We start from the raw sequence: 141206 nt of genomic DNA on the forward strand, positions 1-141206 counted from the left end.
CGCTGCAGGACACCTGAAGTCTTCCAGCGATGAGGAAAGAAGGAAACACCAAGGAATGAAAGGGTGTTCCTCTAAGAAGGTGATAAGAAGGTGCCTCAAAAGGAGGCAGACACGACAGTTCTTCTCCTAAAATCACGGACTGAGAGGGTAGGACCGAATCCCCGTGGGTGGATTTACTCTTAGTCACATACAAAGTATTTTCAGTGACTTTCTGGCACACCATGAAAGTACAGTGGAAAGAGAAAAACCAAAGGCAAAAAAAATACCGGTAGACCGTATAACACACAAACAGATCATTTAATTTCTACTCATGGCTTTCAGCAGGAAGTGAAACTCTAATCAAGTATTTCCAAAGCATCTTAGCCAAACTGGGAATCCCTCCCACAACAGATTCAGTGAGTTCAGCTGAGCCTAAATGGAACCCAGCAGCCGCACAGTGCTGGGAAAGGTCTTGCGCATGCCCATGCACTTCTCCTCATCAATGAAGAGTGTGTTGGCTTTGACGGCCAGGTCATGCTGCAAGACCGACTTGGTATGAACCAGCATTTGCAGGGTGTCCTCGGTGTCTCTCAGGCGCTGCTGGAGGCTCTGGACCGTCTCGTTGATTTTGTGGACCTCGTTGACAAGGCTGGAAAACAGCAAGAAACCCTGGTTAACAGTGCCATCGTGGGGGTGGTTTCTAGCGTGGCATTGCTGAAGGGCCCCTTGGTCACAGGATTACCCCCTTCAGCGTGCTCAGACTAACTCAGACCCCCCGTTTCTGGCAGACGCATGGGAAAGCTGAGGGCAGAGTTCCTCCAGACCTCAGCGGGGAGGCATGGTTAAGTCTGCTCAAAGGCTTTGGCAATGCGCAGCCGCCTCTCCCAGAGCAGCTCGGGCCAGCAAGAAGAGGGATGAGCAGGTGTGGTTTCCTGTTCCTGCTTGGTTTGGGGGGTTTGTTGGCTCCCCCTCCTGGATTTCCCTGTGCAGGCATCCTCCCCATGCCCACAGATGCACACAAAGAAAACAGGACATCTGGGAGAGGCTAAAAGTGAATGTGAAACAAGGGGAGGATGGAAAAAACCCTTGTTGTACGAGATGCTGCAAAGGCTGTGGGGCTGGGTTTCAATTGCTCTGAAAAGGCTTCAGCTGGAGTCTTGCCCAACGGGCTCCCAGGAGGGGTGAACTTTGGGGTGCCTCAGAGGGGGTGCTGCTGGGCGCTCAGGCCAGCCTACTCCTCCACAGCTCCTCGGCGTGCAATCCCAAACAGACCACTGTGTCCTTGAAAGGATTTCCAGTGTCCTCGGAGAAGGTGAGGACAGCCCTTTCTGCTTCTCCATAGGGGGCACCCTTCCTTGCAGTTCCCCAAAAGGAAGGGCCTAAGGGATCTCAGCGCGATCCTGTTGGAGAGTAAAGGGCTCGTCCTTCAAAACTGAGCACATCCAACTGCCGGGAAGCAGGCTGGAGAGAAGATGGGGCTTACCCAAGCGGGAAGAATCCATCCCCTCATGGGGTGCCATCAGGCTATACCCGGCCATGGTGTACAGCCTCCTTTGTGGGCGCAGAGCTCTCCCAGCACCCAAAGGCTGCAATACCTGCTCATTGCTTTTGATTATAGCAGTGCGCTTATGGAAGGACTGTTGAAAGAAAAGCCCATGCTTAATTTTTCATGCAGTGCTACCCCCGGGTGCTACCAGCCGTAACTCCTCAAGGAGCCCACCAGACCCACACTTCTGCCTTACCGCAGCTGGGCAGTGTCCCGGCACAGCTCCACGTTTGGTCTGCGTGTGCGCTCGTCCAGCCGGCTCTGAGCCACTTTTAAGGGAGGCCCTTGGTCCCTAATGGCCTTTTGGATGGCTTCCATGGTCTTCTCCACCTGGAAGATTTCCTGCAGCGTCTGGCGTAAAAAAGAAACCCATGCACAAATTAAAAAGTATCTTCTCAAGTGACAACATAATTACCCTTTCCTCTTGTCCATCTGCAGAACAATACAAGTTCAATAAGCAGACCCTGGGCTCAGACCCCTGTCATTCTGCTACACATCAAGGCGCAGAGCCAAGAGTAATTTTTCTTCAGGGAAAAACCTCTCTTGGCTCTTGCTGTCACATCAGAGGAGGTTTTGGAGCACTGATGGACCTATTGAATTCCCAGCTTCCCAAAATTACCGCTTGCTGGAACTAATCATCCATCAACAGTAACTCAGAGAGGGAAGGTTCTTCATGGATCCTCACTGAAAGACGTGGCATCAGCTCGCAGTGCTGCAAGCCCCGTCTTCCCTCAGTTACTCAATACAGTGTCGGGCCCGTTTCAGGAAGCTTTCTATGAGACCCACAGCTCTGAGGCAGGTGTCCATCACTGATTTCCACTGACTCTGCTTGGCAAAGCAAATACACGCATGCCCATGCAGCAGCCCCAGAGCATGGAGAGTGAAAGCACGTCCTTGGAGGAGAAGCAAGCCTGCAACCCCCCCAGCAGGCAGCCCAGCAGAGGCCCAGCAAGGCCGTTCTGGAGGGCAGCCAGCGCTTCTGAAGGAACTACCAGGAGATGCAACCAGCATTGGCATTTTCTGCTGGCAATCCCTGTGCTCCCAGGCTGCCAGTGAGGATGCCCTAGCAAAAACAGATCCCTTGAGATGAAATTACGGTGCCAACTCCTAAGGGTCCCACCTCAGGGGTGTCACTAGGAAGTGACAGTGACACACCGAAAGGGAGGGGTTCCGACTACCTTGGCCAGGTGGGTCCGGATCTTGCTCTTGGCATCGGCTGTCTCGCTGATGCGTTTGGTGAAGGCGATGTTCACCCTGTTGAACTGGCTCCGCATCTCGTTTGCCACCACCACCAGCAGGTTCTCGATGTTGTCCCGCAGCTTGGAGGAGGCCGCCCGTTGGCTCTGTGAGCGGAGGATGTTGTCGTCTGTGATCTTGGCCCAAGAGTCCGGCACCGAGATCCTTCAGGAGGTGAGGGGGAAGAAGAGGCCCCGGTAAGCCCGTAGTGCTGAAGCTGGACGTGGGCAGGCATGAAGCCTGCCTGGGAGCAGCACTGATTAAATATATCTGAAATCTCTGTCTTTAATTTGAGCATAGGTTGTGGTTTAACTCTGGCCAGCAGCTAGGACCACACAGCCACTCTCAATGGAGGGGAAAGAGAAAGAACAGGACTCACGGGTGGAGATAGAGACAGTTTAATAGAACAACAACAGAAAATAGGAATGAGAAGAAGAGTATGAGTAAGGGTAAGTATAAAGTTAAGGTTAACAATAACAATAACAGTAAGAATAACAATAAGCAGAGAGAAACGGTCCCACTCAGGCAGCTGTCTCCAGGCGGGATGGACGTGCCTTGACAGTGGGCTGGGGACAAGCAGCTCCCTGCCAGGGAGAGGCACCGTGCATCCCGGGCACAGCTTGCTGCTGGCGTGCCACCCAGCGTGCACTCACGTGGCATCGACCCGCTCCACCGCTGGGTAGTAGCTGATGCCGTGGGAGGTGCTCCTCAGGTGGTGACACTTGTCATCGATGCGGTGGGCCGCCTGCTTGTGGGCCAGGTCCCTCTCCAGCTCGTGCTGGGCCACCCTGTTGGACCTTCAACATGCAAACAACAGCCATCGCTGGGGATGTTCAGGTGGAAGGGCTTCCTCCTCGCTCCAGTTCCCCGCAGCTCCCTCCCACGCAGCTCTGTCCTCCCATGAGCATCACTGCCCACTTCCCGGGGAGCCCGCCTGGCTTTTCCATCTGCAGGGTGTGGGGAGAGGTCGGGGTCTGCTGGGGGTCCACATCACAACTGCAAATGCACATCAGCCCTACGGCATGACATAAGGAGCTCCTCCTTACGCGAGCTGGGCTTTGGCTTCATCCAGGTACCGCTGCATCTTCTCCTGGCACGACCTGATGACATTGACTTCCTGGGTAAAGGACACATGGCCCCATCATCAGTGTCTGTACTCAGTTGTCCTGATGCCACTCGTCCCCTAAGACCTCCCCAACCCTGCACACAGCAAGAACTTGCCTGCTTGTCTTTCTGCCCAGAGTAAACAGGCAGGGAGTGGAGAAAGTGCCCCCAAACTGCGTGCATGTCTTTAGTGCAATACTCCCTGAAGAGGGACACAGAACCCCCACACGCTACACAAACACGCAGCTGCTCTTCAGCTATTCCTTCCTCTGTACGGCCAAGTCATACCCACACGGCGTGGGCATGCTGCTGCCTGGGGGAACCCCATCCCCTGGCCCAGCAGGTTTTGGGGGGTTGAAGAGCTGAGCACCTCCCCAGCGGTAAGGAGCCAGGTAGGGAAGAAGGCTGCAAAGCCTCTGTAGGGCAGTTTAGGTAAAACTGGCTTTAATACATGATCTGGGTGGCCCAACTTACCGTGAAGAGCTGTTTCTCCACATCATCATGGACGAGGTCAATGCCCATCCTCTTCTCCCGCTGAAGCAAGCACTGCTGAGCGACCTGTTGGGGACATGCCATCACTGTCGGGTGCAGAGGCAGGATTCTCTATAGAGAGAGTCCCCATCTCAAGAAATGGAAGAAAAGAAATTCTAGGCGGGCACAGAGGGGACACCAGGGGAACAAAGTGCCCAGGGCGGCTGCTTCAGCTGACAACAAGCAACCGAACTGCACCATACGCATCAAATCAACATGAGGGAGCACACATGTCCCGGCTGCAACCAGAGCTGTGGCACAGGCACCTGTGTCAGCCTTGATGCTGACCTCCCCAGGGTGTTGTAGGAAGACATGGGCTTCTGTCTCCCAGTCCAGGAATTTGGATGTTCCGCCTACACAAATATTTGGTTAAGCAAATGGAGTTGTGATGAGCTCATAACGGGCTGATAGGGGATGCAGCAGATGGGAAGACATTGCAAACTTAACTTATGGTCTCTTCATAAAAACTCTCTAGGTCTTGCGGAGCTGCAGTGGAACTTAGTTAGACATTTGAATGGCTGCAGTTGTTCCGGCAGTAGGCTACAGCTTGCAGCCCACTGGACAGAGTGCTTACCTGGAGAGGGGCCTCCGTCTCGGCCAAGGCTCTCTCCAGTCTCTTCTTCATGTCTGTGAGCGTGTTGGTCTCCCCGATCATCTCATCCAGCTCACGGCAGAGCTCCCCTTTCCAAAACTCAATAGCATTCACACGTCCTCCCAGGCTTTTGGTGCTTTCTGCTTGTGTTTTCTTTGTCTGCTGGTATTTATGCTCAATCATGCGGGTGGTATCAACTCTCAGAGCCTCCGCATTGTGCCGGGAAGTCTCTGACTCTTTGTACTTGGTCAGGTTGGACCTGTACCAGTCGTCAGGGGTGTAGCGGGTGAAGAGGGTTGTTCTGTTGGAAATGTAAGGGAGCTTCTCGCTGGTGGTCATCCCCTGGGAAGTTTTGGAAAAGGGAGCCAAAGCTGGTTTGATGGCATCTCTTTTAGAGTAGGTGCTGGGCATCCAGGGGAGGCTGGAGCTCTGAGGCAACGGGTAGTACGGGAAACGGTCTTTATAGCTGGCAGTCATGGTGTTGATGGCAGGCAGAACCTTGGCACGTCTTGCCGTTAAGGGAAAGCCGACAGCCTCCATTCCTGACCACTGCTCTTCAAGTACTTGTCCTGCACAGAGGAGGAGATAGAAGACAACTTCCCTCAGTCAGCTCCTGCACTTGCCTTCCTTCTTACAGCAACACATGCAGCTTCTAACACAAACAGCAACGCACACAGCACCCACAGGTCACCTGTACAGGCCTAAAACTCTTGAAAGCAAATGCCTTCTCACAGCACCCCAAGCATTTGTATCTGGAAAGGGATTTGAATTTGTTGTTAGTATCTAGCCTCAAGTATTGAAATGCGGAGAAAAGCAAAGCATGGCTGCTCAGGAGAATGACAGATATTAGCCTTCATTCTCCTCAAATCTGTCAATCCCGTGAAAGTGTAGCTGGTGATTGTCTTCTGTTCATTGGCTTCTTTGGTTGGCGTATGTGCTGATCTTCTAGTACTCCAGATGTCCTTTTCTCTTTCAAAGTGCCCTTTCCAGCCCCGATAGCTGCACCCCTTTGGACCAACCCAGTGTGATTGGTGGGTCAGGGACTCAATCCTCACCCCCCACCTTCACTTGCATTGATGCTTTGCAGATCTATATCCAAATTTGACCCCCCTCCAGCTATTTCAGTCTCAAGAGAACAGCCCTCTCTTGACTTGCAAAGGAAGAAAAATGCCTACGCCTCACCTGACGTAAAATCGATGCACTTGGAAAGGAGAAATCCCAGACAGTCTTTTCAGAGGGGTGTGTAAACAGCAGCCTTGCAGGAGCCCTAGGAGGAATGGCCACACGTGAAGATTTTGCTACCGAGAACTGCATACGGCATTGTGGGTGCTACTGCTCTTTTCAGATTCAGGGTATCAGTCAGTTGTTGTCAGAAACATCATGCAGAGGGCCAGCAAATGTCCCTAACACACCGCATCTGAGGCCAAACCCTCAGGAGGCGACTCAGGAGGTACCCCATCCCCTCCCCACAGCTCCCAGCCTGGCTCAGAGCCCAGTGAAAGGTGAGGACACTGGTGTGCTGCAACAAGATGCCTGGGTGGGAGTGGGGTTTGACACAAAGCATGTGCTCAATCCCATCTGTTACAGCGTGAAAGCCACTTGAGTCCTTCAAAAATGGGAAGTTTGCATAAAAAAACCTTTCCCATAATGGTACATACTCACCCGAAACCTCCAGAGGCTTGGGAGTGCCCGGGAGGGCGGCTACTCCCTGCTGTGCTGTGGGGTTCGGTGGCAGCACTGCCAGACACTGCAGCGTCCCCAGTGCCCTGTGTGACACAGAACCAGGGCAGCGTTGCCAGGGGCGCAGGGCGCTCAGGGACCGGGTTCTGCCCGGGCAGCTCCCTGCAGCCGCTATGGCAACCTGATGCAGCCCTTTGGTGCCCGGTGCTCTTGATGGGCAACCCGAGGCCACCCGTGGGCAGCTCAGTGCAGACTCTGGGCAACCAGACTGCCTTTGCTGGGACAATTGATCCCGTCCCTGGACAGCTCCCGCTGCCATCCATGGGCAACCCAGTACAGCCTTTGGGCGTCTGCTCCGGCCAATCAAGGGGACTTGTCTCCAACTTTTGATAACACCCATCAGGCCAACTGTCAGCACCCCTGTGCCCCATTGTCCCCAGAAGAAACATTTTCATTTCCTTCATGTTACCACTTGAGGTTAACTGTGAGCTATGTATATGGCTCATCAAATACTCAGGCTGATACAGCTGTCTTCTCATTGCCGCCTTTGGTTTCCTCCCGTTTTCCCAGCTATTGCAGCTGCGCACTGAGACCGGACCAAATGTTTTACAGCTTCTCAGGAGTGCACTGACACCCTGCCCCACCGCTCCTCCTTTCTGTGCACACGTACACACGGAGCCGGCCTCCATGAGAAAGCAATGCCTCTGCTGCCAAAGATCTGAGATAGAGAAGAACTCCAACTGTTTTCTGTATACAAAGGTTAGCACACTTTGATTTCACTTTAAATACATGTCTTGCTTTAGTCGGGTTAAAATCGACTTCATGGCACCGGGAAACCAGTCAAATTCACAAGCTACGGGACTGTCGTGGTTTAGGCCAAAATCCACTACTGGGGACCTGTGGCACCCCAGATGGCACCGACAGATGCTCCCCTCTACCCTTCTTCAAAGAGAGAGGCAGAGGAGGAAAAAGAGACTTATGAGTTTAGAAGGAACTAAAGTACTTTAATGAAGTATTAATAATAAAAGAAAAGAAAAAATGAAAAATAGACACAAAACCCTATCAAGCTCCCGAGATGACAATGACGTCACCGGCTGGCACTGGGGCAGTCCCAGGCTGGACGCAGTGACGGACGGGAACTGGATTCCGGATCTGGATTCAGGATCGGGATCACAGGCAGATGAACAGAGTCCTCCTCAGACGTCGGCCGTTGAAGGAAGAGCTGACCCTTTGATCCCTCAGCTTTTATACTGAGCATGAGGCAGATGGGATGGAATACCCTGTTGGTGAGTTTTGGGTCACCTGTCCTGTCCGCTCCTCCCTGCAGGTGGGACTCCACTATGCTTTTCCGCTTCCGACCCTCCAACGGGGCAAATAACAAAGTTGGTTGGCCTTGGGGGTTATAGCAATAAGTATAAGCAGGAGCCTCTCTGCATACCATGTCTGGGCATCAGCTACAAACAAGTGGTCTTATCACTCTGAGAGAGTGAACGCTGTCTGCACAATATGCAGTTAATTTCAGTAGTTAGAAGAGGCCCAGCTAACAAGCGAAGTTACTGAACAAAATTGGTTCTGTTTTACCTCAAACCAGGACATTCCACCCCTTATTCCATACCATTTGCATCTTGCTCAGGTTACTATTACTTTTATCTATCAAATTTACACACTCACAGATTATATATATGAGATGGATACATGCAGGTCACTCATCTATGGTTTACATTTATCTACAAAAGTTATATGCAAAAGTCCGTTTAGTTCATGATTGCAGGATCTCATCTCAGGGCAGGAAAGATGGTACGAAATTCACTCTGGTTTGTGCCCACGGATAGCATGTTCATCTTGAAGAGCTTGCTGGATGCCACTTGATGAAGCTATCTCAGGTTTCATCACCTCTCTATTATCCTGAAAAGCACGTATGGAACACTGTTAGTATTATGTAGTGATCAGCATCATACTGCTCAGGATTGAGTATTCTCACCAAGGGTTAAATTCCCTTGAGGTACACATTGACCTTCTCCATCCTTCAGCATCACCCACCAAGTACATCCAGGTCCTTGAGCAAAAACAGTCCCACGAATGGGTTTGCTTTTGCCTGAAGCAGGAAAAACCCAAACAGCTTTCCCTAACAAATTCCTTCCATGCACCACAGGGACTTTATCCCCTTCTACAGTATGTAAAAGGTCTGATTGAGCAGGACCAGCTCGATTGATGGATCCCCTGGTGTTAACTAGCCGGGTAGCTTGCTCTAAATGCTTGTCCCAATTTTTAAAAGTTCCACCCCTCCTATTACTTTTAGGGTGGTTTTTAACAGTCCATTGTATCGCTCAATCTTCCCAGAAGCTGGTGCATGATAGGGGATAGGATATATCCACTCTACGCCATCTTCTTTTGCCCAATTACTTATAAGATTGTTTTCAAAATGAGTCCCGTTGTCTGACTCAATTCTTTCTGGGCCGCCATGTCGCCACACGACTTGCTTTTCAAGGCCCAGGATAGTATTCCGGGCAGTGGCATGGGGTACGGCAGAGCTTTCCAACCATCCAGTGCTTGCTTCCACCATTGTAAGCACATAGCGCTTACCCTGGCGAGTTTGAGGGAGCGTGATGTAATCAGTTTGCCAAGCCTCCCCATACTTATATTTCAGCCACTGTCCCCCATACCACAAAGGTTTTAACCATTTAGCTTGCTTGATTTCGGCGCATGTTTCACAGTCGCGGATAACCTGCGCAATAGTGTCCATGGTTAAATCCACCCCTCGGTCATGGGCCCATTTATATGTTGCATCCCTTCCTTGATGACCGGAAGTGTCACGGGCCCACTGAGCTAAGAATAGTTCACCTTTATGTTCCCAGTCCAAGTCTGTCTGGAAAATTTGAGCAGCCTGATCCGCTTGTTGATTGTTTTGATGTTCCTCGGTGGCCCGACTCATGGGTACGTGGGCATCTACGTGATGTACCTTTACGACTAGGTTCGCTAGCCGCTCAGCAATGTCTTGCCACAGCTCAGCAGCCCAGACGGGTTTATCTCTGCGCTGCCAGTTGCTCTGCTTCCACTGCTTTACCCACCCCCACAGAGCATTTGCCACCATCCATGAGTCAGTATAGAGATAGAGTATTGGACACTTTTCTCGTTCAGCAACATCTAACGCCAGCTGGATGGCTTTTACCTCTGCAAATTGACTCGATTCACCTTGTCCTTCAGCAGCTTCCGTGACTTGTCGTGTAGGACTCCACACAGCAGCTTTCCACCTTCCATGTTTTCCTAGAATACGACAAGACCCATCAGTAAACAAGGCATACTGTTTCTCATTATCTGACAGTTCATTATATGGTGCCGCTTCCTCAGCACGTGTCACCACCTCCTCTAGTGCCTTCCCCAAGTCTTTGCCTTCGGGCCAATTTGTGATGACTTCTACGATTCCTGGGCCATCTGGCTTTCCTATTCGAGCTCACTGCGTGATTAAGGCAACCCACTTACTCCAGGTAGCATCGGCGGCATGATGAGTAGAAGGAACTTTACCCTTGAACATCCAGCCCAGTACTGGTAATCGGGGCGCCAGGAGGAGCTGTGCCTCAGTACCAATTACTTCTGAAGCAGCTCTAACTCCTTCATATGCTGCCAAGATTTCTTTCTCAGTTGGAGCATAGTTGGCCTCGGAGCCTTTATATCCTCCACTCCAGAATCCTAGGGGTCGACCTCGAGTCTCCCCTGGTGCTTTCTGCCAGAGGCTCCAGGTAGGGCCATTGTCCCCGGCTGCAGTGTAGAGCGCATTTCTAATGTCCCGTCCAGTTTGGACTGCTCCAAGGGCTACTGCATGCACAATCTCTTGTTTAATTTGCTCAAAGGCTTGTCATTGCTCAGGGCCCCACAGAAACTCATTTTTCTTTCGAGCCACTTCATAGAGAGGTTTCACAATCTGGCTATAACCTGGGATATGCATTCTCCAGAAACCCACAACACCTAAAAAGGCTTGTCTTTCCGTTTTGTTAGTAGGTGGGGACATAGATGTTATTCCGTTAATCATATCCGTTGGGATCTGGTGACGGCCATCTTGCCACTTAATTCCCAAGAACCGGAGTTCTCGTGCAGGTCCCTTGACCTTACCTCCTTTAATGGCAAAACCTGCTTTCAGAAGAATCTTAATTATTTTCCTACCTTTGTGGAAAACTTCTTCCACCAAATTACCCCACAGAATGATGTCATCGATGTATTGTAGGTGTTCTGGAGCTCCACCCTTCTCCAGTGCGGTCTGGATCAGTCCATGGCAAACAGTAGGGCAGTGTTTCCACCCCTGGGGCAGTCGATTCCAGGTGTACTGGACACCCCTCCAGGTGAAAGCAAACTGTGGCCTGCACTCTGCTGCTAAAGGAATAGAGAAAAAGGCATTAGCAATGACAATTGTAGCATACCATTGGGCTGCTTTTGACTCCAGTTCATACTGAAGTTGTAGCATGTCTGGCACAGCAGCACTCAGTGGTGGTGTGACTTCATTCAGGCCACGACAGTCTACTGTTAATCTCCAGTCCCCCGTCAGACTTTCGCACTGGCCATAGAGGGCTGTTAAAGGGTGAGCGAGTTTTGCTGATCACTCCTTGGCTCTCTAGCCGGCGAATCAGGGGATGGATGGGAATCAGGGAGTCTCGGTTGGTGCGATACTGTCGTCGATGCACCGTGGCAGTAGCAATTGGCACCTGCTGATCTTCAACCCTCAGCAGCCCCACAACAGAAGGGTCATCTGAAAGACCGGGTAAGGTAGACAGCTGTGTAACATCCTCAGTGTCTACAGCTGCTATACCAAAAGCCCACCGATACCCTTTTTGGTCTTTAAAACACCCTCTCTTGAGGTAGTCTATGCCAAGGATGCACGGAGCATCTGGACCAGTAACAATGGGGTGTTTCTCCCATTTATTCCCAGGTAGGCTCACTTCAGCCTCTAATACAGTCAGTTCTTGAGATCCGCCTGTCACTCCAGACATGGTGACAGTTTCTGCCCCTTTATGATTCAAGGGCAATAGGGTACACTGTGCACCAGTGTCCACCAGGGCTTTATACTTTTGTGGCTCTGATGTGCCAGGCCATCGAATCCACACAGTCCAATAAATTCGGTTGTCCCTCTCCTCCTCCTGGCCGGAGGCAGGGCACCTCTAACGTTGACCGTAGTACCTACGATTATCAGATCGGTTCCTACCTGGTCCGTAGGATCGCCTACCGTAGGTCAGAGCAGCCTTCCTCCTGTAAGAATCCTTTCTTCTATCTGCTTCATTTTGCAACTCAAGCACCCGTGCCTGTAGGGCTGACGTAGGTTCTTCATCCCGTTTCTTCATGTCTTCTCCATATTCACAGAGGCAAAACCACAGGATATCTCGTATCGGGTTTGATTTCTCTTGAGTCAGAGGGTGTTTTTTCTCTTGAGTAGGAGGGCGTTTCTTCTTAGCAGCTGCAACATGGGTCTGTGCAGGGAAAGAAGGAGTTTTTCCTCCACCTTGGTTAGTTTATCAAACAGTTTATCAGTTTGCTCAACTCATCGGTTTGCTCATCAGTTTGCAGAAGGAGAGAACTCAAGGGATAAGGGGGAGTGGAGTCAGATCCCTCCTCGGAGAGGCAAGCGAAACCCCTCACAGCCCCCCTCACCATCCCAATTGCCCTTGCATAATAGGTATGGGGCTTTGGAAATCGAGGACCAGGCGATTGAGGATGGAAAGGATGATCCCTCCAGTGAGATGCCCAGTGCTGGGCACCCACCCCCACGCCTCAGGACTTCCTCAACCAAGAAAGAAAGCAAGGTAATTGTAGTAGGTGACTCCCTTCTGAGGGGAACAGAGGGCCCTATCTGTAGACCGGAGCCATCCCACAGGGAAGTCAGCTGCCTGCCTGGCGCCAGAATTAAGGACATACGGAGAAAACTCCCTTCCCTGGTTAAGACATCAGCTTACTACCCACTACTGATATTTCAGGTAGGTGGTGATGAGGAAGGTACCAGAAGGAGGCAGTTGGCTTTCTGGGCTGTGAGCGCACATTGCCGCCTCATGCTAAGCAGGTTCCCACCAGCCAGCACCCCCAAGTCCTTCTCGGCGAGGCTGCTCTCAATCCATTCTCCACCCAGCCTGTATTTGTGCATGGGATTGCCCTGATCCACGTGCAGGACCTTGCACTTGGCCTTGTTGTACATCACGAGCTCGGCACGGGCCCGCCTCTCCAGCCTGTCCAGGTCCCTCTGGATGGCATCCCTTCCCTCCAGCGTGTCGACTGCAACACGCAGCTGGGTGCCATTGGCAAACTTGCCGAGGGTGCGCTCCATCCCAACACCCATGTCACCGGCAAAGACGCTAAACAGCGCCAGTCCCAATAGCGACGCCTGAAGAATGCCGCTCACCACTGGTCTCCACTTGGACATTGATCAGTTGACCGCAACTCTTTGAGTGCAGCCACCCAGCCAATTCCTTCTCCACTGAGTAGTCCATCCGTGGAACCCATGTCTCTCCAACTGGGAGATGTGAACGTTGTGTGTGACAGCGTCAAATCCTTTTCGGGTAGGTGATAGTTGCTCTTCCCTTATCCACCAACGCTGTAATGCTACATTCACCGGTCTGTTCTCTCAAGCACTAGAGAAAACGTGGGCCCATTGCTGAACCCCAAACAAGACGCAGTGCCCAGATGAGGCCTGATGGGTGCTGAGCAGAGGTGATCAGCCTTGCGCCCTCTGGCTAGGGGAGAAAAATTGGAAAAACTCCCTGCAAGAGAGCCAAGTGCTGCCCCTGACTCCCCGTGGGGGGAACCAGGGGAGCCCAAGAGGGCTGGCCAGCAGTGCTGAAGCGTGGGGAGAGACTGTGAGACTTTGCTTGCTGGCTTGTTTTTCTTGTCTTTGTTGGTTGCTTTGTGACCACGTGCACAGCAGGTTATAACTATACCATCAAATTAGAGGACAGCTTCTGATAGTGCAAGGCATTCGCTCTTTTTTCTATATGTTTCCCCATGCGGAAACGTATATCACGTTAGAACGTGAGGCAACATATGTTAGAATGTCAGACTCAAATAAAGAACCTGGGGATATAGAAACAGGTAGAGGCCATGCTTTGCTTCCAGACTCCCTATAGCACACTGTATTCATTTAGAAATGGAATGATTTTAACTCCTGAAGAGCAATGTGCCCCCTAAACCGCACTGTGAGTGAGGAGAAGTGCCATGCAATATGGTAAGTAATCTTATCCTTGAATTGTTTTGATCAAGTTGCATCACTGGTCTCCACGCAGAGTTTGTGAGCATTCCCTGGGGTATTCAGGGCATCCCAGATAAAATCCTCTGTTGTAAACAGGAGCAACAAATCTCAAAAATTTTGCAAAGTTCAAAGCAAGGCGGGGAGGAAGATTTTTATTTCAAAACAGAATTGATTTCACCCATTCCCGTGTATGGTGTCATAGGCGCATATTTCTCAGCAGCTGAACATGTCTTTCCACCCAGTCTGGAAAAGAATTCCTGGAGGTGAGGCAGAGGACGAGAGGCACAGCCTTTGGAGGCCTCTTCCCCTCTTTCTATTTGTCCTTAGGCGCTGGTTCTTCGATGTGCTGTGGGAGGAAGCAGGGGAGCCCAAAGGGCTGGCCAACAGTCCTGGAGTACGTGGACAGCCTGTGGGACGTTGTCCTGCAGCCTCCCAGGGAGGCATGGGACATTATCAAATGAACCCTCTTGCTGTATGTGCCTGGAGATATGTACCACGGCCACCGGAACCTGACAGGACCCTGGGAAGACACAGCCAAGACCTCACTGACTGGCATGAAACACTGACGCCGAGCACGGGACCAGAGGTGGCAGACGGAATGAGCAGTGGCGTTGCGGTAACCCCCGAGGCATTTGCTGGGTCCGCAGCACTGCCAGGGCAAGCGCCGTGGGCAAGGACAGCCCATTGCCATGTCCCCGAGGAAGGGACAGTGACATCACTGAGCGATGGGTTCTGGTTTTCCCTGGCCCTGCCAGGTTCGGGCAGCCGGGGCAGCCCACCATGTGCTGGAGCTGGAGGGCATCCATGCTCCTGGGGGGTGGGAGGGCAGCCCTGTTGCCTCCCGGTGAGGGTCTCCTGCACCCAGCCCAGCCCCCTCCGGAAGCCCTGCCACACACAATGTGGGCCAGCTCCCCAGCACCCCCACAGCTGCCCTTGCTGGGGATGCCGGCAGCTCCGCCTCTGCCCCCATTCCCATCCCAGAGGAGCAAGAAGAGCCGCAGGAGGAGCCAGAGGACACTGCGCCAGGTCCCTCCACTTCCAGCCAGGGCAGGGAACGCTCCCCTGGGGAGACACAGCGACCCGCAAAGAGGAGGGCTGGCAGCCCTGAGGACTCTTCACCACCCAGCAAGAGGCCAGCCCACCAGCAACGCTAGAAGAACGACCCAGGAGCTGCTGAAACCAGGGCTGGGCCATCATCTGGGGCATGTGCCAGCCCCCAGGAAGATCAGAAGCCTCTCCTTAGTAGTCTGGATGTAGTGATCAGAGAGAGGAATAAAGGCACGAAAGCTCCAGAAACAGTCTCCGTGTTCCTAACAATGCAGGTGGCGTTGCTATCCTCACCCGTGCTGTCTTTTCCCGGTGCTATACCCGCTGTTTCCTCTCTGTGTTCTTAGAAGAGCAGCACGGGGCTTCCCCCTCTGGTCTGGCACAACCTCGTTACCCTGCTTGGACTACCCCAGGGTAGTTACTCCCCTGTTACTCTCAGAGTGCATCTCTCCCCAGAGCACAGCCCCCTGGGTCTTGGCCCTCTGCTCTTGCAGGGCCCATTTCCCTTGAGCACAGTGCCATGGCACCCGGCCCCGTGCTCTTGCAGTGGCCCTACTTGAATTCCATCTCATGGATTTTTCTGGGTTGTTTTTTTTTTTTTTTCAAGTGAGTCTGCCAGTCTGAGGAAATGAAAATGCAAGTTTTCTAGTAGGGTATATTCAGACTACCCATGCATGTTTGATTAATTGTGATGAGTTGCTTTCTCTTACTATGGAATGGTAACAACAGTATTAGTTCATTTACTTATTTCAATGTGAAAATTGCATAAAGTTTTCAAGATAAATGGGAGACAAAGGCAGTCAAGTAAAGTAGGTCTAGAGACACTCATCTTTCTTTTTTTCTATTAGGAAATAACTGTTATGTGGTCACAAACCAGTTTGGGCTACTTGCCATCAGTGCTAAACATTGCAAACTCGATCACAGCTGATTATCACATCTCAGAATTTGGATCCAAGATCCCAGAGTGACCGAGGTTGGCAGAGACCTCCGGTCATTGCGTACTCCAACCCTCTGCTCAAGCAGGGTCACCTACAACAGGTTGCCCAGGACGTTGTGACTTTAAACTACTCTTTCGAGCTGTTCACTTTCAGTGGTAGACAACACAGACCTCCTGTGCCCTGAGGGCTGTTTCAAGTCTAATTTGTAGGTGGCCATTGGGTGTCACTGTTGCTGCTCTTCAGAGAGACCTGTTCCCCTCATTCTCAAAAGAGGAGGCCTGAGGATTAATTTGGGGAAAAGAGGAACTCGCATTGATTTCGAGGTCTGCTTTTTCCTTTTTGCAGCATGGAAAAGAGTAAGACAGAGAGACAAGACAGCACTGACCGATATCAGTAAAGGAGAAGAGCCACAGTAACTGAGATGTCGTTTCCATAGATAGTCTGCAAGGTCCGATCTGTATAGGTAAACGGAACTGCTCTGGGACGATATTGACAAAATTATGATAAAGTTTTCCATTAAGGAACAAATGTCCATTTAAGTTAAATCGAAAGTTGGTTTGATTGTTAAGGGAATAAAGGAGGACGCTGTCACGTTGCAGTTCTTAAAATAAAGACAGAGTTTGGCGTAAAAAAGAGATGCAGTGAAAATCCCCAAACTGTAAAGCAGCGGTAAACTTCCAACTCTGTACACGTTCATTAATGAAGGAGTGTTTGCCGTCCCCAACAAGCACAGCAAGTGGCCTGTGGACCTTGAAAGGCTGATCTATTTCATCCTGCTGTCAGAATTAAGTGTGGACTCGGCTTGCAAATAAGCCTCCGATACTACAACATAAGCACGTGGGCTTCCAATCCTTACCTTTAGGCTCATCTGTATTGGCAGGCTCTTCACCTGCTCAGAGGCACACTGACTTTCACAGGACTCGGTTCAACAATCTGTTTGTGTGGAAACGCCCCAGGTTCAAAATACATAGTGTAGGTCAGGAAGAATGCAATATCCTTTGCGCCTGAGAAATCAAATCAACTGTGTAGGCCATAAATATCTGTGAAACAGACACGAAGTGTTTCTAAAAATGGATGTGGTTCGACTGTGTTTAATGCACCTTGTGCTTAAGCATCTTTTGTCCGAAATAAGAACTTTCTATAGGAGCTTTTTTTCTTGCTAGGAGCAAACTTTTAGCAGAGAAGATCAACACTATAATTGTGTCCTGTGTTTTAGATCAAAGACTTGAAATTCGTGTATAACTAACATTATCCATTTGCAAGGTATTAAGTTGTTTGTAGGCTTCAGTGACCTGGCTTTTTCTGGATCATTTCTATTTTTAATGTTTTCCTCTTCCTTTCATTTTCCCTAGTCTTGCTTTTATTACCGACATACCTGTAGAAGCTTTTCTTGTTGCCCTTGACCTCTCTGGCAAGATTTAATTCTTTCAGGCCTTTAGCTTTCCTAACCTGGTCCCTGGCTGCTTGAAGGACCCTCTCCTGGATCTACTCTAGAAGGGCCTTCTCCTGGATCTCCTTCAGAACTCCCTCCCAAGCTGTCTTGGGACAGCTGGTCCTTGTCGTGAGCGACAGGGGAACGATCTGACTGCTTTCTCTTCTTCCTGGTTACTGGGGCAGCTTGTACCGATTTTGATGGAGATTGAGTAGTTTTGGTACTGCTCGTGTTATAAGTTGATCTCACAAAATTGACGTGAGACAGAGTCAATTAAAATTTGGAGTATTTATTAGCAAGCGGCAGCAAGCAAAACAGCGCTGGGCGGCCCGGGAGTCTCACTCCACCGACGGCGCGCACTCAATGCAGCGGCTTTCTCAAATATATATGGTACTTTTTACATAATCATAAGATCTCTTAATACGGCTATACATATGCATAACCTATCCCCGCTTCGTATTAAAATTAGCTTTAAGAAGTCATTTTCATAAACTCCTCCTAACTGCGCTTGCGCAATGCTTTGTGGTGGTGGTCGCTGAGGGTCTTGAGGATGAAGGCTGCAAATTCTTCTTCATCACTTCAAGTAACCTTTTGTCCCTGCGCAGACTCAGTTTTTCTTTTTGGTCTCTGTCCAGACTGCAGGGTTGGTTTCAGCCGCCTTTCAAGGCCTTCTTTTATTTGTTATCAGGAGCTGTCCTTGGCAATGCCTCAAGACTTCTTGCTTCGTCCATTTTTTATCAGGCCTGTCTTTTAGGTTATGAATTACTACTAGTTAATTAGTACTATATCTTTGACTTAGTCCCCCCCCTTTTTTCTAAAGAGTTAGTAAATTCTATAAGGATTCTTCATCTAACATTTTCTCAAAGTATTTATCTAAGTGCTATAGGTATCTCTAAAACTCTGGCAGTACTAAACGAACACCTTTAAAATTACACAAATTAACATCTTAAACACTAGTATTGCCAGTGGTCTTGGGGTGAAGGTTTCTTTCCTTCAAGTCTTTTCACAATTTATTATACATTGTCTACATAACTTGACCCTGCAGCTTAGTTTTGCCTGCACAATCATGCATATCTTGTTTACACAGTAAAATGTTGGCCATCTTGCCACTTCTTGTTAAGCAGTTGCCTTCTTGTGGAAATGTGAGTTTTTAGGTTTGTTGAACAAACGATACTGAGTTTATCACACTCGTAGTGGCTGGAGTAGCTTGTGCCGGGACAGGCGGCGGCGTGGCTTGTGCCGCTGCAGGGCGGGGGCAGGGCTTGCGCCGGGAAGGGCGGCGGAGGCGCCTGTGCCGTTGCGGTGTGTGTGGGGGGGGTCGGCTGCCGGTGGTACCGGTGCCGCTGCAGGCGGCGAAGGCGCCTGTGCCGTTGCGGTGTGTGTGTGGGGGGTCGGCTGCCGGTGGTACCGGTGCCGCTGCAGGCGGCGGAGGCGCCTGTGCCGTTGCGGTGTGTGTGTGGGGGGGGTCGGCTGCCGGTGGTACCGGTGCCGCTGCAGGCGGCGGAGGCGCCTGTGCCGTTGCGGTGTGCGTGTGGGGGGGGGTCGGCTGCCGGTGGTACCGGTGCCGCTGCAGGCGGCGGCGGCGCGGCGGTGCAGGCGCCTGTGCCGTTGCGGTGGGGGGGGCGGCTGCGGCCGGGCCGGGCGGGGCCGCGGTTTGCGCCGCTGCAGATCGCCGAGCGGCTGCGCGGGTCTGAGTGGCGGCAGCGCCCGGTCCCCCTACTGCTCTCCCTGCACCGGTGTTTCACATGAAACCACCCCTGCATCACATTCAGGAAAACTGACAACAAAAGCACGGTCTTAACAGGGCACCAATCCTTATCCTCCGAGCCCAGAAGGTTGCCGTGCCCCACCTCTGATGGTGTCACATTAGCATAATTATCAAAGGGCGAAGTAAACATTCCCCAGGTAGAACCGAAAGTATAATTAATCACAGAATCCATCACGAGAGGCCCGAGATATACAGGTAGAGCCCTTACCCAACTCATCGTGTTATACATCTGAATTGCGAACCACACCAAAACAGCACCTTTAAACCTTCGCATAAAAAGCCAAAGAATAAATGAACTTTGAAACACATTTGGCAGGTTAAACCAAGCTGACTGCATTAAGGTCGAACAAAGCTGCTTAAAGGCATGATACAAGATTTCGTCTAAGAATGACACGATGCAAGCTGTCTGTTCTAATCTCTGAGCAAGCTGGAACTCAAACTATTTGGGCAATTTATCACAGGTCTGATCGAGCACTGCTCGGGCCCCACGTTGGGCGCCAATTAATCTGTCGTGGTTTAGGCCAAAATCCACTACTGGGGACCTGAGGCACCCCAGATGGCACCGACAGGTGCTCCCCTCTACCCTTCTTCAAAGAGAGGCAGAGGAGGAAAAAGAGACTTATGAGTTTAGAAGGAACTAAAGTACTTTGATGAAATATTATTAATAATATAAAAATAAATAATGAAAAATATATACAAAACCGTATCAAGCTCCCGAGGTGACAATCACATCACCTGCTGGCACTGGGGCAGTCCCAGGCTGGACGCAGTGACAGACGGGAACTGGATTCTGGGTCTGGATTCAGGATCGGGATCACAGGCAGACAAACAGAGTCCTCCTCAAACGTCAGCCATTGAAGGAAGAGCTGACCCTTTGATCCCTCAGCTTTTATACTGAGCATGAGGCAGATGGGATGGAATACCCTGTTGGTGAGTTTTGGGTCACCTGTCCTGTCCGCTCTTCCCTGCAGGTGGGACTCCACTATGCTTTTCCATTTCTGACCCTCCAACGGGGCAAATAACAAAGTTGGTTGGCCTTGGGGGTTATAGCAATAAGTATAAACAGGAGCCTCTCTGCATACCATGTCTGGGCATCAGCTACAAACAATTGGTCTTATCACTCTGAGAGTGAACATTGTCTGCACAATATGCAGTTAATTTCAGTAGTTAGAAGAGGCCCAGCTAAGAAGTGAAGTTACTGAACAAAATTGTTTCTGTTTTACCTCAAACCAGGACAGTGACTCTCCAGCACGAAGTTCTCAACTACACCCAGTAGTAAGTGGTCCCCAAATCCCTCGTGCTCTGGGGACCACACCAAAGTCAGTAGACTACTCGCATGCTCTCCCTTTATGCAAGTAATTAAACTCCTTCCTTAATTTTGACTACAGCTCCAACAGCAGCAAATTCACTAAAATTACAAAACTACCACTCCCAGTTGTGCTAAGGCATGTCCAGTTTTGATAGACATGGGAGGAGACAGTTTGTCCCAAAGCCTCGACCATTTTAGCTCACCAAAAAAGAAACCATGGGTGCAAACGTGCGGCAGATACTAAGCAGGGGCGCCAATTTTCTGCACATCGGCCCAGGTCTGCCTAGTTATCGAAACTACTTAGTTCAAGTAGTACTTCTCTAAGTATCTCCCTGAGAATCTAACTACTTAGACACCTAAGCACAAAATTGACTGCCAAAAGCTGTCCATCTTTCTGTTGCAGCGCTACGTTCTTGCTGTCCGTTACTACAGGATTACACTGGCTCATAAGCTGCCCTTCTGAAAATACCCCGATCCAGATCTTTTATAGCATCCGTCATGAGTCTACACGTACCCATAACATTGCCAAGTCGCCGTTTTCATGCAACTTTTGAATATTGCTCTCTCTCCTTTAAGCACTCTACCTGCCTCTCATGGTTTGGGCCAAAACGGCCACAAGGCAAGTGACAGATGCTCCCCGCTCCCTCTCTTCAGTAAAAAAAAAAAGAGAGGCAGGAGAGAGAGAGAGAGAGAGAGACATACGAGTTTAGAAGGAACTAAACGGCTTTAATGAAATATTAATAGAAAAGTAAAAAGGAAATAATGAAATGTATAGAAAACCGTATCGAGCTCCCAGGATGACAGTCACCTCGCCAGCTGGCCCTGGGGAAGCCCCAGACTGGACTCAGTGACGGATGGGAACTGGATTCCGGAGCTGCATTCAGGATCGAGACCAAATGCACACGAACAGACAGAGTCCTCCTCAGGCGTCGACCATCGAAGAAAGAGGGCTGACCCTTTGATCCCTCAGCTTTTCTACTGCGCGTGAGGCAGATGGGATGGAATCCCCTGTTGGGCAATTTTGGGTCACCTGTCTAGTCCGCTCCTCCCCGCAGGTGCGACCCCTCTGCGCTTTTCCGCTTCCCACCCTCCAACGGGGCAAATAGCCACGTTATCTGCCCTTGGGTGTTATAGCCCTAATCTAAGCAAGAGCCTCTCTGCATACCATGCCTGGCATCAACTATCAACACAGGTCTCGTCACTCTGAGAGTGAACGGTTTCTGCATAATAGGCTGCTCACTGCAGTAGTTAGAAGAGGCTTAGCTAAAAAGTGAAGTGACTGAAGAGAGAATCGGTTCCGTTTTACTTCAAACAAGGACAGATGCTATTTGTCCCATGATGTCATTGGTGGAGTACATCATGTCTGTTAAAAAGACAGAAAACAGGAACGGTCTGGGTGGGGAAGGCCGGACAGGTTACCCCTTTTGTGGTGCAGGATATGTCATACGCGTTTCTGCCAGGGCGTCATAAGTTATCTTTTGCAGTTGGGCACACAGCACAAGTTCCCACAACTCCAGTAAGTTTAACTCTCTGAGGGAGAGGATGAGAGAGAAAAGAGACTTACACGTTTAAAAAAGAAATTAAATTACTTTAATGAAAACCTCAACCAAAAAAAAGAGAGAAACTAAAGACACATGCACACTATATCCACAACTGTATTAAGAGAGAAAAGATCCTTTTATTGTGAACATGGCGTGCGGGAGCCCAGGAGTCACAGGGGTTCAGGCACTAACAGGAAACAGGCACCTACAAGGACAGAGTCAGAAAACACTGGTAAAGCCCAAAGGCAGGACGAGACAGGACTTGGTTCCCCTTCCTTTGGGAAACACAGCCGGCAAGGAAGGGTTTCTAGCCCAGCTGGCATTGAGCAGGGGGTGGCTCTGGCGCCTTGTCTCCATGGGGAACGCCCTTTGAGACTGTGCGTCTGCAGGGATGCACAGTGCGCCTGTGCCACGCAGCAGGGCTCCATCGGGAGCCCCTGGGGAGCTGCCATGGACTTCTTCCCAAAGCCTGCACGGCACCATCCCTGGCCGACCCTTGCCAGCCCCTTGGACTGACTTAGCGCAGTTTAAGGAGTTGGGAAAGATGGGCAGCAGAGCCTGGGACTCACCTGGGCTTCTTCACCATCTGGACCTTTCTTCTTCTCTTCAGTCGCAGTCTTCTTCCTCTCTTCCTTCTTTTCTCTTCTTGTTTACATTCCATCTCCTCTTCCCAGGCCTCTGGTCTCTTCCTTTTGCTTTGGTTTTCGGTTTCCTGGAGGGAGCCTGCAAACCTTTCCATCCCACAGTGGATTGGAGAGGTAAAGCCAGGATCAACTGGATCAATCAGTTCTCCATTTAACCCAAGCTCACTCCTTTTACCTTTGTGCCTTTGAAAGGTTCTTTTGATCTTCTGCACATCGCAGGGACTCTGTCGTGGTCTCGGGGGCGGTTGGAGGAAAAGTGGTGGTTGCCTAAACCAGAAATGTTGGCGTTAGCAGGTGGCAAGGGATGCCCTGGAGGAGTAAGCAATTTTTTGGCAAATTGCTCCCTTAGCTCTCTAGAGAAGGTGCCTTGGGCTGGTTGGCATTAGCCCTTTCTTCCAAGGGCCTCACTTTCGAACACAACGTTCTCACAGGTGTGTGACACTCTGCTAATTTGCAGGGGCCATTCAGCAGACACCCTGCGGTCCCCTGCGGGCAAGAAAAGGCTTGCCCACTTCTTTCTCCTGCCGTTTCTTCTGCCCTCCCGAGACAGAACTCTGCAGATACCCCTTTGGTGCAACACCCCCTTCTGCGGTGGCAGGCTTTGCTTTTGGAGTCTGTCCTTCTGCAGGTATTTTGTAGGTATTTCCTTTGAATAAGCACATTCCTAACACATTGGAGAAACCACCTTTCCACTTTCACTTACACTGCCCTGTTCTGGGGGATAAAAAAAAACCATACAAAGCCACATGGCAATGAATGCTGGGAAGAGGCACAGCAGCTCCTTGGACTCATTAAGACATACCCTCCTCCACGAGACACATTGTTGCAGTGTTTGTGGACCTGCCATACCTCTGCTATTTCCAATCCTGCCTCCGTATCTGCCACTTCTACTTTCTTGAGGACTAGCAGAGAGGGTGGTGCCTCCAGGAAAGCTTTTGCCTGGTGCACCACGTCTGCTACCCCTGTACCTGGGGGAAGGGCAGCCCCCTCCTCCTCCTGCTGCTGCTGCTCCCTCCCGCTGCAAAGGAAAACAGAGTAAGAGCCCGTCAATGGAGACCACCAGCCCAGCGCTCCCAGAGCCTGCCCTGCCCTGCCCTGCCTGCAGCGTGGTGCGATGGGGCAGGACGGGCAGGGGGCCAGCAGCTGGAACCGCGGCTCTGGCTCAGCAGTTCCAGCTGGGATGCTCCTGAGAGCCGGCATGCCACCATGACAGCCCTGCCCAGCCCTTGCCCTGCCCTCCTCCTCCAAGCTGTGGGCAGCAGCAGAGGCTCCGTGTCCCCGCAGAACCAGGTCCAGCAGCCGCTGCCCAGCGGGTCCCCTTGCTCCTCCAGGTGATGTCCTCCCTTGGGCTGCCACACCTGCATAGGGACACTCAAGGGACAAGTGAGCATGGCTCCTCCCGGCTCTGGCTGAGGAGCAGAGGTCAATTTAGTTCTGGGGACGGAGTGAAGCAGGAAGCACCTTAAGCGCTCCGCAATGTCGAAGGGTACCAAGGGCTGAGCTCTCTCCTGCTGCAGCGTGATGGGCACAGAATTCCTCCGGGTGAAGGGCAGCAGCATCCTCAATTCTGCAGACGTGCCGCTTGCAGGAGGACAAAAGGCCCTCCCTGCCTTTCTTTCCAAAACTTACCTGAGCGGTGATGTCCTCCTTTATTGACAGATGGGGCAAGCAGCGGTGCTTGCTTGGGATCATCCTACAAGAATCAGAGAGCGGTTAGAGAGCAGCCTCGCAGCAGAAAGGGCCACTGGCAAGCTGCCAGGTGGCACCAGCAGCCTGAGAGCATTAGTGGTGGGACCCTCTGCCTTCTGGGGCTCACCCCACTCACCACACATCCTGGCACAGCCATGGGTGGGGGAAAGGCCATTCTCACCTCTGCCTGGACCTCTAGCAGCTTCTCCAGGCTCCTGGGATTGAATGTCCTCCACTGGGCAAGAAGGAGTGGAAGAAGCTGAGCAGCGATGCATCTGCTGCTCGGCTGGAAGAGCAGTGCTCAGGGACAGAAACACTCACAGCGTGGCAGCGGCTCAGCTCCTTCTCCAGGTGCTTGATAGATGGGAGGCAGCTCACCCGGGCTCTCTTGTCTCCTTCTGGTGTCCTGTGCACCAGGAAGGGACAGGGAGGGAGCTGGGTCAAGCCCAAGCTGCCTCTTCTCCCTTCTCTTGGCATTGCAGCTTCTTCTGCCCTTCCCTTCTGGGCACCAAAAGGTGACCAGGGGATTCAGGATGTAGAAATGCCCCTATTCCTATGTGCCAGCATGCTGCCTGTTCCCTGCCCAGGCTCTGCTCGGAGGGCAGAGGCCATTCACAGGATGCCATGGGCCCAGTTGGGAACCTCTCCTGCCCAGTCATGGGACGTGGCACCATGACTCACCTGAAAGTGGCAACACAGGAGCTGCTGGGCCAGGAGAGGATGATGGAGGTCCCATCCTCATCACTTCCTTCCTTTTCTGCTCTTGCTGCCTCCTTGTCAGCACTCAGCACCCACAGCTGGTCCAGGGCCAGGCAGAGCCGTGGGCGCAGGGTGGTGCCACATCTGAAGAGCGGAGAGGCAGGCAGGGAGCTGGAGGTGGAGCCTGCCGGAGCCCTGTCCCCCGCCTGCCGTTGGGGCAGACATGGGTGCATCCAGCAGCAAGGTGCCCCCGGGGGCTGAGGCTGGTGCCAGGGTGTCCCTGCCCTGCTGCCAGGGACAGGGCTGGGGGAAAGGCGGCTGGGCTTGCAGGCACTTACTGCAACTTGGCAATGAGCAGCTTCTGCTGGAGGAGTCAAAGGCACCTCTGGCTTCTCTTGCAGCCCTGGCTCAACCACACATCCACGCTCAGCACCGCCGTGCCCTTTCTGAGAGGCTCCCTGCAGAGCAGAGAGTGGTGGGTATGTGAAAGGCTGCTGCTGTGGGGCCCGGCCATGCCCGCGTGTCCCCGAGCCCCAGGGAGAGCCCACCTAGAGCCACAGCAGCAGTTGGCCTGGCCCATTCCACCCGGGACTGGAGGACCCTGGCCGTGCCCAAAGGACACGGCCCAGTCAGCCACAGTAAGGATGGGATGCGGGGTGCTGCTGCTGGTGCTGCTTTGGGCCAGCACAGCTCCATCCTGCTGTCTCTGGTGGCTCTTGGCTGCAACTGACAAACACTGGGAGCTCAACGGAAGCTGGGTGGTTACCGGGAGGCACCGGGGCATGGCTTTTCTCCACTATGGCCATCTCTGTCTGGCACGGGGGAGCCCAGAGCAGGACACAGCAGAGGGCACCCATCACCTCCCTCCATCCGCTGCCCACTTACGGCTAGCGTCGTCTGCGCGGCTGGCGCCGCTTGTTGCGCTGTGGTTGTCCCTGGCAGCCCGCGAGGGTCCTGCGGCGCTTTGGACAGCGTGCTGCTGGAGGCAGCCTGGCCGTGGTGGTGGTGTGCCCCACCAGGCCTGCGGGAGATGGATCCACCTCCATGGGCTCTGTGTCATCTGCGGGGGGATCCACCTCCATGGGCTCTTCCTCATCCCTCTTCTCTGGTGGGTCGACCTCCATGGGCTCATCTCTCTGGGCAGGGCTGCTGCTGCTGGCGCCAGCCCACTGGCGTTTCCTGGGCTGGGGAGGCATCCTCAGGGCTTCCAATGAGCCTCTTGTCCCTGGGCCCACTCAATGTAGGCACTGGTGCCACCCACTGTGGGCACTTGCCTCCCTTGGCCGCCTCCTCCTCTCGCAAGCAGGCTTGGCGTGAGTGTGTCTGGCTGCTGAGCGAGCTGTGGGCCAGCCACAGGGCTGCCTGCTTGCCTAACGGCCAGCCGGTGATGTCACCAACGGACGTTGCTGTGGCTGGGAGGGGGGCCCCTGAGGCCCTGAAGGCCCCATTGCGGGCGGCCCTTTTGCTTCCAGAGAGAAAGGCTGCCCCTGGAGCAGTGGGTCTGCCCTCCATGTCCCCTGGTGTGCCCTGGGCTCCAGCCCCCTCCTTGTGCCAGGCCTCAACAGGACAGCGGCCACAGTGTCAGAGGGCCTGGCCTGGTACATGCTGCTGCGCAGGGGCGACAGGAGGAGTCCATTGTAGGGCCACCGAGGTCCTTGGGGCCTGGAGGAGGGGTGTTCAGTCTGCGGACGGGAAGGCCCATTGCGGGTTTCTGTCCCCAGACGGTTCTTGCCTCAGCTACCCAATGGGTGGTTGAAGATGACGCCAGACCCACCCTGGTGTTGCACAGAGAAGATCTGCTGCTTGGTGGGGACTCTCTGTGCCTTCAGAGTTGAGGAAGAGACCTCAAGCACAGAGCTCGTTGCCTCAGTGATGTCATGTCATGTTCTTCATCAGCTGAATCAGTGCTTTATGGCTTAAAGAGAGACCTGGTGACATCCAATAAATTTAAAAAAAAAAAAAAACAAAACCAAAACCAACCCCCTGACCGTTCCAATATTTCCGTTTCATTTTGATAAGATTTAACTTTGTGCTTTCTAGTTGTGGTGTGAGCAATTCTCTGTGTCGTTGCTTTCTTATGCAGAGCCTTAGTGCTTAGGTAGGTGTGTGACTTATTGAACCAGTACCAGAAAAATGATTCCTTAGAAACACCTTATATGCAGCCTGGTTTTCTGCATTGTTCAGGAGAGGCAGCTTCATGATGGAGTGTGGTGAACTGCTTGAGAATTCTTCATTGGAGTGCCTGCCTTTAGAGCAGCAGCTCTCTTAAATGACGGAGCTGTGCGGACCCTTCTGAGGCCACAAACAAGTGCAGGCTCAAGCGATGGAAATGCTGTATCTACGTAGTTCTTAGTATTCCACGCTTCGGTCTTGGAAGGCTGAGACACCTGGAAGAGCAGGTGCTCTTTCCTATAAAATACCCCCAAACCCCTCACCTACTAACAGCCTTTTTCTTTATGAACTTGATTGATGATGTACTGTGATCTTGGGTTGATTCCCCTATGTGGAATGACTAAAACATGCAGCTTGTATTTGAAGGGCTGGAATCTGAGCACAATTTGCTGCAAGTCTGAAGTGCCCCTGAGCAAAGGGAGCCACAGAAGTCAGGGCTGCAGCACAGGAGGGAATCCACGGAGCATCAGTGGGTGGGTGGCAGCAAAAGTTTTACTTGTGTGCTGAACCCCCACCCAGAGATTTGCGAGCTACAGCTGGCTTGTGGACTGGATAGTCTGGCACTACTTGACTGCCGGTTAAGATAGCAGACCCTCTAAGCAGTTGTCGACCTCTGAGTAGGCAGGTGGGTAACATGCCAGCAAGAGTGTTTGGGGGAGAAGAGAGCTGCTGCATGCACGCCTCTGGGATTCGGCTGCCCGTGGCAGGAGATGCGTGAAGTTGGGTGTGTGTGCTGTCACGGGCAGATGCTCAAGGGCAGCTAAGAGCGAGCTGGAGCGCTCTGCTTTCACCCGGGAGAGAAAGGCTGCTGCTGAAAGCACAGGCTGGCAGGATCCTGACGGAGCCAAGGAGCAGAAAGGAAGGATTTAAACAATGGGGGAGTGCTCCTTTCAGCAGGGATGGCTATACCTTGGCACTTGGTGGGCTTGGTTTCATTCCTCTTTCCCCCATTGTCTCTCTCCTCCTTCTTTCCTCTCTGTTGTTGCAGCTCCTGGAAGTAGAGGGAAAAGACAGCTGTTGAGGATTGCCTTGGAGCCTTATCTCAGGAAAGCCTGAGCATCAGGTTTGCAGGTTTCCAAGCTGCTAGCCGTGCTTCCTTCCCATGAGCCCAGGACACAAGCCTTGGGGAGCCGCGGCTTTGCTTCCAGTATTTCTTTGTTCCCTGAGCACGCGTTTGCAAATTCTGTAACCTTTTGCCCTTGTCCCTCCGCAGGTTAAGGTGCAACATGCTGACTTTTGATCTGCCCATCTTAATCTCTCTCCTTCTCAGCAGCATTCCTGATAGTCTTATTTCCACAGGTTGTGCCAGTCTGGAGGAGAAACGTTTCCTTTTTGAGCTCAGGCACATGATCTGAGGACGCTCACCATTTCTGACTGTGCCTAATGATTTAGGTTCTTCCTGAAGACACCAAGAGGATTGCTGTGTTTGTCGCTCTGTGTGTCTTCATTGCTACTCGTACTCACAAAACAACTGGACCAAATTTGGGATCTGATGACTCAGGTTTCGACTTGCAGCTTCTTCTGCTTCTTCGGACCCTTGTTGCATAGGAGTTCCTGTGCTTTTGCCTTCTATTTGGTGCACACAAGCAGCGTATTGGCTTTGTGATCTGGGCATTATTGAGCATTTATTGTTCCATGTGGGCAAGCGTGACTCCCAGGGCCGTGCACACTTGGAAAACATGCTATGCAGTATTACCTGCAGGGTGTGGCAGACTGACCCAAATGATTCATGGTTTTGTTAATCCTTATACCTAGGAAAACAAATGTATGCAAAAGAAGGCCAGCAACACCAGAGTGTGAGGGATGGCCTTAAACGTGTGTTTTCCCATGAGATGTGACTTCTGTGTAGGCACCTAGTTCCAGGTACTGCAAATTTGTGTAGAATTTCTTGGGAAATGGCTGAGCTGCTGCATCTGCTCTTGAAGTGTCAGCTGGGAGAAAAGGCTGATACTCTTGAGGAACACCGAGTAATATCAGGTTGAGACCAATGAGTTTCCATTTGTGTGGGAAAAATAATACTTTGCATTGATTGAGCAGTTAGAAAGCTGCTAAGAAAGGACAATCTCCAGAGTGTTTTGAAAAATCATCACTTAGAATGCAGCTTAATGAAAATTGTCATGGGAGACCTGGGCTTAGGCCCACGAAAGTATGTAGGTATTGAAGAAGGCTGGTGCAAGAAGCGTTCCTTGCTGGTGGGTTGCCGTTAGCCTTGCGTCTGTGGAGGTGGTCGGCATGCGTTCACACAGCAACGCAAGCCAGAGCAGCTTCTCGACTGCTCTAATTCTCCCCTGGGTTGCCTCCAGCGCTGGGGGTGGGACAGGAGAGCTGTGGGCACTCCGCACTTCCCAAGGACTTCAGAGAGGCCTGCGGAAGAAAGGGCTCTGCCAGAGCAGAAAGGCAAATGTATGGCAATACTCGATAGCTTTCTTCTGTAGGAAGAAAGGAGGCAGTGGCAAATCCCGTTGCTCCAGTTACCACCCTTTCAACAGAGACCCTGAGGAGGACTGAAGTGTGCTGCTCTGTGCCAGTGAGGATTTGCCTGCAGTTTTGGATATTCTGCTTTTACAGGCAGTATGTGCCTCATACGTTTATTGTTACAGATTAGAGTTCTGCTGCGACTCTGGTGTTACTGGAGAGGGGGGATGTGGCACTGAAACACTTAGTGGTGCTCCTGGGCCCTGTTTTGAACTAGTTCCTAAAAAATGTGTTTTTCTTACCTCTGCTGGAGTTTGTCATGTTGAGTTCACTACTGAAATCCCACTTCAACATCCCTTTCAATGTCACAGGTAGAAGAGCCCAAGCAGTTCTCGCTGGTCCCTCCGGCAGTTGACTTCAGAAACAGGTCCTGTGTTTTGGTGAAAGAAAGTGTTGCTTGAGGAGGTGCGTGCGCTGTGTTGGTGTGAGTTGGGGTGGGGAAGATGGGAAGCAAAGTAGAGATTGAGCTGGGCTTTCTTAGGAGAAGGAGAAATGCCTTCAGCTCTGTGTTGGGTGCTAAACTCTTAAAGAAGATGCTGCTGTGGATTTGAAAAATCTTGAAAGGCTGTCCATTAGGAGTGGCCTAGAGAGGAATGGTATTTTGTAAATGACTCTGGAAAGAAGCCAGAGGAATAAGAACAGTGTCATGGTTTTGCTGCATTTTGATGGAGATTTACTTTAGTTCTGCCCTTAGTTGCTTATAATCAAAAATGCCGTTCTGACTGAAAGCACAGCGGCATGATAAGGTGCTGAGAAGTCTCTGGCTAATTCTGCAGGTGGGACGCTGGTAGCCTTCCTTCAGAGGAGGTGTGGGAGAAATGTCTGTCTGTGGGGTCAGTGCGCTTTTGGGGAGGGGAGAAGATACCTCTGCCTGTGCAAGAGCACCGTCCCTGGCAAAGAGGTGCAGGGAGAGTGCCTGACCACCGCTCCTGCTGTGGACTGTAGCGTCTCCTTGTCTTTGTACCTACGCTGTGTGTCATTTTTCAGATTGTGAAATAAAACTCTCAAGTTCTGAGAGCTTTTTTCTCTGCCTGCATGATAAAGTCGTGTTTCAGCTTGAAACTCATCTGGTCTGTGTCTGCTCTGCCTGAAAAGACACCTGAAAGGAGTCTGCAGAGTTGGCGTGCCCATGGGGGAGATACCCAGCTGGCCCTTTGTGTGGGGTGGATGGTGGCGGATGCCCAGAGCAGTGGGCAGCAGCAATTCCTGCTGTTGGTACTTAACCGGGAACCGCTTTGGTAAAGGGGTGGAGATGGTGCTTTCTGTGGCATCTCTGGGGTCTCAGTCTTGCAGCGACACCTTTGACGTTGGAGGGGTGGACTGCTATAAGCTAAGTAAGCAACCTCTGACAAGACTGCAGGGGTAGTCCTTGTGTGGCAAAAAGCCTGGCAGTGTTTTCATGGAGCTCTGCCCGCTTGCTTCTGTGGTCTAGGTTATCAGTGCTACCCGCAGTGCTGTTTCCCTCCCCCATGAAAACGGGCGTTCTGCAGGACAGGATGTTTTACCTGCTGCGGTGTGTGATGCCTGGCCCTGGAAAGATGAGGCCAGATAGAATTTCCCCGGAACAAAACTGGACTGGGTCTGCAAAACTTGCTCTGTGTCAATAAAAACTGAGAGGACTAAATAGCTGGTAAGGTTTGATTATGAGCTGTAGCACAGAGTTGATACTGGAGGTATGATTCTCTATGGCTGTTGTGGTTTGGGCCGGATTGGCCACTGGGTGGCAGGACAGATGCTCTTGTCAATGTGTCTTCAAAGAGAGGCAGGAGAGAGAAAGAGAGACTCAGGATTTCAGAAGGAACTGAACTACTTGACTAAAACGTTAAGAATAAAATAAAAAGGAAATAATGAATATATACAAAACTGTATTGAGCTCCCAGAATGGTTTTACGTGTAATAGTGGAAGTAGAGATGTGTGATTTTGTTGCTGTTGTTTTTTTTATCCTTGAGGACAGGCATAACAGTGGGAAATACTCAAAGTAAGGTGAAGAAAACTGAGCAGTTTCCACTAAACTAAAAATTGCAAGATCAGCAGAAGAGAGAGGAAATATTTCTTCTATAGCATAATTGTTATGGGTCTTTCTTAGCAGCCCTAGATTACAGTCCTTTTATTCAGCAGCAGAACCTGCACCTGTGTCATACATCTGGTACGTGTCCTGAGGATGGCAACTAAGTATAAGCACAGCAGAATTGTACCCCATGTCGGGGTCACGCTGACTGAGCTGAGGCAGTCTTCCAGAACATATAAGTGAATTTGGGGACGTCCCTGCGTGTTGGAACTTCACAGTATTAATGATTCGATCAATAGAGTTTGAGGAACGTCAGCAAGTTTGTACTACTTTCTTTTCTTTATTGACTTTATAGAACAGCACTGAAGTTATTCATATAGATTCTTTAGGCAATTCAAATACTTTCACTGAATGACAGAAAGGCTGAGGTTGGAAGGGACCTCTGGATGTCATCTTGCGATAGCCGCCTGCTACAGCAGAGACAGCCAGCGCCGCTCAGCCAGGGTCTGGCTCCATCTTCTCTGCAGCCTCCCATCAGGCTTTTTATGCATTGATCAATTCCCCTGCGAGCCTTCTCTTCACCAGGCTAAGCGGTGCCAGCTCGCTCAGCCCTTCCTCAGAGGAGAGATGCTGCAGTGCCTTTATCATCTTCACACTCCTTTGCCAGACTCTCTCTCCAGACTCTCTCTCCAGTCCAGCCCAGGACACCATCAGTGCTCCTGGTGGCAAGGGCACACTGTTGGCTCATGATCAGCTGGGTGGCCACCAGGACCTGCAGGGCTTTTTACGCCAAGCTGCTTTCCAGCCGAGCAGCGCGCCAAATGTGCTGGTTCCTGGGGTTGTCCCTCGCCAGGTTCTGGACTTCACTTCTTTCTCCTGTTGAACTTCTTGTGGCTCCTGCCTTGGCAGGGTGTGAGCATGGGGTGATGCAGAGGGCAGAGCCAAGTGGTGCAGACTCTGAGCAGGAGGAAAGATTTGGGTGCCAGTGTTGCAGGGCATGACGGGGCAGTAGAGGCTGGTAGGAGAGCAGATCCCCGGGAGGTGGGGGCAGATGATGTGGTGAGGAGGAGACCAGGCATGGGACGTTTAGCAGTGGGGCATGGTCCAGCCCTGGAGTCCCCCTTCTGACTGAACCGTTGGCCGGCATGTGTCCCAGCTGCTGGCCTGGCCCTGGTTTTGGCAGCTCCTGGGGCCTTGTTCTAGTTGTTCCGGCGGGGTGGCCTCTTGGGTGGCTGAGGTGAATGTTGGGAGCTGCTGGCCCTCCTCTTCGGGCCTCGCCGTGGACCCCCACGGGAGAGGTCCCTGCTGCGGCTGGGAGTAGAGGGACCTGCGGCAACCTCCCCTGGATCCTCATGCAGCTCCTCCTGTTCCCCGTTGGTTGGAACAGGGGCATCGGGGGAGCTGCCGGGAGCCCCATGAAGAGCAGCGGTGGAGGTGTTGGGTCGCTCCTCTTCATTGTCTGCAGCAGGGCTGCGGGAGGTGCCTTGGCCAGGGCCAGGAGACCCCCTTCTGGAGGCAGCAGGAGGAGGGACAGCCATGGGGCTGCCCTCCCGCTCCTCGGCAGCATGGCTGTCCTCGAGGCCCAGCAGACGGTGGGCCTCCGCGCTGCAGCGTTGCATGGCGACGTTGATAAGCTGCTGTACAAATGTCGCCGCGTGATCCTGGAGGCTGACCTGCAGCAGCCGGACCAGGACCTCTTCGTCCAGACCAAAGAAGCCCAGGACGGCCAGGATGAGGTCCTCCATCACAACGGCTGCTGAAGGCTCCTCGGCAAAGATCAGCCCCAGCTGCTGTTGGAGCCAGGGCAGAAAGCGTTGGAGGAGAGCTGGGTGGTCGTCAAAGAGGAACGCCCAGGTATGGGGCTGGAGGCCGCCCACCAGAGCCCTGGGCACCAACTCCACTGCCAGCGGCTGAGGTGTTACAGAGCGGCGAGGGGGGCTGTGGGTGTCTGGGTGCCTGGGCGCTCCTCCGGCCTGCCGGGTGCCAACTGGTGCGGGGGCTGAGGCAGATGACGCGATGGGAACCTCTTCGAAGTCATTGTCTGCCCTCACCGAGTGCACGATGGATCGCACTCTCCTCTTGCAGAGAGGGCACTCGGGCTTGCTGTTAGCCCAGCGCAGGATGCACTGGTAACAGAATTGGTGGAGGCATGGCATGGCATAGGCGGCATCGTCCCAGCTGTCCAGGCACACTGGGCAGTGGTTGTCCAGGTCCATTGCCATGCTCTCCACTCGCTGCATCGTGCTAGGGGGAGCTGGGGGTGACCAAGTGCTCCCTCCCTGTGGCGCTGCAGCAGCCGGTGTCAGGCTGGAAAAGGAAGAGAGGCTACGGTCACTGGCTGGCCTGAGGAGGGCTGGAAGAAATGCCCAGGTCCCTCAAGAAAGAAACCCTCCCAGCTCCCCAGGGTGCGGTGTCCCCACACAGCTCACCTCTGCTGCTGCGAGCGTGCCTCCTGACTGCCCCGGCTGCCTGAAGCTGACAGGGCCAGGGAAAATCCTTTGCGGGCTCTGGGGCACAGATGGAGAGCTGCCGCGAGCAACTAACTCCCCAGTCAGGACACCAGCGCCAAGGCTTGGCTCAACACTCCAGCCTCGCCAACTGCTCAGCTGGAATGCGGGTATGAACCAGCTGGATGGGACTCGGCGCCCGGATTTAAGCAGCGAGGGGCACGTGTTCACAATCCGTTGCTTGGTGACATCAGAGCCCATCCCTCGGTGACAACAGAACCCATCACTTGGAACGTCTTGCCAGCACTGCCTGGTGGCATCTCCTGAAAGTGGAGAGGTTCAGGCTGAAGAGCAGGAATCCAGAAGAAAATCCTTGTGAGACTCATAAAGCAGTGGAGTGGGTTGCCAGAGAGGCTGTGGGATCCCTGAGCCTGGAGGTCAATCCGTCCAGACCTGCGATGCCACACTCTAGAGCATCCAGGTCTATATTCCTTGTTGACCCTTCCCTGAGCCGTCTCCGAGTTGCACAAGAGGCCTCTTCCAGTAGGGGCACTTGAGTGGTTTGGTTGTTGGTATAACCCAGTGTGAAGGGGCAGATGTGAGCGTTGTTCACCCAGGCAGGGACCATCCGGGAGATATGCAGAGGCCTCCCAAAGCTGTGTCTTTTGTCCTCTGTCTCGGCTCGGGGAATTGTGTCCAGGCTGGGTGGAAATACACATTTAGCTGCTGGGAGGATAGGACAGCATGCACATGAAGGGGTGAAATCACTTTTATCTTGAAATAAAAATCTTCCTCCCCTCCTTGCTTTGAACTTTGCCACATTCTTGAGATTTGTTCCTACAGTTTGCACCAGAGGTTTTGGGCTCTATTGAATTTTATGGGAGCTGTGATAAAAATTTTGATTCTTTTCAAAACCATCATCATCCTTGCATGGCTGTTCATAGTGGATGCAATCTCACCTAACAGTATTATTGCAACTTCCTGTCTCGTCATGAACTAAACCCTCTTTCAGTGGAAAGACGCGTGCCTCTGTGCGTCAAGTCAAAATCTGTTAAAACCAATGTCTGAAGTCACTGGAACTGTATCAAAGAAGTGCTATTTCTGCCCATTGATTAGGAGGAGAAGCAGATCATGAACTCAGAGGTCAGGGTTTGCAGTGCACCCGCCTCAACAAAGCTTCAGATCACCTTCACTGTTTTGTGTAATTGCTCTTCCAAAGAGAAACAATCGTCTGCTAATACCAAATCAGCATTGATACTAGCCCAGATGGCCTCAGCTGTCCCGACTTGGCCTGGTCCTTTCCAAACCTTTACATAATCACGGGGTGTATTTTAGACTAATGTAAATATGTTGATAGCAACACACAATGAGCAGTGCCTCTTCAGCTGCTTCCAGTAGCTACTGTGTGCCCAGGAGAAGAGCAGAGGAGCTGAGGACAAGAGCTCGGCTTTCAAAACCTGACAAGATAGCTGCCTTAAAGACTGTGCTTAATGACTAAAAACTCTGACTGTGTTTTTCGTGAACTCAGTGAGCAGCTGTGAAACTGAGGGCTTATGGGACATAGGGCCACCAGGCCTGAGTGCTCTGCACTTTGAATTGCAGTCATTTTGCATGAGGTTATGCAAAGAGAAGAATATGCTCTCCTGCGATGCAAAACTATGTTATAGTGTGTCCTGCTTTGAGCGACACAGGACTAACTTCTCTTCTAATAGTTGGGAAGCCTGCACTTTTAGAAGACTCCAGTGTCTGAACTTGTGAAAATATGTACTTTATAGCTGGCTATGGTGTGTGGGTTTCAAGGTCTCAGAGATTTTGAGCTTGCCAGGCGCAGGGATGAGGAGGAGTGAGACGTGAGCACTTGACCCAAGCTGGCCGGCAAGATTATTTCATACCATACAAGATTATTTTCATATCATGAACATGAATGACATAAATTGGTCCAAACCCTTATTCTTCCGATGGGATGTCTGCTTCCTCCCTGGGCCCCAGCTTAAGGATATTACTAGGAAACTTCCAAGCCTGGTACGGCCCACCGACTATTACCCATTACTGCTCTTCCGTGTGTGTGGTGGTGAAGCTGCAACATGTCCTCCTATGGCGATCAAAGGGGGAAGAAGGTCTTTGCTCACTAGCTATCAGGGCTACCGGACAGCGCTTAAAACGAGGCTTGAAGGGAGAGGGGGACAATATCAGGCTTGCCCGTGACAAGCTGTGAGATGACACGCCAAGGTTAGAGGGACAGGGTGCTAGCGAGGGCCCACAGGCTGTTGCTCTGAGATGTGCTGGCTACGCTGCAGGACACCTGAAGTCTTCCAGCGATGAGGCAAGAAGGAAACACCATGGAATGAAAGGGTGTTCCTCTAAGAAGGTGATAAGAAGGTGCCTCAAAAGGAGGCAGACACGACAGTTTTTCTCCTAAAATCACCGACTGAGAGGGTAGGACTGAATCCCCGTGGGTGGATTTACTCTTAGTCGCATACAAAGTATTTTCAGTGACTTTCTGGCACACCGTGAAAGTACAGTGGAAAGAGAAAAACCAAAGGCAAAAAAAATACCGGTAGACCGTATAACACACAAACAGATCATTTAATTTCTACTCATGGCTTTCACCAGGAAGTGAAACTCTAATCAAGTATTTCCAAAGCATCTTAGCCAAACTGGGAATCCCTCACACAACAGATTCAGTGAGTTCAGCTGAGCCTAAATGGAACCCAGCAGCCGCACAGTGCTGGGAAAGGTCTTGCGCATGCCCATGCACTTCTCCTCATCAATGAAGAGTGTGTTGGCTTTGACGGCCAGGTCATGCTGCAAGACCGACTTGGTATGAACCAGCATTTGCAGGGTGTCCTCGGTGTCTCTCAGGCGCTGCTGGAGGCTCTGGACCGTCTCGTTGATTTTGTGGACCTCGTTGACAAGGCTGGAAAACAGCAAGAAACCCTGGTTAACAGTGCCATCGTGGGGGTGGTTTCTAGCGTGGCATTGCTGAAGGGCCCCTTGGTCACAGGATTTCCCCCTTCAGCGTGCTCAGACTAACTCAGACCCCCTGTTTCTGGCAGACGCATGGGAAAGCTGAGGGCAGAGTTCCTCCAGACCTCAGCGGGGAGGCATGGTTAAGTCTGCTCAAAGGCTTTGGCAATGCGCAGCCGCCTCTCCCAGAGCAGCTCAGGCCAGCAAGAAGAGGGATGAGCAGGTGTGGTTTCCTGTTCCTGCTTGGTTTGGGGGGTTTGTTGGCTCCCCCTCCTGGATTTCCCTGTGCAGGCATCCTCCCCATGCCCACAGATGCACACAAAGAAAACAGGACATCTGGGAGAGGCTAAAAGTGAATGTGAAACAAGGGGAGGATGGAAAAAACCCTTGTTGTACGAGATGCTGCAAAGGCTGTGGGGCTGGGTTTCAATTGCTCTGAAAAGGCTTCAGCTGGAGTCTTGCCCAACGGGCTCCCAGGAGGGGTGAACTTTGGGGTGCCTCAGAGGGGGTGCTGCTGGGCGCTCAGGCCAGCCTACTCCTCCACAGCTCCTCGGCGTGCAATCCCAAACAGACCACTGTGTCCTTGAAAGGATTTCCAGTGTCCTCGGAGAAGGTGAGGACAGCCCTTTCTGCTTCTCCATAGGGGGCACCCTTCCTTGCAGTTCCCCAAAAGGAAGGGCCTAAGGGATCTCAGCAGGATCCTGTTGGAGAGTAAAGGGCTCGTCCTTCAAAACTGAGCACATCCAACTGCCGGGAAGCAGGCTGGAGAGAAGATGGGGCTTACCCAAGCGGGAAGAATCCATCCCCTCATGGGGTGCCATCAGGCTATACCCGGCCATGGTGTACAGCCTCCTTTGTGGGCGCAGAGCTCTCCCAGCACCCAAAGGCTGCAATACCTGCTCATTGCTTTTGATTATAGCAGTGCGCTTATGGAAGGACTGTTGAAAGAAAAGCCCATGCTTAATTTTTCATGCAGTGCTACCCCCGGGTGCTACCAGCCGTAACTCCTCAAGGAGCCCACCAGACCCACGCTCCTGCCTTACCGCAGCTGGGCAGTGTCCCGGCACAGCTCCACGTTTGGTCTGCGTGTGCGCTCGTCCAGCTGGCTCTGAGCCACTTTTAAGGGAGGCCCTTGGTCCCTAATGGCCTTTTGGATGGCTTCCATGGTCTTCTCCACCTGGAAGATTTCCTGCAGCATCTGGCGTAAAAAAGAAACCCATGCACAAATTAAAAAGTATCTTCTCAAGTGACAACATAATTACCCTTTCCTCTTGTCCATCTGCAGAACAAAACAAGTTCAATAAGCAGACCCTGGGCTCAGACCCCTGTCATTCTGCTACACATCAAGGCGCAGAGCCAAGAGTAATTTTTCTTCAGGGAAAAACCTCTCTTGGCTCTTGCTGTCACATCAGAGGAGGTTTTGGAGCACTGATGGACCTATTGAATTCCCAGCTTCCCAAAATTACCGCTTGCTGGAACTAATCATCCATCAACAGTAACTCAGAGAGGGAAGGTTCTTCATGGATCCTCACTGAAAGACGTGGCATCAGCTCGCAGTGCTGCAAGCCCCGTCTTCCCTCAGTTACTCAATACAGTGTGGGGCCCATTTCAGGAAGCTTTCTATGAGACCCACAGCTCTGAGGCAGGTGTCCATCACTGATTTCCACTGACTCTGCTTGGCAAAGCAAACACACGCATGCCCGTGCAGCAGCCCCAGAGCACGGAGAGTGAAAGCACGTCCTTGGAGGAGAAGCAAGCCTGCAACCCCCCCAGCAGGCAGCCCAGCAGAGGCCCAGCAAGGCCGTTCTGGAGGGCAGCCAGCGCTTCTGAAGGAACTACCAGGAGATGCAACCAGCATTGGCATTTTCTGCTGGCAATCCCTGTGCTTCCAGGCTGCCAGTGAGGATGCCCTAGCAAAAACAGACCCCTTGAGATGAAATTACGGTGCCAACTCCTAAGGGTCCCACCTCAGGGGTGTCACTAGGAAGTGACAGTGACACACCGAAAGGGAGGGGTTCCGACTACCTTGGCCAGGTGGGTCCGGATCTTGCTCTTGGCATCGGCTGTCTCGCTGATGCGTTTGGTGAAGGCGATGTTCACCCTGTTGAACTGGCTCCGCATCTCGTTTGCCACCACCACCAGCAGGTTCTCGATGTTGTCCCGCAGCTTGGAGGAGGCCGCCCGTTGGCTCTGTGAGCGGAGGATGTTGTCGTCTGTGATCTTGGCCCAAGAGTCCGGCACCGAGATCCTTCAGGAGGTGAGGGGGAAGAAGAGGCCCCGGTAAGCCCGTAGTGCTGAAGCTGGACGTGGGCAGGCATGAAGCCTGCCTGGGAGCAGCACTGATTAAATGTATCTGAAATCTCCGTCTTTAATTTGAGCATAGGTTGTGGTTTAACTCTGGCCAGCAGCTAGGACCACACAGCCACTCTCAATGGAGGGGAAAGAGAAAGAACAGGACTCACGGGTGGAGATAGAGACAGTTTAATAGAACAACAACAGAAAATAAGAATGAGAAGAAGACTACGAGTAAGGGTAAGAATAAAGGTATGGTTAACAATAACAATAACAGTAAGAATAACAATAAGCAGAGAGAAACGGTCCCACTCAGGCAGCTGTCTCCAGGCGGGATGGACGTGCCTTGACAGTGGGCTGGGGACAAGCAGCTCCCTGCCAGGGAGAGGCACCGTGCATCCCGGGCACAGCTTGCTGCTGGCGTGCCGCCCAGCGTGCACTCACGTGGCATCAACCCGCTCCACCGCTGGGTAGTAGCTGATGCCGTGGGAGGTGCTCCTCAGGTGGTGACACTTGTCATCGATGCGGTGGGCCGCCTGCTTGTGGGCCAGGTCCCTCTCCAGCTCGTGCTGGGCCGCCCTGTTGGACCTTCAACATGCAAACAACAGCCATCGCTGGGGATGTTCAGGTGGAAGGGCTTCCTCCCCGCTCCAGTTCCCCGCAGCTCCCTCCCACGCAGCTCTGTCCTCCCATGAGCATCACTGCCCACTTCCCGGGGAGCCCGCCTGGCTTTTCCATCTGCAGGGTGTGGGGAGAGGTCGGGGTCTGCTGGGGGTCCACATCACAACTGCAAATGCACATCAGCCCTACAGCATGACATAAGGAGCTCCTCCTTACGCGAGCTGGGCTTTGGCTTCATCCAGGTACCGCTGCATCTTCTCCTGGCACGACCTGATGACATTGACTTCCTGGGTAAAGGACACATGGCCCCATCATCAGTGTCTGTACTCAGTTGTCCTGATGCCACTCGTCCCCTCAGACCTCCCCAACCCTGCACACAGCAAGAACTTGCCTGCTTGTCTTTCTGCCCAGAGTAAACAGGCAGGGAGTGGAGAAAGTGCCCCCAAACTGCGTGCATGTCTTTAGTGCACTACTCCCTGAAGATGGTCACAGAACCCCCACACGCTACCCAAACACGCAGCTACTCTTCAGCTATTCCTTCCTCTGTACGGCCAAGTCATACCCACACGGCGTGGGCATGCTGCTGCCTGGGGGAACCCCATCCCGTGGCCCAGCAGGTTTTGGGGGGGTTGAAGAGCTGAGCACCTCCCCAGCGGTAAGGAGCCAGGTAGGGAAGAAGGCTGCAAAGCCTCAGTAGGGCAGTTTAGGTAAAACTGGCTTTAACACATGATCTGGGTGGCCCAACTTACCGTGAAGAGCTCTTTCTCCACATCATCATGGACGAGGTCAATGCCCATCCTCTTCTCCCGCTGAAGCAAGCACTGCTGAGCGACCTGTTGGGGACATGCCATCACTGTTGGGTGCAGGGGCAGGATTCTCTATAGAGAGAGTCCCCGTCTCAAGAAATGGAAGAAAAGAAATTCTAGGCGGGCACAGAGGGGACACCAGGGGAACAAAGTGCCCAGGGCGGCTGCTTCAGCTGACAACAAGAAACCGAACTGCACCGTATGCATCAAATCAACATGAGGAAGCACGCGTGTCCCAGCTGCAACCAGAGCTGTGGCACAGGCACCTGTGTCAGCCTTGATGCTGACCTCCCCAGGGTGTTGTAGGAAGACATGGGCTTCTGTCTCCCAGTCCAGGAATTTGGATGTTCCGCCTACACAAATATTTGGTTAAGCAAATAGAATTGTGATGAGCTCATAACGGGCTGATAGGGGATGCAGCAGATGGGAAGACATTGCAAACTTAACTTATGGTCTCTTCATAAAAACTCTCTAGGTCTTGCGGAGCTGCAGTGGAACTTAGACATTTGAATGGCTGCAGTTGTTCCAGCAGTAGGCTACAGCTTGCAGCCCACTGGACAGAGTGCTTACCTGGAGAGGGGCCTCCGTCTCAGCCAAGGCCCTTTCTAGTCTCTTCTTCATGTCTGTGAGCGTGTTGGTCTCCCCGATCATCTCATCCAGCTCACGGCAGAGCTCCCCTTTCCAAAACTCAATAGCATTCACACGTCCTCCCAGGCTTTTGGTGCTTTCTTCTTGTGTTTTCTTTGTCTGCTGGTATTTATCCCCAATCATGCGGGTGGTATCAACTCTCAGAGCCTCCGCATTGTGCCGGGAAGTCTCTGACTCTTTGTACTTGGTCAGGTTGGACCTGTACCAGTCGTCAGGGGTGTAGCGGGTGAAGAGGGTTGTTCTGTTGGAAATGTAAGGGAGTTTCTCGCTGGTGGTCATCCCCTGGGAAGTTTTGGAAAAGGGAGCCAAAGCTGGTTTGATGGCATCTCTTTTAGAGTAGGTGCTGGGCATCCAGGGGAGGCTGGAGCTCTGAGGCAACGGGTAGTACGGGAAACGGTCCTTATAGCTGGCAGTCATGGTGTTGATGGCAGGCAGAACCTTGGCACGTCTTGCCGTTAAGCGAGAGCCGACAGCCTCCATTCCTGACCACTGCTCTTCAAGTACTTGTCCTGCACAGAGGAGGAGATAGAAGACAACTTCCCTCAGTCAGCACCTGCACTTGCCTTCCTTCTTACAGCAACACATGCAGCTTCTAACACAAACAGCAACGCACACAGCACCCACAGGTCACCTGTACAGGCCTAAAACTCTTGAAAGCAAATGCCTTCTCACAGCACCCCAAGCATTTGTATCTGGAAAGGGATTTGAATTTGTTTAGTATCTAGCCTCAAGTATTGAAATGCGGAGAAAAGCAAAGCATGGCTGCTCAGGAGAATGACAGATATTAGCCTTCATTCTCCTCAAATCTGTCAATCCCGTGAAAGTGTAGCTGGTGATTGTCTTGTATTCATTGGCTTCTTTGGCTGGCGTATGTGCTGATCTTCTAGTACTCCAGATGTCCTTTTCTCTTTCAAAGTGCCCTTTCCAGCCCCGATAGCTGCGCCCCTTTGGACCAACCCAGTGTGATTGGTGGGTCAGGGACTCAATCCTCACCCCCCACCTTCACTTGCATTGATGCTTTGCAGATCTATATCCAAATTTGACCCCCCTCCAGCTATTTCAGTCTCAAGAGAACAGCCCTCTCTTGACTTGCAAAGGAAGAAAAATGCCTACGCCTCACCTGACGTAAAATCGATGCACTTGGAAAGGAGAAATCCCAGACAGTCTTTTCAGAGGGGTGTGTAAACAGCAGCCTTGCAGGAGCCCTAGGAGGAATGGCCACACGTGAAGATTTTGCTACCGAGAACTGCATACGGCATTGTGGGTGCTACTGCTCTTTTCAGATTCAGGGTATCAGTCAGTTGTTGTCAGAAACATCATGCAGAGGGCCAGCAAATGTCCCTAACACACCGCATCTGAGGCCAAACCCTCAGGAGGCGACTCAGGAGGTACCCCATCCCCTCCCCACAGCTCCCAGCCTGGCTCAGAGCCCAGTGAAAGGTGAGGACACTGGTGTGCTGCAACAAGATGCCTGGGTGGGAGTGGGGTTTGACACAAAGCATGTGCTCAATCCCATCTGTTACAGCGTGAAAGCCACTTGAGTCCTTCAAAAATGGGAAGTTTGCATAAAAAATACTTTCCCATAATGGTACATACTCACCCGAAACCTCCAGAGGCTTGGGAGTGCCCGGGAGGGCGGCTACTCCCTGCTGTGCTGTGGGGTTCGGTGGCAGCACTGCCAGACACTGCAGCGTCCCCAGTGCCCTGTGTGACACAGAACCAGGGCAGCGTTGCCAGGGGCGCAGGGCGCTCAGGGACCGGGTTCTGCCTGGGCAGCTCCCTGCAGCCGCTATGGCAACCTGATGCAGCCCTTTGGTGCCCGGTGCTCTTGATGGGCAACCCGGGGCCACCCGTGGGCAGCTCAGTGCAGACTCCGGGCAACCAGACTGCCTTTGCTGGGACAATTGATCCCGTCCCTGGACAACTCCCGCTGCCATCCATGGGCAACCCAGTACAGCCTTTGGGCGTCTGCTCCGGCCAATCAAGGGGACTTGTCTCCAACTTTTGATAACACCCATCAGGCCAACTGTCAGCACCCCTGTGCCCCATTGTCCCCAGAAGAAACATTTTCATTTCCTTCATGTTACCACTTGAGGTTAACTGTGAGCTATGTATATGGCTCATCAAATACTCAGGCTGATACAGCTGTCTTCTCATTGCCGCCTTTGGTTTCCTCCTGTTTTCCCACCTATTGCAGCTGCACACTGAGACCGGACCAAATGTTTTACAGCTTCTCAGGGGTGCACTGACACCCTGCCCCACCGCTCCTGCTTTCTGTGCACACGTACACACGGAGCCGGCCTCCATGAGAAAGCAATGCCTCTGCTGCCAAAGATCTGAGATAGAGAAGAACTCCAACTGTTTTCTGTATACAAAGGTTAGCACACTTTGATTTCACTTTAAATACATGTCTTGCTTTAGTCGGGTTAAAATCGACTTCATGGCACAGGGAAACCAGTCAAATTCACAAGCTACGGGACTGTCGTGGTTTAGGCCAAAATCCACTACTGGGGACCTGTGGCACCCCAGATGGCACCGACAGATGCTCCCCTCTACCCCTCTTCAAAGAGAGAGGCAGAGGAGGAAAAAGAGACTTATGAGTTTAGAAGGAACTAAAGTACTTTAATGAAGTATTAATAATAAAAGAAAAGAAAAAATGAAAAATAGACACAAAACCCTATCAAGCTCCCGAGATGACAATGACGTCACCGGCTGGCACTGGGGCAGTCCCAGGCTGGACGCAGTGACGGACGGGAACTGGATTCCGGATCTGGATTCAGAATCGGGATCACAGGCAGATGAACAGAGTCCTCCTCAGACGTCGGCCGTTGAAGGAAGAGCTGCCCCTTTGATCCCTCAGCTTTTATACTGAGCATGAGGCAGATGGGATGGAATACCCTGTTGGTGAGTTTTGGGTCACCTGTCCTGTCCGCTTCTCCCTGCAGGTGGGACTCCACTATGCTTTTCCGCTTCCGACCCTCCAACGGGGCAAATAACAAAGTTGGTTGGCCTTGGGGGTTATAGCAATAAGTATAAGCAGGAGCCTCTCTGCATACCATGTCTGGGCATCAGCTACAAACAAGTGGTCTTATCACTCTGAGAGAGTGAACGCTGTCTGCACAATATGCAGTTAATTTCAGTAGTTAGAAGAGGCCCAGCTAACAAGCGAAGTTACTGAACAAAATTGGTTCTGTTTTACCTCAAACCAGGACATTCCACCCCTTATTCCATACCATTTGCATCTTGCTCAGATTACTATTACTTTTATCTATCAAATTTACACACACACAGATTATATATATGAGATGGATACATGCAGGTCACTCATCTATGGTTTACATTTACCTACAAAAGTTATATGCAAAAGTCCATTTAGTTCATGATTGCAGGATCTCATCTCAGGGCAGGAAAGATGGTACGAAATTCACTCTGGTTTGTGCCCACGGATAGCATGTTCATCTTGAAGAGCTTGCTGGATGCCACTTGATGAAGCTATCTCAGGTTTCATCACCTCTCTATTATCCTGAAAAGCACGTATGGAACACTGTTAGTATTATGTAGTGATCAGCATCATACTGCTCAGGATTGAGTATTCTCACCAAGGGTTAAATTCCCTTGAGGTACACATTGACCTTCTCCATCCTTCAGCATCACCCACCAAGTACATCCAGGTCCTTGAGCAAAAACAGTCCCACGAATGGGTTTGCTTTTGCCTGAAGCAGGAAAAACCCAAACAGTTTTCCCTAACAAATTCCTTCCATGCACCACAGGGACTTGATCCCCTTCTACAGTATGTAAAAGGTCTGATTGAGCAGGACCAGCTCGATTGATGGATCCCCTGGTGTTAACTAGCCGGGTAGCTTGCTCTAAATGCTTGTCCCAATTTTTAAAGGTTCCACCCCTCCTATTGCTTTTAGGGTGGTTTTTAACAGTCCATTGTATCGCTCAATCTTCCCAGAAGCTGGTGCATGATAGGGGATAGGATATATCCACTCTACGCCATCTTCTTTTGCCCAATTACTTATAAGATTGTTTTCAAAATGAGTCCCGTTGTCTGACTCAATTCTTTCTGGGCCGCCATGTCGCCACACGACTTGCTTTTCAAGGCCCAGGATAGTATTCCGGGCAGTGGCATGGGGTACGGCAGAGCTTTCCAACCATCCGGTGCTTGCTTCCACCATTGTAAGCACATAGCGCTTACCCTGGCGAGTTTGAGGGAGCGTGATGTAATCAGTTTGCCAAGCCTCCCCATACCTATATTTCAGCCACTGTCCCCCATACCACAAAGGTTTTAACCATTTAGCTTGCTTGATTTCGGCGCATGTTTCACAGTCGCGGATAACCTGCGCAATAGTGTCCATGGTTAAATCCACCCCTCGGTCATGGGCCCATTTATATGTTGCATCCCTTCCTTGATGACCGGAAGTGTCACGGGCCCACTGAGCTAAGAATAGTTCACATTTATGTTCCCAGTCCAAGTCTGAGCTAAGAATAGTTCACCTTTATGTTCCCAGTCCAAGTCTGTCTGGAAAATTTGAGCAGCCTGATCCGCTTGCTGATTGTTTTGATGTTCCTCGGTGGCCCGACTCATGGGTACGTGGGCATCTACGTGATGTACCTTTACGACTAGGTTCGCTAGCCGCTCAGCAATGTCTTGCCACAGCTCAGCAGCCCAGACGGGTTTATCTCTGCGCTGCCAGTTGCTCTGCTTCCACTGCTTTACCCACCCCCACAGAGCATTTGCCACCATCCATGAGTCAGTATAGAGATAGAGTATTGGACACTTTTCTCGTTCAGCAACATCTAACGCCAGCTGGATGGCTTTTACCTCTGCAAATTGACTCGATTCACCTTGTCCTTCAGCAGCTTCCGTGACTTGTCGTGTAGGACTCCACACAGCAGCTTTCCACCTTCCATGTTTTCCTAGAATACGACAAGACCCATCAGTAAACAAGGCATACTGTTTCTCATTATCTGACAGTTCATTATATGGTGCAGCTTCCTCAGCACGTGTCACCACCTCCTCTAGTGCCTTCCCCAAGTCTTTGCCTTCGGGCCAATTTGTGATGACTTCTACGATTCCTGGGCCATCTGGCTTTCCTATTCGAGCTCACTGCGTGATTAAGGCAACCCACTTACTCCAGGTAGCATCGGCGGCATGATGAGTAGAAGGAACTTTACCCTTGAACATCCAGCCCAGTACTGGTAATCGGGGCGCCAGGAGGAGCTGTGCCTCAGTACCAATTACTTCTGAAGCAGCTCTAACTCCTTCATATGCTGCCAAGATTTCTTTCTCAGTTGGAGCATAGTTGGCCTCGGAGCCTTTATATCCTCCACTCCAGAATCCTAGGGGTCGACCTCGAGTCTCCCCTGGTGCTTTCTGCCAGAGGCTCCAGGTAGGGCCATTGTCCCCGGCTGCAGTGTAGAGCGCATTTCTAATGTCCCGTCCAGTTTGGACTGCTCCAAGGGCTACTGCATGCACAATCTCTTGTTTAATTTGCTCAAAGGCTTGTCATTGCTCAGGGCCCCACAGAAACTCATTTTTCTTTCGAGCCACTTCATAGAGAGGTTTCACAATCTGGCTATAACCTGGAATATGCATTCTCCAGAAACCCACAACACCTAAAAAGGCTTGTCTTTCCTTTTTGTTAGTAGGTGGGGACATAGATGTTATTCCGTTAATCATATCCGTTGGGATCTGGTGACGGCCATCTTGCCACTTAATTCCCAAGAACTGGAGTTCTCGTGCAGGTCCCTTGACCTTACCTCCTTTAATGGCAAAACCTGCTTTCAGAAGAATCTTAATTATTTTCCTACCTTTGTGGAAAACTTCTTCCACCAAATTACCCCACACAATGATGTCATCGATGTATTGTAGGTGTTCTGGAGCTCCACCCTTCTCCAGTGCGGTCTGGATCAGTCCATGGCAAACAGTAGGGCTGTGTTTCCACCCCTGGGGCAGTCGATTCCAGGTGTACTGGACACCCCTCCAGGTGAAAGCAAACTGTGGCCTGCACTCTGCTGCTAAAGGAATAGAGAAAAAGGCATTAGCAATGTCAATTGTAGCATACCATTGGGCTGCCTTTGACTCCAGTTCATACTGAAGTTGTAGCATGTCTGGCACAGCAGCACTCAGTGGTGGTGTGACTTCATTCAGGCCACGACAGTCTACTGTTAATCTCCAGTCCCCCGTCAGACTTTCGCACTGGCCATAGAGGGCTGTTAAAGGGTGAGCGAGTTTTGCTGATCACTCCTTGGCTCTCTAGCCGGCGAATCAGGGGATGGATGGGAATCAGGGAGTCTCGGTTGGTGCGATACTGTCGTCGATGCACCGTGGCAGTAGCAATTGGCACCTGCTGATCTTCAACCCTCAGCAGTCCCACAACAGAAGGGTCATCTGAAAGACCGGGTAAGGTAGACAGCTGTGTAACATCCTCAGTGTCTACAGCTGCTATACCAAAAGCCCACCGATACCCTTTTTGGTCTTTAAAACACCCTCTCTTGAGGTAGTCTATGCCAAGGATGCACGGAGCATCTGGACCAGTAACAATGGGGTGTTTCTCCCATTTATTCCCAGGTAGGCTCACTTCAGCCTCTAATACAGTCAGTTCTTGAGATCCGCCTGTCACTCCAGACATGGTGACAGTTTCTGTCCCTTTATGATTCAAGGGCAATAGGGTACACTGTGCACCAGTGTCCACCAGGGCTTTATACTTTTGTGGCTCTGATGTGCCAGGCCATCGAATCCACACAGTCCAATAAATTCGGTTGTCCCTCTCCTCCTCCTGGCCGGAGGCAGGGCACCTCTAACGTTGACCGTAGTACCTACGATTATCAGATCGGTTCCTACCTGGTCCGTAGGATCGCCTACCGTAGGTCAGAGCAGCCTTCCTCCTGTAAGAATCCTTTCTTCTATCTGCTTCATTTTGCAACTCAAGCACCCGTGCCTGTAGGGCTGACGTAGGTTCTTCATCCCGTTTCTTCATGTCTTCTCCATATTCACAGAGGCAAAACCACAGGATATCTCGTATCGGGTTTGATTTCTCTTGAGTCAGAGGGTGTTTTTTCTCTTGAGTAGGAGGGCGTTTCTTCTTAGCAGCTGCAACATGGGTCTGTGCAGGGAAAGAAGGAGTTTTTCCTCCACCTTGGTTAGTTTATCAAACAGTTTATCAGTTTGCTCAACTCATCGGTTTGCTCATCAGTTTGCAGAAGGAGAGAACTCAAGGGATAAGGGGGAGTGGAGTCAGATCCCTCCTCGGAGAGGCAAGCGAAACCCCTCACAGCCCCCCTCACCATCCCAATTGCCCTTGCATAATAGGTATGGGGCTTTGGAAATCGAGGACCAGGCGATTGAGGATGGAAAGGATGATCCCTCCAGTGAGATGCCCAGTGCTGGGCACCCACCCCCACACCTCAGGACTTCCTCAACCAAGAAAGAAAGCAAGGTAATTGTAGTAGGTGACTCCCTTCTGAGGGGAACAGAGGGCCCTATCTGTAGACCGGAGCCATCCCACAGGGAAGTCAGCTGCCTGCCTGGCGCCAGAATTAAGGACATACAGAGAAAACTCCCTTCCCTGGTTAAGACATCAGCTTACTACCCACTATTGATATTTCAGGTAGGTGGTGATGAGGAAGGTACCAGAAGGAGGCAGTTGGCTTTCTGGGCTGTGAGCGCACATTGCCGCCTCATGCTAAGCAGGTTCCCACCAGCCAGCACCCCCAAGTCCTTCTCGGCGAGGCTGCTCTCAATCCATTCTCCACCCAGCCTGTATTTGTGCATGGGATTGCCCTGATCCACGTGCAGGACCTTGCACTTGGCCTTGTTGTACATCACGAGCTCGGCACGGGCCCGCCTCTCCAGCCTGTCCAGGTCCCTCTGGATGGCATCCCTTCCCTCCAGCGTGTCGACTGCAACACGCAGCTGGGTGCCATTGGCAAACTTGCCGAGGGTGCGCTCCATCCCAACACCCATGTCACCGGCAAAGACGCTAAACAGCGCCAGTCCCAATAGCGACGCCTGAAGAATGCCGCTCCTCACTGGTCTCTACTTGGACATTGATCAGTTGACCGCAACTCTTTGAGTGCAGCCACCCAGCCAATTCCTTCTCCACCGAGTAGTCCATCCGTGGAACCCATGTCTCTCCAACTGGGAGACGTGAACGTTGTGTGTGACAGCGTCAAATCCTTTCCGGGTAGGTGATAGTTGCTCTTCCCTTATCCACCAACGCTGTAATGCTACATTCACCGGTCTGTTCTCTCAAGCACTAGAGAAAACGTGGGCCCATTGCTGAACCCCAAACAAGACGCAGTGCCCAGATGAGGCCTGATGGGTGCTGAGCAGAGGTGATCAGCCTTGTGCCCTCTGGCTAGGGGAGAAAAATTGGAAAAACTCCCTGCAAGAGAGCCAAGTGCTGCCCCTGACTCCCCGTGGGGGGAACCAGGGGAGCCCAAGAGGGCTGGCCAGCAGTGCTGAAGCGTGGGGAGAGACTGTGAGACTTTGCTTGCTGGCTTGTTTTTCTTGTCTTTGTTGGTTGCTTTGTGACCACGTGCACAGCAGGTTATAACTATACCATCAAATTAGAGGACAGCTTCTCATAGTGCAAGGCATTCGCTCTTTTTTCTATATGTTTCCCCATGCGGAAACGTATATCACGTTAGAACGTGAGGCAACATATGTTAGAATGTCAGACTCAAATAAAGAACCTGGGGATATAGAAACAGGTAGAGGCCATGCTTTGCTTCCAGACTCCCTATAGCACACTGTATTCATTTAGAAATGGAATGATTTTAACTCCTGAATAGCAATGTGCCCCCTAAACCGCACTGTGAGCGAGGAGAAGGGCCATGCAATATGGTAAGTAATCTTATCCTTGAATTGTTTTGATCAAGTTGCATCACTGGTCTCCACGCAGAGTTTGTGAGCATTCCCTGGGGTATTCAGGGCATCCCAGATAAAATCCTCTGTTGTAAACAGGAGCAACAAATCTCAAAAATTTTGCAAAGTTCAAAGCAAGGCGGGGAGGAAGATTTTTATTTCAAAATAGAACTGATTTCACCCATTCCCGTGTATGGTGTCATAGGCGCATATTTCTCAGCAGCTGAACATGTCTTTCCACCCAGTCTGGAAAAGAATTCCTGGAGGTGAGGCAGAGGACGAGAGGCACAGCCTTTGGAGGCCTCTTCCCCTCTTTCTATTTGTCCTTAGGCGCTGGTTCTTCGATGTGCTGTGGGAGGAAGCAGGGGAGCCCAAAGGGCTGGCCAACAGTCCTGGAGTACGTGGACAGCCTGTGGGACGTTGTCCTGCAGCCTCCCAGGGAGGCATGGGACATTATCAAATGAACCCTCTTGCTGTATGTGCCTGGAGATATGTACCACGGCCACCGGAACCTGACGGGACCCTGGGAAGACACAGCCAAGACCTCACTGACTGGCATGAAACACTGACGCCGAGCACGGGACCAGAGGTGGCAGACGGAATGAGCAGTGGCGTTGCGGTAACCCCCGAGGCATGTGCTGGGTCCGCAGCACTGCCAGGGCAAGCGCCGTGGGCAAGGACAGCCCATTGCCATGTCCCCGAGGAAGGGACAGTGACATCACTGAGCGATGGGTTCTGCTTTTCCCCGGCCCTGCCAGGTTCGGGCAGCCGGGGCAGCCAGGAGGCGTGCTTGCAGCAGCAGAGGTGAGCTGTACGGGGAAACCTCACCCTGGGGAACTGGGAGGGTTTCCCTCTTGAGGGGCCTGGGCATTTCCTCCACCCCTGCCCAGGCCAGCCAATGAGCATGGCCTCGCTTCCTTTTCTAGTGCGACATCTGCTGCTGCGAGGACCAGTGAGAGGGAGCAGCTTGTGATCGCTGTCTCTCCCCAGCCCACCTCCCCAGATAGACAGCATGGCCACAGAGCTGGACGACCACTGTCCCATATGCCTGGACAGCTGGGAGGAAGCCAGCTATGTGTTGCCATGCTGCCACCACTTCTGTCTCGTCTGCTTCTGGCGGTGGGCTGAGATAAAGCCCGAGTACCCCCTCTGCAAGAGGGAGGTGGATGCCGTCATACCTTCAGTGCAGACGGACTATTACTTCCCACAGTATCCCGTCAGACCACCTCCAGCATCACTAGCCGTCCCGTACCAGGCCCCCCACAGCCCTGCAGCTTCTCCACCACGGGCTGCTGGACAGCTGACCATGGCTGTAGTGGACAGGCTCGAGGCTCACGAATGGGCAAGCCTTTTCGCGGAGTACTCGCTTCTCCTGCAACACTTGCTGCCCTGGCTGCGCCAGGTGCTGGAGCTGATGTTTGAGGACCACCATCAGCAGGCGTCCATCGCAGAGGACATTATCTTGTCCTGCCTCGTCAGCTTTGGACCGGACAAAGATCTCCTGGTCTGGCTCCTGCGGCTCCTGCTACGTAAGCGCACAGCGATGTTTGTGAACGATCTTGTCAACGCTGTGACACGAATGTGCGGCAGGGGGGCCCACCATGTGCTGGAGCTGAAGGGCATCCATGCTCCTGGGGGGTGGGAGGGCAGCCCTGTTGCCTCCCGGGGAGGGTCTCCTGCACCCAGCCCAGCCCCCTCCGGCAGCCCTGCCACACACAACGTGGGCCAGCTCCCCAGCACCCCCACAGCTGCCCTTGCTGGGGATGCCGGCAGCTCCGCCTCTCCAGCTTGCCCAGGCCGTTATGACTTTAAACTACTCTTTCGAGCTGTTCACTTTCAGTGGTAGACAACACAGACCTCCTGTGCCCTGAGGGCTGTTTCAAGTCTAATTTGTAGGTGGCCACTGGGTGTCACTGTTGCTGCTCTTCAGAGAGACCTGTTCCCCTCACTCTCAAAAGAGGAGGCCTGAGGATTAATTTGGGGAAAAGAGGAACTCGCATTGATTTCGAGGTCTGCTTTTTCCTTTTTGCAGCGTGGAAAAGAGTAAGACAGAGAGACAAGACAGCACTGACCGATATCAGTAAAGGAGAAGAGCCACAGTAACTGCGATGTCGTTTCCATAGATAGTCTGCAAGGTCCGATCTGTATAGGTAAACGGAACTGCTCTGGGACGATATTGACAAAATTATGATAAAGTTTTCCATTAAGGAACAAATGTCCATTTAAGTTAAATCGAAAGTTGGTTTGATTGTTAAGGGAATAAAGGAGGACGCTGTCACGTTGCAGTTCTTAAAATAAAGACAGAGTTTGGCGTAAAAAAGAGATGCAGTGAAAATCCCCAAACTGTAAAGCAGCGTTAAAGTTAAACTTCCAACTCTGTACACGCTCATTAATGAAGGAGTGTTTGCCGTCCCCAACAAGCACAGCAAGTGGCCTGTGGACCTTGAAAGGCTGATCTATTTCATCCTGCTGTCAGAATTAAGTGTGGACTCATCTTGGCTTGCAAATAAGCCTCCGATACTACAACATAAGCACGTGGGCTTCCAATCCTTACCTTTAGGCTCATCTGTATTGGCAGGCTCTTCACCTGCTCAGAGGCACACTGACTTTCACAGGACTCGGTTCAACAATCTGTTTGTGTGGAAACGCCCCAGGTTCAAAATACATAGTGTAGGTCAGGAAGAATGCAATATCCTTTGCGCCTGAGAAATCAAATCAACTGTGTAGGCCATAAATATCTGTGAAACAGACACAAAGTGTTTCTAAAAATGGATGTGGTTCGACTGTGTTTAATGCACCTTGTGCTTAAGCATCTTTTGTCCGAAATAAGAACTTTCTATAGGAGCTTTTTTTCTTGCTAGGAGCAAACTTTTAGCAGAGAAGATCAACACTATAATTGTGTCCTGTGTTTTAGATCAAAGACTTGAAATTCGTGTATAACTAACATTATCCATTTGCAAGGTATTAAGTTGTTTGTAGGCTTCAGTGACCTGGCTTTTTCTGGATCATTTCTATTTTTAATGTTTTCCTCTTCCTTTCATTTTCCCTAGTCTTGCTTTTATTACCGACATACCTGTAGAAGCTTTTCTTGTTGCCCTTGACCTCTCTGGCAAGATTTAATTCTTTCAGGCCTTTAGCTTTCCTAACCTGGTCCCTGGCTGCTTGAAGGACCCTCTCCTGGATCTACTCTAGAAGGGCCTTCTCCTGGATCTCCTTCAGAACTCCCTCCCAAGCTGTCTTGGGACAGCTGGTCCTTGTCGTGAGCGACAGGGGAACGATCTGACTGCTTTCTCTTCTTCCTGGTTACTGGGGCAGCTTGTACCGATTTTGATGGAGATTGAGTAGTTTTGGTACTGCTCGTGTTATAAGTTGATCTCACAAAATTGACGTGAGACAGAGTCAATTAAAATTTGGAGTATTTATTAGCAAGCGGCAGCAAGCAAAACAGCGCTGGGCGGCCCGGGAGTCTCACTCCACCGACGGCGCGCACTCAATGCAGCGGCTTTCTCAAATATATATGGTACTTTTTACATAATCATAAGATCTCTTAATACGGCTATACATATGCATAACCTATCCCCGCTTCGTATTAAAATTAGCTTTAAGAAGTCATTTTCATAAACTCCTCCTAACTGTGCTTGCGCAATGCTTTGTGGTGGTGGTTGCTGAGGGTCTTGAGGATGAAGGCTGCAAATTCTTCTTCATCACTTCAAGTAACCTTTTGTGCCTGCGCAGACTCAGTTTTTCTTTTTGGTCTCTGTCCAGACTGCAGGGTTGGTTTCAGCCGCCTTTCAAGGCCTTCTTTTATTTGTTATCAGGAGCTGTCCTTGGCAATGCCTCAAGACTTCTTGCTTCGTCCATTTTTTATCAGGCCTGTCTTTTAGGTTATGAATTACTACTAGTTAATTAGTACTATATCTTTGACTTAGTCCCCCCCCCTTTTTCTAAAGAGTTAGTAAATTCTATAAGGATTCTTCATCTAACATTTTCTCAAAGTATTTATCTAAGTGCTATAGGTATCTCTAAAACTCTGGCAGTACTAAACGAACACCTTTAAAATTACACAAATTAACATCTTAAACACTAGTATTGCCAGTGGTCTTGGGGTGAAGGTTTCTTTCCTTCAAGTCTTTTCACAATTTATTATACTTTGTCTACATAACTTGACCCTGCAGCTTAGTTTTGCCTGCACAATCATGCATATCTTGTTTACACAGTAAAATGTTGGCCATCTTGCCACCTCTTGTTAAGCAGTTGCCTTCTTGTGGAAATGTAAGTTTTTAGGTTTGGTGAACAAACGATACTGAGTTTATCACACTCGTAGTGGCTGGAGTAGCTTGTGCCGGGACAGGCGGCGGCGTGGCTTGTGCCGCTGCAGGGCGGGGGCAGGGCTTGCGCCGGGAAGGGCGGCGGAGGCGCCTGTGCCGTTGCGGTGTGTGTGTGGGGGGTCGGCTGCCGGTGGTACCGGTGCCGCTGCAGGCGGCGGAGGCGCCTGTGCCGTTGCGGTGTGTGTGGGGGGGGTCGGCTGCCGGTGGTACCGGTGCCGCTGCAGGCGGCGGAGGCGCCTGTGCCGTTGCGGTGTGCGTGTGGGGGGGGGTCGGCTGCCGGTGGTACCGGTGCCGCTGCAGGCGGCGGCGGCGCGGCGGTGCAGGCGCCTGTGCCGTTGCGGTGGGGGGGGGCGGCTGCGGCCGGGCCGGGCGGGGCCGCGGTTTGCGCCGCTGCAGATCGCCGAGCGGCTGCGCGGGTCTGAGTGGCGGCAGCGCCCGGTCCCCCTACTGCTCTCCCTGCACCGGTGTTTCACATGAAACCACCCCTGCATCACATTCAGGAAAACTGACAACAAAAGCACGGTCTTAACAGGGCACCAATCCTTATCCTCAGAGCCCAGAAGGTTGCCGTGCCCCACCTCTGATGGTGTCACATTAGCATAATTATCAAAGGGCGAAGTAAACATTCCCCAGGTAGAACCGAATGTATAATTAATCACAGAATCCATCACGAGAGGCCCGAGATATACAGGTAGAGCCCTTACCCAACTCATCGTGTTATACATCTGAATTGCGAACCACACCAAAACAGCACCTTTAAACCTTCACATAAAAAGACAAAGAATAAATGAACTTTGAAACACATTTGGCAGGTTAAACCAAGCTGACTGCATTAAGGTCGAACAAAGCTGCTTAAAGGCATGATACAAGATTTCGTCTAAGAATGACACGATGCAAGCTGTCTGTTCTAATCTCTGAGCAAGCTGGAACTCAAACTATTTGGGCAATTTATCACAGGTCTGATCGAGCACTGCTCGGGCCCCACGTTGGGCGCCAATTAATCTGGCGTGGTTTAGGCCAAAATCCACTACTGGGGACCTGTGGCACCCCAGATGGAACCGACAGGTGCTCCCCTCTACCCTTCTTCAAAGAGAGGCAGAGGAGGAAAAAGAGACTTATGAGTTTAGAAGGAACTAAAGTACTTTGATGAAATATTATTAATAATATAAAAAGGAATAATGAAAAATACATACAAAACCGTATCAAGCTCCCGAGGTGACAATCACATCACCTGCTGGCACTGGGGCAGTCCCAGGCTGGATGCAGTGACGGACGGGAACTGGATTCTGGATCTGGATTCAGGATCGGGATCACAGGCAGACAAACAGAGTCCTCCTCAGACGTCGGCCGTTGAAGGAAGAGCTGACCCTTTGATCCCTCAGCTTTTATACTGAGCATGAGGCAGATGGGATGGAATACCCTGTTGGTGAGTTTTGGGTCACCTGTCCTGTCCGATCCTCCCTGCAGGTGGGACTCCACTATGCTTTTTCGCTTCCGACCCTCCAACGGGGCAAATAACAAAGTTGGTTGGCCTTGGGGGTTATAGCAATAAGTATAAACAGGAGCCTCTCTGCATACCATGTCTGGGCATCAGCTACAAACAATTGGTCTTATCACTCTGAGAGTGAACATTGTCTGCACAATATGCAGTTAATTTCAGTAGTTAGAAGAGGCCCAGCTAAGAAGTGAAGTTACTGAACAAAATTGGTTCTGTTTTACCTCAAACCAGGACAGTGACTCTCCAGCACGAAGTTCTCAACTACACCCAGTAGTAAGTGGTCCCCAAATCCCTCGTGCTCTGGGGACCACACCAAAGTCAGTAGATTACTCGCATGCTCTCCCTTTATGCAAGTAATTAAACTCCTTCCTTAATTTTGACTACAGCTCCAACAGCAGCAAATTCACTAAAATTACAAAACTACCACTCCCAGTTGCGCTAAGGCATGTCCAGTTTTGATAGACATGGGAGGAGACAGTTTGTCCCAAAAAAGAAAACCCAGGGTGCAAACGTGCGGCAGATACTAAGCAGGGGCGCCAATTTTCTGCACATCAGCCCAGGTCTGCCTAGTTATCGAAACTACTTAGTTCAAGTAGTACTTCTCTAAGTATCTCCCTGAGAATCTAACTACTTAGACACCTAAGCACAAAATTGACTGCCAAAAGCTGTCCATCTTTCTGTTGCAGCGCTACGTTCTTGCTGTCCGTTACTACAGGATTACACTGGCTCATAAGCTGCCCTTCTGAAAATACCCCGATCCAGATCTTTTATAGCATCCGTCATGAGTCTACACGTACCCATAACATTGCCAAGTCGCCGTTTTCATGCCACTTTTGAATATTGCTCTCTCTCCTGTAAACACTCTACCTGCCTCTCATGGTTTGGGCCAAAACGGCCACAAGGCAAGTGACAGATGCTCCCCGCTCCCTCTCTTCAGTAAAAAAAAAAAGAGAGGCAGGAGAGAGAGAGAGAGAGAGAGAGATACGAGTTTAGAAGGAACTAAACGGCTTTAATGAAATATTAATAGAAAAGTAAAAAGGAAATAATGAAATGTATAGAAAACCGTATCGAGCTCCCAGGATGACAGTCACCTCGCCAGCTGGCCCTGGGGAAGCCCCAGACTGGACTCAGTGACGGATGGGAACTGGATTCCGGAGCTGCATTCAGGATCGAGACCAAATGCACACGAACAGACAGAGTCCTCCTCAGGCGTCGACCATCGAAGAAAGAGGGCTGACCCTTTGATCCCTCAGCTTTTCTACTGCGCGTGAGGCAGATGGGATGGAATCCCCTGTTGGGCAATTTTGGGTCACCTGTCTAGTCCGCTCCTCCCCGCAGGTGCGACCCCTCTGCGCTTTTCCGCTTCCCACCCTCCAACGGGGCAAATAACCACGTTATCTGCCCTTGGGTGTTATAGCCCTAAGTCTAAGCAAGAGCCTCTCTGCATACCATGCCTGGCATCAACTATCAACACAGGTCTCGTCACTCTGAGAGTGAACGGTTTCTGCACAATAGGCTGCTCACTGCAGTAGTTAGAAGAGGCTTAGCTAAAAAGTGAAGTGACTGAAGAGAGAATCGGTTCCGTTTTACTTCAAACAAGGACAGATGCTATTTGTCCCATGATGGCATTGGTGGAGTACATCATGTCTGTTAAAAAGACAGAAAACAGGAACGGTCTGGGTGGGGAAGGCCGGACAGGTTACCCCTTTTGTGGTGCAGGATATGTCATACGCGTTTCTGCCAGGGCGTCATAAGTTATCTTTTGCAGTTGGGCACACAGCACAAGTTCCCACAACTCCAGTAAGTTTAACTCTCTGAGGGAAGGGATGAGAGAGAAAAGAGACTTACACGTTTAAAAAACAAATTAAATTACTTTAATGAAAACCTCAACCAAAAAAAAGAGAGAAACTAAAGACACATGCACACTATATCCACAACTGTATTAAGAGAGAAAAGATCCTTTTATTGTGAACATGGCGTGCGGGAGCCCAGGAGTCACAGGGGTTCAGGCACTAACAGGAAACGGGCACCTACAAGGACAGAGTCAGAAAACGCTGGTAAAGCCCAAAGGCAGGACGAGACAGGACTTGGTTCCCCTTCCTTTGGGAAACACAGCCGGCAAGGAAGGGTTTCTAGCCCAGCTGGCATTGAGCAGGGGGTGGCTCTGGCGCCTTGTCTCCATGGGGAACGCCCTTTGAGACTGTGCGTCTGCAGGGATGCACAGTGCGCCTGTGCCACGCAGCAGGGCTCCGTCGGGAGCCCCTGGGGAGCTGCCATGGACTTCTTCCCAAAGCCTGCACGGCACCATCCCTGGCCGACCCTTGCCAGCCCCTTGGACTGACTTAGCGCAGTTTAAGGAGTTGGGAAAGATGGGCAGCAGAGCCTGGGACTCACCTGGGCTTCTTCACCATCTGGACCTTTCTTCTTCTCTTCAGTCGCAGTCTTCTTCCTCTCTTCCTTCTTTTTTCTTCTTGTTTACATTCCATCTCCTCTTCCCAGGCCTCTGGTCTCTTCCTTTTGCTTTGGTTTTCGGTTTCCTGGAGGGAGCCTGCAAACCTTTCCATCCCACAGTGGATTGGAGAGGTAAAGCCAGGATCAACTGGATCAATCAGTTCTCCATTTAACCCAAGCTCACTCCTTTTACCTTTGTGCCTTTGAAAGGTTCTTTTGATCTTCTGCACATCGCAGGGACTCTGTCGTGGTCTCGGGGGCGGTTGGAGGAAAAGTGGTGGTTGTCTAAACCAGAAATGTTGGCGTTAGCAGGTGGCAAGGGATGCCCTGGAGGAGTAAGCGACTTTTTGGCAAATTGCTCCCTTAGCTCTCTAGAGAAGGTGCCTTGGGCTGGTTGGCATTAGCCCTTTCTTCCAAGGGCCTCACTTTCGAACACAACGTTCTCACAGGTGTGTGACACTCTGCTAATTTGCAGGGGCCATTCAGCAGACACCCTGCGGTCCCCTGCGGGCAAGAAAAGGCTTGCCCACTTCTTTCTCCTGCCGTTTCTTCTGCCCTCCCGAGACAGAACTCTGCAGATACCCCTTTGGTGCAACACCCCCTTCTGCGGTGGCAGGCTTTGCTTTTGGAGTCTGTCCTTCTGCAGGTATTTTGTAGGTATTTCCTTTGAATAAGCACATTCCTAACGCATTGGAGAAACCACCTTTCCACTTTCACTTACACTGCCCTGTTCTGGGGGATAAAAAAAAACCATACAAAGCCACATGGCAATGAATGCTGGGAAGAGGCACAGCAGCTCCTTGGACTCATTAAGACATACCCTCCTCCACGAGACACATTGTTGCAGTGTTTGTGGACCTGCCATACCTCTGCTATTTCCAATCCTGCCTCCGTATCTGCCACTTCTACTTCCTTGAGGACTAGCAGAGAGGGTGGTGCCTCCAGGAAAGCTTTTGCCTGGTGCACCACGGCTGCTACCCCTGTACCTGGGGGAAGGGCAGCCCCCTCCTCCTCCTGCTGCTGCTGCTCCCTCCCGCTGCAAAGGAAAACAGAGTAAGAGCCCGTCAATGGAGACCACCAGCCCAGCGCTCCCAGAGCCTGCCCTGCCCTGCCCTGCCTGCAGCGTGGTGCGATGGGGCAGGACGGGCAGGGGGCCAGCAGCTGGAACCGCGACTCTGGCTCAGCAGTTCCAGCTGGGATGCTCCTGAGAGCCGGCATGCCACCACGACAGCCCTGCCCAGCCCTCGCCCTGCCCTCCTCCTCCAAGCTGTGGGCAGCAGCAGAGGCTCCGTGTCCCCGCAGAACCAGGTCCAGCAGCCGCTGCCCAGCGGGTCCCCTTGCTCCTCCAGGTGACATCCTCCCTTGGGCTGCCACACCTGCATAGGGACACTCAAGGGACAAGTGAGCATGGCTCCTCCCGGCTCTGGCCGAGGAGCAGAGGCCAATTTAGTTCTGGGGACGGAGTGAAGCAGGAAGCACCTCAAGCGCTCCGCAATGTCGAAGGGTACCAAGGGCTGAGCTCTCTCCTGCTGCAGCGTGATGGGCACAGACTTCCTCCGGGTGAAGGGCAGCAGCATCCTCAATTCTGCAGACGTGCCGCTTGCAGGAGGACAAAAGGCCCTCCCTGCCTTTCTTTCCAAAACTTACCTGAGCGGTGATGTCCTCCTTTATTGACAGATGGGGCAAGCAGCGGTGCTTGCTTGGGATCATCCTACAAGAATCAGAGAGCGGTTAGAGAGCAGCCTCGCAGCAGAAAGGGCCACTGGCAAGCTGCCAGGCGGCACCAGCAGCCTGAGAGCATTAGCGGTGGGACTCTCTGCCTTCTGGGGCTCACCCCACTCACCACACATCCTGGCACAGCCAGCGGTGGGGGAAAGGCCATTCTCACCTCTGCCTGGACCTCTAGCAGCTTCTCCAGGCTCCTGGGATTGAATGTCCTCCACTGGGCAAGAAGGAGTGGAAGAAGGTGAGCAGCGATGCATCTGCTGCTCGGCTGGAGGAGCGGTTGTTAGGGACAGAAACACTCACAGCGTGGCAGCGGCTCAGCTCCTTCTCCAGGTGCTTGATGGATGGGAGGCAGCTCACCCGGACTCTCTTGTCTCCTTCTGGTGTCCTGTGCACCAGGAAGGGACAGGGAGGGAGCTGGGTCAAGCCCAAGCTGCCTCTTCTCCCCTCTCTTGGCATTGCAGCTTCTTCTGCCCTTCCCTTCTGGGCACCAAAAGGTGACCAGGGGATTCAGGATGTAGAAATGCCCCTATTCCTATGTGCCAGCGTGCTGCCTGTTCCCTGCCCAGGCTCTGCTCGGAGGGCAGAGGCCATTCACAGGATGCTATGGGCCCAGTTGGGAACCTCTCCTGCCCAGTCATGGGACGTGGCACCATGACTCACCTGAAAGTGGCAACACAGGAGCTGCTGGGCCAGGAGAGGATGATGGAGGTCCCATCCTCATCACTTCCTTCCTTTTCTGCTCTTGCTGCCTCCTTGTCAGCACTCAGCACCCACAGCTGGTCCAGGGCCAGGCAGAGCTGTGGGCGCAGGGTGGTGCCACATCTGAAGAGCGGAGAGGCAGGCAGGGAGCTGGAGGTGGAGCCTGCCGGAGCCCTGTCCCCCGCCTGCCGTTGGGGCAGACATGGGTGCATCCAGCAGCAAGGTGCCCCCGGGGGCTGAGGCTGGTGCCAGGGTGTCCCTGCCCCGCTGCCAGGGACAGGGCTGGGGGAAAGGCGGCTGGGCTTGCAGGCACTTACTGCAACTTGGCAATGAGCAGCTTCTGCTGGAGGAGGCAAAGGCACCTCTGGCTTCTCTTGCAGCCCTGGCTCAACCACACATCCACGCTCAGCACCGCCGTGCCCTTTCTGAGAGGCTCCCTGCAGAGCAGAGAGTGGTGGGTATGTGAAAGGCTGCTGCTGTGGGGCCCGGCCATGCCCACGTGTCCCCGAGCCCCAGGGAGAGCCCACCTAGAGCCACAGCAGCAGTTGGCCTGGCCCATTCCACCCGGGACTGGAGGACCCTGGCCGTGCCCAAAGGACACGGCCCAGGCAGCCACAGTAAGGATGGGATGCAGGGTGCTGCTGCTGGTGCTGCTTTGGGCCAGCACAGCTCCATCCTGCTGTCTCTGGTGGCTCTTGGCTGCAACTGACAAACACTGGGAGCTCAACGGAAGCTGGGTGGTTACCGGGAGGCACCGGGGCATGGCTTTTCTCCACTATGGCCATCTCTGTCTGGCACGGGGGAGCCCAGAGCAGGACACAGCAGAGAGCACCCATCACCTCCCTCCATCCGCTGCCCACTTACGGCTAGCGTCGTCTGCGCGGCTGGCGCCGCTTGTTGCGCTGTGGCTGTCCCTGGCAGCCCGCGAGGGTCCTGCGGCGCTTTGGACAGCGTGCTGCTGGAGGCAGCCTGGCCGTGGTGGTGGTGTGCCCCACCAGGCCTGCGGGAGATGGATCCACCTCCATGGGCTCTGTGTCATCTGCGGGGGGATCCACCTCCATGGGCTCTTCCTCATCCCTCTTCTCTGGTGGGTCGACCTCCATGGGCTCATCTCGCCGGGCAGGGCTGCTGCTGCTGGCACCAGCCCACTGGCGTTTCCTGGGCTGGGGAGGCATCCTCAGGGCTTCCAATGAGCCTCTTGTCCCTGGGCCCACTCAATGTAGGCACTGGTGCCACCCACTGTGGGCACTCGCCTCCCTTGGCCGCCTCCTCCTCTCGCAAGCAGGCTTGGCGTGAGTGTGCCTGGCTGCTGAGCGAGCTGTGGGCCAGCCACAGGGCTGCCTGCTTGCCTAACGGCCAGCCGGTGATGTCACCAACGGACGTTGCTGTGGCTGGGAGGGGGGCCCCTGAGGCCCTGAAGGCCCCATTGAGGGCGGCCCTTTTGCTTCCAGAGAGAAAGGCTGCCCCTGGAGCAGTGGGTCTGCCCTCCATGTCCCCTGGTGTGCCCTGGGCTCCAGCCCCCTCCTTGTGCCAGGCCTCAACAGGACAGCGGCCACAGTGTCAGAGGGCCTGGCCTGGTGCATGCTGCTGCGCAGGGGTGACAGGAGGAGTCCATTGTAGGGCCACCGAGGTCCTTGGGGCCTGGAGGAGGGGTGTTCAGTCTGCGGACGGGAAGGCCCATGGCGGGTTGCTGTCCCCGGCCGGTTCTTGCCTCAGCTACCCAATGGGTGGTTGAAGATGACGCCAGACCCACCCTGGTGTTGCACAGAGAAGATCTGCTGCTTGGTGGGGACTCTCTGTGCCTTCAGAGATGAGGGAAGAGAACTCAAGCACAGAGCTCGTTGCCTCAGTGATGTCATGTCATGTTCTTCATCAGCTGAATCAGTGCTTTATGGCTTAAAGAGAGACCTGGTGACATCCAATAAATTTAAAAAAAAAAAAAACCAAAAACAAACCCAACCCCCTGACCGTTCCAATATTTCCATTTCATTTTGATAAGATTTAACTTTGTGCTTTCTAGTTGTGGTGTGAGCAATTCTCTGTGCCGTTGCTTTCTTAGGCAGAGCCTTAGTGCTTAGGTACGTGTGTGACTTATTGAACCAGTACCAGAAAAATGATTCCTTAGAAACACCTTATATGCAGCCTGTTTTTCTGCATTGTTCAGGAGAGGCAGCTTCATGATGGAGTGTGGTGAACTGCTTGAGAATTCTTCATTGGAGTGCCTGCCTTTAGAGCAGCAGCTCTCTTAAATGACGGAGCTGTGCGGACCCTTCTGAGGCCACAAACAAGTGCAGGCTCAAGCGATGGAAATGCTGTATCTACGTAGTTCTTAGTATTCCACGCTTCGGTCTTGGAAGGCTGAGACACCTGGAAGAGCAGGTGCTCTTTCCTATAAAATACCCCCAAACCCCTCACCTACTAACAGCCTTTTTCTTTATGAACTTGATTGATGATGTACTGTGATCTTGGGTTGATTCCCCTATGTGGAATGACTAAAACATGCGGCTTGTATTTGAAGGGCTGGAATCTGAGCACAATTTGCTGCAAGTCTGAAGTGCCCCTGAGCAAAGGGAGCCACAGAAGTCAGGGCTGCAGCACAGGAGGGAATCCACGGAGCATCAGTGGGTGGGTGGCAGCAAAATTTTTACTGGTGTGCTGAACCCCCACCCAGAGATTTGCGAGCTACAGCTGGCTTGTGGACTGGATGGTCTGGCACTACTTGACTGCCGGTTAAGATAGCAGACCCTCTAAGCAGTTGTCGACCTCTGAGTAGGCAGGTGGGTAACATGCCAGCAAGAGTGTTTGGGGGAGAAGAGAGCTGCTGCATGCACGCCTCTGGGATTCGGCTGCCCGTGGCAGGAGATGCGTGAAGTTGGGTGTGTGTGCTGTCACGGGCAGATGCTCAAGGGCAGCTAAGAGCGAGCTGGAGCGCTCTGCTTTCACCCGGGAGAGAAAGGCTGCTGCTGAAAGCACAGGCTGGCAGGATCCTGACGGAGCCAAGGAGCAGAAAGGAAGGATTTAAACAATGGGGGAGTGCTCCTTTCAGCAGGGATGGCTATACCTTGGCACTTGGTGAGCTTGGTTTCATTCCTCTTTCCTCCATTGTCTCTCTCCTCCTTCTTTCCTCTCTGTTGTTGCAGCTCCTGGAAGTAGAGGGAAAAGACAGCTGTTGAGGATTGCCTTGGAGCCTTATCTCAGGAAAGCCTGAGCATCAGGTTGGCAGGTTTCCAAGCTGCTAGCCGTGCTTCCTTCCCATGAGCCCAGGACACAAGCCTTGGGGAGCCGCGGCTTTGCTTCCAGTATTTCTTTGTTCCCTGAGCACGCGTTTGCAAATTCTGTAACCTTTTGCCCTTGTCCCTCCGCAGGTTAAGGTGCAACATGCTGACTTTTGATCTGCCCATCTTAATCTCTCTCCTTCTCAGCAGCATTCCTGATAGTCTTATTTCCACAGGTTGTGCCAGTCTGGAGGAGAAACGTTTCCTTTTTGAGCTCAGGCACATGATCTGAGGACGCTCACCATTTCTGACTGTGCCTAATGATTTAGGTTCTTCCTGAAGACACCAAGAGGATTGCTGTGTTTGTCGCTCTGTGTGTCTTCATTGCTACTCGTACTCACAAAACAACTGGACCAAATTTGGGATCTGATGACTCAGGTTTCGACTTGCAGCTTCTTCTGCTTCTTCGGACCCTTGTTGCATAGGAGTTCCTGTGCTTTTGCCTTCTATTTGGTGCACACAAGCAGCGTATTGGCTTTGTGATCTGGGCATTATTGAGCATTTATTGTTCCATGTGGGCAAGCGTGACTCCCAGGGCCGTGCACACTTGGAAAACATGCTATGCAGTATTACCTGCAGGGTGTGGCAGACTGACCCAAATGATTCATGGTTTTGTTAATCCTTATACCTAGGAAAACAAATGTATGCAAAAGAAGGCCAGCAACACCAGAGTGTGAGGGATGGCCTTAAACGTGTGTTTTCCCATGAGATGTGACTTCTGTGTAGGCACCTAGTTCCAGGTACTGCAAATTTGTGTAGAATTTCTTGGGAAATGGCTGAGCTGCTGCATCTGCTCTTGAAGTGTCAGCTGGGAGAAAAGGCTGATACTCTTGAGGAACACCGAGTAATATCAGGTTGAGACCAATGAGTTTCCATTTGTGTGGGAAAAATAATACTTTGCATTGATTGAGCAGTTAGAAAGCTGCTAAGAAAGGACAATCTCCAGAGTGTTTTGAAAAATCATCACTTAGAATGCAGCTTAATGAAAATTGTCATGGGAGACCTGGGCTTAGGCCCACAAAAGTATGTAGGTATTGAAGAAGGCTGGTGCAAGAAGCGTTCCTTGCTGGTGGGTTGCCGTTAGCCTTGCGTCTGTGGAGGTGGTCGGCATGCGTTCACACAGCAACGCAAGCCAGAGCAGCTTCTCGACTGCTCTAATTCTCCCCTGGGTTGCCTCCAGCGCTGGGGGTGGAACAGGAGAGCTGTGGGCACTCCGCACTTCCCAAGGACTTCAGAGAGGCCTGCGGAAGAAAGGGCTCTGCCAGAGCAGAAAGGCAAATGTATGGCAATACTCGATAGCTTTCTTCTGTAGGAAGAAAGGAGGCAGTGGCAAATCCCGTTGCTCCAGTTACCACCCTTTCAACAGAGACCCTGAGGAGGACTGAAGTGTGCTGCTCTGTGCCAGTGAGGATTTGCCTGCAGTTTTGGATATTCTGCTTTTACAGGCAGTATGTGCCTCGTACGTTTATTGTTACAGATGAGAGTTCTGCTGCGACTCTGGTGTTACTGGAGAGGGGGGATGTGGCACTGAAACACTTAGTGGTGCTCCTGGGCCCTGTTTTGAACTAGTTCCTAAAAAATGTGTTTTTCTTACCTCTGCTGGAGTTTGTCATGTTGAGTTCACTACTGAAATCCCACTTCAACATCCCTTTCAATGTCACAGGTAGAAGAGCCCAAGCAGTTCTCGCTGGTCCCTCCGGCAGTTGACTTCAGAAACAGGTCCTGTGTTTTGGTGAAAGAAAGTGTTGCTTGAGGAGGTACGTGCGCTGTGTTGGTGTGAGTTGGGGTGGGGAAGATGGGAAGCAAAGTAGAGACTGAGCTGGGCTTTCTTAGGAGAAGGAGAAATGCCTTCAGCTCTGTGTTGGGTGCTAAACTCTTAAAGAAGATGCTGCTGTGGATTTTCTTGAAAGGCTGTCCATTAGGAGTGGCCTAGAGAGGAATGGTATTTTGTAAATGACTCTGGAAAGAAGCCAGAGGAATAAGAACAGTGTCATGGTTTTGCTGCATTTTGATAGAGATTTACTTTAGTTCTGCCCTTAGTTGCTTATAATCAAAAATGCCGTTCTGACTGAAAGCACAGCGGCATGATAAGGTGCTGAGAAGTCTCTGGCTAATTCTGCAGGTGGGTCGCCGGTAGCCTTCCTTCAGAGGAGGTGTGGGAGAAATGTCTGTCTGTGGGGTCGGTGCGCTTTTGGGGAGGGGAGAAGATACCTCTGCCTGTGCAAGAGCACCGTCCCTGGCAAAGAGGTGCAGGGAGAGTGCCTGACCACCGCTCCTGCTGTGGACTGTAGCGTCTCCTTGTCTTTGTACCTACGCTGTGTGTCATTTTTCAGATTGAGAAATAAAACTCTCAAGTTCTGAGAGCTTTTTTCTCTGCCTGCATGACAAAGTCGTGTTTCAGCTTGAAACTCATCTGGTCTGTGTCTGCTCTGCCTGAAAAGACACCTGAAAGGAGTCTGCAGAGTTGGCGTGCCCATGGGGGAGATACCCAGCTGGCCCTTTGTGTGGGGTGGATGGTGGCGGATGCCCAGAGCAGTGGGCAGCAGCAATTCCTGCTGTTGGTACTTAACCGGGAACCGCTTTGGTAAAGGGGTGGAGATGGTGCTTTCTGTGGCATCTCTGGGGTCTCAGTCTTGCAGCGACACCTTTGACGTTGGAGGGGTGGACTGCTATAAGCTAAGTAAGCAACCTCTGACAAGACTGCAGGGGTAGTCCTTGTGTGGCAAAAAGCCTGGCAGTGTTTTCATGGAGCTCTGCCCACTTGATTCTGTGGTCTACGTTATCAGTGCTACCCGCAGTGCTGTTTCCCTCCCCCATGAAAACGGGCGTTCTGCAGGACAGGATGTTTTACCTGCTGCGGTGTGTGATGCCTGGCCCTGGAAAGATGAGGCCAGATAGAATTTCCCCGGAACAAAACTGGACTGGGTCTGCAAAACTTGCTCTGTGTCAATAAAAACTGAGAGGACTAAATAGCTGGTAAGGTTTGATTATGAGCTGTAGCACAGAGTTGATACTGGAGGTATGATTCTCTATGGCTGTTGTGGTTTGGGCCGGATTGGCCACTGGGTGGCAGGACAGATGCTCTCGTCAACGTGTCTTCAAAGAGAGGCAGGAGAGAGAAAGAGAGACTCAGGATTTCAGAAGGAACTGAACTACTTGACTAAAACGTTAAGAATAAAATAAAAAGGAAATAATGAAATATATACAAAACTGTATCGAGCTCCCAGAATGGTTTTACGTGTAATAGTGGAAGTAGAGATGTGTGATTTTGTTGCTGTTGGTTTTTTTTATCCCTGAGGACAGGCATAACAGTGGGAAATACTCAAAGTAAGGTGAAGAAAACTGAGCAGTTTCCACTAAACTAAAAATTGCAAGATCAGCAGAAGAGAGAGAAAATATTTCTTCTATAGCATAATTGTTATGGGTCTTTCTTAGCAGCCCTAGATTACAGTCCTTTTATTCAGCAGCAGAACCTGCACCTGTGTCATACATCTGGTACGTGTCCTGAGGATGGCAACTAAGTATAAGCACAGCAGAATTGTACCCCATGTCGGGGTCATGCTGACTGAGCTGAGGCAGTCTTCCAGAACATATAAGTGAATTTGGGGACGTCCCTGCGTGTTGGAACTTCACAGTATTAATGATTCGATCAATGGAGTTTGAGGAACGTCAGCAAGTTTGTACTACTTTCTCTTCTTTATTGACTTTATAGAACAGCACTGAAGTTATTCATATAGATTCTTTAGGCAATTCAAATACTTTCACTGAATGACAGAAAGGCTGAGGTTGGAAGGGACCTCTGGATGTCATCTTGCGATAGCCGCCTGCTGCAGCAGAGACAGCCAGCGCCGCTCAGCCAGGGTCTGGCTCCATCTTCTCTGCAGCCTCCCATCAGGCTTTTTATGCATTGATCAATTCCCCTGCGAGCCTTCTCTTCACCAGGCTAAGCGGTGCCAGCTCGCTCAGCCTTTCCTCAGAGGAGAGATGCTGCAGTGCCTTTATCATCTTCACACTCCTTTGCCAGACTCTCTCTCCAGTCCAGCCCAGGACACCATCAGTGCTCCTGGTGGCAAGGGCACACTGTTGGCTCATGATCAGCTGGGTGGCCACCAGGACCTGCAGGGCTTTTTACGCCAAGCTGCTTTCCAGCCGAGCAGCGCGCCAAATGTGCTGGTTCCTGGGGTTGTCCCTCGCCAGGTTCTGGACTTCACTTCTTTCTCCTGTTGAACTTCTTGTGGCTCCTGCCTTGGCAGGGTGTGAGCATGGGGTGATGCAGAGGGCAGAGCCAAGTGGTGCAGACTCTGAGCAGGAGGAAAGATTTGGGTGCCAGTGTTGCAGGGCATGACGGGGCAGTAGAGGCTGGTAGGAGAGCAGATCCCCGGGAGGTGGGGGCAGATGATGTGGTGAGGAGGAGACCAGGCATGGGACGTTTGGCAGTGGGGCATGGTCCAGCCCTGGAGTCCCCCTTCTGACTGAACCGTTGGCCGGCATGTGTCCCAGCTGCTGGCCTGGCCCTGGTTTTGGCAGCTCCTGGGGCCTTGTTCTAGTTGTGCCGGCGGGGTGGCCTCTTGGGTGGCTGAGGTGAATGTTGGGAGCTGCTGGCCCTCCTCTTCGGGCCTCGCCGTGGCCCCCCACGGGAGAGGTCCCTGCTGCGGCTGGGAGTAGAGGGACCTGCAGCAACCTCCCCTGGATCGTCATGCAGCTCCTCCTGTTCCCCGTTGGTTGGAACAGGGGCATCGGGCAGCTGCCGGGAGCCCCATGAAGAGCAGCGGTGGAGGTGTTGGGTCGCTCCTCTTCATCGTCTGCGGCAGGGCTGCGGGAGGTGGCTTGGCCAGGGCCAGGAGACCCCCTTCTGGAGGCAGCAGGAGGAGGGACAGCCACGGGGCTGCCCTCCCGCTCCTCGGCAGCATGGCTGTCCTCGAGGCCCAGCAGACGGTGGGCCTCCGCGCTGCAGCGTTGCACGGCGACGTTGATAAGCTGCTGTACAAATGTCGCCGCGCGATCCTGGAGGCTGACCTGCAGCAGCCGGACCAGGACCTCTTCGTCCAGACCAAAGAAGCCCAGGACGGCCAAGATGAGGTCCTCCATCACAACGGCTGCTGAAGGCTCCTCGGCAAAGATCAGCCCCAGCTGCTGTTGGAGCCAGGGCAGAAAGCGTTGGAGGAGAGCCGGGTGGTCGTCAAAGAGGAACGCCCAGGTATGGGGCTGGAGGCCGCCCACCAGAGCCCTGGGCACCGACTCCACTGCCAGCGGCTGAGGTGTTACAGAGCGGCGAGGGGGGCTGTGGGTGTCTGGGTGCCTGGGCGCTCCTCCGGCCTGCCGGGTGCCAACTGGTGCGGGGGCTGAGGCAGATGACGCGATGGGAACCTCTTCGAAGTCATTGTCTGCCCTCACCGAGTGCACGATGGATCGCACTCTCCTCTTGCAGAGAGGGCACTCGGGCTTGCTGTTAGCCCAGCGCAGGATGCACTGGTAACAGAATTGGTGGAGGCATGGCATGGCATAGGCGGCATCGTCCCAGCTGTCCAGGCACACTGGGCAGCGGTTGTCCAGGTCCATTGCCATGCTCTCCACTCGCTGCATCGTGCTAGGGGCAGCTGGGGGTGACCAAGTGCTCCCTCCCTGTGGCGCTGCAGCAGCCGGTGTCAGGCTGGAAAAGGAAGAGAGGCCACGGTCACTGGCTGGCCTGAGGAGGGGTGGAAGAAATGCCCAGGTCCCTCAAGAAAGAAACCCTCCCAGCTCCCCAGGGTGCGATGTCCCCACACAGCTCACCTGGACTATTACCCATTATTGCTCTTCCGTGTGTGTGGTGGTGAAGCTGCAACATTTCCTCCTATGGCGATCAAAAGAGACTTCAGGGCCTTGGGACGGTTGGTAAGGGGATGTGGGGCACAGGTTATTTTTTCCTCTTTCCTTCCAGTTACAGGCAGCGACATTGGAAGAAACATACAGACAAGCCCAGTCTATTAATAGGTGGCTCCATGGCTGGTGTGACCAACAGAATTTTGTTTTTTTTGATAAGGGGATGGCCTACACAGCACCAGGCTTGCCGGCGTCAGATGGGATTCACTTGTCTCAAAGGGGGAAAAAGGTCTTTGCTCACCAGCTATCAGGGCTCCCTGACAGCGCTTAAAACGAGGCTTGAAGGGAGAGGGGGACAATATCAGGCTTACCTGTGACAAGCTGTGAGATGACACGCCAAGGTTAGAGGGACAGGGTGCTAGCGAGGGCCCACAGGCTGTTGCTCTGAGATGTGCTGGCTACGCTGCAGGACACCTGAAGTCTTCCAGCGATGAATCAAGAAGGAAACACCAAGGAATGAAAAGGTGTTCCTCTAAGAAGGTGATAAGAAGGTGCCTCAAAAGGAGGCAGACACGACAGTTTTTCTCCTAAAATCACCGACTGAGAGGGTAGGACTGAATCCCCGTGGGTGGATTTACTCTTAGTCGCTTACAAAGTATTTTCAGTGACTTTCTGGCACACCGTGAAAGTACAGTGGAAAGAGAAAAACCAAAGGCAAAAAAAATACCGGTAGACCGTATAACACACAAAAAGATCATTTAATTTCTACTCATGGCTTTCACCAGGAAGTGAAACTCTAATCAAGTATTTCCAAAGCATCTTAGCCAAACTGGGAATCCCTCCCACAACAGATTCAGTGAGTTCAGCTGAGCCTAAATGGAACCCAGCAGCCGCACCGTGCTGGGAAAGGTCTTGCGCATGCCCATGCACTTCTCCTCATCAATGAAGAGTGTGTTGGCTTTGACGGCCAGGTCATGCTGCAAGACCGACTTGGTATGAACCAGCATTTGCAGGGTGTCCTCGGTGTCTCTCAGGCGCTGCTGGAGGCTCTGGACCGTCTCGTTGATTTTGTGGACCTCGTTGACAAGGCTGGAAAACAGCAAGAAACCCTGGTTAACAGTGCCATCGTGGGGGTGGTTTCTAGCGTGGCATTGCTGAAGGGCCCCTTGGTCACAGGATTTCCCCCTTCAGCGTGCTCAGACTAACTCAGACCCCCCGTTTCTGGCAGACGCATGGGAAAGCTGAGGGCAGAGCTCCTCCAGACCTCAGCGGGGAGGCATGGTTAAGTCTGCTCAAAGGCTTTGGCAATGCGCAGCCGCCTCTCCCAGAGCAGCTCGGGCCAGCAAGAAGAGGGATGAGCAGGTGTGGTTTCCTGTTCCTGCTTGGTTTGGGGGGTTTGTTGGCTCCCCCTCCTGGATTTCCCTGTGCAGGCATCCTCCCCATGCCCACAGATGCACACAAAGAAAACAGGACATCTGGGAGAGGCTAAAAGTGAATGTGAAACAAGGGGAGGATGGAAAAAACCCTTGTTGTACGAGATGCTGCAAAGGCTGTGGGGCTGGGTTTCAATTGCTCTGAAAAGGCTTCAGCTGGAGTCTTGCCCAACGGGCTCCCAGGAGGGGTGAACTTTGGGGTGCCTCAGAGGGGGTGCTGCTGGGCGCTCAGGCCAGCCTACTCCTCCACAGCTCCTCGGCGTGCAATCCCAAACAGACCACTGTGTCCTTGAAAGGATTTCCAGTGTCCTCGGAGAAGGTGAGGACAGCCCTTTCTGCTTCTCCATAGGGGGCACCCTTCCTTGCAGTTCCCCAAAAGGAAGGGCCTAAGGGATCTCAGCAGGATCCTGTTGGAGAGTAAAGGGCTCGTCCTTCAAAACTGAGCACATCCAACTGCCGGGAAGCAGGCTGGAGAGAAGATGGGGCTTACCCAAGCGGGAAGAATCCATCCCCTCATGGGGTGCCATCAGGCTATACCCGGCCATGGTGTACAGCCTCCTTTGTGGGCGCAGAGCTCTCCCAGCACCCAAAGGCTGCAATACCTGCTCATTGCTTTTGATTATAGCAGTGCGCTTATGGAAGGACTGTTGAAAGAAAAGCCCATGCTTAATTTTTCATGCAGTGCTACCCCCGGGTGCTACCAGCCGTAACTCCTCAAGGAGCCCACCAGACCCACGCTCCTGCCTTACCGGAGCTGGGCAGTGTCCCGGCACAGCTCCACGTTTGGTCTGCGTGTGCGCTCGTCCAGCCGGCTCTGAGCCACTTTTAAGGGAGGCCCTTGGTCTTTAATGGCCTTTTGGATGGCTTCGATGGTCTTCTCCACCTGGAAGATTTCCTGCAGCGTCTGGCGTAAAAAAGAAACCCATGCACAAATTAAAAAGTATCTTCTCAAGTGACAACATAATTACCCTTTCCTCCTGTCCATCTGCAGAACAAAACAAGTTCAATAAGCAGACCCTGGGCTCAGACCCCTGTCATTCTGCTACACATCAAGGCGCAGAGCCAAGAGTAATTTTTCTTCAGGGAAAAACCTCTCTTGGCTCTTGCTGTCACATCAGAGGAGGTTTTGGAGCACTGATGGACCTATTGAATTTCCAGCTTCCCAAAATTACCGCTTGCTGGAACTAATCATCCATCAACAGTAACTCAGAGAGGGAAGGTTCTTCATGGATCCTCACTGAAAGACGTGGCATCAGCTCGCAGTGCTGCAAGCCCCGTCTTCCCTCAGTTACTCAATACAGTGTCGGGCACGTTTCAGGAAGCTTTCTATGAGACCCACAGCTCTGAGGCAGGTGTCCATCACTGATTTCCACTGACTCTGCTTGGCAAAGCAAACACACGCATGCCCGTGCAGCAGCCCCAGAGCACGGAGAGTGAAAGCACGTCCTTGGAGGAGAAGCAAGCCTGCAACCCCCCCAGCAGGCAGCCCAGCAGAGGCCCAGCAAGGCCGTTCTGGAGGGCAGCCAGCGCTTCTGAAGGAACTACCAGGAGATGCAACCAGCATTGGCATTTTCTGCTGGCAATCCCTGTGCTCCCAGGCTGCCAGTGAGGATGCCCTAGCAAAAACAGATCCCTTGAGATGAAATTACGGTGCCAACTCCTAAGGGTCCCACCTCAGGGGTGTCACTAGGAAGTGACAGTGACACACCGAAAGGGAGGGGTTCCGACTACCTTGGCCAGGTGGGTCCGGATCTTGCTCTTGGCATCGGCTGTCTCGCTGATGCGTTTGGTGAAGGCGATGTTCACCCTGTTGAACTGGCTCCGCATCTCGTTTGCCGCCACCACCAGCAGGTTCTCGATGTTGTCCCGCAGCTTGGAGGAGGCCGCCCGTTGGCTCTGTGAGCGGAGGATGTTGTCGTCTGTGATATTGGCCCAAGAGTCCGGCACCGAGATCCTTCAGGAGGTGAGGGGGAAGAAGAGGCCCCGGTAAGCCCGTAGTGCTGAAGCTGGACGTGGGCAGGCATGAAGCCTGCCTGGGAGCAGCACTGATTAAATGTATCTGAAATCTCTGTCTTTAATTTGAGCATAGGTTGTGGTTTAACTCTGGCCAGCAGCTAGGACCACACAGCCACTCTCAATGGAGGGGAAAGAGAAAGAACAGGACTCACGGGTGGAGATAGAGACAGTTTAATAGAACAACAACAGAAAATAAGAATGAGAAGAAGACTACGAGTAAGGGTAAGAATAAAGGTAAGGTTAACAATAACAATAACAGTAAGAATAACAATAAGCAGAGAGAAACGGTCCCACTCAGGCAGCTGTCTCCAGGCGGGATGGACGTGCCTTGACAGTGGGCTGGGGACAAGCAGCTCCCTGCCAGGGAGAGGCACCGTGCATCCCGGGCACAGCTTGCTGCTGGCGTGCCGCCCAGCGTGCACTCACGTGGCATCAACCCGCTCCACCGCTGGGTAGTAGCTGATGCCGTGGGAGGTGCTCCTCAGGTGGTGACACTTGTCATCGATGCGGTGGGCCGCCTGCTTGTGGGCCAGGTCCCTCTCCAGCTCGTGCTGGGCCGCCCTGTTGGACCTTCAACATGCAAACAACAGCCATCGCTGGGGATGTTCAGGTGGAAGGGCTTCCTCCCCGCTCCAGTTCCCCGCAGCTCCCTCCCACGCAGCTCTGTCCTCCCATGAGCATCACTGCCCACTTCCCGGGGAGCCCGCCTGGCTTTTCCATCTGCACGGTGTGGGGAGAGGTCGGGGTCCGCTGGGGGTCCACATCACAACTGCAAATGCACATCAGCCCTACGGCATGACATAAGGAGCTCCTCCTTACGCGAGCTGGGCTTTGGCTTCATCCAGGTACCGCTGCATCTTCTCCTGGCACGACCTGATGACATTGACTTCCTGGGTAAAGGACACATGGCCCCATCATCAGTGTCTGTACTCAGTTGTCCTGATGCCACTCGTCCCCTCAGACCTCCCCAACCCTGCACACAGCAAGAACTTGCCTGCTTGTCTTTCTGCCCAGAGTAAACAGGCAGGGAGTGGAGAAAGTGCCCCCAAACTGCGTGCATGTCTTTAGTGCACTACTCCCTGAAGATGGTCACAGAACCCCCACACGCTACACAAACACGCAGCTGCTCTTCAGCTATTCCTTCCTCTGTACGGCCAAGTCATACCCACACGGCGTGGGCATGCTGCTGCCTGGGGGAACCCCATCCCCTGGCCCAGCAGGTTTTGGGGGGGTTGAAGAGCTGAGCACCTCCCCAGCGGTAAGGAGCCAGGTAGGGAAGAAGGCTGCAAAGCCTCAGTAGGGCAGTTTAGGTAAAACTGGCTTTAACACATGATCTGGGTGGCCCAACTTACCGTGAAGAGCTCTTTCTCCACATCATCATGGACGAGGTCAATGCCCATCCTCTTCTCCCGCTGAAGCAAGCACTGCTGAGCGACCTGTTGGGGACATGCCATCACTGTTGGGTGCAGGGGCAGGACTCTCTATAGAGAGAGTCCCCATCTCAAGAAATGGAAGAAAAGAAATTCTAGGCGGGCACAGAGGGGACACCAGGGGAACAAAGTGCCCAGGGCGGCTGCTTCAGCTGACAACAAGAAACCGAACTGCACCGTATGCATCAAATCAACATGAGGAAGCACGCGTGTCCCAGCTGCAACCAGAGCTGTGGCACAGGCACCTGTGTCAGCCTTGATGCTGACCTCCCCAGGGTGTTGTAGGAAGACATGGGCTTCTGTCTCCCAGTCCAGGAATTTGGATGTTCCGCCTACACAAATATTTGGTTAAGCAAATAGAATTGTGATGAGCTCATAACGGGCTGATAGGGGATGCAGCAGATGGGAAGACATTGCAAACTTAACTTATGGTCTCTTCATAAAAACTCTCTAGGTCTTGCGGAGCTGCAGTGGAACTTAGACATTTGAATGGCTGCAGTTGTTCCAGCAGTAGGCTACAGCTTGCAGCCCACTGGACAGAGTGCTTACCTGGAGAGGGGCCTCCGTCTCAGCCAAGGCCCTTTCTAGTCTCTTCTTCATGTCTGTGAGCGTGTTGGTCTCCCCGATCATCTCATCCAGCTCACGGCAGAGCTCCCCTTTCCAAAACTCAATAGCATTCACACGTCCTCCCAGGCTTTTGGTGCTTTCTTCTTGTGTTTTCTTTGTCTGCTGGTATTTATCCCCAATCATGCGGGTGGTATCAACTCTCAGAGCCTCCGCATTGTGCCGGGAAGTCTCTGACTCTTTGTACTTGGTCAGGTTGGACCTGTACCAGTCGTCAGGGGTGTAGCGGGTGAAGAGGGTTGTTCTGTTGGAAATGTAAGGGAGTTTCTCGCTGGTGGTCATCCCCTGGGAAGTTTTGGAAAAGGGAGCCAAAGCTGGTTTGATGGCATCTCTTTTAGAGTAGGTGCTGGGCATCCAGGGGAGGCTGGAGCTCTGAGGCAACGGGTAGTACGGGAAACGGTCCTTATAGCTGGAAGCCATGGTGTTGATGGCAGGCAGAACCTTGGCACGTCTTGCCGTTAAGCGAGAGCCGACAGCCTCCATTCCTGACCACTGCTCTTCAAGTACTTGTCCTGCACAGAGGAGGAGATAGAAGACAACTTCCCTCAGTCAGCACCTGCACTTGCCTTCCTTCTTACAGCAACACATGCAGCTTCTAACACAAACAGCAACGCACACAGCACCCACAGGTCACCTGTACAGGCCTAAAACTCTTGAAAGCAAATGCCTTCTCACAGCACCCCAAGCATTTGTATCTGGAAAGGGATTTGAATTTGTTTAGTATCTAGCCTCAAGTATTGAAATGCGGAGAAAAGCAAAGCATGGCTGCTCAGGAGAATGACAGATATTAGCCTTCATTCTCCTCAAATCTGTCAATCCCGTGAAAGTGTAGCTGGTGATTGTCTTGTGTTCATTGGCTTCTTTTGGTTGGCGTATGTGCTGATCTTCTAGTACTCCAGATGTCCTTTTCTCTTTCAAAGTGCCCTTTCCAGCCCCGATAGCTGCGCCCCTTTGGACCAACCCAGTGTGATTGGTGGGTCAGGGACTCAATCCTCACCCCCCACCTTCACTTGCATTGATGCTTTGCAGATCTATATCCAAATTTGACCCCCCTCCAGCTATTTCAGTCTCAAGAGAACAGCCCTCTCTTGACTTGCAAAGGAAGAAAAATGCCTACGCCTCACCTGACGTAAAATCGATGCACTTGGAAAGGAGAAATCCCAGACAGTCTTTTCAGAGGGGTGTGTAAACAGCAGCCTTGCAGGAGCCCTAGGAGGAATGGCCACACGTGAAGATTTTGCTACCGAGAACTGCATACGGCATTGTGGGTGCTACTGCTCTTTTCAGATTCAGGGTATCAGTCAGTTGTTGTCAGAAACATCATGCAGAGGGCCAGCAAATGTCCCTAACACACCGCATCTGAGGCCAAACCCTCAGGAGGGGACTCAGGAGGTACCCCATCCCCTCCCCACAGCTCCCAGCCTGGCTCAGAGCCCAGTGAAAGGTGAGGACACTGGTGTGCTGCAACAAGATGCCTGGGTGGGAGTGGGGTTTGACACAAAGCATGTGCTCAATCCCATCTGTTACAGCATGAAAGCCACTTGAGTCCTTCAAAAATGGGAAGTTTGCATAAAAAATACTTTCCCATAATGGTACATACTCACCCGAAACCTCCAGAGGCTTGGGAGTGCCCGGGAGGGCGGCTACTCCCTGCTGTGCTGTGGGGTTCGGTGGCAGCACTGCCAGACACTGCAGCGTCCCCAGTGCCCTGTGTGACACAGAACCAGGGCAGCGTTGCCAGGGGCGCAGGGCGCTCAGGGACCGGGTTCTGCCTGGGCAGCTCCCTGCAGCCGCTATGGCAACCTGATGCAGCCCTTTGGTGCCCGGTGCTCTTGATGGGCAACCCGGGGCCACCCGTGGGCAGCTCAGTGCAGACTCCGGGCAACCAGACTGCCTTTGCTGTGACAATTGATCCCGTCCCTGGACAACTCCCGCTGCCATCCATGGGCAACCCAGTACAGCCTTTGGGCGTCTGCTCCGGCCAATCAAGGCGACTTGTCTCCAACTTTTGATAACACCCATCAGGCCAACTGTCAGCACCCCTGTGCCCCATTGTCCCCAGAAGAAACATTTTCATTTCCTTCATGTTACCACTTGAGGTTAACTGTGAGCTATGTATATGGCTCATCAAATACTCAGGCTGATACAGCTGTCTTCTCATTGCCGCCTTTGGTTTCCTCCTGTTTTCCCACCTATTGCAGCTGCACACTGAGACCGGACCAAATGTTTTACAGCTTCTCAGGGGTGCACTGACACCCTGCCCCACCGCTCCTGCTTTCTGTGCACACGTACACACGGAGCCGGCCTCCATGAGAAAGCAATGCCTCTGCTGCCAAAGATCTGAGATAGAGAAGAACTCCAACTGTTTTCTGTATACAAAGGTTAGCACACTTTGATTTCACTTTAAATACATGTCTTGCTTTAGTCGGGTTAAAATCGACTTCATGGCATAGGGAAACCAGTCAAATTCACAAGCTACGGGACTGTCGTGGTTTAGGCCAAAATCCACTACTGGGGACCTGTGGCACCCCAGATGGCACCGACAGATGCTCCCCTCTACCCCTCTTCAAAGAGAGAGGCAGAGGAGGAAAAAGAGACTTATGAGTTTAGAAGGAACTAAAGTACTTTAATGAAGTATTAATAATAAAAGAAAAGAAAAAATGAAAAATAGACACAAAACCCTATCAAGCTCCCGAGATGACAATGACGTCACCGGCTGGCACTGGGGCAGTCCCAGGCTGGACGCAGTGACGGACGGGAACTGGATTCCGGATCTGGATTCAGAATCGGGATCACAGGCAGATGAACAGAGTCCTCCTCAGACGTCGGCCGTTGAAGGAAGAGCTGCCCCTTTGATCCCTCAGCTTTTATACTGAGCATGAGGCAGATGGGATGGAATACCCTGTTGGTGAGTTTTGGGTCACCTGTCCTGTCCGCTTCTCCCTGCAGGTGGGACTCCACTATGCTTTTCCGCTTCCGACCCTCCAACGGGGCAAATAACAAAGTTGGTTGGCCTTGGGGGTTATAGCAATAAGTATAAGCAGGAGCCTCTCTGCATACCATGTCTGGGCATCAGCTACAAACAAGTGGTCTTATCACTCTGAGAGAGTGAACGCTGTCTGCACAATATGCAGTTAATTTCAGTAGTTAGAAGAGGCCCAGCTAACAAGCGAAGTTACTGAACAAAATTGGTTCTGTTTTACCTCAAACCAGGACATTCCACCCCTTATTCCATACCATTTGCATCTTGCTCAGATTACTATTACTTTTATCTATCAAATTTACACACACACAGATTATATATATGAGATGGATACATGCAGGTCACTCATCTATGGTTTACATTTACCTACAAAAGTTATATGCAAAAGTCCATTTAGTTCATGATTGCAGGATCTCATCTCAGGGCAGGAAAGATGGTACGAAATTCACTCTGGTTTGTGCCCACGGATAGCATGTTCATCTTGAAGAGCTTGCTGGATGCCACTTGATGAAGCTATCTCAGGTTTCATCACCTCTCTATTATCCTGAAAAGCACGTATGGAACACTGTTAGTATTATGTAGTGATCAGCATCATACTGCTCAGGATTCAGTATTCTCACCAAGGGTTAAATTCCCTTGAGGTACACATTGACCTTCTCCATCCTTCAGCATCACCCACCAAGTACATCCAGGTCCTTGAGCAAAAACAGTCCCACGAATGGGTTTGCTTTTGCCTGAAGCAGGAAAAACCCAAACAGTTTTCCCTAACAAATTCCTTCCATGCACCACAGGGACTTTATCCCCTTCTACAGTATGTAAAAGGTCTGATTGAGCAGGACCAGCTCGATTGATGGATCCCCTGGTGTTAACTAGCCGGGTAGCTTGCTCTAAATGCTTGTCCCAATTTTTAAAGGTTCCACCCCTCCTATTGCTTTTAGGGTGGTTTTTAACAGTCCATTGTATCGCTCAATCTTCCCAGAAGCTGGTGCATGATAGGGGATAGGATATATCCACTCTACGCCATCTTCTTTTGCCCAATTACTTATAAGATTGTTTTCAAAATGAGTCCCGTTGTCTGACTCAATTCTTTCTGGGCCGCCATGTCGCCACACGACTTGCTTTTCAAGGCCCAGGATAGTATTCCGGGCAGTGGCATGGGGTACGGCAGAGCTTTCCAACCATCCGGTGCTTGCTTCCACCATTGTAAGCACATAGCGCTTACCCTGGCGAGTTTGAGGGAGCGTGATGTAATCAGTTTGCCAAGCCTCCCCATACTTATATTTCAGCCACTGTCCCCCATACCACAAAGGTTTTAACCATTTAGCTTGCTTGATTTCGGCGCATGTTTCACAGTCGCGGATAACCTGCGCAATAGTGTCCATGGTTAAATCCACCCCTCGGTCATGGGCCCATTTATATGTTGCATCCCTTCCTTGATGACCGGAAGTGTCACGGGCCCACTGAGCTAAGAATAGTTCACCTTTATGTTCCCAGTCCAAGTCTGTCTGGAAAATTTGAGCAGCCTGATCCGCTTGCTGATTGTTTTGATGTTCCTCGGTGGCCCGACTCATGGGTACGTGGGCATCTACGTGATGTACCTTTACGACTAGGTTCGCTAGCCGCTCAGCAATGTCTTGCCACAGCTCAGCAGCCCAGACGGGTTTATCTCTGCGCTGCCAGTTGCTCTGCTTCCACTGCTTTACCCACCCCCACAGAGCATTTGCCACCATCCATGAGTCAGTATAGAGATAGAGTATTGGACACTTTTCTCGTTCAGCAACATCTAACGCCAGCTGGATGGCTTTTACCTCTGCAAATTGACTCGATTCACCTTGTCCTTCAGCAGCTTCCGTGACTTGTCGTGTAGGACTCCACACAGCAGCTTTCCACCTTCCATGTTTTCCTAGAATACGACAAGACCCATCAGTAAACAAGGCATACTGTTTCTCATTATCTGAGAGTTCATTATATGGTGCAGCTTCCTCAGCACGTGTCACCACCTCCTCTAGTGCCTTCCCCAAGTCTTTGCCTTCGGGCTAATTTGTGATGACTTCTACGATTCCTGGGCCATATGGCTTTCCTATTCGAGCTCACTGCGTGATTAAGGCAACCCACTTACTCCAGGTAGCATCGGCGGCATGATGAGTAGAAGGAACTTTACCCTTGAACATCCAGCCCAGTACTGTAATCGGGGCGCCAGGAGGAGCTGTGCCTCAGTACCAATTACTTCTGAAGCAGCTCTAACTCCTTCATATGCTGCCAAGATTTCTTTCTCAGTTGGAGCATAGTTGGCCTCGGAGCCTTTATATCCTCCACTCCAGAATCCTAGGGGTCGACCTCGAGTCTCCCCTGGTGCTTTCTGCCAGAGGCTCCAGGTAGGGCCATTGTCCCCGGCTGCAGTGTAGAGCGCATTTCTAATGTCCCGTCCAGTTTGGACTGCTCCAAGGGCTACTGCATGCACAATCTCTTGTTTAATTTGCTCAAAGGCTTGTCATTGCTCAGGGCCCCACAGAAACTCATTTTTCTTTCGAGCTACTTCATAGAGAGGTTTCACAATCTGGCTATAACCTGGAATATGCATTCTCCAGAAACCCACAACACCTAAAAAGGCTTGTCTTTCCTTTTTGTTAGTAGGTGGGGACATAGATGTTATTCCGTTAATCATATCCGTTGGGATCTGGTGACGGCCATCTTGCCACTTAATTCCCAAGAACTGGAGTTCTCGTGCAGGTCCCTTAACCTTACCTCCTTTAATGGCAAAACCTGCTTTCAGAATAATCTTAATTATTTTCCTACCTTTGTGGAAAACTTCTTCCACCGAATTACCCCACACAATGATGTCATCGATGTATTGTAGGTGTTCTGGAGCTCCACCCTTCTCCAGTGCGGTCTGGATCAGTCCATGGCAAACAGTAGGGCTGTGTTTCCACCCCTGGGGCAGTCGATTCCAGGTGTACTGGACACCCCTCCAGGTGAAAGCAAACTGTGGCCTGCACTCTGCTGCTAAAGGAATAGAGAAAAAGGCATTAGCAATGACAATTGTAGCATACCATTGGGCTGCCTTTGACTCCAGTTCATACTGAAGTTGTAGCATGTCTGGCACAGCAGCACTCAGTGGTGGTGTGACTTCATTCAGGCCACAACAGTCTACTGTTAATCTCCAGTCCCCCGTCAGACTTTCGCACTGGCCATAGAGGGCTGTTAAAGGGTGAGCGAGTTTTGCTGATCACTCCTTGGCTCTCTAGCCGGCGAATCAGGGGATGGATGGGAATCAGGGAGTCTCGGTTGGTGCGATACTGTCGTCGATGCACCGTGGCAGTAGCAATTGGCACCTGCTGATCTTCAACCCTCAGCAGTCCCACAACAGAAGGGTCATCTGAAAGACCGGGTAAGGTAGACAGCTGTGTAACATCCTCAGTGTCTACAGCTGCTATACCAAAAGCCCACCGATACCCTTTTTGGTCTTTAAAACACCCTCTCTTGAGGTAGTCTATGCCAAGGATGCACGGAGCATCTGGACCAGTAACAATGGGGTGTTTCTCCCATTTATTCCCAGGTAGGCTCACTTCAGCCTCTAATACAGTCAGTTCTTGAGATCCGCCTGTCACTCCAGACATGGTGACTGTTTCTGCCCCTTTATGATTCAAGGGCAATAGGGTACACTGTGCACCAGTGTCCACCAGGGCTTTATACTTTTGTGGCTCTAATGTGCCAGGCCATCGAATCCACACAGTCCAATAAATTCGGTTGTCCCTCTCCTCCTCCTGGCCGGAGGCAGGGCACCTCTAACGTTGACCGTAGTACCTACGATTATCAGATCGGTTCCTACCTGGTCCGTAGGATCGCCTACCGTAGGTCAGAGCAGCCTTCCTCCTGTAAGAATCCTTTCTTCTATCTGCTTCATTTTGCAACTCAAGCACCCGTGCCTGTAGGGCTGACGTAGGTTCTTCATCCCGTTTCTTCATGTCTTCTCCATATTCACAGAGGCAAAACCACAGGATATCTTGTATCGGGTTTGATTTCTCTTGAGTCAGAGGGTGTTTTTTCTCTTGAGTAGGAGGGCATTTCTTCTTAGCAGCTGCAACATGGGTCTGTGCAGGGAAAGAATGAGTTTTTCCTCCACCTTGGTTAGTTTATCAAACAGTTTATCAGTTTGCTCAACTCATCGGTTTGCTTATCAGTTTGCAGAAGGAGAGAACTCAAGGGATAAGGGGGAGTGGAGTCAGATCCCTCCTCGGAGAGGCAAGCGAAACCCCTCACAGCCTCCCTCACCATCCCAATTGCCCTTGCATAATAGGTATGGGGCTTTGGAAATCGAGGACCAGGCGATTGAGGATGGAAAGGATGATCCCTCCAGTGAGATGCCCAGTGCTGGGCACCCACCCCCACGCCTCAGGACTTCCTCAACCAAGAAAGAAAGCAAGGTAATTGTAGTAGGTGACTCCCTTCTGAGGGGAACAGAGGGCCCTATCTGTAGACCGGAGACATCCCACAGGGAAGTCAGCTGCCTGCCTGGCGCCAGAATTAAGGACATACGGAGAAAACTCCCTTCCCTGGTTAAGACATCAGCTTACTACCCACTACTGATATTTCAGGTAGGTGGTGATGAGGAAGGTACCAGAAGGAGGCAGTTGGCTTTCTGGGCTGTGAGCGCACATTGCCGCCTCATGCTAAGCAGGTTCCCACCAGCCAGCACCCCCAAGTCCTTCTCGGCGGGGCTGCTCTCAATCCATTCTCCACCCAGCCTGTATTTGTGCATGGGATTGCCCTGATCCACGTGCAGGACCTTGCACTTGGCCTTGTTGTACATCACGAGCTCGGCACGGGCCCGCCTCTCCAGCCTGTCCAGGTCCCTCTGGATGGCATCCCTTCCCTCCAGCGTGTCGACTGCAACACGCAGCTGGGTGCCATTGGCAAACTCGCCGAGGGTGCGCTCCATCCCAACACCCATGTCACCGGCAAAGACGCTAAACAGCGCCAGTCCCAATAGCGACGCCTGAAGAATGCCGCTCCTCACTGGTCTCTACTTGGACATTGATCAGTTGACCGCAACTCTTTGAGTGCAGCCACCCAGCCAATTCCTTCTCCACCGAGTAGTCCATCCGTGGAACCCATGTCTCTCCAACTGGGAAACGTGAACGTTGTGTGTGACAGCGTCAAATCCTTTCCGGGTAGGTGATAGTTGCTCTTCCCTTATCCACCAACGCTGTAATGCTACATTCACCGGTCTGTTCTCTCAAGCACTAGAGAAAACGTGGGCCCATTGCTGAACCCCAAACAAGACGCAGTGCCCAGATGAGGCCTGATGGGTGCTGAGCAGAGGTGATCAGCCTTGCGCCCTCTGGCTAGGGGAGAAAAATTGGAAAAACTCCCTGCAAGAGAGCCAAGTGCTGCCCCTGACTCCCCGTGGGGGGAACCAGGGGAGCCCAAGAGGGCTGGCCAGCAGTGCTGAAGCGTGGGGAGAGACTGTGAGACTTTGCTTGCTGGCTTGTTTTTCTTGTCTTTGTTGGTTGCTTTGTGACCACGTGCACAGCAGGTTATAACTATACCATCAAATTAGAGGACAGCTTCTGATAGTGCAAGGCATTCGCTCTTTTTTCTATATGTTTCCCCATGCGGAAACATATATCACTTTAGAACGTGAGGCAACATATGTTAGAATGTCAGACTCAAATAAAGAACCTGGGGATATAGAAACAGGTAGAGGCCATGCTTTGCTTCCAGACTCCCTATAGCACACTGTATTCATTTAGAAATGGAATGATTTTAACTCCTGAATAGCAATGTGCCCCCTAAACCGCACTGTGAGCGAGGAGAAGGGCCATGCAATATGGTAAGTAATCTTATCCTTGAATTGTTTTGATCAGGTTGCATCACTGGTCTCCACGCAGAGTTTGTGAGCATTCCCTGGGGTATTCAGGGCATCCCAGATAAAATCCTCTGTTGTAAACAGGAGCAACAAATCTCAAAAATTTTGCAAAGTTCAAAGCAAGGCGGGGAGGAAGATTTTTATTTCAAAATAGAATTGATTTCACCCATTCCCGTGTATGGTGTCATAGGCGCATATTTCTCAGCAGCTGAACATGTCTTTCCACCCAGTCTGGAAAAGAATTCCTGGAGGTGAGGCAGAGGACGAGAGGCACAGCCTTTGGAGGCCTCTTCCCCTCTTTCTATTTGTCCTTAGGCGCTGGTTCTTCGATGTGCTGTGGGAGGAAGCAGGGGAGCCCAAAGGGCTGGCCAACAGTCCTGGAGTACGTGGACAGCCTGTGGGACGTTGTCCTGCAGCCTCCCAGGGAGGCATGGGACATTATCAAATGAACCCTCTTGCTGTATGTGCCTGGAGATATGTACCACGGCCACCGGAACCTGACGGGACCCTGGGAAGACACAGCCAAGACCTCACTGACTGGCATGAAACACTGACGCTGAGCACGGGACCAGAGGTGGCAGATGGAATGAGCAGTGGCGTTGCGGTAACCCCCGAGGCACTGCCAGGGCAAGCGCCGTGGGCAAGGACAGCCCATTGCCATGTCCCCGAGGAAGGGACAGTGACATCACTGAGCGATGGGTTCTGGTTTTCCCTGGCCCTGCCAGGTTCGGGCAGCCGGGGCAGCCCACCATGTGCTGGAGCTGGAGGGCATCCATGCTCCTGGGGGGTGGGAGGGCAGCCCTGTTGCCTCCCGGGGAGGGTCTCCTGCACCCAGCCCAGCCCCCTCCGGAAGCCCTGCCACACACAATGTGGGCCAGCTCCCCAGCACCCCCACAGCTGCCCTTGCTGGGGATGCCGGCAGCTCCGCCTCTGCCCCCATTCCCATCCCAGAGGAGCAAGAAGAGCCACAGGAGGAGCCAGAGGACACTGCGCCAGGTCCCTCCACTTCCAGCCAGGGCAGGGAACGCTCCCCTGGGGAGACACAGCGACCCGCAAAGAGGAGGGCTGGCAGCCCTGAGGACTCTTCACCACCCAGCAAGAGGCCAGCCCACCAGCAACGCTAGAAGAACGACCCAGGAGCTGCTGAAACCAGGGCTGGGCCATCATCTGGGGCATGTGCCAGCCCCCAGGAAGATCAGAAGCCTCTCCTTAGTAGTCTGGATGTAGTGATCAGAGAGAGGAATAAAGGCACGAAAGCTCCAGAAACAGTCTCCGTGTTCCTAACAATGCAGGTGGCGTTGCTATCCTCACCCGTGCTGTCTTTTCCCGGTGCTATACCCGCTGTTTCCTCTCTGTGTTCTTAGAAGAGCAGCACGGGACTTCCCCCTCTGGTCTGGCACAACCTCGTTACCCTGCTTGGACTACCCCAGGGTAGTTACTCCCCTGTTACTCTCAGAGTGCATCTCTCCCCAGAGCACAGCCCCCTGGGTCTTGGCCCTCTGCTCTTGCAGGGCCCATTTCCCTTGAGCACAGTGCCATGGCACCCGGCCCCGTGCTCTTACAGTGGCCCTACTTGAATTCCATCTCATGGATTTTTCTGGGTTGTTTTTTTTTTTTTTTCAAGTGAGTCTGCCAGTCTGAGGAAATGAAAATGCAAGTTTTCTAGTAGGGTATATTCAGACTACCCATGCATGTTTGATTAATTGTGATGAGTTGCTTTCTCTTACTATGGAATGGTAACAACAGTATTAGTTCATTTACTTATTTCAATGTGAAAATTGCATAAAGTTTTCAAGATAAATGGGAGACAAAGGCTGTCAAGTAAAGTAGGTCTAGAGACACTCATCTTTCTTTTTTTCTATTAGGAAATAACTGTTATGTGGTCACAAACCAGTTTGGGCTACTTGCCATCAGTGCTAAACATTGCAAACTCGATCACAGCTGATTATCACATCTCAGAATTTGGATCCAAGATCCCAGAGTGACCGAGGTAGGCAGAGACCTCCGGTCATTGCGTACTCCAACCCTCTGCTCAAGCAGGGTCACCTACAACAGGTTGCCCAGGACGTTGTGACTTTAAACTACTCTTTCGAGCTGTTCACTTTCAGTGGTAGACAACATGGACCTCCTGTGCCCTGAGGGCTGTTTCAAGTCTAATTTGTAGGTGGCCACTGGGTGTCACTGTTGCTGCTCTTCAGAGACCTGTTCCCCTCACTCTCAAAAGAGGAGGCCTGAGGATTAATTTGGGGAAAAGAGGAACTCGCATTGATTTCGAGGTCTGCTTTTTCCTTTTTGCAGCGTGGAAAAGAGTAAGACAGAGAGACAAGACAGCACTGACCGATATCAGTAAAGGAGAAGAGCCACAGTAACTGCGATGTCGTTTCCATAGATAGTCTGCAAGGTCCGATCTGTATAGGTAAACGGAACTGCTCTGGGACAATATTGACAAAATTATGATAAAGTTTTCCATTAAGGAACAAATGTCCGTTTAAGTTAAATCGAAAGTTGGTTTGATTGTTAAGGGAATAAAGGAGGACGCTGTCACGTTGCAGTTCTTAAAATAAAGACAGAGTTTGGCGTAAAAAAGAGATGCAGTGAAAATCCCCAAACTGTAAAGCAGCGGTAAACTTCCAACTCTGTACACGTTCATTAATGAAGGAGTGTTTGCCGTCCCCAACAAGCACAGCAAGTGGCCTGTGGACCTTGAAAGGCTGATCTATTTCATCCTGCTGTCAGAATTAAGTGTGGACTCATCTTGGCTTGCAAATAAGCCTCCGATACTACAACATAAGCACGTGGGCTTCCAATCCTTACCTTTAGGCTCATCTGTATTGGCAGGCTCTTCACCTGCTCAGAGGCACACTGACTTTCACAGGACTCGGTTCAACAATCTGTTTGTGTGGAAACGCCCCAGGTTCAAAATACATAGTGTAGGTCAGGAAGAATGCAATATCCTTTGCGCCTGAGAAATCAAATCAACTGTGTAGGCCATAAATATCTGTGAAACAGACACAAAGTGTTTCTAAAAATGGATGTGGTTCGACTGTGTTTAATGCACCTTGTGCTTAAGCATCTTTTGTCCGAAATAAGAACTTTCTATAGGAGCTTTTTTTCTTGCTAGGAGCAAACTTTTAGCAGAGAAGATCAACACTATAATTGTGTCCTGTGTTTTAGATCAAAGACTTGAAATTCGTGTATAACTAACATTATCCATTTGCAAGGTATTAAGTTGTTTGTAGGCTTCAGTGACCTGGCTTTTTCTGGATCATTTCTATTTTTAATGTTTTCCTCTTCCTTTCATTTTCCCTAGTCTTGCTTTTATTACCGACATACCTGTAGAAGCTTTTCTTGTTGCCCTTGACCTCTCTGGCAAGATTTAATTCTTTCAGGCCTTTAGCTTTCCTAACCTGGTCCCTGGCTGCTTGAAGGACCCTCTCCTGGATCTACTCTAGAAGGGCCTTCTCCTGGATCTCCTTCAGAACTCCCTCCCAAGCTGTCTTGGGACAGCTGGTCCTTGTCGTGAGCGACAGGGGAACGATCTGACTGCTTTCTCTTCTTCCTGGTTACTGGGGCAGCTTGTACCGATTTTGATGGAGATTGAGTAGTTTTGGTACTGCTCGTAGTGGCTGGAGTAGCTTGTGCCGGGACAGGCGGCGGCGTGGCTTGTGCCGCTGCAGGGCGGGGGCAGGGCTTGCGCCGGGACGGGCGGCGGAGGCGCCTGTGCCGTTGCGGTGTGTGTGTGGGGGGGGTCAGCTGCCGGTGGTACCGGTGCCGCTGCAGGCGGCGGAGGCGCCTGTGCCGTTGCGGTGTGTGTGTGGGGGGGGGGTCGGCTGCCGGTGGTACCGGTGCCGCTGCAGGCGGCGGAGGCGCCTGTGCCGTTGCGGTGTGTGTGTGGCGGGGCGGGGGGGGCGGCTGCCGGTGGTACCGGTGCCGCTGCAGGCGGCGGAGGCGCCTGTGCCGTTGCGGTGTGTGTGTGGGGGGGTCGGCTGCCGGTGGTACCGGTGCCGCTGCAGGCGGCGGCGGCGCGGCGGTGCAGGCGCCTGTGCCGTTGCGGTGGGGGGGGCGGCTGCGGCCGGGCCGGGCGGGGCCGCGGTTTGCGCCGCTGCAGATCGCCGAGCGGCTGCGCGGGTCTGAGTGGCGGCAGCGCCCGGTCCCCCTACTGCTCTCCCTGCACCGGTGTTTCACATGAAACCACCCCTGCATCACATTCAGGAAAACTGACAACAAAAGCACGGTCTTAACAGGGCACCAATCCTTATCCTCAGAGCCCAGAAGGTTGCCGTGCCCCACCTCTGATGGTGTCACATTAGCATAATTATCAAAGGGCGAAGTAAACATTCCCCAGGTAGAACCGAAAGTATAATTAATAACAGAATCCATCACGAGAGGCCCGAGATATACAGGTAGAGCCCTTACCCAACTCATCATGTTATACATCGGAATTGCGAATCACACCAAAACAGCACCTTTAAACCTTCGCATAAAAAGACAAAGAATAAATGAACTTTGAAACACATTTGGCAGGTTAAACCAAGCTGACTGCATTAAGGTCGAACAAAGCTGCTTAAAGGCATGATACAAGATTTCGTCTAAGAATGACATGATGCAAGCTGTCTGTTCTAATCTCTGAGCAAGCTGGAACTCAAACTATTTGGGCAATTTATCACAGGTCTGATCGAGCACTGCTTGGGCCCCACGTTGGGCGCCAATTAATCTGTCGTGGTTTAGGCCAAAATCCACTACTGGGGACCTGAGGCACCCCAGATGGCACCGACAGGTGCTCCCCTCTACCCTTCTTCAAAGAGAGAGGCAGAGGAGGAAAAAGAGACTTATGAGTTTAGAAGGAACTAAAGTACTTTGATGAAATATTATTAATAATATAAAAATAAATAATGAAAAATATATACAAAACCGTATCAAGCTCCCGAGGTGACAATCACATCACCTGCTGGCACTGGGGCAGTCCCAGGCTGGACGCAGTGACGGACGGGAACTGGATTCTGGATCTGGATTCAGGATCGGGATCACAGGCAGACAAACAGAGTCCTCCTCAGACGTCGGCCGTTGAAGGAAGAGCTGCCCCTTTGATCCCTCAGCTTTTATACTGAGCATGAGGCAGATGGGATGGAATACCCTGTTGGTGAGTTTTGGGTCACCTGTCCTGTCCGCTCCTCCCTGCAGGTGGGACTCCACTATGCTTTTCCATTTCTGACCCTCCAACGGGGCAAATAACAAAGTTGGTTGGCCTTGGGGGTTATAGCAATAAGTATAAACAGGAGCCTCTCTGCATACCATGTCTGGGCATCAGCTACAAACAATTGGTCTTATCACTCTGAGAGTGAACATTGTCTGCACAATATGCAGTTAATTTCAGTAGTTAGAAGAGGCCCAGCTAAGAAGTGAAGTTACTGAACAAAATTGTTTCTGTTTTACCTCAAACCAGGACAGTGACTCTCCAGCACGAAGTTCTCAACTACACCCAGTAGTAAGTGGTCCCCAAATCCCTTGTGCTCTGGGGACCACACCAAAGTCAGTAGACTACTCGCATGCTCTCCCTTTATGCAAGTAATTAAACTCCTTCCTTAATTTTGACTACAGCTCCAACAGCAGCAAATTCACTAAAATTACAAAACTACCACTCCCAGTTGTGCTAAGGCATGTCCAGTTTTGATAGACCTGGGAGGAGACAGTTTGTCCCAAAGCCTCGACCATTTTAGCTCACCAAAAAAGAAAACCCAGGGTGCAAACGTGCGGCAGATACTAAGCAGGGGCGCCAATTTTCTGCACATCAGCCCAGGTCTGCCTAGTTATCGAAACTACTTAGTTCAAGTAGTACTTCTCTAAGTATCTCCCTGAGAATCTAACTACTTAGACACCTAAGCACAAAATTGACTGCCAAAAGCTGTCCATCTTTCTGTTGCAGCGCTACGTTCTTGCTGTCCGTTACTACAGGATTACACTGGCTCATAAGCTGCCCTTCTGAAAATACCCCGATCCAGATCTTTTATAGCATCCGTCATGAGTCTACACGTACCCATAACATTGCCAAGTCGCCGTTTTCATGCAACTTTTGAATATTGTTCTCTCTCCTGTAAACACTATACCTGCCTCTCATGGTTTGGGCCAAAACGGCCACAAGGCAAGTGACAGATGCTCCCCGCTCCCTCTCTTCAGTAAAAAAAAAAAGAGAGGCAGGAGAGAGAGAGAGAGAGAGACATACGAGTTTAGAAGGAACTAAACGGCTTTAATGAAATATTAATAGAAAAGTAAAAAGGAAATAATGAAATGTATAGAAAACCGTATCGAGCTCCCAGGATGACAGTCACCTCACCAGCTGGCCCTGGGGAAGCCCCAGACTGGACTCAGTGACGGATGGGAACTGGATTCCGGGGCTGCATTCAGGATCGAGACCAAATGCACACGAACAGACAGAGTCCTCCTCAGGCGTCGACCATCGAAGAAAGAGGGCTGACCCTTTGATCCCTCAGCTTTTCTACTGCGCGTGAGGCAGATGGGATGGAATCCCCTGTTGGGCAATTTTGGGTCACCTGTCTAGTCCGCTCCTCCCCGCAGGTGCGACCCCACTGCGCTTTTCCGCTTCCCACCCTCCAACGGGGCAAATAACCACGTTATCTGCCCTTGGGTGTTATAGCCCTAAGTCTAAGCAAGAGCCTCTCTGCATACCATGCCTTGGCATCAACTATCAACACAGGTCTCGTCACTCTGAGAGTGAACGGTTTCTGCACAATAGGCTGCTCACTGCAGTAGTTAGAAGAGGCTTAGCTAAAAAGTGAAATGACTGAAGAGAGAATCGGTTCGTTTTACTTCAAACAAGGACAGATGCTATTTGTCCCATGATGTCATTGGTGGAGTACATCATGTCTGTTAAAAAGACAGAAAACAGGAACGGTCTGGGTGGGGAAGGCCGGACAGGTTACCCCTTTTGTGGTGCAGGATATGTCATACGCGTTTCTGCCAGGGCGTCATAAGTTATCTTTTGCAGTTGGGCACACAGCACAAGTTCCCACAACTCCAGTAAGTTTAACTCTCTGAGGGAGAGGATGAGAGAGAAAAGAGACTTACACGTTTAAAAAACAAATTAAATTACTTTAATGAAAACCTCAACCAAAAAAAAGAGAGAAACTAAAGACACATGCACACTATATCCACAACTGTATTAAGAGAGAAAAGATCCTTTTATTGTGAACATGGCGTGCGGGAGCCCAGGAGTCACAGGGGTTCAGGCACTAACAGGAAACGGGCACCTACAAGGACAGAGTCAGAAAACGCTGGTAAAGCCCAAAGGCAGGACGAGACAGGACTTGGTTCCCCTTCCTTTGGGAAACACAGCCGGCAAGGAAGGGTTTCTAGCCCAGCTGGCATTGAGCAGGGGGTGGTTCTGGCGCCTTGTCCCCATGGGGAACGCCCTTTGAGACTGTGCGTCTGCAGGGATGCACAGTGCGCCTGTGCCACGCAGCAGGGCTCCATCGGGAGCCCCTGGGGAGCTGCCATGGACTTCTTCCCAAAGCCTGCACGGCACCATCCCTGGCCGACCCTTGCCAGCCCCTTGGACTGACTTAGCGCAGTTTAAGGAGTTGGGAAAGATGGGCAGCAGAGCCTGGGACTCACCTGGGCTTCTTCACCATCTGGACCTTTCTTCTTCTCTTCAGTCGCAGTCTTCTTCCTCTCTTCCTTCTTTTCTCTTCTTGTTTACATTCCATCTCCTCTTCCCAGGCCTCTGGTCTCTTCCTTTTGCTTTGGTTTTCGGTTTCCTGGAGGGAGCCTGCAAACCTTTCCATCCCACAGTGGATTGGAGAGGTAAAGCCAGGATCAACTGGATCAATCAGTTCTCCATTTAACCCAAGCTCACTCCTTTTACCTTTGTGCCTTTGAAAGGTTCTTTTGATCTTCTGCACATCGCAGGGACTCTGTCGTGGTCTCGGGGGCGGTTGGAGGAAAAGTGGTGGTTGCCTAAACCAGAAATGTTGGCGTTAGCAGGTGGCAAGGGATGCCCTGGAGGAGTAAGCGACTTTTTGGCAAATTGCTCCCTTAGCTCTCTAGAGAAGGTGCCTTGGGCTGGTTGGCATTAGCCCTTTCTTCCAAGGGCCTCACTTTCGAACACAACGTTCTCACAGGTGTGTGACACTCTGCTAATTTGCAGGGGCCATTCAGCAGACACCCTGCGGTCCCCTGCGGGCAAGAAAAGGCTTGCCCACTTCTTTCTCCTGCCGTTTCTTCTGCCCTCCCGAGACAGAACTCTGCAGATACCCCTTTGGTGCAACACCCCCTTCTGCGGTGGCAGGCTTTGCTTTTGGAGTCTGTCCTTCTGCAGGTATTTTGTAGGTATTTCCTTTGAATAAGCACATTCCTAACACATTGGAGAAACCACCTTTCCACTTTCACTTACACTGCCCTGTTCTGGGGGATAAAAACAACCATACAAAGCCACATGGCAATGAATGCTGGGAAGAGGCACAGCAGCTCCTTGGACTCATTAAGACATACCCTCCTCCACGAGACACATTGTTGCAGTGTTTGTGGACCTGCCATACCTCTGCTATTTCCAATCCTGCCTCCGTATCTGCCACTTCTACTTCCTTGAGGACTAGCAGAGAGGGTGGTGCCTCCAGGAAAGCTTTTGCCTGGTGCACCACGGCTGCTACCCCTGTACCTGGGGGAAGGGCAGCCCCCTCCTCCTCCTGCTGCTGCTGCTCCCTCCCGCTGCAAAGGAAAACAGAGTAAGAGCCCGTCAATGGAGACCACCAGCCCAGTGCTCCCAGAGCCTGCCCTGCCCTGCCCTGCCTGCAGCGTGGTGCGATGGGGCAGGACGGGCAGGGGGCCAGCAGCTGGAACCGCGGCTCTGGCTCAGCAGTTCCAGCTGGGATGCTCCTGAGAGCCGGCATGCCACCACGACAGCCCTGCCCAGCCCTCGCCCTGCCCTCCTCCTCCAAGCTGTGGGCAGCAGCAGAGGCTCCGTGTCCCCGCAGAACCAGGTCCAGCAGCCGCTGCCCAACGGGTCCCCTTGCTCCTCCAGGTGACGTCCTCCCTTGGGCTGCCACACCTGCATAGGGACACTCAAGGGACAAGTGAGCATGGCTCCTCCCGGCTCTGGCCGAGGAGCAGAGGCCAATTTAGTTCTGGGGACGGAGTGAAGCAGGAAGCACCTCAAGCGCTCCACAATGTTGAAGGGTACCAAGGGCTGAGCTCTCTCCTGCTGCAGCGTGATGGGCACAGAATTCCTCAGGGTGAAGGGCAGCATCCTCCTCAATTCTGCAGACTTGTCGCTTGCAGGAGGACAAAAGGCCCTCCCTGCCTTTCTTTCCAAAACTTACCTGAACGGTGATGTCCTCCTTTATTGACAGATGGGGCAAGCAGCGGTGCTTGCTTGGGATCATCCTACAAGAATCAGAGAGCGGTTAGAGAGCAGCCTCGCAGCAGAAAGGGCCACTGGCAAGCTGCCAGGCGGCACCAGCAGCCTGAGAGCATTAGCGGTGGGACCCTCTGCCTTCCGGGGCTCACCCCACTCACCACACATCCTGCACAGCCATGGGTGGGGGAAAGGCCATTCTCACCTCTGCCTGGACCTCTAGCAGCTTCTCCAGGCTCCTGGGATTGAATGTCCTCCACTGGGCAAGAAGGAGTGGAAGAAGCTGAGCAGCGATGCATCTGCTGCTCGGCTGGAGGAGCGGTTGTTAGGGACAGAAACACTCACAGCGTGGCAGTGGCTCAGCTCCTTCTCCAGGTGCTTGATGGATGGGAGGCAGCTCACCCGGGCTCTCTTGTCTCCTTCTGGTGTCCTGTGCACCAGGAAGGGACAGGGAGGGAGCTGGGTCAAGCCCAAGCTGCCTCTTCTCCCTTCTCTTGGCATTGCAGCTTCTTCTGCCCTTCCCTTCTGGGCACCAAAAGGTGACCAGGGGATTCAGGATGTAGAAATGCCCCTATTCCTCCGTGCCAGCGTGCTGCCTGTTCCCTGCCCAGGCTCTGCTCGGAGGGCAGAGGCCATTCACAGGATGCCATGGGCCCAGTTGGGAACCTCTCCTGCCCAGTCATGGGACGTGGCACCATGACTCACCTGAAAGTGGCAACACAGGAGCTGCTGGGCCAGGAGAGGATGATGGAGGTCCCATCCTCATCACTTCCTTCCTTTTCTGCTCTTGCTGCCTCCTTGTCAGCACTCAGCACCCACAGCTGGTCCAGGGCCAGGCAGAGCCGTGGGCACAGGGTGGTGCCACATCTGAAGAGCGGAGAGGCAGGCAGGGAGCTGGAGGTGGCCTCCTAGAGGTACCCCCTGGCCGGAGCCCTGTCCCCCGCCTGCCGTTGGGGCAGACATGGGTGCATCCAGCAGCAAGGTGCCCCCGGGGGCTGAGGCTGGTGCCAGGGTGTCCCTGCCCCGCTGCCAGGGACAGGGCTGGGGGAAAGGCGGCTGGGCTTGCAGGCACTTACTGCAACTTGGCAATGAGCAGCTTCTGCTGGAGGAGGCAAAGGCACCTCTGGCTTCTCTTGCAGCCCTGGCTCAACCACACATCCACGCTCAGCACCGCCGTGCCCTTTCTGAGAGGCTCCCTGCAGAGCAGAGAGTGGTGGGTATGTGAAAGGCTGCTGCTGTGGGGCCCGGCCATGCCCGCGTGTCCCCGAGCCCCAGGGAGAGCCCACCTAGAGCCACAGCAGCAGTTGGCCTGGCCCATTCCACCCGGGACTGGAGGACCCTGGCCGTGCCCCAAGGACACGGCCCAGGCAGCCACAGTAAGGATGGGATGCGGGGTGCTGCTGCTGGTGCTGCTTTGGGCCAGCACAGCTCCATCCTGCTGTCTCTGGTGGCTCTTGGCTGCAACTGACAAACACTGAGAGCTCAACGGAAGCTGGCTGGTTACCGGGAGGCACCGGGGCATGGCTTTTCTCCACTATGGCCATCTCTGTCTGGCATGGGGGAGCCCAGAGCAGGACACAGCAGAGGGCACCCATCACCTCCCTCCACCCGCTGCCCACTTACGGCTAGCGTCGTCTGCGCGGCTGGCGCCGCTTGTTGCGCTGTGGCTGTCCCTGGCAGCCCGCGAGGGTCCTGCGGCGCTTTGGACAGCGTGCTGCTGGAGGCAGCCTGGCCGTGGTGGTGGTGTGCCCCACCAGGCCTGCGGGAGATGGATCCACCTCCATGGGCTCTGTGTCGTCTGCGGGGGGATCCACCTCCATGGGCTCTTCCTCATCCCTCTTCTGTGGCGGGTCGACCTCCATGGGCTCATCTCTCTGGGCAGGGCTGCTGCTGCTGGCGCCAGCCCACTGGCGTTTCCTGGGCTGGGGAGGCATCCTCAGGGCTTCCAATGAGCCTCTTGGCCCTGGGCCCACTCAATGTAGGCACTGGTGCCACCCACTGTGGGCACTCGCCTCCCTTGGCCGCCTCCTCCTCTCGCAAGCAGGCTTGGCGTGAGTGTGTCTGGCTGCTGAGCGAGCTGTGGGCCAGCCACAGGGCTGCCTGCTTGCCTAACGGCCAGCCGGTGATGTCACCAACAGACGTTGCTGTGGCTGGGAGGGGGGCCCCTGAGGCCCTGAAGGCCCCATTGCGGGCAGCCCTTTTGCTTCCAGAGAGAAAGGCTGCCCCTGGAGCAGTGGGTCTGCCCTCCATGTCCCCTGGTGTGCCCTGGGCTCCGGGCCCCTCCTTGTGCCAGGCCTCAACAGGACAGCGGCCACAGTGTCAGAGGGCCTGGCCTGGTGCATGCTGCTGCGCAGGGGCAACAGGAGGAGTCCATTGTAGGGCCACCGAGGTCCTTGGGGCCTGGAGGAGGGGTGTTCAGTCTGCGGACGGGAAGGCCCATGGCGGGTTGCTGTCCCCGGCCGGTTCTTGCCTCAGCTACCCAATGGGTGGTTGAAGATGATGCCAGACCCACCCTGGTGTTGCACAGAGAAGATCTGCTGCTTGGTGGGGACTCTCTGTGCTTCAGAGATGAGGGAAGAGACCTCAAGCACAGAGCTCGTTGCCGCAGTGATGTCATGTCATGTTCTTCATCAGCTGAATCAGTGCTTTATGGTTTAAAGAGAGACCTGGTGACATCCAATAAATTTTAAAAAAAAAAAAAACAAAAACAAAACCAACCCCCTGACCGTTCCAATATTTCTGTTTCATTTTGATAAGATTTAACTTTGTGCTTTCTAGTTGTGGTGTGAGCAATTCTCTGTGCCGTTGCTTTCTTAGGCAGAGCCTTAGTGCTTAGGTAGGTGTGTGACTTATTGAACCAGTACCAGAAAAATGATTCCTTAGAAACACCTTATATGCAGCCTGTTTTTCTGCATTGTTCAGGAGAGGCAGCTTCATGATGGAGTGTGGTGAACTGCTTGAGAATTCTTCATTGGAGTGCCTGCCTTTAGAGCAGCAGCTCTCTTAAATGACGGAGCTGTGCGGACCCTTCTGAGGCCACAAACAAGTGCAGGCTCAAGCGATGGAAATGCTGTATCTACGTAGTTCTTAGTATTCCACGCTTCGGTCTTGGAAGGCTGAGACACCTGGAAGAGCAGGTGCTCTTTCCTATAAAATACCCCCAAACCCCTCACCTACTAACAGCCTTTTTCTTTATGAACTTGATTGATGATGTACTGTGATCTTGGGTTGATTCCCCTATGTGGAATGACTAAAACATGCGGCTTGTATTTGAAGGGCTGGAATCTGAGCACAAGCAAAGTAGAGACTGAGCTGGGCTTTCTTAGGAGAAGGAGAAATGCCTTCAGCTCTGTGTTGGGTGCTAAACTCTTAAATAAGATGCTGCTGTGGATTTTCTTGAAAGGCTGTCCATTAGGAGTGGCCTAGAGAGGAATGGTATTTTGTAAATGACTCTGGAAAGAAGCCAGAGGAATAAGAACAGTGTCATGGTTTTGCTGCATTTTGATAGAGATTTACTTTAGTTCTGCCCTTAGTTGCTTATAATCAAAAATGCCGTTCTGACTGAAAGCACAGCGGCATGATAAGGTGCTGAGAAGTCTCTGGCTAATTCTGCAGGTGGGTCGCTGGTAGCCTTCCTTCAAAGGAGGTGTGGGAGAAATGTCTGTCTGTGGGGTCGGTGCGCTTTTGGGGAGGGGAGAAGATACCTCTGCCTGTGCAAGAGCACCGTCCCTGGCAAAGAGGTGCAGGGAGAGTGCCTGACCACCGCTCCTGCTGTGGACTGTAGCGTCTCCTTGTCTTTGTACCTACGCTGTGTGTCATTTTTCAGATTGAGAAATAAAACTCTCAAGTTCTGAGAGCTTTTTTCTCTGCCTGCATGACAAAGTCGTGTTTCAGCTTGAAACTCATCTGGTCTGTGTCTGCTCTGCCTGAAAAGACACCTGAAAGGAGTCTGCAGAGTTGGCGTGCCCATGGGGGAGATACCCAGCTGGCCCTTTGTGTGGGGTGGATGGTGGCGGATGCCCAGAGCAGTGGGCAGCAGCAATTCCTGCTGTTGGTACTTAACCGGGAACCGCTTTGGTAAAGGGGTGGAGATGGTGCTTTCTGTGGCATCTCTGGGGTCTCAGTCTTGCAGCGACACCTTTGACGTTGGAGGGGTGGACTGCTATAAGCTAAGTAAGCAACCTCTGACAAGACTGCAGGGGTAGTCCTTGTGTGGCAAAAAGCCTGGCAGTGTTTTCATGGAGCTCTGCCCACTTGCTTCTGTGGTCTACGTTATCAGTGCTACCCGCAGTGCTGTTTCCCTCCCCCATGAAAACGGGTGTTCTGCAGGACAGGATGTTTTACCTGCTGCGGTGTGTGATGCCTGGCCCTGGAAAGATGAGGCCAGATAGAATTTCCCCGGAACAAAACTGGACTGGGTCTGCAAAACTTGCTCTGTGTCAATAAAAACTGAGAGGACTAAATAGCTGGTAAGGTTTGATTATGAGCTGTAGCACAGAGTTGATACTGGAGGTGTGATTCTCTATGGCTGTTGTGGTTTGGGCCGGATTGGCCACTGGGTGGCAGGACAGATGCTCTTGTCAATGTGTCTTCAAAGAGAGGCAGGAGAGAGAAAGAGAGACTCAGGATTTCAGAAGGAACTGAACTACTTGACTAAAACGTTAAGAATAAAATAAAAAGGAAATAATGAAATATATACAAAACTGTATTGAGCTCCCAGAATGGTTTTACGTGTAATAGTGGAAGTAGAGATGTGTGATTTTGTTGCTGTTGTTTTTTTTATCCTTGAGGACAGGCATAACAGTGGGAAATACTCAAAGTAAGGTGAAGAAAACTGAGCAGTTTCCACTAAACTAAAAATTGCAAGATCAGCAGAAGAGAGAGAAAATATTTCTTCTATAGCATAATTGTTATGGGTCTTTCTTAGCAGCCCTAGATTACAGTCCTTTTATTCAGCAGCAGAACCTGCACCTGTGTCATACATCTGGTACGTGTCCTGAGGATGGCAACTAAGTATAAGCACAGCAGAATTGTACCCCATGTCGGGGTCACGCTGACTGAGCTGAGGCAGTCTTCCAGAACATATAAGTGAATTTGGGGACGTCCCTGCGTGTTGGAACTTCACAGTATTAATGATTCGATCAATAGAGTTTGAGGAACGTCAGCAAGTTTGTACTACTTTCTTTTCTTTATTGACTTTATAGAACAGCACTGAAGTTATTCATATAGATTCTTTAGGCAATTCAAATACTTTCACTGAATGACAGAAAGGCTGAGGTTGGAAGGGACCTCTGGATGTCATCTTGCGATAGCCGCCTGCTGCAGCAGAGACAGCCAGCGCCGCTCAGCCAGGGTCTGGCTCCATCTTCTCTGCAGCCTCCCATCAGGCTTTTTATGCATTGATCAATTCCCCTGCGAGCCTTCTCTTCACCAGGCTAAGCGGTGCCAGCTCGCTCAGCCCTTCCTCAGAGGAGAGATGCTGCAGTGCCTTTATCATCTTCACACTCCTTTGCCAGACTCTCTCTCCAGACTCTCTCTCCAGTCCAGCCCAGGACACCATCAGTGCTCCTGGTGGCAAGGGCACACTGTTGGCTCATGATCAGCTGGGTGGCCACCAGGACCTGCAGGGCTTTTTACGCCAAGCTGCTTTCCAGCCGAGCAGCGCGCCAAATGTGCTGGTTCCTGGGGTTGTCCCTCGCCAGGTTCTGGACTTCACTTCTTTCTCCTGTTGAACTTCTTGTGGCTCCTGCCTTGGCAGGGTGTGAGCATGGGGTGATGCAGAGGGCAGAGCCAAGTGGTGCAGACTCTGAGCAGGAGGAAGGATTTGGGTGCCAGTGTTGCAGGGCATGACGGGGCAGTAGAGGCTGGTAGGAGAGCAGATCCCCGGGACGTCGGGGCAGATGATGTGGTGAGGAGGAGACCAGGCATGGGACATTTGGCAGTGGGGAATGGTCCAGCCCTGGAGTCCCCCTTCTGACTGAACCGTTGGCCGGCATGTGTCCCAGCTGCTGGCCTGGCCCTGGTTTTGGCAGCTCCTGGGGCCTTGTTCTAGTTGTGCCGGCGGGGTGGCCTCTTGGGTGGCTGAGGTGAATGTTGGGAGCTGCTGGCCCTCCTCTTCGGGCCTCGCCGTGGCCCCCCACGGGAGAGGTCCCTGCTGCGGCTGGGAGTAGAGGGACCTGCGGCAACCTCCCCTGGATCCTCATGCAGCTCCTCCTGTTCCCCGTTGGTTGGAACAGGGGCATCGGGGGAGCTGCCGGGAGCCCCATGAAGAGCAGCGGTGGAGGTGTTGGGTCGCTCCTCTTCATCGTCTGCAGCAGGGCTGCGGGAGGTGGCTTGGCCAGGGCCAGGAGACCCCCTTCTGGAGGCAGCAGGAGGAGGGACAGCCACGGGGCTGCCCTCCCGCTCCTCGGCAGCATGGCTGTCCTCGAGGCCCAGCAGACGGTGGGCCTCCGCGCTGCAGCGTTGCACGGCGACGTTGATAAGCTGCTGTACAAATGTCGCCGCGCGATCCTGGAGGCTGACCTGCAGCAGCCGGACCAGGACCTCTTCGTCCAGACCAAAGAAGCCCAGGACGGCCAGGATGAGGTCCTCCATCACAACGGCTGCTGAAGGCTCCTCGGCAAAGATCAGCCCCAGCTGCTGTTGGAGCCAGGGCAGAAAGCGTTGGAGGAGAGCCGGGTGGTCGTCAAAGAGGAACGCCCAGGTATGGGGCTGGAGGCCGCCCACCAGAGCCCTGGGCACTGACTCCACTGCCAGCAGCTGAGGTGTTACAGAGCGGCGAGGGGGGCTGTGGGTGTCTGGGTGCCTGGGCGCTCCTCCGGCCTGCCGGGTGCCAACTGGTGCGGGGGCTGAGGCAGATGACGGGATGGGAACCTCTTCGAAGTCATTGTCTGCCCTCACCGAGTGCACGATGGATCGCACTCTCCTCTTGCAGAGAGGGCACTCGGGCTTGCTGTTAGCCCAGTGCAGGATGCACTGGTAACAGAATTGGTGGAGGCATGGCATGGCATAGGCGGCATCGTCCCAGCTGTCCAGGCACACTGGGCAGCGGTTGTCCAGGTCCATTGCCATGCTCTCCACTCGCTGCATCGTGCTAGGGGCAGCTGGGGGTGACCAAGTGCTCCCTCCCTGTGGCGCTGCAGCAGCCAGTGTCAGGCTGGAAAAGGAAGAGAGGCTACGGTCACTGGCTGGCCTGAGGAGGGCTGGAAGAAATGCCCAGGTCCCTCAAGAAAGAAACCCTCCCAGCTCCCCAGGGTGCGGTGTCCCCACACAGCTCACCTCTGCTGCTGCGAGCGTGCCTCCTGACTGCCCCGGCTGCCTGAAGCTGACAGGGCCAGGGAAAATCCTTTGCGGGCTCTGGGGCACAGATGGAGAGCTGCCGCGAGCAACTAACTCCCCAGTCAGGACACCAGCGCCAAGGCTTGGCTCAACACTCCAGCCTCGCCAACTGCTCAGCTGGAATGCGGGTATGAACCAGCCGGATGGGACTCGGCACCTGGATTTAAGCAGCGAGGGGCACGTGTTCACAATCCGTCACTTGGTGACATCAGAGCCCATCCCTCGGTGACAACAGAACCCATCACTTGGAACGTCTTGCCAGCACTGCCTGGTGGCATCTCCTGAAAGTGGAGAGGTTCAGGCTGGAGAGCAGGAATCCAGAAGAAAATCCTTGTGAGACTCATAAAGCAGTGGAGTGGGTTGCCAGAGAGGCTGTGGGATCCCTGAGCCTGGAGGTCAATCCGTCCAGACCTGCGATGCCACACTCCAGAGCATCCAGGTCTATATTCCTTGTTGACCCTTCCCTGAGCCGTCTCCGAGTTGCACAAGAGGCCTCTTCCAGTAGGGGCACTTGAGTGGTTTGGTTGTTGGTATAACCCAGTGTGAAGGGGCAGATGTGAGCGTTGTTCACCCAGGCAGGGACCATCCGGGAGATATGCAGAGGCCTCCCAAAGCTGTGTCTCTTGTCCTCTGTATCGGCTCGGGGAATTGTGTCCAGGCTGGGTGGAAATACACATTTAGCTGCTGGGAGGATAGGACAGCATGCACATGAAGGGGTGAAATCACTTTTATCTTGAAATAAAAATCTTCCTCCCCTCCTTGCTTTGAACTTTGCCACATTCTTGAGATTTGTTCCTACAGTTTGCACCAGAGGTTTTGGGCTCTATTGAATTTTATGGGAGCTGTGATAAAAATTTTGATTCTTTTCAAAACCATCATCATCCTTGCATGGCTGTTCATAGTGGATGCAATCTCACCTAACAGTATTATTGCAACTTCCTGCCTCGTCATGAACTAAACCCTCTTTCAGTGGAAAGACGCGTGCCTCTGTGCGTCAAGTCAAAATCTGTTAAAACCAATGTCTGAAGTCACTGGAACTGTATCAAAGAAGTGCTATTTCTGCCCATTGATTAGGAGGGGAAGCAGATCATGAACTCAGAGGTCAGGGTATGCAGTGCACCCGCCTCAACAAAGCTTCAGATCACCTTCACTGTTTTGTGTAATTGCTCTTCCAAAGAGAAACAATCGTCTGCTAGTACCAAATCAGCCTTGATACTAGCCCAGGTGGCCTCAGCTGTCCCGACTTGGCCTGGTCCTTTCCAAACCTTTACATAATCACGGGGTGTATTTTAGACTAAACTAATGTAAATATGTTGATAGCAACACACAATGAGCAGTGCCTCTTCAGCTGTTTCCAGTAGCTACTGTGTGCCCAGGAGAAGAGCAGAGGAGCTGAGGACAAGAGCTCGGCTTTCAAAACCTGACAAGATAGCTGCCTTAAAGACTGTGCTTAATGAATAAAAACTCTGACTGTGTTTTTCGTGAACTCAGTGAGCAGCTGCGAAACTGAGAGCTTAAGGGAGATAGGGCCACCAGGCCTGAGTGCTCTGCACTTTGAATTGCAGTCATTTTGCATGAGGTTATGCAAAGAGAATAATATGCTCTCTCCTGCGATGAAAAACTGTTATAGTGTGTCCTGCTTTGAGCGACACAGGACTAACTTCTCTTCTAATAGTTGGGAAGCCTGCACTTTTAGAAGACTCCAGTGTCTGAACTTGTGAAAATATGTACTTTATAGCTGGCTATGGTGTGTGGGTTTCAAGGGCTCAGAGATTTTGAGCTTGCCAGGCGCAGGGATGAGGAGGAGTGAGACGTGAGCACTTGACCCAAGCTGGCCGGCAAGATTATTTCATAACATACAAGATTATTTTCATACCATGAACATGAATGACATAAATTGGTCCAAACCCTTATTCTTCCGATGGGATGTCTGCTTCCTCCCTGGGCCCCAGCTTAAGGATATCACTAGGAAACTTCCAAGCCTGGTACGGCCCTCGGACTATTACCCATTATTACTCTTCCGTGTGTGTGGTGGTGAAGCTGCAACATGTCCTCCAATGGCGATCAAAAGAGACTTCAGGGCCTTGGGACGGTTGGTAAGGGGATGTGGGGCACAGGTTATTTTTTCCTCTTTCCTTCCAGTTACAGGCAGCGACATTGGAAGAAACATACAGACAGGCCCAGTCTATTAATAGGTGGATCCGTGGCTGGTGTGACCAACAGAATTTTGTTTTTTTTGATAAGGGGATGGCCTACACAGCACCAGGCTTGCCGGCGTCAGATGGGATTCACTTGTCTCAAAGGGGGAAGAAGGTCTTTGCTCACCAGCTATCAGGGCTCCCTGACAGCGCTTAAAACGAGGCTTGAAGGGAGAGGGGGACAATATCAGGCTTGCCCGTGACAAGCTGTGAGATGACACGCCAAGGTTAGAGGGACAGGGTGCTAGCGAGGCCCCACAGGCTGTTGCTCTGAGATGTGCTGGCTACGCTGCAGGACACCTGAAGTCTTCCAGCGATGAGGCAAGAAGGAAACACCAGTGAAATACCTCCAAGGAATGAAAGGGTGATATCACCTAAGAAGGTGATATTTGAAAAGTCATGGCAGTCAGGGGAAGTCCCCAGTGACTGGAAGAAGGGAAATGTGGCACCCATTTTTGAAAAAGGGGGAAAGGGGGAGCCTGGGAAGTCCCCAGCTGTCAGCCTCACCTCTGTGCCTGGGAAGATCCTGGAACGGACTCTCCTTGAAGCTATGCTAAGGCCCGTGGAGGACAGGGAGGTGATTCGAGACAGCCGGCATGGCTTCACCCTGTGCTTTTCCCACATCAGACAGACTCAAAAGGAGGCAGACACGACAGTTTTTCTCCTAAAATCACCGACTGAGAGGGTAGGACTGAATCCCCGTGGGTGGATTTACTCTTAGTCGCTTACAAAGTATTTTCAGTGACTTTCTGGCACACCGTGAAAGTACAGTGGAAAGAGAAAAACCAAAGGCAAAAAAAATACCGGTAGACCGTATAACACACAAAAAGATCATTTAATTTCTACTCATGGCTTTCACCAGGAAGTGAAACTCTAATCAAGTATTTCCAAAGCATCTTAGCCAAACTGGGAATCCCTCCCACAACAGATTCAGTGAGTTCAGCTGAGCCTAAATGGAACCCAGCAGCCGCACCGTGCTGGGAAAGGTCTTGCGCATGCCCATGCACTTCTCCTCATCAATGAAGAGTGTGTTGGCTTTGACGGCCAGGTCATGCTGCAAGACCGACTTGGTATGAACCAGCATTTGCAGGGTGTCCTCGGTGTCTCTCAGGCGCTGCTGGAGGCTCTGGACCGTCTCGTTGATTTTGTGGACCTCGTTGACAAGGCTGGAAAACAGCAAGAAACCCTGGTTAACAGTGCCATCGTGGGGGTGGTTTCTAGCGTGGCATTGCTGAAGGGCCCCTTGGTCACAGGATTTCCCCCTTCAGCGTGCTCAGACTAACTCAGACCCCCCGTTTCTGGCAGACGCATGGGAAAGCTGAGGGCAGAGCTCCTCCAGACCTCAGCGGGGAGGCATGGTTAAGTCTGCTCAAAGGCTTTGGCAACGCGCAGCCGCCTCTCCCAGAGCAGCTCGGGCCAGCAAGAAGAGGGATGAGCAGGTGTGGTTTCCTGTTCCTGCTTGGTTTGGGGGGTTTGTTGGCTCCCCCTCCTGGATTTCCCTGTGCAGGCATCCTCCCCATGCCCACAGATGCACACAAAGAAAACAGGACATCTGGGAGAGGCTAAAAGTGAATGTGAAACAAGGGGAGGATGGAAAAAACCCTTGTTGTACGAGATGCTGCAAAGGCTGTGGGGCTGGGTTTCAATTGCTCTGAAAAGGCTTCAGCTGGAGTCTTGCCCAACGGGCTCCCAGGAGGGGTGAACTTTGGGGTGCCTCAGAGGGGGTGCTGCTGGGCGCTCAGGCCAGCCTACTCCTCCACAGCTCCTCGGCGTGCAATCCCAAACAGACCACTGTGTCCTTGAAAGGATTTCCAGTGTCCTCGGAGAAGGTGAGGACAGCCCTTTCTGCTTCTCCATAGGGGGCACCCTTCCTTGCAGTTCCCCAAAAGGAAGGGCCTAAGGGATCTCAGCAGGATCCTGTTGGAGAGTAAAGGGCTCGTCCTTCAAAACTGAGCACATCCAACTGCCGGGAAGCAGGCTGGAGAGAAGATGGGGCTTACCCAAGCGGGAAGAATCCATCCCCTCATGGGGTGCCATCAGGCTATACCCGGCCATGGTGTACAGCCTCCTTTGTGGGCGCAGAGCTCTCCCAGCACCCAAAGGCTGCAATACCTGCTCATTGCTTTTGATTATAGCAGTGCACTTATGGAAGGACTGTTGAAAAAAAAGCCCATGCTTAATTTTTCATGCAGTGCTACTCCCGGGTGCTACCCTCGGGTGCTACCAGCCGTAACTCCTCAAGGAGCCCACCAGACCCACACTCCTGCCTTACCGGAGCTGGGCAGTGTCCCGGCACAGCTCCACGTTTGGTCTGCGTGTGCGCTCGTCCAGCCGGCTCTGAGCCACTTTTAAGGAAGGCCCTTGGTCCCTAATGGCCTTTTGGATGGCTTCTAAGGTCTTCTCCACCTGGAAGATTTCCTGCAGCGTCTGGCGTAAAAAAGAAACCCATGCACAAATTAAAAAGTATCTTCTCAAGTGACAACATAATTACCCTTTCCTCTTGTCCATCTGCAGAACAAAACAAGTTCAATAAGCAGACCCTGGGCTCAGACCCCTGTCATTCTGCTACACATCAAGGCGCAGAGCCAAGAGTAATTTTTCTTCAGGGAAAAACCTCTCTTGGCTCTTGCTGTCACATCAGAGGAGGTTTTGGAGCACTGATGGACCTATTGAATTCCCAGCTTCCCAAAATTACCGCTTGCTGGAACTAATCATCCATCAACAGTAACTCAGAGAGGGAAGGTTCTTCATGGATCCTCACTGAAAGACGTGGCATCAGCTCGCAGTGCTGCAAGCCCCGTCTTCCCTCAGTTACTCAATACAGTGTCGGGCACGTTTCAGGAAGCTTTCTATGAGACCCACAGCTCTGAGGCAGGTGTCCATCACTGATTTCCACTGACTCTGCTCGGCAAAGCAAACACACGCATGCCCATGCAGCAGCCCCAGAGCACGGAGAGTGAAAGCACGTCCTTGGAGGAGAAGCAAGCCTGCAACCCCCCCAGCAGGCAGCCCAGCAGAGGCCCAGCAAGGCCGTTCTGGAGGGCAGCCAGCGCTTCTGAAGGAACTACCAGGAGATGCAACCAGCATTGGCATTTTCTGCTGGCAATCCCTGTGCTTCCAGGCTGCCAGTGAGGACGTCGTAGCAAAAACAGATCCCTTGAGATGAAATTACGGTGCCAACTCCTAAGGGTCCCACCTCAGGGGTGTCACTAGGAAGTGACAGTGACACACCGAAAGGGAGGGGTTCCGACTACCTTGGCCAGGTGGGTCCGGATCTTGCTCTTGGCATCGGCTGTCTCGCTGATGCGTTTGGTGAAGGCGATGTTCACCCTGTTGAACTGGCTCCACATCTCGTTTGCCGCCACCACCAGCAGGTTCTCGATGTTGTCCCGCAGCTTGGAGGAGGCCGCCCGTTGGCTCTGTGAGCGGAGGATGTTGTCGTCTGTGATCTTGGCCCAAGAGTCCGGCACCGAGATCCTTCAGGAGGTGAGGGGGAAGAAGAAGCCCCGGTAAGCCCGTAGTGCTGAAGCTGGACGTGGGCAGGCATGAAGCCTGCCTGGGAGCAGCACTGATTAAATGTATCTGAAATCTCCGTCTTTAATTTGAGCATAGGTTGTGGTTTAACTCTGGCCAGCAGCTAGGACCACACAGCCACTCTCAATGGAGGGGAAAGAGAAAGACCAGGACTCACGGGTGGAGATAGAGACAGTTTAATACAACAACAACAGAAAATAGGAATGAGAAGAAGAGTACGAGTAAGGGTAAGAATAAAGGTAAGGTTAACAATAACAATAACAGTAAGAATAACAATAAGCAGAGAGAAATGTTCCCACTCAGGCAGCTGTCTCCAGGCGGGATGGACGTGCCTTGACAGTGGGCTGGGGACAAGCAGCTCCCTGCCAGGGAGAGGCACCGTGCATCCCGGGCACAGCTTGCTGCTGGCGTGCCGCCCAGCGTGCACTCACGTGGCATCGACCCGCTCCACCGCTGGGTAGTAGCTGATGCCGTGGGAGGTGCTCCTCAGGTGGTGACACTTGTCATCGATGCGGTGGGCCGCCTGCTTGTGGGCCAGGTCCCTCTCCAGCTCGTGCTGGGCCGCCCTGTTGGACCTTCAACATGCAAACAACAGCCATCGCTGGGGATGTTCAGGTGGAAGGGCTTCCTCCCCGCTCCAGTTCCCCGCAGCTCCCTCCCACGCAGCTCTGTCATCCCATGAGCATCACTGCCCACTTCCCGGGGAGCCCGCCTGGCTTTTCCATCTGCAGGGTGTGGGGAGAGGTCGGGGTCTGCTGGGGGTCCACATCACAACTGCAAATGCACATCAGCCCTAGGGCATGACATAAGGAGCTCCTCCTTACGTGAGCTGGGCTTTGGCTTCATCCAGGTACCGCTGCATCTTCTCCTGGCACGACCTGATGACATTGACTTCCTGGGTAAAGGACACATGGCCCCATCATCAGTGTCTGTACTCAGTTGTCCTGATGCCACTCGTCCCCTCAGACCTCCCCAACCAAGCACACAGCAAGAACTTGCCTGCTTGTCTTTCTGCCCAGAGTAAACAGGCAGGGAGTGGAGAAAGTGCCCCCAAACTGCGTGCATGTCTTTAGTGCACTACTCCCTGAAGAGGGACACAGAACCCCCACACGCTACACAAACACGCAGCTGCTCTTCAGCTATTCCATCCTCTGTACGGCCAAGTCATACCCACATGGCGTGGGCATGCTGCTGCCTGGGGGAACACCATCCCCTGGCCCAGCAGGTTTTGGGGGGTTGAAGAGCTGAGCACCTCCCCAGCAGTAAGGAGCCAGGTAGGGAAGAAGGCTGCAAAGCCTCTGTAGGGCAGTTTAGGTAAAACTGGCTTTAACACATGATCTGGGTGGCCCAACTTACCGTGAAGAGCTCTTTCTCCACATCATCATGGACGAGGTCAATGCCCATCCTCTTCTCCCGCTGAAGCAAGCACTGCTGAGCGACCTGTTGGGGACATGCCATCACTGTCGGTGCAGGGGCAGGATTCTCTATAGAGAGAGTCCCCATCTCAAGAAACGGAAGAAAAGAAATTCTAGGCGGGCACAGAGGGGACACCAGGGGAACAAAGTGCCCAGGGCGGCTGCTTCAGCTGACTACAAGCAACCGAACTGCACCATACACATCAAATCAACATGAGGGAGCACACATGTCCCGGCTGCAACCAGAGCTGTGGCACAGGCACCTGTGTCAGCCTTGATGCTGACCTCCCCAGGGTGTTGTAGGAAGACATGGGCTTCTGTCTCCCAGTCCAGGAATTTGGATGTTCCGCCTACACAAATATTTGGTTAAGCAAATGGAGTTGTGATGAGCTCATAACGGGCTGATAGGGGATGCAGCAGATGGGAAGACATTGCAAACTTAACTTATGGTCTCTTCATAAAAACTCTCTAGGTCTTGCGGAGCTGCAGTGGAACTTAGTTAGACATTTGAATGGCTGCAGTTGTTCCAGCAGTAGGCTACAGCTTGCAGCCCACTGGACAGAGTGCTTACCTGGAGAGGGGCCTCCGTCTCGGCCAAGGCTCTTTCTAGTCTCTTCTTCATGTCTGTGAGCGTGTTGGTCTCCCCGATCATCTCATCCAGCTCACGGCAGAGCTCCCCTTTCCAAAACTCAATAGCATTCACACGTCCTCCCAGGCTTTTGGTGCTTTCTTCTTGTGTTTTCTTTGTCTGCTGGTATTTATCCCCAATCATGCGGGTGGTATCAACTCTCAGAGCCTCCGCATTGTGCCGGGAAGTCTCTGACTCTTTGTACTTGGTCAGGTTGGACCTGTACCAGTCATCAGGGGTGTAGCGGGTGAAGAGGGTTGTTCTGTTGGAAATGTAAGGGAGCTTCTCGCTGGTGGTCATCCCCTGGGAAGTTTTGGAAAAGGGAGCCAAAGTTGGTTTGATGGCATCTCTTTTAGAGTAGGTGCTGGGCATCCAGGGGAGGCTGGAGCTCTGAGGCAACGGGTAGTACGGGAAACGGTCTTTATAGCTGGCAGTCATGGTGTTGATGGCAGGCAGAACCTTGGCATGTCTTGCCGTTAAGGGAAAGCCGACAGCCTCCATTCCTGACCACTGCTCTTCAAGTACTTGTCCTGCACAGAGGAGGAGATAGAAGACAACTTCCCTCAGTCAGCTCCTGCACTTGCCTTCCTTCTTACAGCAACACATGCAGCTTCTAACACAAACAGCAATGCACACAGCACCCACAGGTCACCTGTACAGGCCTAAAACTCTTGAAAGCAAATGCCTTCTCACAGCACCCCAAGCATTTGTATCCGGAAAGGGATTTGAATTTGTTTAGTATCTAGCCTCAAGTATTGAAATGCGGAGAAAAGCAAAGCATGGCTGCTCAGGAGAATGACAGATATTAGCCTTCATTCTCCTCAAATCTGTCAATCCCGTGAAAGTGTAGCTGGTGATTGTCTTGTGTTCATTGGCTTCTTTTGGTTGGCGTATGTGCTGATCTTCTAGTACTCCAGATGTCCTTTTCTCTTTCAAAGTGCCCTTTCCAGCCCCGATAGCTGCGCCCCTTTGGACCAACCCAGTGTGATTGGTGGGTCAGGGACTCAATCCTCACCCCCCACCTTCACTTGCATTGATGCTTTGCAGATCTATATCCAAATTTGACCCCCCTCCAGCTATTTCAGTCTCAAGAGAACAGCCCTCTCTTGACTTGCAAAGGAAGAAAAATGCCTACGCCTCACCTGACGTAAAATCGATGCACTTGGAAAGGAGAAATCCCAGACAGTCTTTTCAGAGGGGTGTGTAAACAGCAGCCTTGCAGGAGCCCTAGGAGGAATGGCCACACGTGAAGATTTTGCTACCGAGAACTGCATACGGCATTGTGGGTGCTACTGCTCTTTTCAGATTCAGGGTATCAGTCAGTTGTTGTCAGAAACATCATGCAGAGGGCCAGCAAATGTCCCTAACACACCGCATCTGAGGCCAAACCCTCAGGAGGGGACTCAGGAGGTACCCCATCCCCTCCCCACGGCTCCCAGCCTGGCTCAGAGCCCAGTGAAAGGTGAGGACACTGGTGTGCTGCAACAAGATGCCTGGGTGGGAGTGGGGTTTGACTCAAAGCATGTGCTCAATCCCATCTGTTACAGCATGAAAGCCACTTGAGTCCTTCAAAAATGGGAAGTTTGCATAAAAAATACTTTCCCATAATGGTACATACTCACCTGAAACCTCCAGAGGCTTGGGAGTGCCCGGGAGGGCGGCTACTCCCTGCTGTGCTGTGGGGTTCGGTGGCAGCACTGCCAGACACTGCAGCGTCCCCAGTGCCCTGTGTGACACAGAACCAGGGCAGCGTTGCCAGGGGCGCAGGGCGCTCAGGGACCGGGTTCTGCCTGGGCAGCTCCCTGCAGCCGCTATGGCAACCTGATGCAGCCCTTTGGTGCCCGGTGCTCTTGATGGGCAACCCGGGGCCACCCGTGGGCAGCTCAGTGCAGACTCTGGGCAACCAGACTGCCTTTGCTGGGACAATTGATCCCGTCCCTGGACAGCTCCCGCTGCCATCCATGGGCAACCCAGTACAGCCTTTGGGCGTCTGCTCCGGCCAATCAAGGGGACTTGTCTCCAACTTTTAATAACACCCATCAGGCCAACTGTCAGCACCCCTGTGCCCCATTGTCCCCAGAAGAAACATTTTCATTTCCTTCATGTTACCACTTGAGGTTAACTGTGAGCTATGTATATGGCTCATCAAATACTCAGGCTGATACAGCTGTCTTCTCATTGCCGCCTTTGGTTTCCTCCCGTTTTCCCAGCTATTGCAGCTGCGCACTGAGACCGGACCAAATGTTTTACAGCTTCTCAGGAGTGCACTGACACCCTGCCCCACCGCTCCTCCTTTCTGTGCACACGTACACACGGAGCCGGCCTCCATGAGAAAGCAATGCCTCTGCTGCCAAAGATCTGAGATAGAGAAGAACTCCAACTGTTTTCTGTATACAAAGGTTAGCACACTTTGATTTCACTTTAAATACATGTCTTGCTTTAGTCGGGTTAAAATCGACTTCATGGCACAGGGAAACCAGTCAAATTCACAAGCTACGGGACTGTCGTGGTTTAGGCCAAAATCCACTACTGGGGACCTGAGGCACCCCAGATGGCACCGACAGATGCTCCCCTCTACCCCTCTTCAAAGAGAGAGGCAGAGGAGGAAAAAGAGACTTATGAGTTTAGAAGGAACTAAAGTACTTTAATGAAGTATTAATAATAAAAGAAAAGAAAAAATGAAAAATAGACACAAAACCCTATCAAGCTCCCGAGATGACAATGACGTCACCGGCTGGCACTGGGGCAGTCCCAGGCTGGACGCAGTGACGGACGGGAACTGGATTCTGGATCTGGATTCAGGATCGGGATCACAGGCAGATGAACAGAGTCCTCCTCAGACGTCGGCCGTTGAAGGAAGAGCTGACCCTTTGATCCCTCAGCTTTTATACTGAGCATGAGGCAGATGGGATGGAATACCCTGTTGGTGAGTTTTGGGTCACCTGTCCTGTCCGCTCCTCCCTGCAGGTGGGACTCCACTATGCTTTTCCGCTTCTGACCCTCCAACGGGGCAAATAACAAAGTTGGTTGGCCTTGGGGGTTATAGCAATAAGTATAAGCAGGAGCCTCTCTGCATACCATGTCTGGGCATCAGCTACAAACAAGTGGTCTTATCACTCTGAGAGAGTGAACGCTGTCTGCACAATATGCAGTTAATTTCAGTAGTTAGAAGAGGCCCAGCTAACAAGCGAAGTTACTGAACAAAATTGGTTCTGTTTTACCTCAAACCAGGACATTCCACCCCTTATTCCATACCATTTGCATCTTGCTCAGATTACTATTACTTTTATCTATCAAATTTACACACACACAGATTATATATATGAGATGGATACATGCAGGTCACTCATCTATGGTTTACATTTACCTACAAAAGTTATATGCAAAAGTCCATTTAGTTCATGATTGCAGGATCTCATCTCAGGGCAGGAAAGATGGTACGAAATTCACTCTGGTTTGTGCCCACGGATAGCATGTTCATCTTGAAGAGCTTGCTGGATGCCACTTGATGAAGCTATCTCAGGTTTCATCACCTCTCTATTATCCTGAAAAGCACGTATGGAACACTGTTAGTATTATGTAGTGATCAGCATCATACTGCTCTGGATTGAGTATTCTCACCAAGGGTTAAATTCCCTTGAGGTACACATTGAACTTCTCCATCCTTCAGCATCACCCACCAAGTACATCCAGGTCCTTGAGCAAAAACAGTCCCACAAATGGGTTTGCTTTTGCCTGAAGCAGGAAAAACCCAAACAGCTTTCCCTAACAAATTCCTTCCATGCACCACAGGGACTTGATCCCCTTCTACAGTATGTAAAAGGTCTGATTGAGCAGGACCAGCTCGATTGATGGATCCCCTGGTGTTAACTAGCCGGGTAGCTTGCTCTAAATGCTTGTCCCAATTTTTAAAAGTTCCACCCCTCCTATTGCTTTTAGGGTGGTTTTTAACAGTCCATTGTATCGCTCAATCTTCCCAGAAGCTGGTGCATGATAGGGGATAGGATATATCCACTCTACGCCATCTTCTTTTGCCCAATTACTTATAAGATTGTTTTCAAAATGAGTCCCGTTGTCTGACTCAATTCTTTCTGGGCCGCCATGTCGCCACACGACTTGCTTTTCAAGGCCCAGGATAGTATTCCGGGCAGTGGCATGGGGTACGGCAGAGCTTTCCAACCATCCGGTGCTTGCTTCCACCATTGTAAGCACATAGCGCTTACCCTGGCGAGTTTGAGGGAGCGTGATGTAATCAGTTTGCCAAGCCTCCCCATACTTATATTTCAGCCACTGTCCCCCATACCACAAAGGTTTTAACCATTTAGCTTGCTTGATTTCGGCGCATGTTTCACAGTCGCGGATAACCTGCGCAATAGTGTCCATGGTTAAATCCACCCCTCGGTCATGGGCCCATTTATATGTTGCATCCCTTCCTTGATGACCGGAAGTGTCACGGGCCCACTGAGCTAAGAATAGTTCACCTTTATGTTCCCAGTCCAAGTCTGTCTGGAAAATTTGAGCAGCCTGATCCGCTTGCTGATTGTTTTGATGTTCCTCGGTGGCCCGACTCATGGGTACGTGGGCATCTACGTGATGTACCTTTACGACTAGGTTCGCTAGCCGCTCAGCAATGTCTTGCCACAGCTCAGCAGCCCAGACGGGTTTATCTCTGCGCTGCCAGTTGCTCTGCTTCCACTGCTTTACCCACCCCCACAGAGCATTTGCCACCATCCATGAGTCAGTATAGAGATAGAGTATTGGACACTTTTCTCGTTCAGCAACATCTAACGCCAGCTGGATGGCTTTTACCTCTGCAAATTGACTCGATTCACCTTGTCCTTCAGCAGCTTCCGTGACTTGTCGTGTAGGACTCCACACAGCAGCTTTCCACCTTCCATGTTTTCCTAGAATACGACAAGACCCATCAGTAAACAAGGCATACTGTTTCTCATTATCTGACAGTTCATTATATGGTGCAGCTTCCTCAGCACGTGTCACCACCTCCTCTAGTGCCTTCCCCAAGTCTTTGCCTTCGGGCCAATTTGTGATGACTTCTACGATTCCTGGGCCATCTGGCTTTCCTATTCGAGCTCACTGCGTGATTAAGGCAACCCACTTACTCCAGGTAGCATCGGCGGCATGATGAGTAGAAGGAACTTTACCCTTGAACATCCAGCCCAGTACTGGTAATCGGGGCGCCAGGAGGAGCTGTGCCTCAGTACCAATTACTTCTGAAGCAGCTCTAACTCCTTCATATGCTGCCAAGATTTCTTTCTCAGTTGGAGCATAGTTGGCCTCGGAGCCTTTATATCCTCCACTCCAGAATCCTAGGGGTCGACCTCGAGTCTCCCCTGGTGCTTTCTGCCAGAGGCTCCAGGTAGGGCCATTGTCCCCGGCTGCAGTGTAGAGCGCATTTCTAATGTCCCGTCCAGTTTGGACTGCTCCAAGGGCTACTGCATGCACAATCTCTTGTTTAATTTGCTCAAAGGCTTGTCATTGCTCAGGGCCCCACAGAAACTCATTTTTCTTTCAAGCCACTTCATAGAGAGGTTTCACAATCTGGCTATAACCTGGAATATGCATTCTCCAGAAACCCACAACACCTAAAAAGGCTTGTCTTTCCTTTTTGTTAGTAGGTGGGGACATAGATGTTATTCCGTTAATCATATCCGTTGGGATCTGGTGACGGCCATCTTGCCACTTAATTCCCAAGAACTGGAGTTCTCGTGCAGGTCCCTTGACCTTACCTCCTTTAATGGCAAAACCTGCTTTCAGAAGAATCTTAATTATTTTCCTACCTTTGTGGAAAACTTCTTCCACCGAATTACCCCACACAATGATGTCATCGATGTATTGTAGGTGTTCTGGAGCTCCACCCTTCTCCAGTGCGGTCTGGATCAGTCCATGGCAAACAGTAGGGCTGTGTTTCCACCCCTGGGGCAGTCGATTCCAGGTGTACTGGACACCCCTCCAGGTGAAAGCAAACTGTGGCCTGCACTCTGCTGCTAAAGGAATAGAGAAAAAGGCATTAGCAATGTCAATTGTAGCATACCATTGGGCTGCCTTTGACTCCAGTTCATACTGAAGTTGTAGCATGTCTGGCACAGCAGCACTCAGTGGTGGTGTGACTTCATTCAGGCCACGACAGTCTACTGTTAATCTCCAGTCCCCCGTCAGACTTTCGCACTGGCCATAGAGGGCTGTTAAAGGGTGAGCGAGTTTTGCTGATCACTCCTTGGCTCTCTAGCCGGCGAATCAGGGGATGGATGGGAATCAGGGAGTCTCGGTTGGTGCGATACTGTCGTCGATGCACCGTGGCAGTAGCAATTGGCACCTGCTGATCTTCAACCCTCAGCAGTCCCACAACAGAAGGGTCATCTGAAAGACCGGGTAAGGTAGACAGCTGTGTAACATCCTCAGTGTCTACAGCTGCTATACCAAAAGCCCACCGATACCCTTTTTGGTCTTTAAAACACCCTCTCTTGAGGTAGTCTATGCCAAGGATGCACGGAGCATCTGGACCAGTAACAATGGGGTGTTTCTCCCATTTATTCCCAGGTAGGCTCACTTCAGCCTCTAATACAGTCAGTTCTTGAGATCCGCCTGTCACTCCAGACATGGTGACAGTTTCTGTCCCTTTATGATTCAAGGGCAATAGGGTACACTGTGCACCAGTGTCCACCAGGGCTTTATACTTTTGTGGCTCTGATGTGCCAGGCCATCGAATCCACACAGTCCAATAAATTCGGTTGTCCCTCTCCTCCTCCTGGCCGGAGGCAGGGCACCTCTAACGTTGACCGTAGTACCTACGATTATCAGATCGGTTCCTACCTGGTCCGTAGGATCGCCTACCGTAGGTCAGAGCAGCCTTCCTCCTGTAAGAATCCTTTCTTCTATCTGCTTCATTTTGCAACTCAAGCACCCGTGCCTGTAGGGCTGACGTAGGTTCTTCATCCCGTTTCTTCATGTCTTCTCCATATTCACAGAGGCAAAACCACAGGATATCTCGTATCGGGTTTGATTTCTCTTGAGTCAGAGGGTGTTTTTTCTCTTGAGTAGGAGGGCGTTTCTTCTTAGCAGCTGCAACATGGGTCTGTGCAGGGAAAGAATGAGTTTTTCCTCCACCTTGGTTAGTTTATCAAACAGTTTATCAGTTTGCTCAACTCATCGGTTTGCTCATCAGTTTGCAGAAGGAGAGAACTCAAGGGATAAGGGGGAGTGGAGTCAGATCCCTCCTCGGAGAGGCAAGCGAAACCCCTCACAGCCCCCCTCACCATCCCAATTGCCCTTGCATAATAGGTATGGGGCTTTGGAAATCGAAGACCAGGCGATTGAGGATGGAAAGGATGATCCCTCCAGTGAGATGCCCAGTGCTGGGCACCCACCCCCACGCCTCAGGACTTCCTCAACCAAGAAAGAAAGCAAGGTAATTGTAGTAGGTGACTCCCTTCTGAGGGGAACAGAGGGCCCTATCTGTAGACCGGAGACATCCCACAGGGAAGTCAGCTGCCTGCCTGGCGCCAGAATTAAGGACATACAGAGAAAACTCCCTTCCCTGGTTAAGACATCAGCTTACTACCCACTATTGATATTTCAGGTAGGTGGTGATGAGGAAGGTACCAGAAGGAGGCAGTTGGCTTTCTGGGCTGTGAGCGCACATTGCCGCCTCATGCTAAGCAGGTTCCCACCAGCCAGCACCCCCAAGTCCTTCTCGGCGAGGCTGCTCTCAATCCATTCTCCACCCAGCCTGTATTTGTGCATGGGATTGCCCTGATCCACGTGCAGGACCTTGCACTTGGCCTTGTTGTACATCACGAGCTCGGCACGGGCCCGCCTCTCCAGCCTGTCCAGGTCCCTCTGGATGGCATCCCTTCCCTCCAGCGTGTCGACTGCAACACGCAGCTGGGTGCCATTGGCAAACTTGCCGAGGGTGCGCTCCATCCCAACACCCATGTCACCGGCAAAGACGCTAAACAGCGCCAGTCCCAATAGCGACGCCTGAAGAATGCCGCTCCTCACTGGTCTCTACTTGGACATTGATCAGTTGACCGCAACTCTTTGAGTGCAGCCACCCAGCCAATTCCTTCTCCACCGAGTAGTCCATCCGTGGAACCCATGTCTCTCCAACTGGGAGACGTGAACGTTGTGTGTGACAGCGTCAAATCCTTTCCGGGTAGGTGATAGTTGCTCTTCCCTTATCCACCAACGCTGTAATGCTACATTCACCGGTCTGTTCTCTCAAGCACTAGAGAAAACGTGGGCCCATTGCTGAACCCCAAACAAGACGCAGTGCCCAGATGAGGCCTGATGGGTGCTGAGCAGAGGTGATCAGCCTTGTGCCCTCTGGCTAGGGGAGAAAAATTGGAAAAACTCCCTGCAAGAGAGCCAAGTGCTGCCCCTGACTCCCCGTGGGGGGAACCAGGGGAGCCCAAGAGGGCTGGCCAGCAGTGCTGAAGCGTGGGGAGAGACTGTGAGACTTTGCTTGCTGGCTTGTTTTTCTTGTCTTTGTTGGTTGCTTTGTGACCACGTGCACAGCAGGTTATAACTATACCATCAAATTAGAGGACAGCTTCTCATAGTGCAAGGCATTCGCTCTTTTTTCTATATGTTTCCCCATGCGGAAACGTATATCACGTTAGAACGTGAGGCAACATATGTTAGAATGTCAGACTCAAATAAAGAACCTGGGGATATAGAAACAGGTAGAGGCCATGCTTTGCTTCCAGACTCCCTATAGCACACTGTATTCATTTAGAAATGGAATGATTTTAACTCCTGAATAGCAATGTGCCCCCTAAACCGCACTGTGAGCGAGGAGAAGGGCCATGCAATATGGTAAGTAATCTTATCCTTGAATTGTTTTGATCAAGTTGCATCACTGGTCTCCACGCAGAGTTTGTGAGCATTCCCTGGGGTATTCAGGGCATCCCAGATAAAATCCTCTGTTGTAAACAGGAGCAACAAATCTCAAAAATTTTGCAAAGTTCAAAGCAAGGCGGGGAGGAAGATTTTTATTTCAAAATAGAACTGATTTCACCCATTCCCGTGTATGGTGTCATAGGCGCATATTTCTCAGCAGCTGAACATGTCTTTCCACCCAGTCTGGAAAAGAATTCCTGGAGGTGAGGCAGAGGACGAGAGGCACAGCCTTTGGAGGCCTCTTCCCCTCTTTCTATTTGTCCTTAGGCGCTGGTTCTTCGATGTGCTGTGGGAGGAAGCAGGGGAGCCCAAAGGGCTGGCCAACAGTCCTGGAGTACGTGGACAGCCTGTGGGACGTTGTCCTGCAGCCTCCCAGGGAGGCATGGGACATTATCAAATGAACCCTCTTGCTGTATGTGCCTGGAGATATGTACCACGGCCACCGGAACCTGACGGGACCCTGGGAAGACACAGCCAAGACCTCACTGACTGGCATGAAACACTGACGCCGAGCACGGGACCAGAGGTGGCAGACGGAATGAGCAGTGGCGTTGCGGTAACCCCCGAGGCATGTGCTGGGTCCGCAGCACTGCCAGGGCAAGCGCCGTGGGCAAGGACAGCCCATTGCCATGTCCCCGAGGAAGGGACAGTGACATCACTGAGCGATGGGTTCTGCTTTTCCCCGGCCCTGCCAGGTTCAGGCAGCCGGGGCAGCCCACCATGTGCTGGAGCTGGAGGGCATCCATGCTCCTGGGGGGTGGGAGGGCAGCCCTGTTGCCTCCCGGGGAGGGTCTCCTGCACCCAGCCCAGCCCCCTCCAGAAGCCCTGCCACACACAACGTGGGCCAGCTCCCCAGCACCCCCACAGCTGCCCTTGCTGGGGATGCCGGCAGCTCCGCCTCTGCCCCCATTCCCATCCCAGAGGAGCAAGAAGAGCTGCAGGAGGAGCCAGAGGACACTGCGCCAGGTCCCTCCACTTCCAGCCAGGGCAGGGAACGCTCCCCTGGGGAGACACAGCGACCCGCAAAGAGGAGGGCTGGCAGCCCTGAGGACTCTTCACCACCCAACAAGAGGCCAGCCCACCAGCAACGCTAGAAGAACGACCCAGGAGCTGCTGAAACCAGGGCTGGGCCATCATCTAGGGCATGTGCCAGCCCCCAGGAAGATCAGAAGCCTCTCCTTAGTAGTCTGGATGTAGTGATCAGAGAGAGGAATAAAGGCACGAAAGCTCCAGAAACAGTCTCCGTGTTCCTAACAATGCAGGTGGCGTTGCTATCCTCACCCGTGCTGTCTTTTCCCGGTGCTATACCCGCTGTTTCCTCTCTGTGTTCTTAGAAGAGCAGCACGGGGCTTCCCCCTCTGGTCTGGCACAACCTCGTTACCCTGCTTGGACTACCCCAGGGTAGTTACTCCCCTGTTACTCTCAGAGTGCATCTCTCCCCAGAGCACAGCCCCCTGGGTCTTGGCCCTCTGCTCTTGCAGGGCCCATTTCCCTTGAGCACAGTGCCATGGCACCCGGCCCCGTGCTCTTACAGTGGCCCTACTTGAATTCCATCTCATGGAATTTTCTGGGTTGTTTTTTTTTTTTTTTCAAGTGAGTCTGCCAGTCTGAGGAAATGAAAATGCAAGTTTTCTAGTAGGGTATATTCAGACTACCCATGCATGTTTGATTAATTGTGATGAGTTGCTTTCTCTTACTATGGAGTGGTAACAACAGTATTAGTTCATTTACTTATTTCAATGTGAAAATTGCATAAAGTTTTCAAGATAAATGGGAGACAAAGGCTGTCAAGTAAAGTAGGTCTAGAGACACTCATCTTTCTTTTTTTCTATTAGGAAATAACTGTTATGTGGTCACAAACCAGTTTGGGCTACTTGCCATCAGTGCTAAACATTCCAAACTCGATCACAGCTGATTATCACATCTCAGAATTTGGATCCAAGATCCCAGAGTGACCGAGGTTGGCAGAGACCTCCGGTCATTGCGTACTCCAACCCTCTGCTCAAGCAGGGTCACCTACAACAGGTTGCCCAGGACGTTGTGACTTTAAACTACTCTTTCGAGCTGTTCACTTTCAGTGGTAGACAACACAGACCTCCTGTGCCCTGAGGGCTGTTTCAAGTCTAATTTGTAGGTGGCCACTGGGTGTCACTGTTGCTGCTCTTCAGAGAGACCTGTTCCCCTCACTCTCAAAAGAGGAGGCCTGAGGATTAATTTGGGGAAAAGAGGAACTCGCATTGATTTCGAGGTCTGCTTTTTCCTTTTTGCAGCGTGGAAAAGAGTAAGACAGAGAGACAAGACAGCACTGACCGATATCAGTAAAGGAGAAGAGCCACAGTAACTGCGATGTCGTTTCCATAGATAGTCTGCAAGGTCCGATCTGTATAGGTAAACGGAACTGCTCTGGGACGATATTGACAAAATTATGACAAAGTTTTCCATTAAGGAACAAATGTCCATTTAAGTTAAATCGAAAGTTGGTTTGATTGTTAAGGGAATAAAGGAGGACGCTGTCACGTTGCAGTTCTTAAAATAAAGACAGAGTTTGGCGTAAAAAAGAGATGCAGTGAAAATCCCCAAACTGTAAAGCAGCGGTAAACTTCCAACTCTGTACACGTTCATTAATGAAGGAGTGTTTGCTGTCCCCAACAAGCACAGCAAGTGGCCTGTGGACCTTGAAAGGCTGATCTATTTCATCCTGCTGTCAGAATTAAGTGTGGACTCATCTTGGCTTGCAAATAAGCCTCCGATACTACAACATAAGCACGTGGGCTTCCAATCCTTACCTTTAGGCTCATCTGTATTGGCAGGCTCTTCACCTGCTCAGAGGCACACTGACTTTCACAGGACTCGGTTCAACAATCTGTTTGTGTGGAAACGCCCCAGGTTCAAAATACATAGTGTAGGTCAGGAAGAATGCAATATCCTTTGCGCCTGAGAAATCAAATCAACTGTGTAGGCCATAAATATCTGTGAAACAGACACAAAGTGTTTCTAAAAATGGATGTGGTTCGACTGTGTTTAATGCACCTTGTGCTTAAGCATCTTTTGTCCGAAATAAGAACTTTCTATAGGAGCTTTTTTTCTTGCTAGGAGCAAACTTTTAGCAGAGAAGATCAACACTATAATTGTGTCCTGTGTTTTAGATCAAAGACTTGAAATTCGTGTATAACTAACATTATCCATTTGCAAGGTATTAAGTTGTTTGTAGGCTTCAGTGACCTGGCTTTTTCTGGATCATTTCTATTTTTAATGTTTTCCTCTTCCTTTCATTTTCCCTAGTCTTGCTTTTATTACCGACATACCTGTAGAAGCTTTTCTTGTTGCCCTTGACCTCTCTGGCAAGATTTAATTCTTTCAGGCCTTTAGCTTTCCTAACCTGGTCCCTGGCTGCTTGAAGGACCCTCTCCTGGATCTACTCTAGAAGGGCCTTCTCCTGGATCTCCTTCAGAACTCCCTCCCAAGCTGTCTTGGGACAGCTGGTCCTTGTCGTGAGCGACAGGGGAACGATCTGACTGCTTTCTCTTCTTCCTGGTTACTGGGGCAGCTTGTACCGATTTTGATGGAGATTGAGTAGTTTTGGTACTGCTCGTAGTGGCTGGAGTAGCTTGTGCCGGGACAGGCGGCGGCGTGGCTTGTGCCGCTGCAGGGCGGGGGCAGGGCTTGCGCCGGGACGGGCGGCGGAGGCGCCTGTGCCGTTGCGGTGTGTGTGTGGGGGGGGTCAGCTGCCGGTGGTACCGGTGCCGCTGCAGGCGGCGGAGGCGCCTGTGCCGTTGCGGTGTGTGTGTGTGGGGGGGGTCGGCTGCCGGTGGTACCGGTGCCGCTGCAGGCGGCGGAGGCGCCTGTGCCGTTGCGGTGTGTGTGTGGGGGGGGGGGGGGTCGGCTGCCGGTGGTACCGGTGCCGCTGCAGGCGGCGGCGGCGCGGCGGTGCAGGCGCCTGTGCCGTTGCGGTGGGGGGGGCGGCTGCGGCCGGGCCGGGCGGGGCCGCGGTTTGCGCCGCTGCAGATCGCCGAGCGGCTGCGCGGGTCTGAGTGGCGGCAGCGCCCGGTCCCCCTACTGCTCTCCCTGCACCGGTGTTTCACATGAAACCACCCCTGCATCACATTCAGGAAAACTGACAACAAAAGCACGGTCTTAACAGGGCACCAATCCTTATCCTCAGAGCCCAGAAGGTTGCCGTGCCCCACCTCTGATGGTGTCACATTAGCATAATTATCAAAGGGCGAAGTAAACATTCCCCAGGTAGAACCGAAAGTATAATTAATAACAGAGTCCATCACGAGAGGCCCGAGATATACAGGTAGAGCCCTTACCCAACTCATCATGTTATACATAGGAATTGCGAACCACACCAAAACAGCACCTTTAAACCTTCGCATAAAAAGACAAAGAATAAATGAACTTTGAAACACATTTGGCAGGTTAAACCAAGCTGACTGCATTAAGGTCGAACAAAGCTGCTTAAAGGCATGATACAAGATTTCGTCTAAGAATGACATGATGCAAGCTGTCTGTTCTAATCTCTGAGCAAGCTGGAACTCAAACTATTTGGGCAATTTATCACAGGTCTGATCGAGCACTGCTCGGGCCCCACGTTGGGCGCCAATTAATCTGTCGTGGTTTAGGCCAAAATCCACTACTGGGGACCTGAGGCACCCCAGATGGCACCGACAGATGCTCCCCTCTACCCTTCTTCAAAGAGAGAGGCAGAGGAGGAAAAAGAGACTTACGAGTTTAGAAGGAACTAAAGTACTTTGATGAAATATTATTAATAATATAAAAAGAAATAATGAAAAATATATACAAAACCGTATCAAGCTCCCAAGATGACAATGATGTCACTGGCTGGCACTGGGGCAGTCCCAGGCTGGACGGGAACTGGATTCTGGATCTGGATTCAGGATCGGGATCACAGTCAGATGAACAGAGTCCTCCTCAGACGTCGGCCGTTGAAGGAAGAGCTGACCCTTTGATCCCTCAGCTTTTATACTGAGCATGAGGCAGATGGGATGGAATACCCTGTTGGTGAATTTTGGGTCACCTGTCCTGTCCGCTCCTCCCTGCAGGTGGGACTCCACTATGCTTTTCCACTTCTGACCCTCCAACGGGGCAAATAACAAAGTTGGTTGGCCTTGGGGGTTATAGCAATAAGTATGAACAGGATCTTCTCTGCATACCATGTCTGGGCATCAGCTACAAACAATTGGTCTTATCACTCTGAGAGTGAACATTGTCTGCACAATATGCAGTTAACTTCAGTAGTTAGAAGAGGCCCAGCTAAGAAGTGAAGTTACTGAACAAAATTGTTTCTGTTTTACCTCAAACCAGGACAGTGACTCTCCAGCACGAAGTTCTCAACTACACCCAGTAGTAAGTGGTCCCCAAATCCCTCGTGCTCTGGGGACCACACCAAAGTCAGTAGACTACTCGCATGCTCTCCCTTTATGCAAGTAATTAAACTCCTTCCTTAATTTTGACTACAGCTCCAACAGCAGCAAATTCACTAAAATTACAAAACTACCACTCCCAGTTGTGCTAAGGCATGTCCAGTTTTGATAGACATGGGAGGAGACAGTTTGTCCCAAAGCCTCGACCATTTTAGCTCACCAAAAAAGAAACCATGGGTGCAAACGTGCGGCAGATACTAAGCAGGGGCGCCAATTTTCTGCACATCGGCCCAGGTCTGCCTAGTTATTCAAACTACTTAGTTCAAGTAGTACTTCTCTAAGTATCTCCCTGAGAATCTAACTACTTAGTCACCTAAGCACAAAATTGACTGCCAAAAGCTGTCCATCTTTCTGTTGCAGAGCTACGTTCTTGCTGTCCGTTACTACAGGATTACACTGGCTCATAAGCTGCCCTTCTGAAAATACCCCGATCCAGATCTTTTATAGCATCCGTCATGAGTCTACACGTACCCATAACATTGCCAAGTCGCCGTTTTCATGCAACTTTTGAATATTGCTCTCTCTCCTTTAAGCACTCTACCTGCCTCTCATGGTTTGGGCCAAAACGGCCACAAGGCAAGTGACAGATGCTCCCCGCTCCCTCTCTTCAGTAAAAAAAAAAAGAGAGGCAGGAGAGAGAGAGAGAGAGACATACGAGTTTAGAAGGAACTAAACTGCTTTAATGAAATATTAATAGAAAAGTAAAAAGGAAATAATGAAATGTATAGAAAACCGTATCGAGCTCCCAGGATGACAGTCACCTCGCCAGCTGGCCCTGGGGAAGCCCCAGACTGGACTCAGTGACGGATGGGAACTGGATTCCGGAGCTGCATTCAGGATCGAGACCAAATGCACATGAACAGACAGAGTCCTCCTCAGGCGTCGACCATCGAAGAAAGAGGGCTGACCCTTTGATCCCTCAGCTTTTCTACTGCGCGTGAGGCAGATGGGATGGAATCCCCTGTTGGGCAATTTTGGGTCACCTGTCTAGTCCGCTCCTCCCCGCAGGTGCGACCCCTCTGCGCTTTTCCGCTTCCCACCCTCCAACGGGGCAAATAGCCACGTTATCTGCCCTTGGGTGTTATAGCCCTAAGTCTAAGCAAGAGCCTCTCTGCATACCATGCCTTGGCATCAACTATCAACACAGGTCTCGTCACTCTGAGAGTGAACGGTTTCTGCACAATAGGCTGCTCACTGCAGTAGTTAGAAGAGGCTTAGCTAAAAAGTGAAGTGACTGAAGAGAGAATCGGTTCCGTTTTACTTCAAACAAGGACAGATGCTATTTGTCCCATGATGGCATTGGTGGAGTACATCATGTCTGTTAAAAAGACAGAAAACAGGAACGGTCTGGGTGGGGAAGGCCGGACAGGTTACCCCTTTTGTGGTGCAGGATATGTCATACGCGTTTCTGCCAGGGCGTCATAAGTTATCTTTTGCAGTTGGGCACACAGCACAAGTTCCCACAACTCCAGTAAGTTTAACTCTCTGAGGGAGAGGATGAGAGAGAAAAGAGACTTACACGTTTAAAAAACAAATTAAATTACTTTAATGAAAACCTCAACCAAAAAAAAGAGAGAAACTTAAGACACATGCACACTATATCCACAACTGTATTAAGAGAGAAAAGATCCTTTTATTGTGAACATGGCGTGCGGGAGCCCAGGAGTCACAGGGGTTCAGGCACTAACAGGAAACGGGCACCTACAAGGACAGAGTCAGAAAACGCTGGTAAAGCCCAAAGGCAGGACGAGACAGGACTTGGTTCCCCTTCCTTTGGGAAACACAGCCGGCAAGGAAGGGTTTCTAGCCCAGCTGGCATTGAGCAGGGGGTGGCTCTGGCGCCTTGTCCCCATGGGGAACTCCCTTTGAGACTGTGCGTCTGCAGGGATGCACAGTGCGCCTGTGCCACGCAGCAGGGCTCCATCGGGAGCCCCTGGGGAGCTGCCATGGACTTCTTCCCAAAGCCTGCACGGCACCATCCCTGGCCGACCCTTGCCAGCCCCTTGGACTGACTTAGCGCAGTTTAAGGAGTTGGGAAAGATGGGCAGCAGAGCCTGGGACTCACCTGGGCTTCTTCACCATCTGGACCTTTCTTCTTCTCTTCAGTCGCAGTCTTCTTCCTCTCTTCCTTCTTTTTTCTTCTTGTTTACATTCCATCTCCTCTTCCCAGGCCTCTGGTCTCTTCCTTTTGCTTTGGTTTTCGGTTTCCTGGAGGGAGCCTGCAAACCTTTCCATCCCACAGTGGATTGGAGAGGTAAAGCCAGGATCAACTGGATCAATCAGTTCTCCATTTAACCCAAGCTCACTCCTTTTACCTTTGTGCCTTTGAAAGGTTCTTTTGATCTTCTGCACATCGCAGGGACTCTGTCGTGGTCTCGGGGGCGGTTGGAGGAAAAGTGGTGGTTGCCTAAACCAGAAATGTTGGCGTTAGCAGGTGGCAAGGGATGCCCTGGAGGAGTAAGCGACTTTTTGGCAAATTGCTCCCTTAGCTCTCTAGAGAAGGTGCCTTGGGCTGGTTGGCATTAGCCCTTTCTTCCAAGGGCCTCACTTTCGAACACAACGTTCTCACAGGTGTGTGACACTCTGCTAATTTGCAGGGGCCATTCAGCAGACACCCTGCGGTCCCCTGCGGGCAAGAAAAGGCTTGCCCACTTCTTTCTCCTGCCGTTTCTTCTGCCCTCCCGAGACAGAACTCTGCAGATACCCCTTTGGTGCAACACCCCCTTCTGTGGTGGCAGGCTTTGCTTTTGGAGTCTGTCCTTGGCAGGTATTTTGTAGGTATTTCCTTTGAATAAGCACATTCCTAACACATTGGAGAAACCACCTTTCCACTTTCACTTACACTGCCCTGTTCTGGGGGATAAAAAAAACCCACACAAAGCCAGAAGGCAATGAATGCTGGGAAGAGGCACAGCAGCTCCTTGGACTCATTAAGACATACCCTCCTCCACGAGACACATTGTTGCAGTGTTTGTGGACCTGCCATACCTCTGCTATTTCCAATCCTGCCTCCGTATCTGCCACTTCTACTTCCTTGAGGACTAGCAGAGAGGGTGGTGCCTCCAGGAAAGCTTTTGCCTGGTACACCACGTCTGCTACCCCTGTACCTGGGGGAAGGGCAGCCCCCTCCTCCTCCTCCTGCTGCTGCTCCCTCCCGCTGCAAAGGAAAACAGAGTAAGAGCCCGTCAATGGAGACCACCAGCCCAGTGCTCCCAGAGCCTGCCCTGCCCTGCCCTGCCTGCAGCGTGGTGCGATGGGGCAGGACGGGCAGGGGGCCAGCAGCTGGAACCGCGGCTCTGGCTCAGCAGTTCCAGCTGGGATGCTCCTGAGAGCCGGCATGCCACCACGACAGCCCTGCCCAGCCCTCGCCCTGCCCTCCTCCTCCAAGCTGTGGGCAGCAGCAGAGGCTCCGTGTCCCCGCAGAACCAGGTCCAGCAGCCGCTGCCCAGCGGGTCCCCTTGCTCCTCCAGGTGACGTCCTCCCTTGGGCTGCCACACCTGCATAGGGACACTCAAGGGACAAGTGAGCATGGCTCCTCCCGGCTCTGGCCGAGGAGCAGAGGTCAATTTAGTTCTGGGGACGGAGTGAAGCAGGAAGCACCTCAAGTGCTCCGCAATGTCGAAGGGTACCAAGGGCTGAGCTCTCTCCTGCTGCAGCGTGATGGGCACAGATATCCTCCGGGTGAAGGGCAGCAGAATCCTCAATTCTGCAGACGTGCCGCTTGCAGGAGGACAAAAGGCCCTCCCTGCCTTTCTTTCCAAAACTTACCTGAGCGGTGATGTCCTCCTTTATTGACAGATGGGGCAAGCAGCGGTGCTTGCTTGGGATCATCCTACAAGAATCAGAGAGCGGTTAGAGAGCAGCCTCACAGCAGAAAGGGCCACTGGCAAGCTGCCAGGCGGCACCAGCAGCCTGAGAGCATTAGCGGTGGGACCCTCTGCCTTCCGGGGCTCACCCCACTCACCACACATCCTGCACAGCCATGGGTGGGGGAAAGGCCATTCTCACCTCTAGCAGCTTCTCCAGGCTCCTGGGATTGAATGTCCTCCACTGGGCAAGAAGGAGTGGAAGAAGGTGAGCAGCGATGCATCTGCTGCTCGGCTGGAGGAGCGGTTGTTAGGGACAGAAACACTCACAGCGTGGCAGCGGCTCAGCTCCTTCTCCAGGTGCTTGATGGATGGGAGGCAGCTCACCCGGGCTCTCTTGTCTCCTTCTGGTGTCCTGTGCACCAGGAAGGGACAGGGAGGGAGCTGGGTCAAGCCCAAGCTGCCTCTTCTCCCTTTCTCTTGGCATTGCAGCTTCTTCTGCCCTTCCCTTCTGGGCACCAAAAGGTGACCAGGGGATTCAGGATGTAGAAATGCCCCTATTCCTCCGTGCCAGCGTGCTGCCTGCTCCCTGCTCAGGCTCTGCTCGGAGGGCAGAGGCCATTCACAGGATGCCATGGGCCCAGTTGGGAACCTCTCCTGCCCAGTCATGGGACGTGGCACCATGACTCACCTGAAAGGGGCAACACAGGAGCTGCTGGGCCAGGAGAGGATGATGGAGGTCCCATCCTCATCACTTCCTTCCTTTTCTGCTCTTGCTGCCTCCTTGTCAGCACTCAGCACCCACAGCTGGTCCAGGGCCAGGCAGAGCCGTGGGCGCAGGGTGGTGCCACATCTGAAGAGCGGAGAGGCAGGCAGGGAGCTGGAGGTGGAGCCTGCCGGAGCCCTGTCCCCCGCCTGCCGTTGGGGCAGACATGGGTGCATCCAGCAGCAAGGTGCCCCCGGGGGCTGAGGCTGGTGCCAGGGTGTCCCTGCCCCGCTGCCAGGGACAGGGCTGGGGGAAAGGCGGCTGGGCTTGCAGGCACTTACTGCAACTTGGCAATGAGCAGCTTCTGCTGGAGGAGGCAAAAGCACCTCTGGCTTCTCTTGCAGCCCTGGCTCAACCATACATCCATGCTCAGCACCACCGTGCCCTTTCTGAGAGGCTCCCTGCAGAGCAGAGAGCGGTGGGTATGTGAAAGGCTGCTGCTGTGGGGCCCGGCCATGCCCGCGTGTCCCCGAGCCCCAGGGAGAGCCCACCTAGAGCCACAGCAGCAGTTGGCCTGGCCCATTCCACCCGGGACTGGAGGACCCTGGCCGTGCCCCAAGGACACGGCCCAGGCAGCCACAGTAAGGATGGGATGCGGGGTGCTGCTGCTGGTGCTGCTTTGGGCCAGCACAGCTCCATCCTGCTGTCTCTGGTGGCTCTTGGCTGCAACTGACAAACACTGGGAGCTCAACGGAAGCTGGGTGGTTACCGGGAGGCACCGGGGCATGGCTTTTCTCCACTATGGCCATCTCTGTCTGGCACGGGGGAACCCAGAGCAGGACACAGCAGAGGGCACCCATCACCTCCCTCCATCCGCTGCCCACTTACAGCTAGCGTCGTCTGCGCGGCTGGCGCCGCTTGTTGCGCTGTGGCTGTCCCTGGCAGCCTGCGAGGGTCCTGCGGCGCTTTGGACAGCGTGCTGCTGGAGGCAGCCTGGCCGTGGTGGTGGTGTGCCCCACCAGGCCTGCGGGAGATGGATCCACCTCCATGGGCTCTGTGTCATCTGTGGGGGGATCCACCTCCATGGGCTCTTCCTCATCCCTCTTCTGTGGCGGGTCGACCTCCATGGGCTCATCTCTCTGGGCAGGGCTGCTGCTGCTGGCACCAGCCCACTGGCGTTTCCTGGGCTGGGGAGGCATCCTCAGGGCTTCCAATGAGCCTCTTGGCCCTGGGCCCACTCAATGTAGGCACTGGTGCCACCCACTGTGGGCACTCGCCTCCCTTGGCCGCCTCCTCCTCTCGCAAGCAGGCTTGGCGTGACTGTGTCCGGCTGCTGAGCGAGCTGTGGGCCAGCCACAGGGCTGCCTGCTTGCCTAACGGCCAGCCGGTGATGTCACCAACGGACGTTGCTGTGGCTGGGAGGGGGGCCCCTGAGGCCCTGAAGGCCCCATTGCGGGCGGCCCTTTTGCTTCCAGAGAGAAAGGCTGCCCCTTGAGCAGTGGGTCTGCCCTCCATGTCCCCTGGTGTGCCCTGGGCTCCAGCCCCCTCCTTGTGCCAGGCCTCAACAGGACAGCGGCCACAGTGTCAGAGGGCCTGGCCTGGTGCATGCTGCTGCGCAGGGGCGACAGGAGGAGTCCATTGTAGGGCCACCGAGGTCCTTGGGGCCTGGAGGAGGGGTGTTCAGTCTGCGGACAGGAAGGCCCATGGCGGGTTGCTGTCCCCGGCCGGTTCTTGCCTCAGCTACCCAATGGGTGGTTGAAGATGACGCCAGACCCACCCTGGTGTTGCACAGAGAAGATCTGCTGCTTGGTGGGGACTCTCTGTGCCTTCAGAGTTGAGGGAAGAGAACTCAAGCACAGAGCTCATTGCCTCAATGATGTCATGTCATGTTCTTCATCAGCTGAATCAGTGCTTTATGGCTTAAAGAGAGACCTGGTGACATTCAATAAATTTTAAAAAAAAACCAAAACTAAAACAACAACAAACCTGTGACCGTTCCAATATTTCCGTTTCATTTTGATAAGATTTAACTTTGTACTTTCTAGTTGTGGTGTGAGCAATTCTCTGTGTCGTTGCTTTCTTAGGCAGAGCCTTAGTGCTTAGGTAGGTGTGTGACTTATTGAACCAGTACCAGAAAAATGATTCCTTAGAAACACCTTATATGCAGCCTGTTTTTCTGCATTGTTCAGGAGAGGCAGCTTCATGATGGAGTGTGGTGAACTGCTTGAGAATTCTTCATTGGAGTGCCTGCCTTTAGAGCAGCAGCTCTCTTAAATGACGGAGCTGTGCGGACCCTTCTGAGGCCACAAACAAGTGCAGGCTCAAGCGATGGAAATGCTGTATCTACGTAGTTCTTAGTATTCCACGCTTTGGTCTTGGAAGGCTGAGACACCTGGAAGAGCAGGTGCTCTTTCCTATAAAATACCCCCAAACCCCTCATCTACTGACAGCCTTTTTCTTTATGAACTTGATTGATGATGTACTGTGATCTTGGGTTGATTCCCCTATGTGGAATGACTAAAACATGCGGCTTGTATTTGAAGGGCTGGAATCTGAGCACAATTTGCTGCAAGTCTGAAGTGCCCCTGAGCAAAGGGAGCCACAGAAGTCAGGGCTGCAGCACAGGAGGGAATCCACGGAGCATCAGTGGGTGGGTGGCAGCAAAAGTTTTACTTGTGTGCTGAACCCCCACCCAGAGATTTGCGAGCTACAGCTGGCTTGTGGACTGGATAGTCTGGCACTACTTGACTGCCGGTTAAGATAGCAGACCCTCTAAGCAGTTGTCGACCTCTGAGTAGGCAGGTGGGTAACATGCCAGCAAGAGTGTTTGGGGGAGAAGAGAGCTGCTGCATGCACGCCTCTGGGATTCGGCTGCCCGTGGCAGGAGATGCGTGAAGTTGGGTGTGTGTGCTGTCACGGGCAGATGCTCAAGGGCAGCTAAGAGCGAGCTGGAGCGCTCTGCTTTCACCCGGGAGAGAAAGGCTGCTGCTGAAAGCACAGGCTGGCAGGATCCTGACGGAGCCAAGGAGCAGAAAGGAAGGATTTAAACAATGGGGGAGTGCTCCTTTCAGCAGGGATGGCTATACCTTGGCACTTGGTGGGCTTGGTTTCATTCCTCTTTCCTCCATTGTCTCTCTCCTCCTTCTTTCCTCTCTGTTGTTGCAGCTCCTGGAAGTAGAGGGAAAAGACAGCTGTTGAGGATTGCCTTGGAGCCTTATCTCAGGAAAGCCTGAGCATCAGGTTGGCAGGTTTCCAAGCTGCTAGCCGTGCTTCCTTCCCATGAGCCCAGGACACAAGCCTTGGGGAGCCGCGGCTTTGCTTCCAGTATTTCTTTGTTCCCTGAGCACGCGTTTGCAAATTCTGTAACCTTTTGCCCTTGTCCCTCCGCAGGTTAAGGTGCAACATGCTGACTTTTGATCTGCCCATCTTAATCTCTCTCCTTCTCAGCAGCATTCCTGATAGTCTTATTTCCACAGGTTGTGCCAGTCTGGAGGAGAAACGTTTCCTTTTTGAGCTCAGGCACATGATCTGAGGACGCTCACCATTTCTGACTGTGCCTAATGATTTAGGTTCTTCCTGAAGACACCAAGAGGATTGCTGTGTTTGTCGCTCTGTGTGTCTTCATTGCTACTCGTACTCACAAAACAACTGGACCAAATTTGGGATCTGATGACTCAGGTTTCGACTTGCAGCTTCTTCTGCTTCTTCGGACCCTTGTTGCATAGGAGTTCCTGTGCTTTTGCCTTCTATTTGGTGCACACAAGCAGCGTATTGGCTTTGTGATCTGGGCATTATTGAGCATTTATTGTTCCATGTGGGCAAGCGTGACTCCCAGGGCCGTGAACACTTGGAAAACATGCTATGCAGTATTACCTGCAGGGTGTGGCAGACTGACCCAAATGATTCATGGTTTTGTTAATCCTTATACCTAGGAAAACAAATGTATGCAAAAGAAGGCCAGCAACACCAGAGTGTGAGGGATGGCCTTAAACGTGTGTTTTCCCATGAGATGTGACTTCTGTGTAGGCACCTAGTTCCAGGTACTGCAAATTTGTGTAGAATTTCTTGGGAAATGGCTGAGCTGCTGCATCTGCTCTTGAAGTGTCAGCTGGGAGAAAAGGCTGATACTCTTGAGGAACACCGAGTAATATCAGGTTGAGACCAATGAGTTTCCATTTGTGTGGGAAAAATAATACTTTGCATTGATTGAGCAGTTAGAAAGCTGCTAAGAAAGGACAATCTCCAGAGTGTTTTGAAAAATCATCACTTAGAATGCAGCTTAATGAAAATTGTCATGGGAGACCTGGGCTTAGGCCCACGAAAGTATGTAGGTATTGAAGAAGGCTGGTGCAAGAAGCGTTCCTTGCTGGTGGGTTGCCGTTAGCCTTGCGTCTGTGGAGGTGGTCGGCATGCGTTCACACAGCAACGCAAGCCAGAGCAGCTTCTCGACTGCTCTAATTCTCCCCTGGGTTGCCTCCAGCGCTGGGGGTGGGACAGGAGAGCTGTGGGCACTCCGCACTTCCCAAGGACTTCAGAGAGGCCTGCGGAAGAAAGGGCTCTGCCAGAGCAGAAAGGCAAATGTATGGCAATACTCGATAGCTTTCTTCTGTAGGAAGAAAGGAGGCAGTGGCAAATCCCGTTGCTCCAGTTACCACCCTTTCAACAGAGACCCTGAGGAGGACTGAAGTGTGCTGCTTTGTGCCAGTGAGGATTTGCCTGCAGTTTTGGATATTCTGCTTTTACAGGCAGTATGTGCCTCGTACGTTTATTGTTACAGATGAGAGTTCTGCTGCGACTCTGGTGTTACTGGAGAGGGGGGATGTGGCACTGAAACACTTAGTGGTGCTCCTGGGCCCTGTTTTGAACTAGTTCCTAAAAAATGTGTTTTTCTTACCTCTGCTGGAGTTTGTCATGTTGAGTTCACTACTGAAATCCCACTTCAACATCCCTTTCAATGTCACAGGTAGAAGAGCCCAAGCAGTTCTCGCTGGTCCCTCCGGCAGTTGACTTCAGAAACAGGTCCTGTGTTTTGGTGAAAGAAAGTGTTGCTTGAGGAGGTGCGTGCGCTGTGTTGGTGTGAGTTGGGGTGGGGAAGATGGGAAGCAAAGTAGAGATTGAGCTGGGCTTTCTTAGGAGAAGGAGAAATGCCTTCAGCTCTGTGTTGGGTGCTAAACTCTTAAAGAAGATGCTGCTGTGGATTTGAAAAATCTTGAAAGGCTGTCCATTAGGAGTGGCCTAGAGAGGAATGGTATTTTGTAAATGACTCTGGAAAGAAGCCGGAGGAATAAGAACAGTGTCATGGTTTTGCTGCATTTTGATGGAGATTTACTTTAGTTCTGCCCTTAGTTGCTTATAATCAAAAATGCCGTTCTGACTGAAAGCACAGCGGCATGATAAGGTGCTGAGAAGTCTCTGGCTAATTCTGCAGGTGGGACGCTGGTAGCCTTCCTTCAGAGGAGGTGTGGGAGAAATGTCTGTCTGTGGGGTCGGTGCGCTTTTGGGGAGGGGAGAAGATACCTCTGCCTGTGCAAGAGCACCGTCCCTGGCAAAGAGGTGCAGGGAGAGTGCCTGACCACCGCTCCTGCTGTGGACTGTAGCGTCTCCTTGTCTTTGTACCTACGCTGTGTGTCATTTTTCAGATTGTGAAATAAAACTCTCAAGTTCTGAGAGCTTTTTTCTCTGCCTGCATGACAAAGTCGTGTTTCAGCTTGAAACTCATCTGGTCTGTGTCTGCTCTGCCTGAAAAGACACCTGAAAGGAGTCTGCAGAGTTGGCGTGCCCATGGGGGGGATACCCAGCTGGCCCTTTGTGTGGGGTGGATGGTGGCGGATGCCCAGAGCAGTGGGCAGCAGCAATTCCTGCTGTTGGTACTTAACCGGGAACCGCTTTGGTAAAGGGGTGGAGATGGTGCTTTCTGTGGCATCTCTGGGGTCTCAGTCTTGCAGCAACACCTTTGACGTTGGAGGGGTGGACTGCTATAAGCTAAGTAAGCAACCTCTGACAAGACTGCAGGGGTAGTCCTTGTGTGGCAAAAAGCCTGGCAGTGTTTTCATGGAGCTCTGCCCACTTGCTTCTGTGGTCTACGTTATCATGCTACCCGCAGTGCTGTTTCCCTCCCCCATGAAAACGGGCGTTCTGCAGGACAGGATGTTTTACCTGCTGCGGTGTGTGATGCCTGGCCCTGGAAAGATGAGGCCAGATAGAATTTCCCCGGAACAAAACTGGCCTGGGTCTGCAAAACTTGCTCTGTGTCAATAAAAACTGAGAGGACTAAATAGCTGGTAAGGTTTGATTATGAGCTGTAGCACAGAGTTGATACTGGAGGTATGATTCTCTATGGCTGTTGTGGTTTGGGCCGGATTGGCCACTGGGTGGCAGGACAGATGCTCTCGTCAATGTGTCTTCAAAGAGAGGCAGGAGAGAGAAAGAGAGACTCAGGATTTCAGAAGGAACTGAACTACTTGACTAAAACGTTAAGAATAAAATAAAAAGGAAATAATGAATATATACAAAACTGTATTGAGCTCCCAGAATGGTTTTACGTGTAATAGTGGAAGTAGAGATGTGTGATTTTGTTGCTGTTGTTTTTTTTATCCTTGAGGACAGGCATAACAGTGGGAAATACTCAAAGTAAGGTGAAGAAAACTGAGCAGTTTCCACTAAACTAAAAATTGCAAGATCAGCAGAAGAGAGAGGAAATATTTCTTCTATAGCATAATTGTTATGGGTCTTTCTTAGCAGCCCTAGATTACAGTCCTTTTATTCAGCAGCAGAACCTGCACCTGTGTCATACATCTGGTACGTGTCCTGAGGATGGCAACTAAGTATAAGCACAGCAGAATTGTACCCCATGTCGGGGTCACGCTGACTGAGCTGAGGCAGTCTTCCAGAACATATAAGTGAATTTGGGGACTTCCCTGCGTGTTGGAACTTCACAGTATTAATGATTCGATCAATAGAGTTTGAGGAACGTCAGCAAGTTTGTACTACTTTCTTTTCTTTATTGACTTTATAGAACAGCACTGAAGTTATTCATATAGATTCTTTAGGCAATTCAAATACTTTCACTGAATGACAGAAAGGCTGAGGTTGGAAGGGACCTCTGGATGTCATCTTGCGATAGCCGCCTGCTGCAGCAGAGACAGCCAGCGCCGCTCAGCCAGGGTCTGGCTCCATCTTCTCTGCAGCCTCCCATCAGGCTTTTTATGCATTGATCAATTCCCCTGCGAGCCTTCTCTTCACCAGGCTAAGCGGTGCCAGCTCGCTCAGCCCTTCCTCAGAGGAGAGATGCTGCAGTGCCTTTATCATCTTCACACTCCTTTGCCAGACTCTCTCTCCAGACTCTCTCTCCAGTCCAGCCCAGGACACCATCAGTGCTCCTGGTGGCAAGGGCACACTGTTGGCTCATGATCAGCTGGGTGGCCACCAGGACCTGCAGGGCTTTTTACGCCAAGCTGCTTTCCAGCCGAGCAGCGCGCCAAATGTGCTGGTTCCTGGGGTTGTCCCTCGCCAGGTTCTGGACTTCACTTCTTTCTCCTGTTGAACTTCTTGTGGCTCCTGCCTTGGCAGGGTGTGAGCATGGGGTGATGCAGAGGGCAGAGCCAAGTGGTGCAGACTCTGAGCAGGAGGAAAGATTTGGGTGCCAGTGTTGCAGGGCATGACGGGGCAGTAGAGGCTGGTAGGAGAGCAGATCCCCGGGAGGTGGGGGCAGATGATGTGGTGAGGAGGAGACCAGGCATGGGACGTTTGGCAGTGGGGCATGGTCCAGCCCTGGAGTCCCCCTTCTGACTGAACCGTTGGCCGGCATGTGTCCCAGCTGCTGGCCTGGCCCTGGTTTTGGCAGCTCCTGGGGCCTTGTTCTAGTTGTGCCGGCGGGGTGGCCTCTTGGGTGGCTGAGGTGAATGTTGGGAGCTGCTGGCCCTCCTCTTCGGGCCTCGCCGTGGCCCCCCACGGGAGAGGTCCCTGCTGCGGCTGGGAGTAGAGGGACCTGCGGCAACCTCCCCTGGATCGTCATGCAGCTCCTCCTGTTCCCCGTTGGTTGGAACAGGGGCATCGGGCAGCTGCCGGGAGCCCCATGAAGAGCAGCGGTGGAGGTGTTGGGTCGCTCCTCTTCATCGTCTGCGGCAGGGCTGCGGGAGGTGGCTTGGCCAGGGCCAGGAGACCCCCTTCTGGAGGCAGCAGGAGGAGGGACAGCCACGGGGCTGCCCTCCCGCTCCTCGGCAGCATGGCTGTCCTCGAGGCCCAGCAGACGGTGGGCCTCCGCGCTGCAGCGTTGCACGGCGACGTTGATAAGCTGCTGTACAAATGTCGCCGCGCGATCCTGGAGGCTGACCTGCAGCAGCCGGACCAGGACCTCTTCGTCCAGACCAAAGAAGCCCAGGACGGCCAAGATGAGGTCCTCCATCACAACGGCTGCTGAAGGCTCCTCGGCAAAGATCAGCCCCAGCTGCTGTTGGAGCCAGGGCAGAAAGCGTTGGAGGAGAGCCGGGTGGTCGTCAAAGAGGAACGCCCAGGTATGGGGCTGGAGGCCGCCCACCAGAGCCCTGGGCACCGACTCCACTGCCAGCGGCTGAGGTGTTACAGAGCGGCGAGGGGGGCTGTGGGTGTCTGGGTGCCTGGGCGCTCCTCCGGCCTGCCGGGTGCCAACTGGTGCGGGGGCTGAGGCAGATGACGCGATGGCAACCTCTTCGAAGTCATTGTCTGCCCTCACCGAGTGCACGATGGATCGCACTCTCCTCTTGCAGAGAGGGCACTCGGGCTTGCTGTTAGCCCAGCGCAGGATGAACTGGTAACAGAATTGGTGGAGGCATGGCATGGCATAGGCGGCATCGTCCCAGCTGTCCAGGCACACTGGGCAGCGGTTGTCCAGGTCCATTGCCATGCTCTCCACTCGCTGCATCGTGCTAGGGGCAGCTGGGGGTGACCAAGTGCTCCCTCCCTGTGGCGCTGCAGCAGCCGGTGTCAGGCTGGAAAAGGAAGAGAGGCCACGGTCACTGGCTGGCCTGAGGAGGGCTGGAAGAAATGCCCAGGTCCCTCAAGAAAGAAACCCTCCCAGCTCCCCAGGGTGCGATGTCCCCACACAGCTCACCTGGACTATTACCCATTATTGCTCTTCCGTGTGTGTGGTGGTGAAGCTGCAACATGTCCTCCTATGGCGATCAAAAGAGACTTCAGGGCCTTGGGACGGTTGGTAAGGGGATGTGGGGCACAGGTTATTTTTTCCTCTTTCCTTCCAGTTACAGGCAGCGACATTGGAAGAAACATACAGACAAGCCCAGTCTATTAATAGGTGGCTCCATGGCTGGTGTGACCAACAGAATTTTGTTTTTTTTGATAAGGGGATGGCCTACACAGCACCAGGCTTGCCGGCGTCAGATGGGATTCACTTGTCTCAAAGGGGGAAGAAGGTCTTTGCTCACCAGCTATCAGGGCTCCCTGACAGCGCTTAAAACGAGGCTTGAAGGGAGAGGGGGACAATATCAGGCTTACCTGTGACAAGCTGTGAGATGACACGCCAAGGTTAGAGGGACAGGGTGCTAGCGAGGGCCCACAGGCTGTTGCTCTGAGATGTGCTGGCTACGCTGCAGGACACCTGAAGTCTTCCAGCGATGAGGCAAGAAGGAAACACCAAGGAATGAAAAGGTGTTCCTCTAAGAAGGTGATAAGAAGGTGCCTCAAAAGGAGGCAGACACGACAGTTTTTCTCCTAAAATCACCGACTGAGAGGGTAGGACTGAATCCCCGTGGGTGGATTTACTCTTAGTCGCTTACAAAGTATTTTCAGTGACTTTCTGGCACACCGTGAAAGTACAGTGGAAAGAGAAAAACCAAAGGCAAAAAAAATACCGGTAGACCGTATAACACACAAACAGATCATTTAATTTCTACTCATGGCTTTCACCAGGAAGTGAAACTCTAATCAAGTATTTCCAAAGCCTCTTAGCCAAACTGGGAATCCCTCCCACAACAGATTCAGTGAGTTCAGCTGAGCCTAAATGGAACCCAGCAGCCGCACCGTGCTGGGAAAGGTCTTGCGCATGCCCATGCACTTCTCCTCATCAATGAAGAGTGTGTTGGCTTTGACGGCCAGGTCATGCTGCAAGACCGACTTGGTATGAACCAGCATTTGCAGGGTGTCCTCGGTGTCTCTCAGGCGCTGCTGGAGGCTCTGGACCGTCTCGTTGATTTTGTGGACCTCGTTGACAAGGCTGGAAAACAGCAAGAAACCCTGGTTAACAGTGCCATCGTGGGGGTGGTTTCTAGCGTGGCATTGCTGAAGGGCCCCTTGGTCACAGGATTTCCCCCTTCAGCGTGCTCAGACTAACTCAGACCCCCGTTTCTGGCAGACGCATGGGAAAGCTGAGGGCAGAGTTCCTCCAGACCTCAGCGGGGAGGCATGGTTAAGTCTGCTCAAAGGCTTTGGCAATGCGCAGCCGCCTCTCCCAGAGCAGCTCGGGCCAGCAAGAAGAGGGATGAGCAGGTGTGGTTTCCTGTTCCTGCTTGGTTTGGGGGGTTTGTTGGCTCCCCCTCCTGGATTTCCCTGTGCAGGCATCCTCCCCATGCCCACAGATGCACACAAAGAAAACAGGACATCTGGGAGAGGCTAAAAGTGAATGTGAAACAAGGGGAGGATGGAAAAAACCCTTGTTGTACGAGATGCTGCAAAGGCTGTGGGGCTGGGTTTCAATTGCTCTGAAAAGGCTTCAGCTGGAGTCTTGCCCAACGGGCTCCCAGGAGGGGTGAACTTTGGGGTGCCTCAGAGGGGGTGCTGCTGGGCGCTCAGGCCAGCCTACTTCTCCACAGCTCCTCGGCGTGCAATCCCAAACAGACCACTGTGTCCTTGAAAGGATTTCCAGTGTCCTCGGAGAAGGTGAGGACAGCCCTTTCTGCTTCTCCATAGGGGGCACCCTTCCTTGCAGTTCCCCAAAAGGAAGGGCCTAAGGGATCTCAGCAGGATCCTGTTGGAGAGTAAAGGGCTCGTCCTTCAAAACTGAGCACATCCAACTGCCGGGAAGCAGGCTGGAGAGAAGATGGGGCTTACCCAAGCGGGAAGAATCCATCCCCTCATGGGGTGCCATCAGGCTATACCCGGCCATGGTGTACAGCCTCCTTTGTGGGCGCAGAGCTCTCCCAGCACCCAAAGGCTGCAATACCTGCTCATTGCTTTTGATTATAGCAATGCGCTTATGGAAGGACTGTTGAAAGAAAAGCCCATGCTTAATTTTTCATGCAGTGCTACCCCCGGGTGCTACCAGCCGTAACTCCTCAAGGAGCCCACCAGACCCACGCTCCTGCCTTACCGGAGCTGGGCAGTGTCCCGGCACAGCTCCACGTTTGGTCTGCGTGTGCGCTCGTCCAGCCGGCTCTGAGCCACTTTTAAGGGAGGCCCTTGGTCCCTAATGGCCTTTTGGATGGCTTCCATGGTCTTCTCCACCTGGAAGATTTCCTGCAGCGTCTGGCGTAAAAAAGAAACCCATGCACAAATTAAATGTATCTTCTCAAGTGACAACATAATTACCCTTTCCTCTTGTCCATCTGCAGAACAATACAAGTTCAATAAGCAGACCCTGGGCTCAGACCCCTGTCATTCTGCTACACATCAAGGCGCAGAGCCAAGAGTAATTTTTCTTCAGGGAAAAACCTCTCTTGGCTCTTGCTGTCACATCAGAGGAGGTTTTGGAGCACTGATGGACCTATTGAATTCCCAGCTTCCCAAAATTACCGCTTGCTGGAACTAATCATCCATCAACAGTAACTCAGAGAGGGAAGGTTCTTCATGGATCCTCACTGAAAGACGTGGCATCAGCTCGCAGTGCTGCAAGCCCCGTCTTCCCTCAGTTACTCAATACAGTGTCGGGCACGTTTCAGGAAGCTTTCTATGAGACCCACAGCTCTGAGGCAGGTGTCCATCACTGATTTCCACTGACTCTGCTTGGCAAAGCAAACACACGCATGCCCGTGCAGCAGCCCCAGAGCACGGAGAGTGAAAGCACGTCCTTGGAGGAGAAGCAAGCCTGCAACCCCCCCAGCAGGCAGCCCAGCAGAGGCCCAGCAAGGCCGTTCTGGAGGGCAGCCAGCGCTTCTGAAGGAACTACCAGGAGATGCAACCAGCATTGGCATTTTCTGCTGGCAATCCCTGTGCTCCCAGGCTGCCAGTGAGGATGCCCTAGCAAAAACAGATCCCTTGAGATGAAATTACGGTGCCAACTCCTAAGGGTCCCACCTCAGGGGTGTCACTAGGAAGTGACAGTGACACACCGAAAGGGAGGGGTTCCGACTACCTTGGCCAGGTGGGTCCGGATCTTGCTCTTGGCATCGGCTGTCTCGCTGATGCGTTTGGTGAAGGCGATGTTCACCCTGTTGAACTGGCTCCGCATCTCGTTTGCCACCACCACCAGCAGGTTCTCGATGTTGTCCCGCAGCTTGGAGGAGGCCGCCCGTTGGCTCTGTGAGCGGAGGATGTTGTCGTCTGTGATCTTGGCCCAAGAGTCCGGCACCGAGATCCTTCAGGAGGTGAGGGGGAAGAAGAGGCCCCGGTAAGCCCGTAGTGCTGAAGCTGGACGTGGGCAGGCATGAAGCCTGCCTGGGAGCAGCACTGATTAAACGTATCTGAAATCTCCGTCTTTAATTTGAGCATAGGTTGTGGTTTAACTCTGGCCAGCAGCTAGGACCACACAGCCACTCTCAATGGAGGGGAAAGAGAAAGACCAGGACTCACGGGTGGAGATAGAGACAGTTTAATAGAACAACAACAGAAAATAAGAATGAGAAGAAGAGTACGAGTAAGGGTAAGAATAAAGGTAAGGTTAACAATAACAATAACAGTAAGAATAACAATAAGCAGAGAGAAACGGTCCCACTCAGGCAGCTGTCTCCAGGCGGGATGGACGTGCCTTGACAGTGGGCTGGGGACAAGCAGCTCCCTGCCAGGGAGAGGCACCGTGCATCCCGGGCACAGCTTGCTGCTGGCGTGCCGCCCAGCGTGCACTCACGTGGCATCGACCCGCTCCACCGCTGGGTAGTAGCTGATGCCGTGGGAGGTGCTCCTCAGGTGGTGACACTTGTCATCGATGCGGTGGGCCGCCTGCTTGTGGGCCAGGTCCCTCTCCAGCTCGTGCTGGGCCGCCCTGTTGGACCTTCAACATGCAAACAACAGCCATTGCTGGGGATGTTCAGGTGGAAGGGCTTCCTCCCCGCTCCAGTTCCCCGCAGCTCCCTCCCACGCAGCTCTGTCCTCCCATGAGCATCACTGCCCACTTCCCGGGGAGCCCGCCTGGCTTTTCCATCTGCAGGGTGTGGGGAGAGGTCGGGGTCTGCTGGGGGTCCACATCACAACTGCAAATGCACATCAGCCCTACGGCATGACATAAGGAGCTCCTCCTTACGCGAGCTGGGCTTTGGCTTCATCCAGGTACCGCTGCATCTTCTCCTGGCACGACCTGATGAC

General features: G+C 52.3%; 5 protein-coding genes across 5 annotated transcripts in view; all 5 read right to left on the minus strand.

Annotated features, from left to right (window-relative positions):
- Positions 1 to 411: 411 nt before the first annotated feature.
- On the minus strand, positions 412 to 5528 carry LOC309683181 (tektin-3-like; the record flags this gene model as incomplete). The annotated part of the gene is made up of 7 exons (XM_082497382.1): positions 412 to 628; positions 1722 to 1876; positions 2704 to 2926; positions 3415 to 3558; positions 3808 to 3878; positions 4340 to 4423; positions 4971 to 5528. The coding sequence occupies 7 exons, from the start codon at positions 5526 to 5528 to the stop codon at positions 412 to 414; spliced, it is 1452 nt and encodes a 483-aa protein (XP_082353508.1).
- Positions 5529 to 36757: 31229 nt separating this feature from the next.
- LOC309683182 (tektin-3-like) lies at positions 36758 to 41871 on the minus strand (the record flags this gene model as incomplete). Its single annotated transcript, XM_082497383.1, has 7 exons — positions 36758 to 36974; positions 38068 to 38222; positions 39050 to 39272; positions 39761 to 39904; positions 40154 to 40224; positions 40687 to 40770; positions 41314 to 41871. 7 exons carry the CDS (start codon positions 41869 to 41871, stop codon positions 36758 to 36760), a joined length of 1452 nt encoding a protein of 483 aa, XP_082353509.1.
- A 29048-nt stretch (positions 41872 to 70919) lies between these two features.
- On the minus strand, positions 70920 to 76033 carry LOC309683184 (tektin-3-like; the record flags this gene model as incomplete). The annotated part of the gene is made up of 7 exons (XM_082497385.1): positions 70920 to 71136; positions 72230 to 72384; positions 73212 to 73434; positions 73923 to 74066; positions 74316 to 74386; positions 74849 to 74932; positions 75476 to 76033. 7 exons carry the CDS (start codon positions 76031 to 76033, stop codon positions 70920 to 70922), a joined length of 1452 nt encoding a protein of 483 aa, XP_082353511.1.
- A 28221-nt stretch (positions 76034 to 104254) lies between these two features.
- Positions 104255 to 109383, minus strand: LOC309683185 (tektin-3-like; the record flags this gene model as incomplete). The annotated part of the gene is made up of 7 exons (XM_082497386.1): positions 104255 to 104471; positions 105578 to 105732; positions 106560 to 106782; positions 107271 to 107414; positions 107664 to 107734; positions 108196 to 108279; positions 108826 to 109383. The coding sequence occupies 7 exons, from the start codon at positions 109381 to 109383 to the stop codon at positions 104255 to 104257; spliced, it is 1452 nt and encodes a 483-aa protein (XP_082353512.1).
- Positions 109384 to 137750: 28367 nt separating this feature from the next.
- Positions 137751 to 141206, minus strand: part of LOC309683186 (tektin-3-like) — a gene marked incomplete at both ends in the record, with an annotated part of 5112 nt that continues 1656 nt past the window's right edge. Inside the window, 5 exons of the mRNA XM_082497387.1 lie at positions 137751 to 137967; positions 139060 to 139214; positions 140041 to 140263; positions 140752 to 140895; positions 141145 to 141206. The exon at positions 141145 to 141206 is cut by the window's right edge and continues 9 nt beyond it. Coding sequence (XP_082353513.1) covers positions 137751 to 137967; positions 139060 to 139214; positions 140041 to 140263; positions 140752 to 140895; positions 141145 to 141206 — 801 coding nt within the window. The remainder of the gene's footprint in view (positions 137968 to 139059; positions 139215 to 140040; positions 140264 to 140751; positions 140896 to 141144) is intronic.

The sequence above is a fragment of the Vanellus vanellus genome (genome assembly GCF_965231255.1).
Source record: "Vanellus vanellus genome assembly, chromosome: Z".
Taxonomy (NCBI): Eukaryota; Metazoa; Chordata; class Aves; order Charadriiformes; family Charadriidae; genus Vanellus; species Vanellus vanellus.